This window comes from Magnolia sinica, chromosome 2 (assembly GCF_029962835.1).
Source record: "Magnolia sinica isolate HGM2019 chromosome 2, MsV1, whole genome shotgun sequence".
Taxonomy (NCBI): domain Eukaryota; kingdom Viridiplantae; phylum Streptophyta; class Magnoliopsida; order Magnoliales; family Magnoliaceae; genus Magnolia; species Magnolia sinica.
Window position 1 is genome coordinate 125,226,665 of NC_080574.1, and position 144,179 is coordinate 125,370,843.

The 144,179-nt window shown below is 39.3% G+C and overlaps 4 protein-coding genes across 10 annotated transcripts in view; 1 reads left to right on the plus strand and 3 right to left on the minus strand.

Moving 5' to 3' along the window:
• Positions 1-3,437: 3,437 nt before the first annotated feature.
• On the plus strand, positions 3,438-75,311 carry LOC131237554 (DNA mismatch repair protein MSH2). The gene is made up of 13 exons (XM_058235377.1): positions 3,438-3,600; positions 3,677-3,726; positions 3,820-3,852; positions 11,004-12,077; positions 13,836-14,390; positions 14,802-14,912; positions 15,021-15,110; positions 15,225-15,296; positions 31,295-31,405; positions 41,335-41,461; positions 62,696-62,898; positions 73,173-73,325; positions 74,802-75,311. The coding sequence occupies exons 1-13, from the start codon at positions 3,546-3,548 to the stop codon at positions 75,006-75,008; spliced, it is 2,841 nt and encodes a 946-aa protein (XP_058091360.1). The 5' UTR covers positions 3,438-3,545; the 3' UTR covers positions 75,009-75,311.
• Positions 75,312-76,807: 1,496 nt separating this feature from the next.
• Positions 76,808-89,089, minus strand: LOC131237556 (uncharacterized). Of its 4 annotated transcripts, none has more exons than XM_058235387.1 (6): positions 89,005-89,089; positions 88,824-88,892; positions 87,471-87,584; positions 78,244-78,314; positions 78,088-78,150; positions 76,808-77,528 (listed from the first exon to the last, which is right to left on the minus strand). In XM_058235387.1, the coding sequence occupies exons 1-6, from the start codon at positions 89,084-89,086 to the stop codon at positions 77,283-77,285; spliced, it is 645 nt and encodes a 214-aa protein (XP_058091370.1). In that variant the 5' UTR covers positions 89,087-89,089; the 3' UTR covers positions 76,808-77,282. The 4 variants fall into 4 exon arrangements, with proteins under 4 accessions (XP_058091370.1, XP_058091369.1, XP_058091372.1 ...); XM_058235386.1 differs by having other exon boundaries at positions 78,088-78,153; XM_058235389.1 differs by lacking the exon at positions 87,471-87,584.
• A 24,147-nt stretch (positions 89,090-113,236) lies between these two features.
• On the minus strand, positions 113,237-113,948 carry LOC131230419 (CLAVATA3/ESR (CLE)-related protein 12-like). The gene has a single exon (XM_058226347.1). It carries the CDS (start codon positions 113,773-113,775, stop codon positions 113,491-113,493), a length of 285 nt encoding a protein of 94 aa, XP_058082330.1. The 5' UTR covers positions 113,776-113,948; the 3' UTR covers positions 113,237-113,490.
• Positions 113,949-138,730: 24,782 nt separating this feature from the next.
• LOC131237557 (uncharacterized) overlaps positions 138,731-144,179 on the minus strand; it is a 27,133-nt gene continuing 21,684 nt past the window's right edge. For all 4 annotated transcript variants that reach the window (XM_058235391.1, XM_058235393.1, XM_058235390.1 and 1 more), the window contains 3 exons: positions 141,407-141,459; positions 141,191-141,266; positions 138,731-140,075 (listed from right to left, as the gene is read on the minus strand). In XM_058235391.1, the coding sequence (XP_058091374.1) occupies positions 139,061-140,075; positions 141,191-141,266; positions 141,407-141,459 (1,144 nt within the window). In that variant the 3' untranslated portion in view covers positions 138,731-139,060. The remainder of the gene's footprint in view (positions 140,076-141,190; positions 141,267-141,406; positions 141,460-144,179) is intronic.

Below are 144,179 nucleotides of genomic sequence, written 5' to 3' on the forward strand. Positions count from 1 at the left end.
TTATTTATTTAAAGATGAGAATTTTATTAAAAGAACATACTAAAAAACGAAGAAAAAAGAAAGAAGAAAAAAGAAAGAAGAAAAAACAGGAAAAGGAATTAAAAGAAAGAAAGAAAAACTACAAAACCAATCCCCAAGCTGGCATAATGAGCCCAAGAAACAATCTAACTGGCTCAATTCCTGAACAAAACTAAAACCCAGTTAAAAACCCTAACTTTCGAAAATACTAATATTCTTAAAACAATGATTCAAGGACACGTCATTTTCTCTTTCCAATGACTCATGATTCTGCATGCCAGCAGCAATAAGGTGATTGATAGAATAATGCATGGTCCGTTGCGAATAATGCATGGTCTATTGCACTCTAGCTAACCTCAGGACACTACCAAATATATGAGACAAAAGAGCAATGGATAAACTAAGCGATTCGGGAGAGAGAATCCTCGCTTCTTCAAATTAATTTTCTATCATCAAAATTCTATTCCTTCGAACCATCCATCCAGCAATGGACCAGCACGTTTTTAGCTAGGGACCGAAAGAATGCATATATGGGTCCCATTACAACAGCATTTGTGAGACCCTCATCCATGGAGTAGTGATACGGCTAATCCCAATCTCTTCCCAAACATGTCAATGAGGCAGTGCGTAAGATCCATGCCCCACCACGTATGAGCCACAACATGGAAATAAGTTTGGTACAGTCATCACATGGCCCATGTGTGAATGTCAACCATTTTTTTTCTCAACTGCACCCTTTTTTATTTATTAATGTGCAGCTCACCCAATGACCACTCCAACAGATGAGTGGTCAGAATCACCCACACGTGTATGTGAGAGGAAAGTAGGACTCCGGGGGCCGCCGTTCCCATTTCTTGTATCCAATTATCAGTACCTGAAGATCAAGCAGTGAATGCTGAAGATGTTCCTCATAGAATGTGAACTACATGCTAAAAAAACAGTACCAGTATACTTCTTTAGCTGTCTTGCTCATGTCATATCTGCTTGCTATCCATTTTCCCTGCATCAAATCCTCATCGATGTCATTTCTCTCAAAATACCAACAATGCTGATGTAGAGCGTGGTGCAGACACTTTCATGCAAAGATGGACCAGAGAAGGCCTGATCAGAGGCGGAAATGATCTGGACCATGGGAACCTTAAAATAGTTGTATCTCACAAATTGGGATGAGTTTTTGGATATATCATATATGATTTTGGGGGTAGGAGAACCTACTTTCGACAATCAACCCTGCTATGCCAGGTTGCCCGCGCCGGATTTGCGAGATTCTCAGATCGATGGTCAAAAGTCTATTTTATTTTCATTTTTACTACAAATAGTAAGTTTTAGTTCGATTATAACTTTTGATTCTTTGGGTTATAAGAGTCGTGCCAAACATGAAAAGGCTTAGAAAAATTAATATGATAATGTGGTTAGACCAAATCACGCACTATTTTTGGCCAAAAACCATGAAGTCTAGTAGGAATGGTGACCGTCTATAAATAGTAAGTTTACTATTTATAGTAAGTCACGTTTTTAAGGTGTTTGAGTCTAAAACTCTATCTTAGGTTTGAGCTCATTATTTAAAGGATTTGATTTTTTATTTATTTTTAATAATCAATTAATTTATTTTGAATTTATTTCTATTTTTATCCCTCATGAATTTGAGGAAACTCTATGCGGTGTCCAAAGGGCTCCGTGGATTCGGAGTAGTTATTCCTTGAGGAAGATTGATCAACATCGTCACGTCCTTCCCCACGTCAAATGCCTGTTGAAGGTAAGCGATAGCCGGGTTGTCCACAAAAGTAGGAGTAAACGAGGCTAGCCCACGAGCTTTCCAGCTTCCATTCAGGACATTCATACTTTTTTAGTGGCACTTTGGCCGGCAGCTAGCAATTGTAAATAGAATCATCAAAACTATTTCCTGTCTCCTTGCTATATGGTGATGTAGATCTTTCACCTGTAGGTCCCACTGCAAAAGGGGTCCATCAGCAGTGGGGTCTACTTGATGAATGGTCTGGTGATCACACCATTGTTGCAACCAACCATAGAGGGAGAGCAATGCAAGCATGGTTCGTCTATGAGAGTATTAGACCAACTACCGAGGAATTACCCTTAGTTTCATGAATTTGGTTTGATAGTAAAGATTGCAAATTTTGCATAGAAGAAGTCCAGCTACTGAGGAATTATTGGAGCCCCATACATCAAGATGTCCCGATATGCCGGACAAAAAATGATTGGAAGAATGGGTGGACGGCATGGATGAAACACATACATCATGGTGGGGCCCATAGAGCACCAACCACTAGCCACTGGCTAGTGGCAGGGTCATTAGCCTCTTCGTTTCACAGTAATCCACTCCCTGTTACATATGGCTGTTCACGAGTTGAGCTAGCTTGAAAAACTCACTCGACTCGGCTCGAGTTAGCTTGGATTGACTCGGCTTGAATGGCTGATTTGAGCCGAGCTAAGCTACTTATTTGAAGCTTGAGTTGATTTCAATCCGAGTTTGACCAGGGGGCATTTTAACTCGAACTTGAACTCGAATTCGAGCTCGACTCGGCTCGATTAATAAAAATATTAAATATTAATATATATATAAAAGTTTTAAGTTTTAACTTAAAAAAAAAAAAAAAAAAAAACTCTAGAATCTCTACCTGACCGCACGCACTCCCTTTTCTTTTCCCTTTCTTCTCTTTCTCTACCCGCTGTCAGCCGCACACCCGCCTGAACCACCACCACTAATTTTCATTTCAACTCCACAACAATATGATTTCAATATCTTGAGATTTACTTCTTGAGTGAGAAATCCAAGAAATCCGAGATAGGTTCTTCTCAGATTTGTTAGAGCTTCAAAGAAATCCAATGATCTGATTGGCTATAACTCTTTACTTGGATTTTTGATTTATGTTCTGCTCTATTTCTTTTATAGTACTTAAATTTCTTTTGGCGGAAAAAGATCAAGAATAGATCGGTTCTTACAGATTTCCTCATATGATTTAAAGCTTTGTTTGATTTTTTCATTGAATTTTGCTTTGATTCTCTTAAGATTTTTTGAATTTTTCTTCAATAGAGAAAGATTAAGAATAGAATCCATTACTCTCTCACCCAACAAGCTCGAGCTCAACTCGAGGTAAACTCGACTTAATTTGAACCACTAGCTCGATTCGAACTCGACTCAACAGCTTTAGCAAACAAGCAAAGTTTAAAAGTTGAGCTCAAACTCGAGCGCATCACGGACAAGCCAAGCCAAGCTTGGCTCACCTCGATTGGACTCGGCTCGATGCCCACCTCTACTGTCACATAAGCTGGCTGGTACGGTCTGTGTATCGGGACTTTTTCACTACCAAGATGCCCGGCCCAATTAATTATCGGGTCTTAATAGACATAACAAAGCCATACGGATTGAGGAAAGCCCGCCCACTTTCAGCCTACCTCCGCTCCTTTTCCCGCCATAAACCATCGCAACCGTCTATAAAAACCCATCCCATTCCCGCTCCCTAAAACACCTCCCTCCCTCCCTCCCTCCCTCCCTCTCTCTCCCCGAAATGGAAGAAAACTCTCCAGAGCAGCAGCAGAACAAGCTCCCCGAACTCAAATTAGGTATCTGTATTTACAATGATACCCTCCCTCCCTCACTCTCGCTATCTCTCTCTCATTTGCGATTCTATATATGCAGATGCAAGGCAAGCTCAAGGCTTCATCTCGTTCTTCAAAACCCTACCCAAAGTAAGCTTCTTTCCCCTTTTCCCTCTCTTTACAACAGGAAGTATGCCATTGTTTTTGCCCTAACTTGGCGATGTCACTCTCCGTCCATCGCAGGATGAGCGGGCTGTTCGCTTCTTTGATCGCCGGGTGAGATTGGATTCTCTGAGCATGAAATCGGTGTAGAATTTCGTGTTTAGTTGCTGATTTGAATGCTGTTGATTAGGGGTTGGCTCTTCTTCTTCTCGAGGAACGATCCAGTGGTTGGTTCGGACATAGAATCATGGGTCTGCAAGTCACCCTTGATCAGATGGGGATGAGGTGGGCCCACCATGTTCTGACCTGCCCTGGACTTTTAGCAGGTGGTGGGATAGGCTGGAGCCCACATCTTGTCACTTCCTGGTGGTGATTGGCATACCGATGACTTCTTACTCTGCTTTCTCTCTGTTTTGGTGCTCAGTCTGAAGAACTATTGGTGGTTGCAATTCAGGCTAGCATTCTTACTGGTGGCGTTCATTTTGGTGATCTAGATTGGTCATCTGGTGGGCCTTTCCATGGATGAGATGTTGTATTTTAAAATATTTTAGTTTCAAAATTCAAAGATTTCCCTCGTTTTTAGTGTATTTCTTGTCCCACATCGGAAAGGACCAAAGAAAAACTCAAGTATATAAGCAAGGAGTTTCGCATCGGGCTTGGGCCCCTTCTCAAGGGCATGTGAATTTGGTCCAATGGGGGGCCTTGTCATTAGCTCGAACTTATGCCATTGACCACACACACGTGCGCCCACCGGGCTGTGGACGTGCATGCGCGCTGCGCCGTTCCAGGTCCGGGTCTATGTGAGGACCAAGAGTACACTTGTACTAATGGTTTTGTTCCACATTGTGAATATACTCGCAACTATTGGTTTTGCACGAATTTCAAAACATGGACACATTTGTTCGGGTGGTCGCACTAGTTGGGTTTAAACCAAGGTGTTCTGTAACGGTAATGGTGGCCGTAATGGCTACCACCGTTACTTTCATGATACGGGCAGTAATGGTTGTAACGGCCCCTGTAATGGCCATTACGGTCTCTTTTTTTTTTTATTGAAAAAGATTCCTGAAAAACCTGTATTCGCCCCACAACAGACAATTACGGGGCTGTTATGGCCTTTATAGGGGATGTAACGTGCCGTTAACAACAATTACGGGTAATTTTTTTCCATAATGGCTGTTACGGCCGTTACGACCCTGTAACGTGTAACGGTTGCCACCTTTACCTTTACGTAACGGCCTTTATGACACACCATGGTTCAAACCCAACGAACCTAACCCATTTGAAACGTTCTTTTAAGTACCTAATCATGGTCTATATATAAACCTACTCCTTTTCCGAATTCATTCATTAAAAGCCCAACGATTTCTCTTTGGTTCTTTAAAAATTCGTCTTTGGTTCAGTGTTGTTTTGCCAACTTAGTTCGCTGCCGAGTCAACTCACTTCGGTTAAGTTCTGCATGCTAGTTCGAGCCCGTCTACAACGAGTGCACCGTTGGGACCGGGTAATAGTCGTTGTATCCTTGAGGCCAACTATCCAAGATTCCTATTGTAATTGGGATGCGGTCCAATGAGGGTAGATTTGGTTTTAAGCTGACTGACCCAGTCACACCTCGACTCAAACAAATAAGTCATCCTTTCTTACTTTATTTTATTACTTAATTTTCTGTTTTTCTGAATATTATTTATTGTTTTCAACACATTATTTCCAACATGAGATATGTTGCAACACACGCCCTTGGGAGTTGGGACAATCTTAGTTATCTGGTTATTGGTGTGCAAATGGATGGTTAAATATAAGACATAGCAAGCAGTCTATATTTAACAGGAAGAAGTCCGCCGATCAAATGGCTTGGATTGTCTGATGGGCGAGATTTATTTCCATTGACTACCAATTTATTGGGTCCACCGTATGAATGATCTCAATGACTGAAAGGTGGGACCTTCCTTTGAAGAATGCTAGTCGGAAAGGAAACACTGTTTGTTCCAGTGTAGCATTGCATCCTCTTTGGATATTGGATAAACCTAATATATCATGAAACTAACCATCATGCACGTGAAACTTTCAAGTTTGGGCCTACAAGATTTTCAATCTATCCTTTTTTAAATAGCAACCTTCTAGAGGGAGGGAAAAAAGGGAAAGGTGTTTTGGATTTTCTGATTTTTTATTGGGATATTGGACCTTGTAGATTCAAGTTTTGCCTCAAGGAAGACTAGGTACCAATAGTGCTTTTAGAGGGTTGAAGGGACTTTTGACAAAAGATAGCTGAATTGATTTGGTATCTAATGGTTCTTTCGCTGACTGTGTGCGAGCAGCGTTACCCCTACCGTATATATATATTTTTGCTGATTCAGCGGTGTATGTGCATGCATGTTACTTATGACAGTGTGCTATAAGGACAATTTTGTAGTTGTAATGATAAGCTGAAGTCACTTGGATGTATAATCATTTTTTAGGCACTGCCTGTTGAAATTAACCATCGGGGTTCAATCTCAACTGACAGAGAAAAGCAAAATGTGTTTTTTCCTACTTATGCCCATTTTTGCAGGCCTTCCACTTTATTACTTTTCTTTTTCTATTTTGTTAAAAGATCACAACAGATTTTGTTCAAGAGGTAAAAGTTACAAGACTAATGAAGGGGAGTTCAAGCACCAATCAAGAGTAGTCCTCTTGTCACTCCTTTAGAAAGGGTATCAAAAACCTCATTCACATCGTGTAAAACATTTAACAGTAAAACCCTCGAGCAAGTGGCAAGAGCTCTAGTTTTAGAGATGATAAGTTGTAATTGCCAAGGCTGTGGGTCCTTAGGGGAGGCCCACTTGATGGATTCAACAAAAGTCCATCTGTAATGACAACCCCTGTAAATGATTTTGAGATCATGCGAATCCTCTCAAAGAGAAAATGTCTCCGCTTTGTCAAAACCAATTTACACAGATTGGAAAACACCATCAAGGCTTCACTTTTTTCTGATGCAGGACAATTAGCCACTTGCTCTAAAAGCTTGAATTGATAGAGCATGGCGAATTACTCCCTTTATCTCATAGCCAATGCCTCACATCCCATGGGTTAGGACCTCGGCCAAACTTCCCTCGTGGGCCCCACATCACATGCGTACCGCCTCACACGAGCCACCAGCTTCACCTGGGTGGGGCCCGCCTCACACGGGCTGCCCACCCCGAGTGTGCCCCTTCATCCCACAAGCCACCTTGCTCAAGCTTGGTGTGAAAATGCCCTTGCATTATTCTCATTTCTCACCTATTCTATTATCCGAAAGAATCTAGATTTCTATAGTGCAAGCATCGAAATTAAGCTTAAGATACCCAGGTTGAGGAGGCTTCCACAACATTTTGACAATGGTTTCATCACCCCTACGCTTGCTGTGGTTCTCTACTCCTGATAGAAACCAAACTAGGTGACTCTTAGAAATTTAGGTATTGCAATATCTCCAACCTATCACCATAGCAACAATTCTTTGTTTCATCACCTCCACACTTGAGATTTTTTTTTCTTAATATAAAAAATCCCTTCATTGCTTTCTTTTCACACACCTTGCATGATGACATGCAGCAACCTCGAAATGATTTTGCCTCATTTGAGAAGGGCCCAACAGATGATCAACCCTTAATCGCAAAGAGCCCATAGCAATCCACACTACCCCAAAAGGTCAAAAAGCGATTCCACACATTTCTACCAAGGGAACCTTTGGGACATTTAGGGCCCCGTTGGATACCACAAAATAAGTTATTTTTTCTACTTACAACAGTAGATAAATAACTTATTGAAGATAAGTAAGTTTGCTTTATGATCAATTATAAGTAGTTTTTTTTAGTTAAAGTTACTTAATCACTTCAGTTTAATAAGTAGAAATCAGGATAAGCTACTTAAGGCATGAGTAGCTTAAGTAACTTACGATCCAAAAGCCCCCGTAATGTAGCTTCTACAAATTATCAAAATCCGAGCTCTGGTTAGCTATAGCCGTCCAAGAAATACCTCCACACTTAGAGGAGCTCTCTAACTCTAACCATTCAACGCTCAATGGTAGAGCATCAAAAGAGGACTTGTTAGAGAAATGCCTGTTTGGAGTTTAATGTCTTTCTCCAATCTTGAGTTTATCTAGTAGGGATTTTGGTAATTTTTGTTTGTATATTGCATGTACTATGTATTAGTGTGAATGTATATGCATATAAAGTATGAAGTACTAGGGCCAAGGTATTAGGTAATAGTATCGGCCAATATGGCACCTAATAGTTGAAACTCTGATGAGGACATCCGAGCACCATACCAGAGGAGGGTTGAGCCAGTCTCCTTATGGCTAGACGACCATTATGTGGGGCCCTTGGCTCGATTCACATTCCTAGCCATGTTGAAGACCCAACGTACATGTTCGTATATCTTTGAAGACCCCACATTGGGAAGATGCACGTGGGTTGCATATAGGAGCTTGATGGACACATCAGACTGTTGGATTGGGTGGACACGATGATCGGACCGTTGGATTGGGTGGACACGATGATCAGACCGTTGGATCTCATCATTGAACATTTTGATCGTGGACCCCCCATGAAATAGTTTAGTTGTTTAGATCATTAACATGTTTCGTTATTTTTGGTATAAATTATATTTTTGTTGACATTAGGGAGTTATGAACAACTTTTAATTTATTAAGCGTCTTTATGTTGAGAATCTTATTTGAGAGCGTCTTTTTGTAAAGGGTCTTTTCTAAGACCATAAAAGAGAAAGATGGGTGTGTGGAGCCCTAATGCCATTAGATTTTGAGAAAAAAATAAATAAGAGAAAGCTCCCTTGCTTTTCTTCTTCTATCTTCATGTGACTTGAAGATATCTTCCATGTGATTTGGAAGAGAGGTTGGTGTGACGCCGATTTTCATCAACGGAGTGGTGGGGTCTCCATATAACTCCACATCCTCATTCATTCATCCACCATCAATGTATTTCATTTGAAATTCTTCGATTGTCCCATCCCAAACCTTCACCTTTCTTCTAATCCCCATTACCCATATCCATCCACAAGCCAAACCCTAAAAAAACTCTAAAAATCTACAAATCTAGCCACACGTGTGACCTCTCGGGTTGGCCGTACAGACATCCCTTTGTACTATTTGGTTTCCCATCACCTTTGAAGCAAAACCTTCTTCTTCCTTTTTCTAAACCCTAACCTAAACCTGGAAATCACCAACTTTCCTATTTTTCCTAAACTCCCAAACCCTAACTTCATTCTATTCTTTAATTCACCCAAAATCCTTACACCCCCTCTATCTAAAACCTTAATTCCCATATCCTAACACCTAAATCCTTTAACATCTTCTCCCAATTTGATCCCATAAACCTTAATCTCTACTTTTCCCCAATTTACCTAACCCTAATCTTACCCTAGGTAGTATTAGATCTCTTACTTTGAAATAAACTTTTCCCTATGCTAATTGGATGTCCCCACATCCATGAGATCCTAGTTTCCTTTATTTAATGATCTTATACAACGATGTTTGGTAACCTAGGCTAGAATCATGCATGATATTCTTTTCGTTTTCTTGGTATTTGTGATGATAATGGCAAGTTTTATGTTTTTTGTTAATTACCTTAATTTTGCTACTTGATCTCACACTATATTTGGTTCATGCATTGGTCCTACATCAAACTCTTTTGGGAAAATTCTAAAAAGTTATTGGTAAATTCCTAAAAAATGTGAGAAGTCCAAATATGTATTCTTTTTGGTTTTTAAACATTTATTTATTTATTAATTTTTTGAAGGATAGCTATAGACGTTTATTTGATGGTGTAATGGGTTATTCTTTGGTGAGAACACTGCCTGTCGGGAAGTGTCAATTTGACACGTTGAAAGCCGAGCTAATAGGCCCTAATCAGACATGGATCAAGCATGATTGGGTGGATTAGGTCCTCTTACTTATAAATAGAATTAAAATATGAAAAAAATGAAAAAAATGATGGTTTATCCTTCTTCCAACATTTCCCAAAATGGCCCGCTTTGCTTCGGTTCATCGAATCCCTCTCAAATTTTGTGTTTTGATCCTCAAAATATGCCCAAGTCTGGTTTAAAATTAGTCTCTAAACTTCCTTCATGGTTGAAATGAGTAAGTGGAAAAATGAAAATGAAAACTTTCATAATGGGCCCTTTCTAGCTGTATCGGCTTGTAACAACTATATTAGCTTCGTAATGATGTTGATATAAGGCTTATTGGTTCGTATCAACTCATATCAGTTGATATGGCCATTTTTTTTTTTCATAACAGACCAATTTACCCCCGTATCACATAATGAAGGCAATCATTTTCTTTACATAGCAGCTGATACAACTATAATGTAACCATTTTTTATGTATGACAAAGTCAAGGATTACCTCATGGATGGCCATGATTGAATGAAATTGGGTTAAAAAGTCCGATCAAGGGCATAATGTGCACTATAGATTCCAATAGCTGTAACTTTGCAATTGGTTATTTGTTTTGCATGTATAATATGTTGTTGGAAAGACATTCAGAAGCTCTACTTCTGTCCAATGACACTGGCCATTAGCCCTGGACAATTTTTCAAAAGTACATTTTTTAGGGGTTAATTTTGAGTTTTAAGTCAAAATTTACTATTTTTAGCAACTTATGAATTTTGCTATTTTTAGGTCGTTTTAGGTTTCAAGAGTCCTGGAATAGCTTCAAGTCCTTATTTAAATAATGTGAAAAAGTTTTGCTCAGTTTAGAAGTTATTTGCAAATTTGGGAAATTTACCTATTTCGAGAAAGTTACGAAGGTTTAGAACTTATATAAGTCATACCAATTGCTTTGTAAAGGGACTTTATTTTGATTTTTCATCAACAATATCAATTTTCTCTCTCGTTTTTAGAGATTGTTCTTTCCTTGTGGATTCAAGGGCTACGCTTGAGAAGATGGAGATCTCTTCTATTTCTCCATGCACTTGCTATGTTAATATTATAACAAACTGATCATTCCACTAGCTGCATGTTGTCGATTAGGGCTGGGTCATGAGTTCAACTACAAGTTATCTGCCACGTGATCCATTGGTTGTACTATTTACTGATATAAAAAGAGCTTCTTGATCTCATTAATAATTGACTTATTTATTTCCCTGAATTTTGGCTATTCAATATCAATGGGCTTCTAGCTTTAGATTATGGTGCTTGCTGCAATCTATTTGTTTCGGCAACGTCTGTTTTTTCTATTCTTGTCCATTCATTTCCTGATTGCCAATTTTCAATTTGAGTTTGTTTAATTTGATCAGGACTATTATACTGCTCACGGTGACAATGCAACTTTCATTGCAAGGACGTATTACCACACTACTACTGCTTTGCGGCAATTGGGCAGTGGTTCAAATGGTCTTTCTAGTGTGAGTGCAAGTAAAAACATGTTTGAAAATATTGCTCGTGACCTGCTACTGGATAGAACTGACCATACTTTGGAGCTCTATGAAGGTAGTGGATCAAATTGGAGGTTGTCAAGAACTGGGACACCAGGAAACCTTGGCAGTTTCGAAGATATATTATTTGCCAACAATGACATGCAGGATTCACCTGCTATTGTTGCCCTGTGTCCAAATTTTCGTGAAAATGAGTGCACAATTGGGCTGGGTTTTGTTGATATGACCAAGAGAACCCTTGGTTTGGTGGAATTCCTCGATGATAGCCGATTCACGAATTTGGAATCAGCTTTGGTGTCTCTTGGATGCAAGGAGTGCCTCCTACCACTAGAGAGTGGAAAATCCACTGAAACAAGGACTCTGCATGATGCCTTAGCCAGATGTGGTGTACTTTTGACGGAGAGAAAGAAATCTGAATTTAAGTCGAGGGATTTGGTACAGGATCTTGGTCGGCTTGTTAAAGGTTCCATTGAACCGGTTCGAGATTTACTTTCTAACTTCCAATATGCCCTTGGGGCTCTGGGGGCCCTGCTTTCTTATGCAGAATTACTTGCAGATGAGACCAATTATGGGAATTATACTGTCCGAGAGTACAATCTAGGCAGTTACATGAGGTTGGATTCTGCTGCCATGAGGGCACTGAATGTTCTGGAGAGCAAAACAGATGCAAACAAAAATTTTAGCTTGTTTGGTCTGATGAACAGGACCTGCACTGCTGGCATGGGAAAACGATTATTGAACAGGTGGCTGAAACAACCTTTGTTGGATGTGAATGAAATCAATTGCAGACTCGATTTGGTACAGGCATTTGTTGAGGATACCGTGCTTCGTCATGATTTGAGGCAGCATTTGAAAAGAATTTCTGACATTGAGCGGCTGATTCATAATCTTGGGAAAAAGAGAGGTGGTCTGCAGCATATTGTGAAACTTTATCAGGCAATCTCTATTGTTTTATTTCTTTATTGTTTCCATATCTTCGTTTGGATATTTTTCATAATGTAACTTCATAGATGTACTTTCTAATACTCTCTCAGGTATTGTCTGAAAATTCAACCCGACGCTTCTTTATCATATTTTAAGCTGATTTGATCTAGAACTCATTTTGGCCAAGGCTCAATCTTGACTTAGTCGACTTGATTTGATTGAACAAGACTCAATTGAGTCATGTCCCTCACTGTATCATTTGATGTGTGGGAATCCAAAGTGCATTTCAAAATGGGATTTTAAAAATTCCATTTTGAAGTACATGTTTATACACATTGCTTTTGCCCTTATCATCATCATCATCATCATCATCATCATCTAAGCCCTATCCCAACTAGTGTTTGCAATATGGGTATCGTTACATGCATCGCAGGCTGGGGATACGGAAACATGTATTGATATTGCTGGTTTTTTCGCCGATACTTGGAAAATGTCCCGTTGACTGAGGGAAACATTGGGGAAACACGGGGAAAATGGTGGAGTTTCTCAAACTTAAGGAGATGCTAAAATACATATATTTGTATATTTAGGAATCAAATAATTGCAACAAAGATGCATACGTGACATGTCTCTCTTTAATGGTGCTCTAAAAGCATGTACTACTAACTCAGGTTAACATTGGAGAAATATGGGGAAGATGGTGGAATTTTTCAATGATAGTTTAGGAGATATATCTACATATTTAAGAATAAAATAATATCCAAAAAAACACATATTTGCATATTTAGGAATCAAATAATAAGTTTCCCTTCAATGGGGGCCTAAAAGCATGTATCGTTGACTCAGGGAAACATGGGGAAAATGGTTGATCCATCCATCCATGCATGCACTTAGATACATACAAACACACATGTATAATCCATCCATCCATCCATGCATGCACTTAGATACATACAAACACACATGTATAATCCATCCATCCATCCATGGATTCATACATACATACATACATACATATAATGACAAATACATATATACACACATGCATGATCCATCCATCCATTCATGCATGCATGCACACATGCACGCGCACACATTCACACGTATCTATTGATCCGTCCATCCATCCAACCATCCATCTGTGCATGCATCCATCCATCCATGCATGCATGCACACACACACATAAAAACATACATTTCATCATATGACGATGCACCCATAAAAAAAATTGAAATGGAAACTTCCATTTTTTTAATAAACAGATTTTTTGGTGATATTATTGAAATATTGCTGTTGCATTGGTGATACAAGCGACACCTGAAATTTACATAGTAAAAAATATAAATGATACATTGGCGATATCGATACATTGGTGATACTGTGCCGAATGCTACTTTTGAGCAAATTTGTCCTCCCAATGTACTTGAAGAAATGCCCAAATTCCTCGTACTCTTGAAACTACCTGTTGAATGCTACTTTTTTCTCGCTTTCTGTATCCTTGAATTTGAATTATTTAGCTCAACCAACTTACTTTTACGTTATCGATCCCATTGGGACTAGTTTTCTTGGATCCATGATCATATTCGGTGGTAAATAGAAGGAAATTTATCAGCATTTAAATCAAAATTTAGCTGTTATCTGCATGCCTCTTTTTCCTTTGGAAATTCATCAGTTGTACATCATAGATTGGTTGATATACTTCAATTACTTGGTTTCCTTATCCTTCTCTTCAGCACATCATTTCTTACATAAATCTTTTATTTATACAGTCAAGCATTAGACTTCCTTACATCAAAAGTGCCTTCGAGCAGTATGAAGGGCAATTTTCGTCGCTGATCAAAAAGAAGTATTTGGATCCCTTAGAGGAGTTGACAGACAATGATCACTTGAATAAGTTTATTGCTCTTGTTGAAAATTCTATTGACCTTGAGCAACTTGAGAATGGGGAGTACGTGATATCACCTGGTTATGACCAAAGTTTATCTGTACTGAAGAATGAGAGAGAAGCAGTGGAACAACGGATACACAATTTGCACAAACAGACTGCAAATGATCTTGATCTTCCAATGGATAAGGCTTTGAAGTTAGACAAAGGCACACAATTTGGACATGTTTTTAGAATCACTAAGAAGGAGGAGCCAAAAATTAGGAAAAAGCTCAGTGCCCATTTTATTATCCTTGAAACTCGGAAGGATGGAGTAAAATTTACAAACACAAAGCTTAAGAAGCTAGGGGATCAGTACCTTAAGCTACTCGAGGAGTACACAAATTGCCAAAAATCGCTTGTTGCTAAAGTGATTCAGACTACAACAACTTTCTCTGAGGTATTTTGAGCTGTATTGTTTACCCGAATTTTCTTGTTTCTTGTGTGTGGCCATTGTTTTGGTATGAGAGATATGCACAATACTTGCATGAGTGCACTTCCCAGTGGACTCTCAGCCATGTCGGCAGGTGTTCCACTTGATGGACCTAAGTAGCTCATCAGGTGAGCTCCATTGTGTAGATTCCTGGCCCTGGAATCAGGGCAGTCTGCTCATCTTTTGTGCCACATTCTATGTTGTATGTGGGCAATTGGTTATATTTTAATTGTGCATTCATTTTGTACATGTGTGCCCACCTGATGAGTGGATTGGCCTATCTGTCTAGGGCATCTATATTTGATGAGTAGCTTTAACATTGCACATGTGCTGCATTTGATTGTCTTTTGGAATTAATGTGAAGTTTCATTGGTGCAGGTGTTTGAGTCTTTAGCAACGGTGCTTTCTGAGCTGGATGTCTTGCTCAGTTTCGCTGATTTGGCTACTAGTTGTCCGACTCCCTATATAAGACCTGACATCACTCCCTCGGTAATGATCCTTAATTGTTTTCAACATTTGTAAGATCATGGTATTTCTTTCTTGTCGGAGGAGATGCTCTTCCTCTCAAATTGCCCTCTTTCTTGTTGAGGTTTACAGGATGAAGGAGATATAATACTAGAAGGGAGTAGGCACCCTTGTGTGGAAGCTCAAGATGGTGTGAATTTTATACCAAATGATTGCACTCTTGTGAGTTTCTATGTGGAATTCTATATTGGAAATATGTCTGGCCCCTCAATTGTAGCAGCCTTTTATCCATGAAATGGCTTGCCTTTTGACCTGTTTGATTGTCTTTTATCACAGGTAAGGGGAAAAAGTTGGTTCCAAATCATCACTGGCCCTAACATGGGTGGGAAATCTACATTTATTCGACAGGTTTGATATTCATCTTTTAGTGACACTATTTAATCTTGTCAAGGTTAGTTGAATTTGGTCTCTGAATAATACCTTCACTGTTTGTAATGTATTGAACCCCACACTTGAGAGTGCTATTCAAAATTGAGATTACTTTTTTTTATATGTAATCACCCAATAATTATGTTGTCTGAGAATGCTCAACGTCATTCTAACTGGGAAAAGGGTGCCAAATATTTATACATGAATGATTTATCATGTGGTATTGTCCAAAATTTCCTGAAACCATGCAAAATTGCTAATACATGAACGATTATTGTACCCTACATTATGGAGTAGCTACCGTCGAACAAGTGAAATGCTTATTTCCGGTACACTCCGAATTTGGACCATCCAAAAATTCTCATCCCTTCGTCGTGACATTTACAACATGTTTTGACTCTCCACATGCTTTGGCTCGATTGCTCAGCCAAATCTTCTCTCAAACAAAATGATAGCCTATGTTTATGTATTTTGTTTGGGTGTTGATAACAGGGATGGAAACTTGTGCAAACCACATTCCGATTGTAACTGATTGTAATAACTTAAGAAGTGAACTCCCTGACATCTTTCATTGTCTGTTGATGTGAAAGTCAATTTGTTAGCATTACTTTGTAGCTTTATTCAGTTTGACCAGGTTATGCTTTCTGCCTTTTTCTGACCTGGCTGTAAGATTTCCATACAAATAAATACTAAGTCGATATGGCACTTGCAATGCGCATGAAGAGAAGAATTAGTTCGCAAAACATGGGAAAGGGGGAGAAGTGGTTGGTAGCAAGGTTTCTTTCGTTACACGGCTTCACCTTGTAAAATACCTGAATGCTGTTTATTTTGATTTAAAAACATTCTCATGCCCTTTAATAATGTATAGTTTTAGCAATTTGAAAAACCAACTGCATGCTACTTCTTGCCCTTGACAATTTTTTTTTTTTTTCCGACGCGCACACACACACAAAGACACACAAACACAGTAGTAAACAGAACGCAAGGCTTGCAAATGTAGCAACTTCGTGGAAACTTGACAAAAATAAAACAATTACCATAAAATCTAAGAACACTGGTCAGGGGAGATTTGGTTCAAGTTTAAGGCTCTAAAAAGGCAAGGGGAAAGCCCAAAGGGACATGGGCAGAGGTAGTAACAAAAGCTTGATGACCTATGGTTTAACTTAGGACACAGTCCTCGATAGAGTGGAATGGTGGAACAGGATCAGTGTAGCCTAACCCAATTAGTTTGGATAATGCTTAGATGATGCTGATGTTAACAGTAAAAATTGAAGAACAAAAATACTTGATATATAAATCATAATTAACCATAATGAAATATTTGACATTAGATTTATCAAACAAATATTTACTATTCTCAAATTAACCTGATTAGTGCTTAGTGTAAAACAAGCACACTAAAATTTATAGAAGTTATAAATAACAAGTTTGTTATTATAACATAGGCAATGCCAAATAGATTGAAACAACCACACAGTCAGGCCTACTTGCCGCATGGTTTGGGTGTGGTGTGCATGGGGTACATTAGCACTTCTGGTGGCTACATGGCTGGGCCCACTTAGCTATCTATTCGAATGCAACAAATAAATCAGATCTGTCTCTTTTTATAGAAATTACTGTGAAGTATGTATAGATAAAAATATAGCAAGTAATAATAAAGTACAGATATGGACCCATGGAAGCTGGTCTGTTATGTCCCACTGTGGGTTGCCCATGGCTAAAAGATCTTCTTGATGGGTTAATTGTAACATTTCAATTTGCGGATAAAAAAACTATCAATGGCTTCACTCATCTAGTGGTCCACATGTATGAAAATAACAGACTGTTTTAAAAACTTTACAATGGTCCAAAATCAATGTACATTTGTGGCTAGCTTGATGAGAGTATTAACCCGATTTTGGGCCAGATCATCTTTAAGGTGGGTCCATCTAATTTTTGGCCCAAGTGTCCCAAACACATGCTATATTGGCATGTTGAGCTCTGTCTACATGTGTGGGCCCACCTGTGATCTATGTCGGACATCTACATTGTGCATTTCCTGGGTCCCCTCTAGGTTATGGGATATCCCAAAAATCAGCTGTATGCAGAACTCAAGTGGGCCATGCCATCTAAAACCTTGTGAAATTGTGCCTAAAACACCTAAAACCACTTGATGGGGCCCACCTAAGTTTTTATTGGGGCTGAAATTTTGTGTGACCCCTCATTCAATTGGGACACACAATGGATGGACTGGATGTTTGAACCACATCTCAGTTGGCCTTATAAACGATCATGAAGGTTTCAATGGGTGGATACCCACTCTTAACTGTTATCTGTGGATGAAGGTTTTTAAGCTTGTGGCCCACCACGGAAGGGTGCATCCGATTGATGGGTTGGATATTCGACATAGATCACGGTAGGGCCCATAAAGGTCAACCTCATGGGAAGCTTCTCATAAGGTCGACCTTATAGTACATTTTCCACACACACACACACACACACACACACACACACACAACAAGTTGGTAGTAGACAAGTGGCGGATCTAGGTTTGTCTATGTATTGATCATGGTATTTATCTCGCCTTACGAGATTCTTTTTGGTAAAATTGAAACTGGTGTACTGATGAGGACGTCACATTACGTAAGCCTTTGCACACGCATTAGAGGCGGCGGGCCTCAATCTCTCTATGGCTAGGCGAGTATTTGTGTTGAAGACCCCATAGTGCATGTATGGATATATGGAAGACCCCACACTGGGAAGATGTACATGGGTTGCTTTAGGGAGTGATTTGGACCGTTGGATTTGAGGGATGCAACGATCGAATTGTTGGATCTCATGGAGTACATGATTGGGTCGTTGATCGTAGACTATTTTTCATCATAGGACATATGTTTTAGGATCTAGTTTTATGTTTAATTTATGCTTTTGGACACTTTATGACTGGTTTTATATGTTTTTCTTTGAAATTGGTGGGCCAGGACAAACTTTTTTGGACCAACATGGAGTGTAAGATTGAGAGAAGTGGGGAACCCTCAGTTGCGCACTGGGTTGAGACGAAAGAAGTCCTTAAAGAAAAGTATCTCATTCTCTCTTAATCGCCAGAGGCTCCTAGACCAGTGGCAGGCGTTGTTCCAGGGATTCATGACTGTGTCGGATTACATCGCCAAGTTCAAGGAATACATGATGCAATGTGACATTCAAGACCCGATGGTTACACTGTCAAGATTTAGGATGGGCCTCCGATTCAAGATCCAACGAGAACTCTATTCTCGTGACATTGGCACTTTGGAACACATGTACCAAGTGGTGCAAGACATCGAGTACTGTTTCAAAGCACTGGTTGGGAGGCATTTTGACTCTTGGGATTCAAGTGTTAAGACTTATCCTCAAGGGACTTAAGTCTAACATGGGAAGTCAATCCAAACCCCAAGTTGGTTCCCAATCCAACTCTAGAGATGTTAAAGGAAATGGGATAGCAAGTGTTAACTCTAGGGGAGGTGAACCAACATGATGCTTTAATTGCCATGGATTTGGTCACTTTGCGCATCAGTGTCCCTTAAAAGAGAGGAACAAGGCCTTAGTGATTGGCGAAGGTAAGGAAGAGGGAGATGAACATGGCAACTATGAAGAAGAAGTTTACCAACCCAATGTTACTGGTGCCAGTGACAAGGAAGTAGAAGAAGATGAGACCACACCACTTGCAGTAGTCATGTGCGCCTTGACCAATGCTAAGGAGACTGATGACTGGCGTCAGACTACAATTTTTTACACCTATGCAAAATGTGGGGAGAAGATTTGTAAAGTCATTGTTGATAGTGGTAGTTGTACAAATGTGGTCTCCACTAGTACTTTATCCTATTCGGGTTTGAAACTTGAACTGCATCATGGGTTGACGCATCTTCCATGCCTGTCACCCAGTGATGTCTTGTGCCTGTTTATTTCAGATCCTATTTAGATTCGCTATGGTGCGGCGTTTTGCCCATGGATGTTGGACACATCATTTTGGGGCGGCCTTGGTTATTTGACCGTTATGTGACAATATATGGCCGCTCGAATGTGTGCTCATTCATGCATCAAGGCAAGAATGTCACTCTAGTTCCTCTCCCACCAAAAAGCAGTGTGGAGAAGAAAGCTGAGGAGAAGTCGAGTAACCCAATGGATACGAGGAAATTCCAACCTAAGTCTCTCCATGTTATCAACGCCAAGGAGTTCGAGAGAGAGAGAGAGACTAAGGTGGATTCAATGGTGTATGCCTTAGTGGCTAGAGAAGTTACACCTGAGGTTGGTGTAGAAGGACCCCTTGAGGTGATTTCGATTCTGGATGAGTTTCACAATGTATTCCTAGAGGACTTACCAAATGAGCTTTCACCCATGAGGCACATCCAGCATGCCATTGATCTTATCCTAGGGGCGACTCTACCAAACCTTCCTCATTATCGAATGAACCCTACGGAGCATGCAGAGTTGAAGAATCAGGTAGATGAGTTGCTTAGGAAGGGTTTCATTTAAGAGAGTTTGAGTCCGTGTGTCGTGCCAACACTTCTTATGCCTAAGAAAAATGATACATGACGCATGTGTGTGGACAATAGAGCCATTAATAAGATAATGGTCAAGTACCGGTTTCCCATACTGTGTCTTGATGATATGTTAGGGATGATGGCGGGTGCCACCATCTTTTTGAAGATTGACCTCAAGACCGAGTATCACCAAATGTGTATATGCCTAGTAGATTAATGGAAGTAGCCTTCAAGACGGAGGATGCCTCGAGCACATTTATGAGAGTGATGACCTAGGTGTTGAGACCCTTTATGGGTAAGTTCTTTGTGGTGTATTTCAATGACATTCAGTAGAAAAAGATTTGATGAGGATAATGTGAAGAAGAGATGAGAATATTGAGAGAGGAGGAAAGTTTGGGAGTGATAATGTGTTGGGCTTGCATGCCCTAACACATAATATTTTATTATGAAAAAGCATATAGTACACTGCAGGGGAATAGGGAAGTGTGCACATGCACTTACACTAAAAGGACACAATAAATACAATACACTAGCATTCTCTATACTCTCCCTCAAGTTGGAGCATAGATGTTGATCATGCCCAACTTGTCACAAACACGGTGAAGAGCATCTCGACTCAAGGATTTTATAAGAACATCAGCAAGTTGATCCCCAGATCGAACAAAAGGAGTGACAATTTCCTTAGAAGCGACTTTCTCCCGAATAAAGTGACAGTCAACCTCAATATGCTTGGTTTGCTCGTGGAAAACTGAGTTACGAGCAATATGGATGGCCGTTTGATTGTCACAGTGAAGAGGAATAGGACCCGAAGGAGGATAGCCAAGTTCTTCAAGAAGATTGTGAAGCCACACAAGTTCACATGTCGCATGAGCCATAGCACGATATTCAGCTTCAGCCGAGGACCGGGCAACAACTGGCTGCTTTTTGCTCTTCCAGGTTATAAGATTGCCACCTAGGAAGGTACCGAAGCCGGTTGTAGAGTGGCCATCAAAAGTACTACCTGCACAATCAGCATCGGAATAGCCAGAAAGATGAAGATGACCATGCAACTGAAAGTAGAGGTCAAGACCCGGGGCTGATTTTAAATACCGAAGTATGCGGTAGACAGTCGTGAGATGAGAAGTACAGGGAGCTTGCATGAGTTGGCTAACAACCCCCACTGCAAATGAGAGATCTGGGCGAGTAATAGTCAGGTAAATAAGCCGACCTACAAGTTGTCGATACATCTCGGGATCAGTAAGGAGAGGACCATCATCTGGTCGAAGCTTCTGTGAAGTATCCATGGGAGTGGAAGCCGGCTTGCACCCTAACATGCCGGTCTCCATGAGAAGATCGAGCGCATATTTTCGTTGTGACAAGACCAATTTGGATGATGAGCGAGCAACTTCAATTCCGAGGAAGTAGTGAAGAGGACCAAGATCCTTGATTTCAAACTTGGTCTTCAAAAAATCTTTGACCTCCCTCATTCCAGCAGAATCACTACCGGACAAAACCATATCATCCACATAGACAATGAGAACCATGATGCCCGTCGATTGACGACATATAAAGAGAGAATGATCAGCATGACTACGAACAAAGCCAAACTCCAAGAGAGCCTGACTAAATTTTTCGAACCATGCACGTGGAGATTGTTTGAGTCCATAAAGAGCCTTCTTCAACCGACATACAAGTGCAGGGTTGTGAGAAGCAACAAAGCCAGGAGGTTGATGCATGTAAACTTCCTCTGTAAGATCCCCATGGAGAAATGCATTCTTAACATCAAGCTAAAACAAGGGCCATGATAAATTAATGGCCAAGGAGAGCACAACACGAATTGAATTAAGCTTAGCCACTGGAGAAAATGTCTCGAAGTAATCCACACCATGAGTCTGGGTGTAACCTTTAGCAACAAGACGGGCTATATAGCGATCAATTGAGCCATCTGGAAGAAACTTGATTGTATAAACCCATTGACAGCCAACAGGCTTATGGCCTACAGGAAGTGGCACAAGATCCCAGGTATGATTCTTCTCAAGAGTAGACATTTCTTCCATCATCGCCTTTGTCCAATCAGGACTCTGAAGAGCATGTGAGAGAGATCTATGAATAGTCTGTGATGAAAGGGAAGCTGCAAACGACTGAAAAAACGGTGAAAGATGATCATATGAAACGAAATTACTAATGGGGTGTTGAGTACAAGATCGTGACCCTTTGCGCAAGGCAATGGGAAGATCTAAAATCGAGTTAGGAAAGTCACCTGAACCAACATCTAAAGTAAGCGGAAGGGTAGATGACTGAGCTTGTGAAGATTTATCTCGACGCTGATACACCCGTAGAGGCTTAGGCTCACCCATATCACCAACAGGATGCTGAATAGAGGGGAGAGGAGTTTTCCCATGATTACTAGTGGAAAGAGGATAAGAGTTATACTCCCCCTGACGCGCAAGAGGATCACAGAGGGATCGGCCTGGAGCGGAGAAAAAAGAAAGATCCTCAAAGAAGGTGACATCGGCAGAGACATATTTCTTGCGAGTCAACGGGTCAAAGCATTTATAACCTTTCTGACTACGAGTATACCCTATAAAGACACATTTAATCGCCCTGGGACTAAGTTTATCATTAGTCTCATCCAAAATTTGAACAAAGCATGTACAACCAAAAACTTTAGGTGGTAGAGGAAATGGATTATCATGAGGATACAAAATAGTAAATGAAGATTTATAAGACAGAATACGTGAGAGTATATGATTAATGAGAAAAGTAGCAGTTAAGAGTGCATCACCCCAAAAATGTTTGGGTAGATGCATACCAAGTAGAAGGGTGTGAGCAACTTCAAGAAGATGACGATTCTTTCGTTCTGCAATACCATTTTGTTGAGGAGTGCGAGCACATGATGTCCTAGATAAAATACCACGTTCCTGCAAGAAGGACAGAAAGGCAGTAGACATGTATTCTCCCCCATTATCAGAATGGAGGGATTTGATGGAACAAGGAAATTGAGTGCACACTTCATGATAAAACATTTTAAATGCATCAAACACTTCACTTTTAGATTTCAAAAGATAAATCTAAGTCATGCGGGAATAATCATCAATAAAGGTAATAAAATATCTAAATCCAAAAGTCGAGGTAACCGGAGTTGTTCCCCAAACATCCGAGTGAACCAGAAGAAAAGGTTGAGATTTCCTCCCAAAAGAGCTAGGAGGAAACGTAGCACGATGATGTTTAGACAATTCACAAATATCACAGCATTATGGTTTAGTGACAGGTAAGGAGGGAAACAAAAGTCTCAATCTAGCAATGGATGGGTGGCCTAAGCGGCAATGCCACCGAGTTATGGACTCTTGATCTAGAGAAAGGGTACTAGAAGCGGCAACAGGTGTATCATTGAGAAGATAAACGCCTCCTCGCTCATGCCCGCCACCAATCACTCTCTTCGTCTGTAGGTCCTGAAACAAACAATAAGAAGGAAAGAAGGTGATGGAACAATTGAGTGATTTAGTAAGAGAGCTAACAGACAATAAGTTTAATGGAAAACGAGGCACATGCAATACGGAGGACAGACAAGGAAGAAGAGAGAGGGATGGAACCAATCCTAGAGATGGGAGATTGGGTTCCATCTGCGACTGTGACATACTGAGTGGGAGAAGAAGAAGAATAAGAAAAGAATTGCAACTTACCAGTCATATGGGAGGAAGCTCTAGAGTCAATGACCCAGGAGGTAGGAGAGGATGACGCAAGAAGGGCGGTACCTGACTGGGCCGAAGCTGCGTGAGAAGGCTCAGGAATATCCCGAATGTGAAGCCGCATAAGGGCATCATATGCCGCTCGAGAAATAATAAGAGACTCCCCTGAAGTAGACTGCTTAGCTGTCGGGGTGGAAGACTGTCTCAGAAGCAACAGTGGAAGCAACAGAAGTAGCGGCATAAGTAGGACGACCATGTAGCTGTCAGCAATAATCAATAGTGTGATTAGTTCCACCACAATGTGAACAAATGCGGGAACCATCACGTCCTCGTCCATGTCCACCACGACCACAGACTACGGCTGCCGCGACTGCGATCTAGATCGCGGCCTCTACCACGACCACTAAAACCAGAAATGCGCCTTGAGCTCAAGGATGGTACCCGAAGACCAAGGGAGGACTGATCGCCAACAAGATGTGCCGAACGCTCGGGTGGCACAAATGAATGAGAAGGAAGAGTAGAGATCATAGCACGCTGACACATGGCATAGACTGTCGTCAATGGGGGAAGAGGATCCTGCATAACAGTCTGAACGCGAACGTGAAGATAATCAGAACTCAACCCAGCGAGGAACTGCATGATACAAGTATCATCCCGTTGCTTATGAGCATGTTCATGATCCTCTTTACATTTGGAAGGAAGAGGCTGATATATATCCAACTCATCCCACATACCCCGAAGCATCGAATAGTAGTCTTTTAAGGATTTGGAGTTTTGTTGAAACTGACCAATTTCTTGAATAAGCTGGAATACCCGTGAAAAATTCTGAGATTCCGAGAACATATCATGAAGCGTATCCCAAATGCCTTTAGTTGAGGATAAAAATATCACTGAGTGGCTAATCGAGGAATCCATGCTATTCAACAACCATGCAATAACTTGATAATTGTCCTTTGTCCAAGGCTTGTAGGTAACATCTGTAGAGCTTGGGGAATCATCCAAAATATACGACAACTTGTCACGGGCTCCTAAAAATACTTTTATAGATTGTGCCCATTGAAGATAGTTGTCACCATTCAACTTAATGGAGGTAATCTGCAAGGGGTTAGGTTCAAGAGACCCTATGGCAAGAGATGAGGGCCCTTTGTCAGCCATAATAGAGTCCAAGAGAAATAAACCTATGCCAAGAGACCCCCTATGCCAAGAAAGATTGATTCAAACAACTCTATCTCACTCAATCCTTCAACATAACAAGAGATAAACCTCAAACAAATATCAATAATCCAAAATACCATGAAACGTAGTCAAATAGGGCCTGACCGAGTGAAAAACGGCCCAGCCGCACGCCCATTTGAGGTTAAAAACCTCTCAAACATTGATCTTAAGTAAAAAATCTACCATGGATAGCTGGGGAGGAAGATTTCGGTCCATCTTGAGCAAAGAAACCGAAGAAAAGCTTACCGATTTGAGGTAGATCGAAGAAAAACGGAATCTGGAACCGATTTTCGAATTTCTCTATTTCGCCCAAAATACCGTGAAATGAGGTCTAACAAATTCTGAAAAAATCATGACAAATCTTCTAAAATCAAGATTTATCAAACCCCTAAACTTTTAGCTCAAACAGAGCCCATGCGTCCGTACAACGCTGACGTCAGCAAGGTGACGTGTCACCTCTCAACCTATTGGATGCGGAATGCCTTGAACTCGCTCTGATACCAAGTAGAAAAAGATTTGATGAGGATAATGTGAAGAAGAGATGAGAATATTGAGAGAGAAGGAGGAGGAGAGTTTGGGAGAGATAATGTGTTGGGCTTGCATGCCCTAACACATAATATTTTATTATGAAAAAGCATATAGTACACTGCAGGGGAATAGGGAAGTGTGCACATGCACTTACACTAAAAGGACACAATAAATACAATACACTAGCATTCTCTATACATTCTTATTTATAACACATCAAAGGAACAACATCACCATCTGAGGCAAGTTTGCGGGGTCCTCAGAACTGAAAAGCTTTATGCCAACCTTAAGAAGTGCACATTCATGTTAAAGAAAGTTATTTTCTTAGGGTTCATAGTATCATCTGAGGGCATGGGAGTGGACCCCGAGAAGGTCAGGGCCATAATTGAGTGGCCCGAACCACGTAATATTCATGAGGTGCGAAGCTTTCACGGCTTAGCGACTTTTTATAGGCATTTCATTAGAGGGTTTAGTTCCATCATGGCTCCCATCACCGATTACATAAGAAAGGGGAGTTCATATGGTCTAAAATTGCCCCTAGAGCATTTAAGGATATTAAGGGCAAGATGAACGAAGCTTCCATCATGCACCTTTTAGACTTTCTAAAGTTTTGAAGTTGTGTGTGATGTATTTGGGGTAGGTATAGGCAATGTTTTAAATATCTACGATATCGGCCAATATATCCCACGATATATCTTGGATTCCACTTGTGCGATACGAAATGCACAGGTAGTGCCGATATATCCCACATGTTCAATTCGGTGAGCATTTTTTATTTCCAATCCCTTTTTTGCTGTTGAAATTGTGTTAAATTAGTGTCAAATGGTTACAAATCCATTGGTTCTTCATGTTTTGCATGAAAAATCATGGAGTTGGAGCTTTGATTTCGATATCCATTGGTTCTTCATGTTTTTTTCCAAAATTTTCCTTAAACCAGCTATCAATTGAGACTAATTTCGAAGTATTTTGGATATTTGATGAAATGATCATCACATACACTCTAATTTCGAAATTTGAGTACAGGTGGCCCAATTTGGAGAAAAATTCGGAGAATTTCAAAATTTCTCTAATTTCTCCCAAATCGCTTGCAATGTTGCACTCCAAACACGAAATCAAGCATGGATGAGAGCTGATCTACTGATTTGTCAAGTCCTTGTCAATTTTCAGAAAATAAAAATCATTTTTTAATTAAAAATTAATAATAATAAAATATTAAAATATCATTATTATTTTTTAAAAATTTTCCTTCAACTAGCTGTCAATTGAGACAAATTTTGAAGTATTATGAAATGATCATCACATGCACTGTAAATGTTATGCATTCAATTTGAATATAGTTACATTAGTTCAGTTAGACAATGCATAGCTTAGGACCCTATACAAAGGAAACCTATTATGTGCACTTCTTTTTTGAGATGTTATGATTTAAAAATGTGTATTAAGTTGTTTTTTAACTACCCTTGAAGTTTCATTGAAAAATTCAACCATTTTCCCAATGTTTCCCCATGTTTCCCAAATAGTATGATAAATTACCCGGTACAAACGATATATCTTGTGCGATAACCGATACATATGCATCCCAAGGATGCGATAATGGATACATATATGTATCCCAAGGATGTGATACGTAATGCGATACTGATATTTTGAACACTAGGTATAGGTAGAGTGCTTAGTCAAGAAGGGCACCTCGTTGCTTATTTTAGTGAGAAGTTGAATGAGCAAAGCAACAATATTCTATCTAAGACAGAGTTCTATGCGGTCATTCAATCCTTGCGCCATTGGCGTCATTATTTATTACCACAAGATTTTTTGACCACGACGCCTTACGTTACCTTAATTTGTAGAAGAAACTAAACCCTAGGCATGCTAATTGGCTTCAATTTCTTCAAGAATATTCTTTCGTTCTCAAATATAAGGCCGGGGTTGAGAACAAACTTGATGATGCCCTTAGTCGTTGTGTGACGCTACTCCAAAGTATTAGTGTGGAAGTGATTGTGTTTGAGCGGCTGTGAGGAGCATCTTATATGCTCAGACTTTGGTGAGTTGTACGCGTCATTACGAGATGGTCAGTTGAGTGACAGTCGCGGGATTGTCATCATTGATGAGTTCCTATTTAAAGGTGACAAACTCTGCATTCCCTGTACTTTCCTTTTTGATTTCCTACTTTGGGAACTTCATGTAGGAGGGGTAGCTGGTCATTTGGGGAGGGACATGACCATTGCCCTTGTGGAGGATAGGTTCTATTGGTCAAGTCTCAAGCGAGATATAGTCAAGATAGTTGGGCAGTGTAGGACTTGTTAACTGGTGAAGTAGAGAAAACAAAATAAAGGATTATATATGCCTTTGCCAGTGCCCCATACTCCGTGGTTGCGGACCAATTTTTTAAAATGACCCATTTCATTCCGTGCTTGAGATCGTCGAATGCCTCCAATGTGGCTAAACTTTTCTTTGGGGAGGTAGTGCGTTTACATGGTCTACCAAAGACCATAATGTCTAATCGTGATGTACATTTTATGAGCTATTTTTGGATGACACTATGACACATGATGGGGACAAGGCTTCAATTTTCATTTGCCTATCACCCTCAAATAGACGGTCAGACAAAGGTCATTAATAGGAGTCTTGGAAAATATGCTTATATGCCTTGTGGGAGATAACGTCAGAACTTGGGATACTGTTTCGCCTAAAGCCGAGTTAGCGTATAATAGTTTCATTAATAGGTCCATACGCATGAGTCCATTTGAGGTTGTGCATGGCTACAAACCTAGGAAACCTGTAGATCTCATACCTATGTCCGTGTCCCATAGACCATCAGAGTCAGCACATGAGTTTGCATGTCACATACATGAGTTGCATAATGAGATCAGGAAGCGAATTAAGTAATGAAAAATATAAAGCATTTGTTGATTCTCATCACAAAATTTTGGAATTCCAAGTAGGAGATTATGTCATGGTTCGTATGAGGCCTGAACGGTTCCCACAACAAGTTGTTAAGAAATTGCAAGTGTGTAGTGCAGGACCATACAAAATACTGCAGAAATTGGATCCTAATGCGCAATGTTGTTGAATCGCATATGCGATTATGTGCGATTGCATATGCTTATGCGCATATGAGATCGCACAATTGCATATGAGACTGCACATTATTTTTTTTCTTCGAAAAATTCATTTTTTTTATTTAGGTGGGGAAAAATAAAGAAAATGTAAAAAAAATATAAGCAAGTAAGGGGAACTTTCCTAAGTTAATAGATAACTAATTTACATATTTAAAATACATTTGAGAGAAATATTCAATTAAACATCAAGTCATCAACATTCAACAATATAGTTAACAAGTAAGAAGTAACAATAAAATGAAAAAGTTTGTCTTGAAACTTGAAAGTGCTTGAATCTTGATCTTCCAACTTCTGAGAGAGAGAGAGAGAGAGAGAGAGAGAGAGAGAGAGAGAGAGAGAGAGAGAGAGAGAGACCACTTGGAATTAAGAAATGTAAGAGAAGAAGATAGTAAGAGAGTTTTGGGGTGAGAATATTACAAATGGAGGGGGTTTGGAAGCCTTTTTATAGGCAAAAAGTTATTTTTTTGCAAAAAATAAAAAATAAAAAATTTAATGTGCCATGACCAGTATGCGATCGCATACTGTGCATATGCCACATATGCGATCGCATATGTGCCATGATCGCATATGCCATGATCGCTTATGTGATTTGCATATAGACATGCGCATATGTGGTCGCACATGACAACATTGCTTATGCATATGTAGTAGACCTTCCACCTACCATGGGAATTAGCTCCACTTTTAATATGGAAGATCTAGTACAATACAAGGGTCCTGATACTTCACCTTTTGATCCATTTTTAGACCCTCCCACGGACCATGATCTAGTCCCTAGCCTATGACCTCTACCTGACCCATCATCCCAGCCTTTGTCACCCTTACCATCCTTGCCTACTTGAAACGAACAAGTTGAAGATATATTGGATGTGCAAGCGGTTTCCACTTGCCATGTGGGATTTCATAAATTCCTCATCAAGTGGAAGAACAGGCCGGTTTCAGATAGCATGTGGATTACAAAGGCAGAGCTGCAGACTTTGGATCCCGACATCCTTGAGTGTTATAGGAGTTTAAGTCTGCCAGAGGCGAACTCTTCTTAGTCGAGGAGAGTTGATGAGGACATCACATCACATACGCCTTTGCGCACGTATCAGAGGATGAGACGGGCCAGCCCCTCTATGGCTAGGCGAGTATTCTTGTTGAAGACCCCATAGTGTATGTATGGGCATCTAGAAGACCCCACACTGGGAAGATGCACACGGGTTGCTTTAGGGAGGATTTGGACCGTTGGATTTGACTTTTGAGGGACATGATGATTGACCGTTGGATCGCATGGAATACATGATCGGGCCGTTCATCGTGGACTATTTTTCATCATAGGACGTACATATCTTTTAGGATCTACCTTTATGTTTGATTTATGCTTTTGGACACTATGAGTGGTTTTATATGTTTTTCTTTGACTTGGTTAAGCATGGATTGTTTTATCATTATCTTTGGGGCATGTGATTTGAAAGATAAATTGGTGTGACGCTGATCTTCCATCAACGAGAGCGCGAGGTTCTTATCTATCTGTTTTTTAGTTTCTTCTTTAGAAGGTATTTGTTATAACTTTTGATTTCTCCTATCCAGATTCTTCATAACCCCTTCTAAACTCTTCCAATCCTTCTCCTTCATTGTTCCCACACCAAACCCAACCTTGAGACCCAAAACCCTACCCTACCGAACCCACACGTGCGAACGTACGACCACATGTGTGAGCCCATAGGGCTGGACGTACAGTACCCCTTCATCCCTTTTGTTTCCATCCCTTTTCCTATCAAAACCCTCTCCATTCCTCCATCCAGACCCAAACCCCAATACCCAATTCCAAAAATTCCCAATTTCAACAACTTTTCCAAACCCTAATTCCCAAATTTCTCTCATTCATCTCAAATCACTAGCCACCAACCATCCAAAACTTTAATTCCCAAACCTAAATAACCAATTCCTTTACCCAATTTACCCAATTAAACCCTAATTTCAAGTTTTCCTCAATTTCCCTAAATCCTAGCCATACCCACACCCAAATCTATATAGCCCTAGGTAGTTTTAGATTTTCTCTTTTAAGTTAGGATAGTCCCTATGCTATTTGGATGTTCTTACATCCATTAGATCCTTGTTTCATGTATTTAATGTCATGCGGGACATATGCTTGTTAATTTAGGTTTGAACTTTTCATAACTTCTTAGAATCATGGAATGTGAGATGGTATTTAGTGTGCTTGTGATTTTTAATTATTTAAACTAATTTGCTGATTGATCTCCATTCATTATTTAGTTTCATACATCGGTCTTGCATCATGTACTCTTGTAGCAGTAAAATCAGAATTGAAAATGGGAACAAACTCTCTTTTTATAGCAGTATATATGAAGACAGCATCTGTACGGAAAGAGATTTTTTCCATATTTAAAACCTATATGAGTTAAGACAAGGTATCTATGGACAACCAATCATGCGTTTTCATGACCCTATTTTTTAAGGAATTGAAGGCAAGCACCCAAGTTAGGTGGGTGTGTTTGATAATGCTTAACAGACCACTCTTTTAGAGTTAACATTCAATTAGATTCTGGCTCATGCACACTGTTTCAACCTTCACTAATTACTGCTTTCATCATTTGGCTCTATACTGAACACAAATAATCTAGGCTGTTATATGAACCTTTTTATTATTATTATTTTTGAAGCCTTTTCCAATAATTTCTATTTTTTTTTTTCTTTATAATGAAGTTCATGTCAAATTTCAAAAACTAATATGTCTTCAATCCAATGTTGTTTTTACCAAAATAAAGATTTTTCATGGTAGTATAACTTGCTAGCAAATGTGCTTGATTGTTTTTTTTTTAGTTATTTTATCAATATTTTGTCATTATACATGTGTGTCTAAAGATCTTTTATTCTTCTCAGGTTGTTGCAAAAGTTATGATTTCTTTCAATTGGTAATGTTCTTTATTCTTTTCTGTTTGTAGGTTGGTGTGAATGTGCTGATGGCTCAAGTCGGTTGTTTCATCCCTTGTGATAGAGCAAGCATTAGCGTCCGGGATTGCATTTTCGCTCGTGTGGGTGCTGGTGATTGCCAAGTAAGTCTAACATCATACAAGTGACCCTTATGATAAAGTGAATGCTAGATCTGACCAAATCTATAGAACTCAAGGTCGGTGACTGAGATGACGGGATAGAAGCTTTATCGGTATGGGGAAAATAGTCTAGGTCACTAGCTCAGTCTCCTAAATGATCTCTGAGTGATAAAGTAGGATGAGGGTGCAGAGATAACCTGGAGTTTTCTCTAGAAGCAGCTTCCCTTCATTGGTTGAACTCTTTAGCTACACAGTTTGCCAAAATTGTTGCATTAAAAATGCTCCAGAGCCTGAGAGGAAAGTGCATGTTTGAGCAGGTGAAGTGTATGTAAGAATGTTATCTTGAGTAACACAAATGTTGTTGGGAGTCCAGTCAAGGGCTTGAATCTCTAATGGTTCCTCTAGTTGGTTCATCCAAAGAGGGTATTAGGGGCTAAGACTTGATCAGCTGTAGTTGATGGTCAACAGGTGAATATTCTTGGGCTACACCTTACTATGCACAAAAGTCAAGGTCACTTCAACACATGGTTCCAGATATAGGTATTGGTGGGTGTATCGACCCAACCAAAGAGCGATACAATACAGGGACTATCAGACCAATATCGGACCATATTGATGTTAATTTTTTTTAACGAAATAATGTGGAAATAGAAAAAGGAAAAATATGGGAACATAAGAACATACCATTTATTTGTGTTTCCGACATGTATTCCATAGTGTATTTGGAAAAAGGCTCTCTTTATCGGCTAACCTGCTGAAAGCTGAATATTTGGGTCTTCGACATTTTAGTTTGGTGTTAAGGCATTTCAGAATAAGAAATTCGTGACTTTTATATATTGATACATGATGTTATCAACTATCACTTTCATGTAGAATTTGTAGACTATGGTACATGTAATTAGTGTTTTAAATATCGATGATATTGGCCGATATATCCCGTGATATATCTTGTATCCCACTTGTGCGATACAAAACACACAAGTAGTGGGATATATCCCACATTTTCGATCTGGTGAGCATTTTCAATTTTTGATCATTTTTTTGTCCCTGTAAATCATGTTAAGTCATTGTCAAATTGTTACAAATCCATGATTTTTCATATTTTGCATGAAAAATCATGGATTGGGAGCTTCGATTTTGAGATTTGGAGGAGATAGGCCGAATTACGAAAAATTGAAAAAAATAAAAAATTCTCAATTTCTCATTAATCGGTTGTAATCTTTGTGTCCAAACATAAAATCAAACACGTATATAACCTGATCTAGTGATTCTTCTTTTAATTTTGAATGTATTGCTTGTGTTTCCACATGTTTTCTTACATTTATAAATTATATTAATAAACTTTGAATATATTTGCATCAATTCAGTTACACAACACATAAATTAGGACCCCATACAAAGAAAACCTATTATGTGCACTTGTTTTTTGTAATGTTTTGATTTATAAGTGTGTATTGATGTTTTTTTTTTTTTATTTTTTTATTTTTTTTATAACAATCATTGAAGTTTCATTGAAAAATTGGACCAATTTCCCAATGTTTCCAACAATAGTGATACATTATGCAACACAACCGATATATCCCATGCGATAACCGTTACATATTTGTATCCCAAGGGTGCGATACGTAACGCGAGACCGATATTTCGAACACTGCATGTAATGCAGTACATTACTTTAGTCAATAGTTCACATGTTGGATAAACTTCACAGCTCCATGCTAACTACTTAAGAATCTAAAATTCTATTCAAACTTAAATATATACGTACAAGGTCAGAAAAATTTAACTACCAGGTAATGAGGTATGAGAATGTTGTCATTACCTTGTTGATATCAAATTATCAATACCATATGAATAAGCATAGCATAACCTGGATTGCTTGGTTCGGTGGGGTCCAACGGAGCCTTGCCTTGTAATTAGAAAAGGAAGGAGGGAGGGAAGATTTTGAGATCTAATGGAAATGGAATGCAATTTGCCATCTAAACACACTTAAATGCACAAAAGCATGCCCATGCCCTCTCTTCTCAATTCCCTCAATTTCTATTACAAAACCCAAAGCTACATTACAATTCTTTTTCCAAGGTAGTTATAGACCTTTTACAACAAACTCATAACTAAATACAACTTCGCCAACTAATCACCTAAATCACAACTAACTCGCAACAAACCAAACTCTAATTACCTTTCTAACTTTCTAACAACTAACAATTAGAAAGAAATTATAAAGAACCCCTCTAATGTGCTTAACACTAACTAGTGATTAGTTGCTAATTACAAGTAGCCCCCAACAAACCAAACCCTCGCCCCCTGCCCCAACAAAACCACCACCACCACACACCCACCCACCCGATATCTACAAAAATGTCCGAAGTATTGTCATGGTTGTCGTATCATGGAGGATGGTTGATAATATTGAGGGTAGATTACAAATAATTAAATGCTTTTGACTCAGGGCTGCAGTTGTGGTTGTGAATAATAATGGTAAGAAATGTGTGGGTAAAAGTGTGACCCCGGGTGCTACACTTGATAGCCAATTTGGTTGCCATAAGCTCTCTTTTAACCACTTCCATTGTCTCTATTACCATCATCTCCATCACCATCATTAGGCTAACCATAACAAGTCCCCTCATCAAATGACATATTTACATTGATTAGATTCATGATGAATACCACACCATACAATGTCACCACATGTATAAAGATAGGAGCTAGGTACTGTGCACCATCTTCACCACTATTCGATCAACGGTCGTTGGACTCGATAGCACTATCCTCAACATCTTCAATTATCATCGGCCAACTTAGAAACTAACCACCAGTCTCGGGTGCATCATCCTTTGCTTCTAGATTCTCACTATTGGTTGGTGCCTTCCTGATGCAGGGGCATTTTCACACTAGGCTCGCGTTGGGTGGCATGTGGGATGCAAGGGCACACTCGAGGTGGATGGCCTGCAGAACCCATGGATTTGGGGCCCACGAGGGGGCGGAACCCATGGATTTGGGGCTTGGGCTATGAGATAAAAGGGATTAATTCGTCATGCTCTATCAATTCAAGCTTTTAGAGTAATTGGTTAATTGTCCAGCGTCAAATTAGTACAAGAGTGGGAGGTCTCATGTTCGAGACTCCTCACCGAGGTGATTAATGCAGGGGCATTTTCAAACCGGTCTCAAGTGGGGGTGGCATGTGGGATGCAAGGGCACACTCGGGGTTGGCGGCCTGCAGAACCCATGGATTTGGTGCCCGTGTGAGGTGGAACCCATGGATTTGGGCCTCAACCATTGCAAAAGTGGGTCGTCTTTGGCAAAAATGGAGTCCAAGTTGTTTGGATAATACTTATCTTGGTTGTGGACGGTTGAAGGATTTTGTACAAACAAAGGAGGAAGAAGAATAAAAATGATCTCCCACTTTCATAGATTCATGATGGATCTTGAGGTTAGGGTGTTCACCTTCTGCAAGAGAAGAAGTTCTCTAGGGGCTTGTTTGATGTTGCTTTAGAAACTTCAAAATTGATTCTCAAGAATTTCTTGAGAATTGCTTATGTAAAAATGTGCATGTTTGGTAAACATGCACAAGAAAAACAATTTCCCCATGAAGGTTTCAACGGTGTGCAATGAATCTGATTTTGAACTGTTTCCTTTGGCATGGCCCACTTAGGTCTTGGATCTACGTCATTTTGGAGTCATACCCTAACATGATATGGCAAAATGGATAGGTGGAGTGGATGTCTCACGGTCATCGCAGTGGGCCTCATAATGCTATAGGCATGGGTTATGGGAAAGTTGTATTTGTTTGGCTTCTCTAGAGATGAGATTTGCTAAGCCATAAGCGTGTGTAATTACAACTTATGTACATGCCTCACTTTTGCCATCATGGCATGTAGGTCCAAGATCCAATCCATCTGTTAGAAGGGCGCCACTATATTGATGTCCTATTCTAAGAATTAGGTTGACTCATTGGTCAGGTGGGCCACAGTTTGCAAAACAAATGTACGGATCTAAACACTTGGCTGAAGTTTTGTAACCCATCCACCTTTTTCCAACATTGGAGTCCACCTTCTAAGTGAACTAAATTAATTTCAGGGAAAACATGGTTGGACCAATTGGTGTATGAATTTGATCTTGGACCTACGATGGCACGTGTAGAGGTGTATGGCTCTACAATTGTGTGCCATTGACAAACCTTTCAGAGAGATTTTATGAGTGCTTTTCACAGGAAGCGGAAACGATAGTAGGAAACGGGGGGAAAGAGAGATTTTACGTGTGCTTTCCACAAGAAGCAGAAACGATAGCAAGAAACGGGTGGCTAGGCCTTATGGAGAAAAGCACAAATTCACAAAAAAATGTTTTTCCAAAATTAATTAATTAAGTGGATAACCAAACACGCTTAAAGCCTAAAAAAGTGAATTTTCACTTTTTGAAATCAAAATCACAAAGAACACTTTTTTAGCAAAGCCAAACAGGTCTCGAGAGAAGAAAATTTGTAGTTGTTTTTATTCGAATATAAAACCGCTATTATTCTAAGTTCAAAAAAAAAATAAAAAAATGAATACCATGTGTACCTAAATCTGTTCCCCTTTTTTTCTCTTATGTTTTTCTCTTCTTATTTAGTATAATCCTATTAAAGATCCCTTAAGACATCTCCCAAAACGGAAGACTACCAATTACTTAATTATATGTAAGATTCCTTGAAAACTATTACTAAAGAGTAAAGACAACCAAAGAGAGCATCCAAGTTTGGACTCTTAACAAGATATTTCAAATCTTTACTAAATAGAGCCTTAAAAGAACCAAGCTATAATCACAAATGGAATCCAAAAGACTCCTTTTACTTGAAATCTACGACTAAAGAAACTAAAGAGACCATCTAATTTGGACCTTGTTTCAAATCTTTACTAAAAAGGACCTACTTCAACTTTTGAGATATTAGTTTTTGTCTTCATGTGGGTGGGAGGATCAAAGACCCCAACCAAAGATCAATATTTTAAATAGCGAATAGCGTGTAGCGCAGTGTTTTCCTTTATGATATTTTGCACCAAATTAATCTGCTTAGTAGTGAAATTTAATGACATTTGGTGCAATTAAACATGGCCTAAAATAATAGGAAAATTGGCAATGATTAAGTATAAAGGTAAAGAAAGAGCAACATAACTAATTTAATACTATTACTTACATTGATTTACAAAAACATTGAAAATATAACTAATTTTTATTAAAAATAAAAAATGTAACAAATCATTGAAAATATTAATTGAAAAATAAAAAATGTAACAAATAATTGAAAATATTAATTGATTTTAATGTTTTAGTGAAAAATAACTTGTAGTGTAAGCTACGTAGCATGTATTATGTTGTGTGGCGCATACAAAATTAGCATGTAGCATACACTACATGTAACTTAAGCTATTTTTATGTGCTACATGGCGTTAAGGCTAAGCTAAATTATTCACGTAAGCTACACACTACATAGCGAAAGCTACTTAAAACATTGCAAGAGATATATGATCATAAAATGAGCAAACTAAGAAAATACCTATTGAGTCATCCAGTGTTCGAAATATCGGTATCACGTTACGTATCGAATCCTTGGGATACAGATACGTATCAGTTATCGCACGGGATATATCGTTCGTATCGGGTAATTTATCTCACTTTCTGGGAAACGTGGGAAAACATTGGGGAAATGGTTGAATTTTTCAATGAAACTTCAGGGATTGTTAAAAAAGACCTTAATACATACTTTTAAATCATAACATCTCAAAAAAGAAGTGCACATAATATGTTTCCTTTGTATATGGTCCTAAGCTATTTACCATATGACGGAATTAATGCGACTATATTCAAATTGAATGCATAAAATTTAAAGTGTATGTGATGATCATTTTATCAAACACTCCTAAATACTTCGAAATTAGTCTGAATTGATCGCTGGTTGAAGGGAAATTTCAAAAGAAAATAATATTTCAATATTTTTTAAATTAAAAAAATAATTTTTGTTTTTCAAAAATTGACTTAACAAATCAGTAGATCAACCCTCATACATGCTTGATTTCATGTTTGGAGTACAACAACATTGCAAGCAATTTGGGAGAAATTTGGAAAATTTTGAATTTCCCCCGATTTTCACAAATCTGACCAGCCACACTCAAATTTCAAAATTAGAGTGTATGTGATGATCATTTCATCAAACGCTCCTAAATACTTCAAAATTAGTCTCAATTGACAACTAGTTGAAGGAAAATTTTGAAAAGAAAAACATGGAGAAAATGAAGAACCAATGGATATCGAAATGAAAACTCCAACTCCATGATTTTTCATGCAAAACACGAAGAACCAATGGATTTATAACCATTCGACACTGATTTAACATAGTTGCAATGAAAAAAAAGGGATCAGAAATTGAAAATGCTCACTGGATCGAACGTGTGGGATATATCGGTACTATCTGTGCATTTCGTATCGCATAGGTGGGATACAAGATATATCATGGGATATATCAGCCGATATCGTCAATATTTAATACATTGGAGTCATCCTAGATTCTATTGTTACTACTGTTGATCGAGATGAAAAACATCTTTCAATTAAGAAAGCATGCTCAAATACAAATCAATTTCATCATCCTTTGCATCATAAACTGGAGTTCCATACAACCCGCTCGCCCAATTCTAGAGTAGTAGCTAGGAACCAAGGCATTCTTGTCCACGACCAGCCCATATAGATTAGGAATTGAGGCAACAATGAGCTGTCCCCACACCAAATATCAGTCCAAAAACACAATCTTACTCCATTACTGACTTTATATTTGATTCCTTCTCTAAATGGGGGCACCAACTTTTGAATTTCCCTCCAAGCAGCAAACACTCTGTTGTTAGCCCTATATGGATATCCCAACCATTAGTGTCCAAAGCTAGTGGCACTTGCTCCCATAGACTGTTGCCCTCTACAAAATTGCTAAAGCCATTGACCCAATGTGTTGCAGTCTCTTTAGTGGTGCAAACCTCTTTTTAGTCAACCAAATGGTATTTAACTTTCTCCTCTCTTTATTGCCACAAGAAATCCCTTTGGATTGATTCAAAACACTTTCCGGGTGTTGAAACAGAGACATAAATATTTAGGCATGTTTGCCAATGCCAATTGAATCAAAGTAATTCTGCCACCAAGAGAGAAATATTTGCATTTCTGTGCAGATAACCTTCTCTTGATTCTTTCCATCATAGGATCCCAAAGCTTATTGGAAGCTTGACCAATGCGCAACGGAGCTTTGACTAAGAAGATGGAAAGGATCCCGCCTTACATCCCAAGATGGATTTGATGGTTTTTTTAATTTTCTTTTGAAAGGTGAAATAATTTTATTAAAACCACCACAGGCAAAAAATAGAACAACTACTGCCTAGCCATTAGAACTTGCTGCCATGGCTGGGGGATCGACCCAAGAATGTACATTGAACAAAGCCCCCTAAAAAACAATTGCCTTTGATCTACTCTTGTCACGGAAAGAGTGGTTGTTCCTTTCACCCCATAAAACCTAAATAACTGCTACCAAGGCTAGCTTCCAAGCCACTTTCCCTTTACTTCCCCCTTCCTCGTGCCATATTCGGAGAAGCCCTTCAATAAACCGAGGCAAAACCCAAGAGGCCTCGAAGAAGGTGAAAAATTGTTCTCACGCCTTCGAGCAAATCTATAACGGATGAACAAGTGGTTTAACAACTATGCTTTCTTCATACACATAATGCAACAATTGGGGATTGCCATTGATCTCTTTTCCAAATTGTTTATAGCCAATTCCCTATGTCTTCCCAGGAGCCAGACTAGAGACGCCACCTTAGGGGGAGCCCCAAAAAACCACATGTGGGAAGTCAAGTCGCAGGCCACCCTCGAGGAATTCTCAGTTAACGATCCATAGAGGGATCGAACTGAGAATGGCCTATCTTCATCTTAGCCCACATCACATCCTCCATGTTCAAGGATGGCTTGGAACATCACAGTCACTCCATTAAGCGAATAACAACTTTTGTTTCCTCGTTCGACAAGTTCTACCTGCAAGGAGGGGCCCATATTGTAGCATCACCCAAAATGGATACTCCTCCTGAAGTGAAACTTCACCAAGCCAAAGGTCTTGCCAAAATCTTATTTGCTTGCTGTTGTTGCAGGAAAATCTAATCATTTCCTTAATGTTGTTCTTCATTCTACCGATCACCTTCCAAATCCTAGAAGCTCTATGGAGGGAAGAATCCTTCACCCACCATTCTCCGCTTCGAACCCCATATTTGCTTGTAATTACCTCTCTCCGCATCCGATTCTTCTCCACTCTGAATCTTCATATTCATTTTCCTAATAATGCTAGTTCACCTATTCCAAATTCCTTATCCCTACATCTCCTTCCTGATGAGGACTACACACCTCATCCCATCCTAGGCGATGAAATTTCCTCTTCACTTTAGCCCCTTGCCATGGGAAGTCGCGCCTCAACTGTCCAATATTTCCCTCAGTACCTCTTGACATTTGGAGAGAAATGATGTATGTTGTCAAGTTTGAAAAAGCTACTTTGATCAACGTTAGCCTTGTCTCGAGAGATGGATGTTGACTTTTCCACCTGATAGCTTCCTCTCAACCTGTTTGACGACCTTGTCCTAGTGATTAGCAGACTTACCAACGCATAGAGGGAGCCCCAGGTAGGTCAAGGGGAGAGAATCCGTCCTACACCTTGTCAGAGAAGAAAATAATTTGAGAGAGAAGAAATGAGTTCTTAGGTTGGATGTCCAACCCTTATTTATAATAAGTGGTACAATTACATATATGCCCTTAATACAAAAGAGAGACTAAAGAGAGAAGATCGGACAAATAAGGAAAAAAAAACCTTCTAAAGCCTTAAAAAACAAGAACTAAAGGCCCATATCTCAAAGGCTCAACAGGACCACACGTGGGCCCATACACCAGACACCTACAGACTCGAATACCTTTGCGCCAAGCTTTCCACCTCTTCCTTTGAAGTGCAGATACCTAATAATTCGCTCTTTGGGATGTTCACCTTTACTCTAGAGACCACTTCAAAACATCGCATGAAGGCCAACGTTTTCCACCTTGAAGCTGCTAATCAATCACATTGCTTGTCCTTTTCCCGGCACCCTGCTCAACGCCTCTATCACTATCACGAATAAGAATGGAAAAGTGGATCCCCTTGCTTAAGGCCCCTTGACGCTGGGAAAAGCCTTTAGGAGAGCCGCTTAAGCACCGAAAACTTGGCCGATCGCATGCATTCCAACATCCACTTTCTCCATTTATGATCGTACCGCATTTTATTTAGCATATAGTCTAGGAAGGCCCAATTTACATTATCATAAGCTTTTTCAATGTTCAGCTTACAGATTACCCCCTTCTTCTCCTCCTGATAGTGCGAGTTGACACACTTGTAAGCAATAAGAGCCATATCTAATATCTATCTCCCCAACACAAAGGCGTGTTGAGGTTTTGGGATTACTTTCTCCAACACCGCCCTAAAACTATTGGCCAGAACCTTAACAGGACTCCTACAAGGACCTCCTATTAAGCTAATAGGTCTAAAGTCCCGTAAACGTTCGGCACCTTCGACCTTCAAAATGATGACACACGAATGTTGTCTACAATCAGTTGTATGCCCTTCTGAAACTTGCAATCACCTTTTCTTTTTGGGCTTTCCTACTGTTAAAGTTTCCTTTCTTGCATGAATTGTGAAGATTTTCCATATGCTACTTAACCTACAATCATCTTCAACTTGAATCTTGCATCTTGGGAATTACTTTAAGATTTATGTCCTTTCTGCTAGATTGCTAGCATGGTATCATACTATGTCAGGTACAGAGTACTCTTTGTTTTATTAATATATTTTTATTTTCATATAGGCTCTTTTTATGTATTTGTACATACTTTTGATGTGGTTTTGTTCGTTGTTATAGCTTCGTGGGGTTTCTACCTTCATGCAAGAAATGCTTGAAACAGCATCAATCATGAAAGGAGCTACTGATAAGTCTTTGATAATTATTGATGAGTTGGGCCGTGGTACATCTACTTATGATGGATTTGGTTCGTCTTCTAATTTTCACTTACATTATTTTTGCTGGCAGTCATATATAACTTGCATATATATATATTTTTTTGTCTAAGCCGCATGGCTAGGTTTCTTTCTGCAAAAATAATGTCTGTTTATCTGAAGTTGTGATTTAAGTGTTATCTCTTATTTGCTAATTCCAGTTCTTACATTATTAATCCAGTTACTATTTGATTAGCATGAAGCTCCTGTTCTGTTGTTTTTTCCTGTCGTTAAATTCTGTTTTAATTCCTTCACATTTCTGGACCTTATCTCTGGCTATTTCAAAGTATATGTTTGTTACTTCTTACCATGCCAGCACATTTCACTTTGCGAGTGAATTTAGTTTCAGTACTGAGAAGTTAAGAAGTTGAAAGACAAATACAAGACCCTTGAAGAATTGACTAAATTATCCATGTTAAAGACTACTACAAATACTTTGATGCATGAACTTCTCATAACCCATGATGCTCTAGTCTTTGGAAGAGTTGTTAATTATCACCCTTGTCGCATTGATCTACTTAGTTTCTAGGAAATGCTTGAGATTCTTTCACTCCTTGATTTTGAACTGCATGTTACGCGTGAACTGCTGAACTCATCATTCCCAGTGGAAAAAATAGTGTAAACTCCTAAGAGCTCTTTAGGTGCTTGTTTCCGTCTTTGATAAACAGAGCACTTGGTAATATGACAAAACCTATTGTTTGTGTTACCCGAAAGGTCTTTGCAAAACAAGTAGCATTGTACCTGCTGTGCAGTAAACCAAGGTTTAACATTAAAACCATGTTTCTTTGATGGGGCAGAAACACAATTAAGAAGCTAGACTCATGCTTCATTCCTCAAACTTCCCACAACTTTGAATAAACAACATGATTCACCCCTGAATGTCATGATTGAACCACTGGCCTAGGGTGACTGCACACTTCATAGTCTTAACCCGTGATTTCCTCGAGAACTTTGCTCCCTTATCCAATCAATTGCCTCAAGTTGGCGCAAAAGTCTTCATGAGAGTTTTATTTAGGTTGCGTTATTACTGAAAAATTAAATAAGCTGTAATCCTTTTGAAACTTATTGATTGTAGTAAACCTATGTAATATACTATTAGATAGTGCTTGATCGTAATTAACTTATGTAATAGTTTATTACCTAGTGCATGTGGGAGTTTTGTGCTCTCATCATGGTATTAAAAAACGGTTATGCCATGGTGCTGTTACATAATAGTAATGGTGGTGCCTGTTACATGATACAGGGTCATAATCAAGGTATTCCATAATGGTAATGGTGGTCACGATTACTGTTAAGATAAGGGTTGTAGCGGCCATTACGCCTTTTTTTTTTTCTTTTTCTTTTTGTAACACCCCGTAATGTGTAACAGTTACCATCGTTACCATTATGTTATGGCCCTTACGTAACCATTTTGGAATACCTTGGTCGTAATGCCCAATTTGGAAAAAATGGCCTGTAACGCCCGTAGTGGCACTTACGGGCCTGCAACGGGTTGATATGGAGCCATAAATTAATGGACTGACACAGGGCCGATGTGTCTTTTCTTCAAATTTTTTTTTTTTTTTTTTATAACCATTACAGGGGGGTTGTAATCGCTATTATGGCCTGTATCGTAATGACTATAAGGCTGGCTATTACATCTTACCATTACCATTATTGAATACCATGGCTCTCATTGCCGATCCCAAGCCCGGGTAAAGGATGGTTGTGTTAGGTTGGTGGCCAGCACCAAACTTTTGCCATAACTTTCATCATGCATTCAAACAATATGACATTCATTGAAATTACGGCCCTGATAGTGGAATGGGAAAACAGGATTTGTAGATTTACATAGAGATGAAAAAGAGAAGAAAGAGAAAAGAAGAAAGAAAGAGAAAGAAGAAAGAAAGAGAGAAGAAAAGATGGGTTAGGGCTGCACGTTCCCACCCCCTTTATCTTATATTTAAGTAATAAAAAAGCATATATGACGAAAATGCCCATAATACAATAAACATTATGTCCAACATATCCCAAGATTAAAAACACTAAGCAACAAGTGGGTTGTAGGCCCATACCCATAACCATTGACACTCTCCCTCAAGTTGGGAGGCCCATACCCATAATCGTTGACACTCTCTCAAGATGGAGCATAGATGTCTTGCATGTCCAGCTTGAAAACAAGTTTGTCGTACTAAGATTTTCCAAGAGCCTTGCTAAATAAATCTGTAATTTGGTCATGAGATGAAATATAAGGTGTGTGGATCCATCCCTGAGATATCACGTCTCGAATGAAATGGCAATCAAAATCTATGTGCTTCGTTCTCTCATGAAACATGGGTTATTGCTGATGTGTGTCACAGTTTGATCGGCGCAATGTAAAGTCATTGGAACTTGAACTTCAAAACCCAATTCTTTGAGAAAAGATTGTAACCATATAAGTTCACAAATCATATGTTCCACTGACCTATATTCAGTTTCAGCACTTGACCTAGTAACCATATTTTGTTTTTTATTTTTCCAAAAAACCTCATTACTGCCTAGAAAGGTGCAATAACCCGCAATCGACTTTCTATCATGTCTCAACCTTGCATAATTTGCATATGAATAACTGGCTCTCTAAAGATGACCATGAGCTCCATATAGGATTACCCTCTCAAGGGAACATTTCAAATACCTGAGGATCCTCATAACTATTGCTAGGTATGGTGCCCTCGGACTTTGCATGAACTAATTCATTGCATTGACTAAAAAGACAACATTAGGCCTAGTGATGGTCAAATATATGAGTTTGCCAACTAGTCTCTTGTACATACTGGAGTCTTTTAACAATTCTCCTTCTTCAGCTTCTAGTTTAAGAATAAGGTCCGTTGGTGTATCAAATGGTTTGGCACCAACATCCCTATCTCTTTTAACAAGTAACAAGTATATTTTCTCCAACACAGATTTATTTCAACTTTTGATTTTGCTTCTTCAATGCAAAAAAAATCGAAGAAGACCAATTTTTTAAATTTGAAACTGAGTTTGGAGATATGCCTTAAGCTTTTCAATACCCTCTAAGTCATCACTAGTCACTATAATGTTATCGACATACACAGCCAGTAGTATGTAGCCAGAGGTTTGAGTGCTTTAAGAGGACTGAGTGATATACGTTACTCATATTTAATCCAAAAGATCACCGAACTTCTTGGTTGTTTCAACCCATATATAGACGTGTTTAACCCACATACTCTAGATGACTCGCCTAAGCAACATAACCAAGAGATTGCTCCATGTAGACTTTTTCATGTAGGTCTCTATGCAAGAGCACATTCTTCACATCCAGCTGAAAGAGAAGCCAATCATGATTTGTAGCTAGTGATATAATAACCCAGCTGAATTAAGTTTAGCCACTGGGGAAAATATATCCAGATAATCTACCCCATAAACCTGAGTATATCCCTTAGTGACCAACTTGGGCTTTTAACTATCGATTAACCCATCAGGCAGGAACTTAACCGTCTGCACTTGACTAGAGTCTTATCTGAAGGAGATCAGTTAGCTTTCAAGAATCGTTGGAGTACATGGTTTCCATCTCTTCATCCATAGCTCATTTCTAATTTTCATTTGATAGTGCCTCCTGAATTAACTTAGGAATGGATACAACATAAGAGGTAAGGACAACGTTTAAGTTGTGGGCAAATGGGTAAAAGTGACAAAGTTGGAAATAGGACGAGTGTCACAAGAACCTTTACATTTTTGGACCATAACCTTTGGAGACTCCGAAGAACTAAGAAACTCATTAAGTGCAGTAGCCGACTATGTGGAGTGAAGAGGAATAGTCTATAATGCCTGGTCTTTTCTCCTTTTTCTGTAATAAGTCCATGTGAAATCTTTTTGAGGTGACGGTGGCATCTCAACATCAAATTTTGAAGGAAATACCTTTGGCAAGGGAGCTTCCATAGCATGGCTTCGACTTTATGCTCATCCTTAATGTAGAATGGAACACTTTAAAAAAAGGTTACATCAACATTCAAAAAATGCTTCTTAAGAGTGGAGCAATAACACCGATAACCCTTTTGAGCATGAGAATATTCCAAAAAAAATACACACTTAGCGTTTGCATCTTTAACCATTTTGAGGTGATGTTGTTTTGTTCACTGAGTTGCGTAATAACCAAGTCGATTTCATATAAATTTCTTGTGGTAGGATTGGCATCGCTGTTATTTCTTCCCTCTACAGATACTTAGTTGGGCACGGGCACAGGCACAGGCACAGCTATATATTATAATGGCCTCAAAGAGCCGCTGACATGACCTTCCATCTCTGGTTAGGTCCTGGGGGTAGTACCCAATCCGTTCCCCTGGTGATGATATGGCCTGTAGAGCTTGCTTATGGGCAACTACTTTCATTTGAAGTGTTATATAGGTAATTCTGTGAGAAAAATCATCTTTCAAAAAAAGAAAAAGAAAGAAGAAGCAATGAAAGTGTGTAGTCTTTGCCATAGATGGATCCTCTAATGAAGATGGTGACGACGACGAACGTGTTAGGTCCGCGCACAGACACTGGGGGCGTAGAATGGACTCAGGTAGAAAGGAAAATCAGGACTCGAAGACAGAAGACCAACTACGACTCTTTCCCAACCCTATTCGTCAAGGGTTTCCCATCAGGTTTGTTCCCTCTCAACCTGGAGAGAGTCTTCGGGCGGTAATGGATGTCATTATGCCTAGGGACAAAAAGATAGGTGATTTCAGGGGCTTCGCTCTTATCAGAATGAGCTCTGAGGCAGAGCTCGCCCGTGCGGTAAGCATGTTACATGGAGAGAGCTTTCAGGGAGAGACTTTTGGTGCAGCGAGCAAGATACAGACCAGAGAGAAACCAACGTCTTATGCAAAAGGGGCCCGCAATATCTCAAAAGAAATTGACCATTGATATACCTGGACCCCAACCCTTATCCTGTCTAGACGCCCTTAATCGCTCCTCTCCGAATCACTGCCAGCAGCCTAGATTGACCGAATCGATTCCGGGAAAGGAAAATGGTCCATCCGATGACGATAACAAGATCCCTAATTCCATTCGGGTGAATGAGGAGGACATTCTTAAAGCTAGGTTAGTTCTATCGGACACGCTGGCGATCGTGGCACGCGAAGAGGCGACCATTCCCCAAATCTACGACTGGATAGATGAATGTACGAGTATCAGGGCTGGATCTTTTACATTGCACCCTATTGGATATAATGACTTATGGGTAAAAGGCGATCCGGGAGTGAACTTGGAAGCCTAACTCATGGCAGGGGTGATTCACAGGGATGGGCCTGTGAAGGAGGTGAAATCCTGGAACTCATTCAGCTCGTTCGGTACCGAGGATGTTTGGGTCCTCATTTGGGGAGTTCCAATTGAACTGTGGAATGAAAACTTCTTCCTCGCGGCCGCAGCCTGCCTTGGATCCTTTGTAGAATTAGATCTGAAGACAAAACGAGGAGTGGAAATGGGAGTAATTAGGGTTTGCATTAACAGATGAAAAGGTATGCCTCTCCCTAACCACATCTCTATCATCGTGGGAGATAGGTCTATTGACCTTCCGATCCAAAGGGAAGAGCCTAATTCCCCCCTTCCTCGCTGGGGAGATTTGTGGCGCAGCAGCGTGCCCTCTCCCCCTCCGGTGATCCATGCCGGCAGGGAAGAAGACACCATGTCTCTTCGGTGCTCCCTCGGACTCCGGTTCTTTTTGGAAACTGTCTTGCTAAGAGACAGCCTGAAACCTCTCCATGTGGCGACGTCCTGCTCTCCTCCTGCTCTCGAGACGCCCGCCCGGTTAGAGCGCATGGCTCGAGAGAGCCATCTGGCATATTTCAGTCCTCCCCGCTCACGTGCGAGGACTCTTTGAGGCTCGAAAAAGTCTCACGTGCGAGCGTTCTTAATTGCTTTGAGAAGAGACACGGGATTTTCGATATCCGTCCTCCAAGTGGCACGCATCCGTCTGACTTTACTTAGTTTTCTACTCCGCCCGCGCCCTCACTCGCCCCTGTAGCCTCTCTTTGTCCTGGGTCCGAGGACAATGTGGGTGTGGAGCCTTGTCCCATCCTCGAATCTAGAGCTTCGAATATTGTCTCGACGGTAGATATTCAGTAAGAGCCCTCTCCTTTTCATCTGAACCTTACACCTCACCTGGGACCTATATTTGACCCAACTCCTTCCCTTTTAGCAGCAAAATCCTCCCTCTCTTCAGACCCCTCTAAGTCTCCTGGGTCCACCTCGCAGGAAGATATGCACCTCCAGTTACATCTTATCCTCCTTGACATCCCGTTTGACCAACCTACGTTCGACGACGAATCATCTTCTTACCCGCTATCTCCTTCGACATCAGTGACCCTCAAATCCAATTGCCTCTCCCAGTCCGTCTCCGACTCCGATATCAACCTCCTTTATTTGTTCCAAGACCCGGCAGGCGCCAACGTTATTATGCGGAGCCCCTTAGAAATGGCAATCCTCAAGTTACCCTGTTAGAGGAAGAGTAGAGGGAGATATTGAGTAAGAAAATTCTAAGGAAGAAATGGATTCGTGATGCGATGAATCACATTGGGAGACTTTTCGGGTTATTGTTCGGTGACTGCCCGGAGGATTTCCTAGCCCTCTTCCAATGTGTAGAAAACAGACGTAGACCGTTGGATCCCAACAGAACCCCCCAGAAACGAGTCTCAAAGGCTGGCAGAAAAAGGGAAACAAATAGGAAAGCCAACAAGATGGGTAGCAAATGTATAACATCGACTGAGTCAGGTGCTGAGGGCTCGCGGGGAGGTATAGTCGAATCATGAAAATCGTCTCTTGGAACGTTCGGGGGGTGGGTTCGAAGCAGAAGAGAAGTCTTATTAAGGATTCCTGTAGTAGATGTAACCCTCAGATTCTCTACCTTTAGGAAACCAAAGTTAAAAAGGTTGATGACCGTCTGATGAAGACCATCTGGAAGGCTTCGGATATAAAATGGGTGGAAAAAGGTGCTTTGGGCAGCTCTGGGGGCATCCTCATCGCGTGGATGTCAGCCTTCTGGACTCTTCGGAATAGCTCTGTTGGTAATTTCTCCGTCTCAGCTACTTTGTCGAGTAGTGCTTAGGCGGCGGACTTCCTTATCTGCTCAGTTTACAGGCCCAATAATAACGATTACAGGGAAGACTTTTGGAAAGAACTTTCTTCCGTCATTTAAGGCTTCAGTGGCCCTATCTGTATCGTAGGTGATTTTAATTGTATCAGATTTGTGGCGGAAAAATCGTCTGGTATCAACACTAAATCTCACATGACTGCTTTCTCCGACTGGATCAACAGCAATCAGCTGGTTGATCTCCCGCTTCTTGGCTCTCGATATACCTGGACAATGGGAGGCTTACCCCATCTTGTCCAGGTTGGACCGTTTTATTATTTCCCCTAAGTGGCTGGATTACCTTCCTTTCTCCTCTCAGTCTGTCCTACCCAGGACCACGTCTGATCATTGGCCCATTATTTTATCTGCTGAGGAGGAAGATTGGGGTCCCAAGCCTTTTCGTTTCGATATTTCCTGGCTTCATGTCATAGACTTCAAAGCGAAAGTGTTCGAGTGGTGGAAAGAGTTACACTTAAACGGCTATGCGGGTTATAGAATCCACTCCAAGTTAAAATTGCTGAAAGACAAGATTAAGCAGTGGGCGAAGGAGCATAGGAGGAACTCGGAAGAAGAATCCAACTCCATCCTATTAGAGATTCAGAACATCGATGCCCAAGCAGAATCCAATCCTATGTCGAAAGAGACCTTAGCGTGCAGAATTCAACTCATACAAGCCCTCTCGGCTAAAGTCTTGCAACAAGAAATATCGTGGAAACAGAAAGCTCAGGCAAAGTGGATTAAAGAATGGGACAGGAATACGAGATATTTCCATAGTATTGCCAGCATGCACGCTAGGTATAACCACATCAACAGTATGATCATCAACGGCAATCACACAGAGGACAGAGATTTGATCTCCAGGGAAGCTATTTCCTTCTTCCATAACCTTTTGCTTAAGGAGGACTGGTCCAGACCTCGGTTGGACTACCTTCCTTTTCAACGTTTGAGCGATGAGGAATCTAATCTTCTCGAAGCGAGTTTCACTGTAGACGAAGTTAAAAACGGCTGTTATGAACCTTGATGGAGGCAAGGCTCCCGGGCCTGATGGCTTCCCCATCTTGTTCTTTCAAGCTTTTTGGGATTTACTCCAGGAAGAAGTGATGGAATTCTTCAACGAATTCCACGCCAGAGGAATAATTTCGAAAAGCATTGGGCCAACCTTTTTAGCCTTAATCCCAAAATTCCAGGGTGCTTCTGAATTCAGGGAATTTAGACCCATAAGTCTCATTGGTAGTTTGTATAAGATCTTGGCCAAGGTGTTAGCCAATTGTCTGTAAAAGGTCATAGGCTCGGTTATCGCCCTTAATCAATGTGCTTTCATCCTGGGCAGATAGATCATTGATGGAGCTCTAATTGCTAATGAATGTCTTCATTCCTGCCACCGATCGAAAAGGAAATATATCTTCTGCAATTTGGACTTGGATACGGCTTACGACCATGTCGAATGGGAAGTTCTTCTGTACCTCATGACTTGCATGGGTTTCGGTCTGAAATGGAGAAGATGGATCCACGAAAGCATCAGTTTGGCCCATTTTTTAGTCCTCTTAAATGGCGCTCCAAGAGGCTTTTTCAAGAGTTCGCGTGGTCTTAGACAAGGTGACCCTTTATCCCCCTTCCTTTTTCTGATCGTTGGCGAGGCCCTCTCTGCGATGCTGCACAAAGGTCAAATGGAAGGAATCCTGGGGGGAATTCATATGAAAGGAACTCAAGTTCCTCACTCCCACGTTCAGTTCGCCGACGATATTCTCATCTTCTCTGAAGCTTCTTCAGAATATGTGGCCAATCTGCGAACTGCGATCAGATGCTTTGAAGCTGTTACTGGTCTGAGGGTGAATATGACCAAATCAAAGATTTTTGGGATCAATCTGGATCCCCATGAGGTTAGCAGCCTAGCAGATTTTCTGGAGTGCTCCTTTGGGTCGTTCCCGACATCCTTTCTCGGCCTCCCTTTGTGCGCAGGAAAACGTAAGCTTCTGCAATGGGATAGAGTCATTCAGCGATTCCACCACCACCTGATTGCTTGGAAATCCTGCTAGCTATCCAGTGGGGCCCCCCTCACGCTTATCAAAGCTGCGCTCTCCAATCTGGCCACCTATTTCATGTCACTCTTTCAATGCCCAGCTGCGGTTCTCAAATCTATCAACGCCCTTCGTTGTAACTTCCTATGGCAGGGAAGGGAAGACAACAGCAAGTTTCCTCTCTTGAAGTGGAAGAAGGTTTGCACGCAGACCGAAGATGGTGGAGCTGGCATAAAAGACTTAAAGCTGATGAATCAGGCTCTTTTAGGTAAGTGGATCTGGCGGCTTGGCAAGGAAAAGAATAGTCTATGGAATAAAATTATCAAGGGCAATTATGGGACTTCTGTGGGAGGATGGTGGACGAGTGAGGTCTCTCCTCACAGTCTCTTCAATTTGGAAAGATATCTGCCGCATGAAAGAAGTGGTCGTGCAAGGTATTGGTTTTGAACTGGGTAGGGGTGACTCTGTTCGTTTCTGGTCTGACATTTGGATAGGTGAATCCCTATTGAAAGATAGATTCCCCTCTGTTTTCCGGATTGCAACGAAGAAAAATAGTTTCATTTCTGACAATTACTCTACGATAGCTGACAAAACGGTTTGGAATATTCATATTAGAAGAAATCTAGAGGACTGGGAAATTAAAGACCTGGCAGATCTCATGGAATGCATTCATCATTTTCACCCTATCTACTCTCGGGAGGATAGAATAGTCTGGAAAGCGGAAAATACATCTCTATTCTCCGTAAAATCTCTCTTCAAGATCCTCTACTCTTCCAGAGGAGCCCCCTCTGCTCAGTGCCCTCATTCTTTTTGGAAGTATGATATCTCTCCAAAGGTTCAAGTGTTTGGCTGGCTGGCCGGAAATAAAAGAATCCTTACTGGGGATAATCTCTGAAAAAGAGGCCTCATCATTCCCAATGTCAGCTCTGCTGCCTTGCTGCTGAAGAAACTGTCAATCGTCTCCTTATCCATTGTCCGTACATTTACTCTATATGGCCAGTCATTCTTCCCTGTTTCAAGGTCCATTGGTGCTTTCCTAAAGATGTGGATACTCTCCTTAAGGCTTGGCATGGTGTTTGAATAGGAAAACAACTCACCCGGGTTTGGTGAACGGCTATTATGGCTATTTGGTGGGCTGTTCGGAATGAGAGGAACAATAGATGTTTTCAGAACGCAGCAAAACCCCCCCACTCTCTGTCTCCCCTGGTTAAATGTATGATTGCTGAATGGGTTACCCATATGGATGGGTTCAATGTTGATTTTCTTTTCTCTATGGACTAACGGCTTTTGCCGCCCTAGCAGTATCCGTACTCCTTTGCTTTCTTTTTGCCTTTTAATCTAAGTTATCTTTCCAAAAAAAATAAATAAATACACTTAATGGAATGAGGCAAGAGTATCTCGATTTGACCCAAATATATGAGTAAAGCAAGTGCATTTTGGGAGGAACCTGAAAAGCTAGTTGATCAAAAAATAACATACAGAACGGTGTTTTGCCATCTAAAATGGATAAAGTCATCCTATTGATCAAATGACCTGTAGTAAGAATTACATCACCTAACAAGATCCATGGAACATTCATTTCTAGTAACAAGGCTTGAGTCACTCTCACCAGATGTCTATTCTTGTGTTCAACCACCCCATTTTGTTGGAGTGCATAAGCACAAGAGGTCTGGTGGATAATGCCATGGAGACTGATGCATTAGAGTGAGCAGTACTGTCTCCAATAACGTTAGATAATGAACAATCAGCTAAGGTAACCAACGTATTTGACAAACACAATTAAAAGAAGAAAGAGGCTACTATTACCAGAGATGGTCAGATGCCGTAGACTCGATGATCTAAAAAGAGGTAGAAGATGATAAAAATACATGCTTACCTGATTGAGTCAAAAGTTGTTGTAGAGGTGGGGGGAGCATTGTTGGATGTAAAGCCACTAGAAGATAGACAATCTGCATATTCCTCCCGCGATAATTGTTAAAGGAAAGAAAGAACTTGGGAGGCAAAGAGATTCAGAGAGAGACTTGGATGTCTAGCCCTCTCTCTTTATGTATTAAGTGAATGGAAAAATTACATAAACTACCCTTTGAGAAAAAGGGTAAGAAAGGAAGAAAAATAAAAGAGAACTAATAAAAAGGAAATAAGAGTCCCACGGCCCAAGTTAGGCCCAAGTTAAAGGAATGGTTCATGGCCCAAAGGGATATGGCCCAATTATGTCAACACCTCTCCTCAAGTTGAGACTTAGATATCAATCATGCCCAGCTTGCCTTGAATACGTCGTCCCGCTTCAATTTAAAGAGCCTTAGTGAAGATATCAGCCAATTGTTTAGTAAAAGGGATAAAGGGAGTAGAAATTAAGTTACCAATGACCTTCTCACGAATAAAATGACAATCAACTTCAATATATTTTATATGTTCATGAAAAAACGGGATTGGAAGCGACATGAATGGTAGCCTGATTGCCACAATACATGGGCACATGAGTATTCATTGGAAATCCTAACTTAGCGTCAAAACTCTTCAACCACAAGATTTCACATGGAGTATTAACCATGGCGCCGCACTAGCCTCTACACTGGGTCGCGCAACAATGGTTTGCTTCTTGGTCTTTCACATAACAAGATTTCTTCCAACAAAGGTACAATATCCTGTTATAGAATGACAACCATCAGGATAACTGGCCTGCATCAAATAGCCTTCAATGTTCAAATTATTATGACAACTAAGTAGGATGCCATAACCTGGAGAAGATGATGTAGCGAAGAATGTGGTGAACAACTTCACGATGGCAGGAGTGAGGAGCATGTTTAAATTAACTCACCAGACAGATTGCATGAGATAGTTTGGGACAAGTGATGGGGACATCAAATTACGGACGTCATTACACACATAATAGAGGAAGGTCCAAACTCTAGTGTCCCTGTGGCTAGGCGAGTACCCGTTCGAGTCCCAAGGAGGATCCGAAGACCCCACATGGCACGTGGGTTACATGGAGGATGTTTTTGGATCATTGGATCGCGAGGACTTCACGATTGAACTATTGGATGCGACTTGATCGTGGCTCGCCGTGATCGTGGATGTCTTCACTGTTCATTGGATAGTCTTTATCGTAGGATTATAGTGATTTTTGTTTTAAGCACTTAGTTTACTTTTTGAGACTTTATTTAAATGTTATATTTGTTTTATCCTTTTACCGCGGGGGTTAAAAGCAAAAAGGTTTTTCATTAATGGTTTCTTTGTAAAAGACCAACTTTTAGACTATAAAGGCTTAGACGTACAACTGTAGCCTTTTTTTTTTTTTTAATAATGATGTGATGTTAATGAAAAAGCTTGAAGTTCTCTTCTTTTTCTCGTGTTTATGGAGAATGTGGTGTGAAACCCCATTTGGTGTGAATTTGAATGAAAGCTACATTGGTGTGAAGCCTTGCTTATCCATCTCTTCTCTCTTCTCAAGCTCCAAAGGTATTTTCTCTCATCCCTTTTCTCTTTTTTTTCTCTCCTTCTTAAACCCAAGCATCCTCAACCCATCCATAACCCAAACCATCCCAACATATACCCAAATAAAAAGTTCAGCCGTACATGTGAATCCATACATCCGTACGGATTGTTTTGTGGATCCCACTTCAGCCCTTTTCTTACATCCTTATTCTTCTTTCTTCAATCAAACCCTAACCTAAAACCCTAGATTCCCCTTTCAAATAAACCCAAATTTCATATTTCTCCAATTTTCAAACCCTAACCCTAACCCTAATTTCCCTAAAACTAGAATCCGAAAATTTGATTTCATTTATGATCTTAAGTTAGAAAACCATCATGCATCAACAAGTAATTGTCAAATATATCACCCGACCAACCAAGCAGCGGTACATGTGAGGATCATCGAGAAGTTCCTCATTACAACCTGAAGCTTCTTATTAAGCTCTAAAGGGAAATCAAGAGGTTTGACAATATTTTCGCTGTGACAAAACAATACCCTTCTTCGAACGGATGACTGTAATGCCAAGAAATTATTTTAAAGACCCAAATCTTTGATGTAGAAAACCTTGCTAAGTTAGATTTTCAACTCAAAGATTCCATTGGTATAATCACTTGTAACAATAATATCATCCACACTGATAATGGTAATGCCTTGGACACACTGCTTAACAAACACTGAGTGGTCTGATTAAGTACAACTAAATCAAATACTAATCAAGGCCCCACTAAATTTCTCAAACCAAGCACGAGGGGCTTGCTTCAAGCAATATATCGCCTTTTTAAGACAACAAACCTTTTTTCTTGCCCCCTTTCGAGTAAAACCAGGAGGAAGCGTATAAATTTCCTCATTTGAATCACCATTTAAGAAGGCATTCTGAACATCAAATTGGTGCAATGGCCAATTTAGATTGGCAATAAGAGAAATAATAACATGGACCGAGTTTATCTTAGCCACAGGAGCAAATGTCTCAGAGTAATCTTCACCATATGTTTGTGTAAAGCCTTTAGCAAACAAGTGAGCTTTATATCTGGCCATACTGCCATCATGGTGGTATTTAAGGGCATATTCCTAGCAACAACTTAATGGAGTCTTCCCAACAGATAAATTAGTCATCTCCCATGTATGATTCTTCCCAAGAGCAGCCATCTTCTCCTCCATGGCTTGATGCTATGGAGAAGTAAGAGCCTCATAATTTTTTGGTATAATGGAAGTGGAACACTAAGGGTAGAAACAAAAGACCTGTGTTCATGAGACAAGGAGTGATAGGAGACAATTTTGAATAGGACGAGTAGTACATTATCTTTTACCTTTCCTGATAGCAGCGGGCAAATCTAAGGACGAGTCTAAATATGAATAAGAATAAATGGGCAAACAAATAGGAATACGATCAATACCTGAGTTCAAAGGAGCTTGCTTTGTGGTGGACTATGGGAAGACAAATGTTTGAACATTTCTTTTTTCACACTCCTTCAAATTTGATGTAGTCAACTCTGGTTTAGTTGATTGAGAATTAGAAACCACATAATTTGTACCACTATTAGATGAAGCACATGCCCCTGGAATAGATAAAATAGAAAGAATTGGATCTGGGGTCAAGAATGGGTACATGAAGAACCATAGACTCCCTGTTCTCATGATCTTTAGAAAAATATGGTATGTTTTTAAGAAACTTGACATCCATATAAACATAACGTTTTTTATTGATCGGATCAGAACACTTATATCCTTTTTTGAGAAGTTGAATATCCTAAGAAAATAAATTTGACAGCCCAATCCGATAATTTATTTCAACGAGGGTCATTATTATAAACATAACAAGCACACCCAAAGACTTGCAATGGAATTCCAGACATAGAGTAGAATGCTGAGAAGTATTGAATAGGAGAATGATCCTCAAGAAGCGTAGTAGGCAAACAATTAATCAAATAGCAGGCAATAAAAACAACATATGACATGCTTGGTAACAGATATACTAATGAGAAGAGCGCAAGCAATTTATAAGAGATGTATATTCTTTCTTTTGGCAATACCGTTTTGTTGCGGGATATATATACAAGTTGTTTAAGAGTTTATACGATGCTCATGAAGATAATGCAACATGGAATGAGATAGATATTCTTGCATTGTCGGTACATGGGATTCCTATGTTTGTATTAAATTGATTGTTAACCCAAGCATGAAACACTTAGAAAATCAAACTAACCTCATCTCTACTTTTCATTAAATAAATCCATGTCTTACGAGAAGCATCGTCAATAAAGGACGCAAAGTATTTAAATCCATTAGAATTAATTGGCATCGCCTCCCATGCATTAGAATTAAGTAATGAAGAAATTTTATTTGTCTTTCTTTTCACAAGGAAATAAACTGACTTATAATGTTTAGTTAAAACACAAGCCTTGCATTGAAAATTCTTGTTATCCCCAAATTCAACCGACTGACGCAATAATGACTATAAAATTGAATTAGAAGGATGACCAAAACAACGATGCCAAAGATAAAGGTCCTTTTTTACATTAAGACATTAACCAAATTGATTTGAAGGATTTGCATGAAGAATGTACAGTCCATCCTTCTCAAGTCCACCACCAAGCAACTTTTTCGTCTTTAGATCCTTCTTAATCCGACTCACAGATAATAAATTAGAATCAATATTAGGAACCAATAAGACAGAGAACAAAGAGAACAATGGTGAAGCAGAAACATTACCCTTTCCCTTGATACTTTTCAAGGGGAACGGATTGGTACTGACCCTGCCACTAGCCAATGGCTCGTGGTTGGTGCTCTGTGGGCCCCACCATGATGTATGTGTTTCATCTATGCCGTCCACCCATTCTTCTAGATCATTTTATGGTATGAGCCCAAAAATGAGGTTGATCCAAATCTCAAGTGGACCGCACAGTGTTGATTGAACGCCCACCGTTAAAAACTTCTTGGGGGCCACAAAAGTTTTGGATCAAGCTGATATATATTTTTTCCCTTCATCCAAGTCTGTATAACCTAATCAATAGGTTAGATGTCAAATAACCATTACAGTGGGCCCTAGGAGGTTTTTAATGGTGGACATTCAATCACTACTGTTTTCCGACGGTGTGGTCTACCTAAGATTTAGATTTAGATCTACCTCATTTTTGTGATCTAACATTATCTTTCAAAACGGATGGACGGTGTGGGTAAAACACATACATATGGTGGGGGTCCACATAGCACCGACCACTAGCCACCTGGCTGGTGGCAACATCACTAGCCAAACCGCTTTCGTTGTCAAGGTACCATTTGCTAACCTCACACGGCCTATATAAGGATTTGAGGTAAACAAAGAAAAAGAGACCCCATGAATCAATTGTTTAAGGGTTAGACAGTGTGAAGGGCAGAGAAGGTATTACCTTTTTGAGCCAAAGATGTAGATGGAGAGGCTTTATTTTCTACGGCTTCCCTTAGTAAAGCATCATATTCTTTGAAAGATGGACTGCATCCCCAGCTGGTTGAACTACAGGTGACGTCGCCAAAGGAGCCACCTCACCAACAGTACGCAGTATGTTGAAAGTCTATCGTCTGGAGTGTTTGAATTAGTAAAACAGCTGTGAGGTGATTTACCATGAAGCACCTAACAATAATCAACTCTACGACCATATCGACCACAATAAGTACACGGTCTTCACAACGACCACGACCAATGCTGTGACCACAACCACAATCAGCATCCCAGCCTCCTTGTCCAGTAGCTCAATCTCTTCCACTACCAATATTATCATAATACAGAAGATAATTGTTGGACGTAAGCTTATGGGTTGTAATCTACAACCCATGGTTCTCAGAATGAACAATCGACCATTCCAACTTAGAGTTGATTGTATTTGCTATCTCAGATGTATACGAAGAAGCCATATCTAAACCTAACAAGTCTCCAAATTTCACCAACCTGAATCCAACAGACGCTATAGAAATACTCAAGAACCATAAGGAATATTAAAAAAGAGTACTCAAAATAACCATAAGGAATACTAAAAAAGAATACTCAAAAGGAAATAAATTTCAAAGAATGAATATTCAAATTCATAAATCACCAAGAAGCCAAAAAAGGGTGTTCTTACGGCTAAACTACTAAATGAAAATAAATCTGGGAATGTCTAAGGTTACCATGAGGAGATTATTGTAAATTTGGAAGAAAGATGGCCAAAAATCTGTTTGAACAATAATGACCAGCAAACCCTTATTGTTGCAATCTAGTTTCAATAAATCCGGAAGAAAAACAGTCAAAAAAATATGAAGAAATATGAAAGTCCAACAAATCAAAATCAGTCAAACTTGTTTTTTATCCAACCAAAGGGGGAACAAATCAGCCGAGAATTTCCAGCAAAAACTTTAACAAGATCTCCAAGGCACCACAGCCATAGGACCGACCCTCACAAATCACATGCAATCAATGGTTAAAAGGTTAGATTCTCAAACCAAGAGATTATATGAAAAGGTAAGGAAAAAAGAAGAGAAGAATAGAAGGGCAAGAGATCAAGAAACCCTAGGGGCCTTCTTGCTCTGATACCATATCAAAGGAAAGAAAGAGCTTAGGAAGAAAAGAAACTCAAAAAGAGACGTAGATGTCCAGCCCTCTCTATTTAAGTGAATGGAAAATTTACATAAACTACTAGTAGAAATAAGGGTAAAAAAGAAATGAAAATAAAAGAGAACTAATAAAAGGGAAATATACCCTTAAAAATAAGGGTAAAAAAGGAATGAAAATAAGGGAGAACTAATAAAAGGGAAATATGAGGCCCACGACCCAAGTCAGGCCTAAGGGAATGGTCCATGGCCTAGAGGGGTATGGCCCAATTTTGTTAACAATAATGAAATATTGATCTGATCAACACCAAGATTAGATGAAGCAAGAGTAAGAGTAGTGGATCTACCATCGGAAGAAGCATTCTCTAGCATAAGGGCTTGATTATTCCTCGTGGGTTTTCCATGAAGATCCCAACAAAAGGCCACAATATGATTTTTCAGGACACAATGAGTACATGTATGGTCTCCTTAACCACCACAACTGCTACTATTTCTCCTTGGGAATCTACCACCTCTGCGACCACGGGAATAACCACACCTAATATTTCCACCATGGCATCCACATGAACTAGAATAAATGGATGAAGAGGCCAATGCGGATTTATTAGATGCATTAACATGAACGTCATCGAATTCACTTGCCAAGGAGACTGAAGCTTTGCATAGACCTCTGGTAATAAAGGAATAGAAGCTCCTCCTAAAATCTGATCCTTTGCCGATATATCCTCTTTTGGTAATCTAGACAGAAGTTTTACTACTTTCATACCTTCCCATTGCTTCTTCACGAGGGTTACATCTGACGTAATAGGATGATATATGGAAAGCTCTTCCCATATTCTAGTCAATTTTGTGAAGTACTCACCAAGGGGCTTATCCCTCTTTTGAAAAGAGAAGATCTTCTCATATAATTGATACATGTGAGAAATATTTTAGTCTGAAGAGTACATCATCCTCACAGTATCCTAGACATCTTTCGTCATGTTTAAGAACACCAGATTAGAGCTTCCTTTAGATTCCATGCTATTCCATAACTAAGATTAAATCTAGACATCCTCATGCATCCATTATTTGTACCTGGGATTGGATTCCTCTAGTTTAGGATCCGTGAAGTATTGATCGTTTTCGCAGGCTAAGAGGAAAACCTCGATAGACTTGGCCCATTGAAGATAATTCTTCCCATTCAACTTGACAAAGGTTATTGACGCATTGAAGGAGGGTCCCTGCATTTCCCTAAGAGAGGAGGAACCAACAACTACACTTTTGGGCTCTATAGGGATTGTACAATAAACTTACATCAACATCAATGAAGAACATTAATTTTAGAGGAAGATCCACACATGACTACACGTCCAAAATCATATAAACAGAAATTTATGGCCCAAAATTACTCTTAAATCATGTCAAAACCATTCCCACTCTACACATTACCTTACGGGTAAGAGTATTCACCCAAAAACACACAATGCAATCAACATGAATGAACAACCTAAACATCACCTCGTGAAAAAGCAGCAAGCCTTCATTATCCGTCAAGGCATCTACGCTCATTTTTTAGAGCGTTTTCCTTCCATTTGAAGAGCGATGCAGAAAACAATAGGTTTTCTACACACACACACACACACACACACAAAAACAAACAACAATGCGCTTTCCCATAAGTCCCTATCAGTCTCCTATATGTTTTGAAGATCCCAAAAGTTAAATCTAGCAACTTGGGGTGGATTGGAGAAGATTATGGGGCTTGAACCACTTTAAACTAAGCTCTGATGTCATGTGAATTTGCATAGGGATGAAAAAGAGAAGAAAAGATGGGTTTGAGTTGCACGTTCCCACCGTCTTATATTTAAGTAATAAAAAATAAATATGATGGAAATGCCCCTGATACAATAAACATTATGTCCAACATATCCTAAGACTAAAAACACTAATCTAAAAGTGGGCTGCAAGCCCATACTCACAACCTTAATAGGATTCATATAGCCAACCCCAATTAGTTAGGATAAGGCTTTGATGAGGATGATGATGAAATCTTGCATAAGCACTAACAGATTTTGTGAATAGATACATGAGTTCCTCATGGTGTTACTTCTCAACCATGCTATGTCACATACTATAACATAAAAGATGTGTTCAAGTTACAAATAGCTGCAGCATACATCAGTATAGAAACTTGGAAGTATTATTATCTTTTGTAATGGCATCTTTTTGAAAATCAATTGTTAACCTTCACATGTTATGCTGAAGCTCAGGGAAAAGATTGTCCTTTGTGCATTGTGCTATTGTCTTTTGTAATGGCATCTTTTTGAAGATCAATTGTTAACCTTCACATGTTATGCTGAAGCTTAGGGAAAAGATTGTCCTTTGTGCATTGTGCTACTTGAGCACAAGTTTAGAAGAACAGAACAATACATAAATATATATCCAGAGAGAGAGAGAGAGAGAGAGAGAGAGAGAGAGTCCTAATACAGAGAGGGATGCTTGGATATGGAAATGGGATAGGCCTATGAAGTTTATAGTCAAATCATCTTATGAGGCATTGCATGATACTAGGCAGGGGGGAGTCAAAGGCTCCAACTGAATTTGTGTGGCCAGTTGAGGGACCTCATAAGGAGGTTTTGTTCACACAAGTTGTAGGCAGGAGCAGAGTCCTTTGGACAACTTGTAAAAAAAGCACATGATCATTCCACATTGTTAGATATGGGCCCGTGGGCAACCACTAGTGGGTGGGTCCTACACATCCTTCCCCATTGCTTCTCTCATTTTGGACTCTGTTTGGAATTTGAACTTCAAATTCGAAATATGAATTTGAACTTAAATTTTGGATGAGGGAGAGATACGGTGGAGAGGTTGGATGAGATAGGGATAAGCCTTATTTCATTCAAATTACTCCTTTATCTCTCAATCCTTTCTTCTTAGTATCCTTATACATGAGGAGCATCCTTCCGTAAATGCATCTCAACTGAGAGAGATTCCAGAGAGAATAGAGACGGAGAAAATATGGTCCGTTTGTTCATTTGGCCCATCCCATTGACGATATAAACCGTTAATCATAATTCGAGGCCATCTTAACTGTAGAATCAGAGGGGAAATAAGATCCTCTTTGCTCTCGTAGTGGTTAGTTGGACCTTTTGCCATTCACCATCTATTTTTGGCTTTTGTGAAGGTCCCAAGATCGTGTAGACCATTGGATCCTGCAAGCCCACCCATCCGGGCCGTCTTTCATGTATTATGTGTGTGGGGATGTGGAATGTGTTGACTTCTCTTTATGCTTTTTTATCATTTCAATGTTGCTGATTCCAGATTCAATTAACTTCTTTCTAGCATGACATTGGAGTGGTGCTGCCATAAAGGAAGTTGTGGAAGGTGTCCCTTCTAGCTGGTTTGTGGTCCATTTGGGTGGAGGGAAATGATAGATGCTTTCGTAACTAATATAGATTGCCAGACGAGGTGTTTGGAAAGGCAAAGTTGGAGGTTGTGGATTGGACATCATCTATCAAGGGTGCAGCAAATTGTGCTTTAGATTCTTTGTTGTCTTGGTTGTTTGATGTGTAATTGTGGTATGGACCTTTCATATGCTTTATTTGTTAATAAACTTATTACGTTTCATTATTTTTCTTTATAACTTACAGTTACTCATAAGGGTGCTCCTTGACCAAATGCTTTGTTATCTTATATGAGGTATCATGTATTTATGTTGATACTTGAGAATTTGGTTCAAAATATTTTCAGTCAGTTGTACAATAATATATATTTCCTGACTGTTGCATCATAAATTTACTTTCCTTTTAAAGGATATCGCTCATCATCATTGGATCTGCCACACTGCCAAAATTACTATTTATCGGTTTATTGACCCACTGTTTCATGTCCTGTATCACAAAGGAGCTTCCATTTCCATCTCTCTTTGGGTGGCATATGTTTTCAAACCTGATGGACTCCTTAGTGCATTACCTCGACCTTGTCCTGTTTGCTTACTTTTTATTAAAAGATTATAGGATGATTGACTACTTTTTATTAAAAGATTTTAGGATGATTGACTTTGTCATTCTGCCAACTTATCAAGAAGCATCACTTGTTCACTCAGGTTTGGCTTGGGCCATTTGCGAGCACCTTGTTGAGGTGACTCGAGCACCAACTTTGTTTGCAACCCACTTTCATGAACTGACTGCACTAGCTGATGAAGAAGTTCAGCATGATCCTCAAAGGAGGCCCATTCTCGGTGTGGCAAATTATCATGTTGGTGCACACATTGATCCATCAAGTCGCAAGCTTACTATGCTTTACAAGGTTCGTTTTTATCGCTGGATAATTTAAAAGTGCATGCATGTGCTGACACGTGTAGTGACATCATGTTTACTTATACAACATTAAGTTTTCAAATGTTTAGTCATTTATATTGTGGTGGTTACCTGTAAATCTGTTTTCATCTTGTATTGCTAGTTTTATTCTGTTACATTAGGCAATGACATTATTCTTACATGCCATCAACTGGTAGAAACAAGGTATAAGATGAGAGAAGGTTTTGGAATGGAAGTTATTATGGATCCAGAGCTATTTCATCATTGGATATCTGTTGGTCTTATGCTACTTTTGTTAGGTTTGCATGCTGGTTGAAAGTCTAAGCTCACTCTTGGTTTCCCGCACTCTGTCCTCCGTACTAAAATATTAAGGTTACACAAACTCATATTTGTGTTTATAACCATGGGAACCTTGTCATCACAACTTCCGAAAGGGAAAGTTGTCTTACTTTAGCAAGTGTAAACATTTTTTATTGGGCTACTGATGTGGCACGTTCAGGTTGCATTAAGTGGTATTAAAGCGGTACTAATTTGATGAAGTTTCATCACCGCTACTGTTTCCATCTCCGTACCACCCTAATGCACTACCACCGTGGCTTGCATCTTTGTGCGGTCGTGTTGCACTGCAGACACCACCACATCCATCTCAACCATACATTATCCAGCCAAAAAATTTCTAATCATTCATCACTGCCTGTCAACCACGCTCACATCCCTAAAACCCATCTCCAAGACCCCTTTCACCACCATACTCATCTCCTACAATTGTGCACCAACACTCCATCTTCACCTTATGCAACTACCACACAACCCACCATTGCAACCAAACCATCTTCTTAGAGATTGTTGGATCTATTTGTACGCAGACAAAGCTAACACCGGATTTGGTCGGAATTGTTGTTGCTCCCCCTAAAACAACAACATCAACCTCTTCTCTGTCCATTCCCTGTAACCCACCGCCTCTGCAAATGGCACCACATGTTACCACCACCGTGATGCAAGACACATGATTTAATGCTAGCATGCAACGTGGAGATTATGAAAGAGTCCATAAAGTAATTCAATTAACAAAAGATGCTAACCCACCACGTAATTAAGAGTACACAATGAGAAATAAAATATGATTTAACCTAAATCGCATGCCCACATGCTAAAAAATCACATAAATCAATTAAAACTAGGCCCGATAGAATGATGAAACTTCCAATTTAGCATAGGCACGTTCCACACTCAAGGGACCGACTTGTAGGTTCTATGATTAAGGTTAGGAAGGGGAGATTTTGAAATTTGAAAAATTAGGGTTCATGGGAATTGGTGATTTTGGAATTAGGGTTTTTTAGAATTTGGGGAAAAGATGAAATTAGGGCTAAATTGGGTGAATTAATTAAGGGGATTGATGGATTTAGGTATTGGTAGAAGGGAATTAAGGTTTTGGATGAAGGGAAGTTAGGAATTTTGGGTCAATTAAGGAAATTAGAGATTTAGCGTTTGGGAATTTGGAGAAAGTAGAGAATTAGAGAATCTAGTGTTAGAGTTAGGGTTTATAGGTAGAGTTAGGGATGAGGAATCAAATGGTTTTGATGGGGGAAACAAGGGGAAATCAAGGTGTTGAGGGGTTGTTCGTAAGATCAGCTTAGGGGCTCGCACATGTGGTTGTACGTTCACACGTTTGGGTTGTTGGGTAGGGTTTTGGAGTTCTCAATGGTTGATTTCGGTTGGGATTGAAGTTGGATGATGAAAAGTTGACGAAAAATATGATTTGAATGGTTTTGGATAGGAAGGGAAGAAGAGAGATGAAGTTTTTTTCGGAAAATACCTCTTTTTTGATAGAAATGAAGAGAGAAGGAAGATGATAGATGGAAGCCTCGCACCTCCGTTGAGTAGGAAATGAAATCACACCACACAAAATCTCCAAATCACATGAAGAAGAGAAAACATAGCTTTTTTTTCTTCAAAACAATGGTATTAGGGCTCCACACACTCCACTTTCTCTTTTATAGTCTTAGAAAAGACCTTTTACAAAAAAGGTACTCTCACATAAGTTTCTCAACATAAAGATGCTTAATAAATTAAAAGTTGTTCCTAACCCCTTAATCTCAACACAAATATAAGCTATACCAAAAATAACAAAGCATCTAAACAATCTAAACAACTAAACTGTTTCATGGCCCACGCGGGTCCATGATCAAGATGTCCGATGATGATGATCCAATAGTCCGATCATCGTGTCCACCCGATCTAACGGTTCGATGTGTCCATTATGCTCTTATATGCAGCCCATGTGCATCTTCCCAGTGTGGGGTCTTCAAAGATGTACGAACATGCACAAAGAGTTTTCAACGTGGCTAGGAATGTGAATTGGGCTAAGCGGGCCCCATGTAATGGTTGTCTAGCAATAAGGAGACTAACTCAACCCTCCTCCGATATGGTGCTTGGATGTCCTCATCACACCGTCTTCTCCACGACATTGAGCTACCGTCACCATCTTCACCGAACCGACGCTTGCTGCAGTCTGGTGTAGGCCTGATCTCATAGTCAGCAGCCCACAATTATCTCCTTCGTGCATATTTGTTATTTGTAACAGATTGTTAGATCTGTAATCGATTTGTATCTTTCATCTCCATTGGCAAAAGCAATTGCAGCCACCATTACCCCAAACTCCAACTCTCTCCCATTCGATCCTTCTCTCTTGAGTTATAAAAGGAAAGAATGAAAAGAAACAAAGAGAGGGAGATCTTCTTTCTTTTGTCTTCCCTTTGGTGCACTACAGGTGTAAACTTTTTGGTTCACCCCATCATCAAATCAAGTTGCCATAATCGTTCAATTAACTAGCTACCTGACCTTGACCATCTCAATCGGCGTTCGCCCCATCTAGACCATGATCCATCTTCATAATGCTTCAAGCCATTGATCTATGCTTGTATAATTGCTCCAAAATTTCTTGCCAACCTGTTGTCCGTATTTGTCCATCCTATTGTCGAGTCATCTTAATCTAGTGACCAGATTTTCCACACAAAGCAACTCTTTAAATCCAGACCATTCATTATGATTTGACTGACCAACATTGTAAAATTGCTAGCCAACCCAATTTCACAATTGTCCATCAATTCATCAAAGCCATATTAACCATTCACCAAACCTCAAAAGGTTCCACGTGTTCGAGGGCATGGATGAAGCATTAAAAGTGTTGTACTATCCATATCTTAGCATCCAATCATCTAGAGCGATCTCCCATCTCCACATGTATAAGGATGTGGAATGTGTGCGAAAAGTGCCATGCGTGCCCACCGAATGTACAAAAGTTGCAAATGGTTTCTCCTTATGTGAAAGATGAGTTAGTTGCCAGAAACGATAAGGAAATCAAGATTGAGTGGAGTTGTTGAATGAGGACCGCAAAACCCAATGCCTATGGAAGCAAATTGAAGCTTGAAAATGGCCCAATGCATTCATTCTCGAAGTGCCACCTAATGCATATGATGAAATGTTGGACCTCGACAAGGTTCCCAATTTTGACGAGGACCCTGTTGTGTGCACGAATTTCATTGAAGATCCAATCTTCAATGAGGAGCTCGAAGAAGACGTATCTGAGGTTGCCATCAAATATCTAGATCTCATTGGAGATCCAATCTATGATGTAGACGAGTCAGGAGAGTATGCTATAATTTAGAACTCAACCAGGCTCCCATCTTCGACGAGGAGCCCAGGGAATACATTGACTACACTAAAGGGCTAGTTTTTTTTGAGGATTTTTTTTTTTAATTTTTAAATTTTTTATTTTAAAATTTTTTTTTAAAAAAAATTTTAAGGTTAGTTTTTTATGAGGATTTGTTAAGCATCATGAGTACGTTCAAGGACCGATATTCAGTGAGAAAGTAGATGAGAAATTCAATGACAAATGTCAACTAGACATTGTGGTTCTAGCACTAGTCGACATATACGAACATATAGACAATACTCCAAATGATGTTGAGAGGATGTCAGTGTTGGTGTAGTAGAGTTGCAAAGGTTGAAGGAAGAAGATAAAGAAATGGAGAGAGAGAGAGAGAGAGAGAGAGAGAGAGAGAGAGAGAGAGAGAGGTTCAGAAGAATACTCTTGTGTGTTAGGGCTCAAACCCCTACATACCTTTTTTTATAATACTAAAGATACAAAACCATACTCCACAGGAATACCCAACACTGTATACATGCACACACTAAAAAGCACATAAACATAAAAGTACATCATAATTCATAACTGTAAATACATCACTTGCACTCTCTATACTCCCTCTCAAGTTGGAGCATAGATATTGATCATGCCCAATTTTCCAGTGATACGAAGAAGAGTATCCCGACTAAGACTTGGTAAGAACATTGACTAACTATTACTCAGAGTGAATAAAAGGAGTTGTAATTTCCTTGTTAGCAACTTTTTCCCGAATGAAATGATAGTCAATCTCAGTGTGTTTTGTGCGCTCATGGAACATCGGATTGCTGGCAATGTGAATGATAGCCTAATTGTCACAATGCAAGGGAATGGGACTCGAAGGATTATAACCGAGTTCCTGCAGGAGGGTTCGAAGACAAAAAAGTTCACATGTCACGTGAGTCATCACCCAATACTCAGCCTAGGCAAAAGATCGCGCGACGACGGGCTGTTTTTTGCTCTTCCAAGTGACAAGGTTGCCGTCTACAAAAGTATAGTACCCGGATGTAGACCGTCGATCATGTAAACTTCTAGTAGAATTGGCATCAAAGTAATTAGATAGATAAAGATGATCATGCTGTTGAAAAAGTAACCCTTTGCTCGGGGAAGATTTGAGATACCAAAGGATACGATACATTACAGTTAGATGTGTGGTACAAGTACAATGCATGATTGACTTACAACCCCCACAACATACGAAAGATCCGGCCGAGTATTAATGAGATAGATGAGTCGGCCAACCAATTGTCGATACATCCTAAGATCAGAGAGGAGTTCACCATCATCATGACTAATTTTGTAATTAGTATCTACAGGCGTGGTAGTAAGCTTACATCCTAGCATTCCAATCTCGGAGAGAAGATCAAGGGCGTATTTCCTTTGAGAGAGCACAAGTCTAGATTTAGACCAAGCTACTTCAATGCCCAGAAAATATCAAAGTCCTAAGATCTTTGATCTTAAATTAAGTCTTGAGAAAAGATTGAATTTGCACCACTCTGTCAGTATCATCACCTGACAACACTATGTCATCTCTACATAGATAATCATTACCATAATCCCCAGTGGGTTGACGGTAGATGAATAGGGAGTGATCGGCTTGGCTGTGAAGAAATCCAAAATCGAGGGGAGCATGACTGAATTTATCAAACTAGGCACGTGGGGAGTGTTTAAGACTATAAATGAACTTCTTTGGGCGACAAACAAGACGTTTGTTAGAAGACACAGAAAAACCTGGGGGTTGATCCATGTAAACCTCATCGGCAAGATCACCATATAAAAATGTATTCTTCATGTCGAACTGAAATAGAGGGCAAGAGAAATTGACCGCTAAGGAGATAACCACATGAACAGAGTTAAGCTTCGCCATAGGAGATGTCTCAAAATAGTCTACACTATATGTTTGAGTATAACCTTTTGCAACTAACCATGCCTTATAATGATCAAGGAATAATCTTGAAGATACTTGATGGTATAAACCCATCAACATCCAATTGTCTGCTTGCCTTCAGGTAGGAGCACTAACTCCCAAGTATCGTTCTTCTCCAATGCCTGCATTTCGTCCATTATAGCCTGAGTCCAGTTAGGACTACTCATGGCTTCCTTCAAGTTACATGGGGTAACCGTGGAGGCTATGAAAGTTGCAAAAGATTGGAATGAAGGTAAAAGATGGTGATACAAAATAAAATTGCTAATGAAATGCTTAGTACATGAGCGGAAAGGCTTGCGTAAGGCAATGGGAAGATCATCAGGAAAAAAAGCTTATACCTGAACCACCAGCAGAAGTGGATGAGATGAGGGGTGGTTGATCAGTAGAGGATTTAGTCCGTCGATGATACACAGGGATGTGCTTTGAGACAGACGGAGTGGGAGCATCATCGAGACAAGACCGGAAGGGGTATAGAGTTAGATTGCACATGATTCCCCTAACTCATAAGAGGACTATGTAATGATCTTCCTTCATTAAAGAAGTGCGGAATGTTTTCAAAGAATGTCACATCTGTTGATACATCTCTTATAAATCCGAGGGTCATAACATTTGTACCCCTTTTGTGATATAGAGTAACCTAAGAAGACGCACTTTGTGGCTTGTGAACTCAGCTTGTCATTGTCACTATCAAGAATTTGAACAAAACATGTATATTAAAAACCTTAGGGGGTAAAGAAAAGGGTTTATTGTTTGGATGCAAATTTTCAAATGAATACTTGTGAGACAATATTCGAGATGGAATGCGATTACTTAGAAATATAGTAGTATGCAAGGCAATATCCCAAAAACATTTTGGAAGATTCATACCGAGTAAGAGGGCATGCATGACTTCAAGAAGGTGACGGTTCTTTCGCTCAGTCATGCCGTTTTGTTGAGGGGTTTGTGGATACGAAGTACGGGACAATACCGTGGTCTTGCAAAAAAGATGGAAAAGCATGCGACAGATACCCCTCCATTGTCAGAATATAGAACTTTGATAGGGCATTGAAATTGGGTAACCACCTCATTGGAAAATATTTTAAGCATATCAAACACTTTATGTTTAGAATTTAAAAGATAAATATATGTCATTTGAGTGCAATCATCAATAAAAGTAACAAAATATTTATATCTAAAGAGAGAAAAAATGAGCATGACCCCACACATCAAAGTGGACTAGCTCAAATGGTCTAAGCTTCCTATAAGATAAACTAGAGGAAAGATAGTCCGGTGATGTTTGGAGAACTCACAAGTTTCACAGCATAAATGTTTAGATACAGAAATTAAAGGTAATAAGAGCTTTAACCTAAACAAGGACGGGTGCCCTAAGTGGCAATGCCACTTAGACACTGACTTCCTATTTAAGGACAAGGCACTAGTTCCTATCATTGATCTAGGAAGTAAATGCCTTCACGTTTATGGCCCCCACCAATTATTCGCTTCGTTTGGAGGTCCTGAAACACAGATTTAAGGAAGAAGATAAAAGAAATAAAGGAGAGGAGATTGAGAGAGAGAGAGAGAGAGAGAGAGAGAGAGAGAGAGAGAGAGAGAGAGAGAGAGGAGAAGTTTGGAAGAATACTCGTGTTAGGGCTCCAAACCCATACACACCTTTTATTATAATACTAAAGATACAAAAACATACTCCATGGGAGTACCTAACACTATTTACATGTACACACTAAAAAGGACATAAACATTAAATTACATCATAACTATAAATACATCACATGCACTCTCTATAGGTATGTCCTCATCCAAGTCATGTTGAAATAGCTTTCTATTACCTATTTGTAAATGAGTTGTGGGAGGATTATGTAAAGCGGTCCGGAATAGTTCCCTTGGTGTGCATGCACATCAGCACATCCAAATTTAGGCTAATAGAACTCATGGGACGAATAATTGTCAAGCAAAACTCGAGGATGAGTTTCTTTCAACCAGGGTAGTCTGATGTAGGCCGCATTCGGGTCACACCCATTTTCACTCTCAATCTTTGAGTGGTTTGCAATTTCAATGATCGGGATCATGAGACGATTAATGTATTTGATCTGGGTGGACATCTTCGCACTTGTTTACGGGCCACATGGGCCTAACATCTAGTTTACATTACTTTGTTATTTGCTTAAGTTTAGGTTAATTTAGTACTTTTAATTTTATTAATTTTCTATGGTTGAGATTAAAATTTAGGGTTGGGAAAATGAGTGGTTTAGATTAATTAGGGTTAGGTTTTGTAGTATAAATATATCCTTTTACTTTGTAATTTGCATTTTTTTTCTTAATTAAAGATTTGTTTGGCTTTCTAGCCTTGAGGTATTCCTTTGAATATTCCAGCCCATGTGCTGAGGGAACTCGATTTGATCTTGCTTGAGGCACTCGCAGATCATCGTGTCCGTGGTCTTTTGGATTTTCTGCTTCTTGAGGCGCTCGCAGGGTATTCAAAGATCGATCATCATGCCTAGAGGTGGGCATTGAGACGAGTCGGACTGGATTGGGTCTAACTCGACTTGGTCGGAAATATTCAATGCACTGACTCGAACTCGATCTGATCCGGGACTGAGTCCGGGTCCTCTGACTCGATCCGATCCGTTGCACTGCTGGCCCGACCCGAACCGAGTCGGACTTGGTCAGGGAAACCGAGTCGGATCGGGTTGGGTACGGTTCAGATCGAATCTTCTGTTTTATTTTTTATTTTTTTGAAAATTTTAAAAAAGTATGATTTTCCCTGTTAAAAAATTCGTACGGCCGACCATAACGTTTATTTTCCATCCAATTTGTTAATAAGGTCACAACTACATGGATGAAGAGGAAAAACAAATTTCATATTGATCCGAAACTTTTGTCACCCCTAAAAGAGTTTCAATGGTAGACATTCAACCCCCCATTGCTTTTTGCAGTGTGGTCCACTTGATCTTTAAATCTGTCTTATTTTTCGGCTCAAGCCTTAAGACGAGCCCGCCAAATGGATGGACGGTTTGGATATAACACATACCTCATAATGGGACCCACAGAACTTGTTGACGTGTCACCAGCTGGCCTGGTGCGTGGTACACTTGCCAATCCCGCTTCACATACAAAAGTTGAGTAAGATTATTAAAACATTCATAATCATTTTTTGGGCCCACCGAGGTGTGGTTCACAGATCCAGACCATCCATTATGTGTCCCACTTGGATGAGGGGTAAGACCAAGTTTTAGATGCATCCAAATTTTAGGTAGGCCCCACCAAGTGCTTTTATATGTTTTAAGAATGTCTTCACATGATTTTAGATGGTATGGGCCACCTGAGTTCCGTATATGGATGATTTTTGGGATATCCCGTAATTTAAAGGGGACCCATCAAATTCACGGTGTTGATGTTCGACAAGCATCACGGTGGGGCCCACATAGCTCGACCTCATGGGAAGTTCCCATGAGCTCGACCGCATAGAACTATTTCCTGTCAGAGCTCGCTGCTCGATACTTAAGGCTCGGTGCTCAATGCACCTTGAGCCATGAGCTGAGAGGATGAGTTGGCTACTCCCCCCGCCACCAGCCAATGGCTAGTGGTCGGTGCTCTGTGGACCCCACCATGATGTTTTTATTTCATCCATGCTGTCCATCTATTTTTCTAGATCATTTTATGGTATTAAACCAAAAATGAGGTATATCCCAATCTCAAGTGGACAACATTACATGAGACATTGTTGAATGAACATTGTGCAGATCGAATCGGATCGGTCCGGATTGGCCACTCATCTGAACTAGACTCGATGTACAGTCGGATTTGAGTAGGCCTACTCGATCCGACCCGATCGTGGCCTTCGGTTCGGATCGGGTTGGATCCGTCGGATCAGGTCGGATTCTGCCCAGCTCTAATCATGCTGATTCCGTCGGTATCTGTTTTTCTTCAGGTCGTTCATCCAAGTTGCTGCAACGACCCGAATGGGCCACATCAATTACTAGGCATGTCATGACCATAAAAAATAGTTGGGGTGATAGTTAACTCTAAGCACCTGCAAATTAAATAGGAATCCATGAAATAGCTAGATCTTGGGATTTTGAGGGTCAGGAAAACTATATGAAAGGTTTGGATTTGGAATTAAATGTTGAAGGTATACTCACAAAATTTTATAGGCTTGTCCAACCCGTTTTGAACCTTTAAAGTTAGAAAAATGGAGTGACACTCACAAAAGTCATTTTTCAGTTACAGTTATACCACAAAAACTCAATCCACTTGTGAAAAATCAATAATATCTCGACAAACTTTCTATTTTTCATTGAGTCTTGCTTGAGGCATTTAAAGCTTTGTACCTAAAACTTGACTGACTTTAGTCGGAGTGCTAGATCAGGGTTTTAAACAGCCTCCCAATAAATGCATCCATGCTTCGCGATGTGGCAATACAATACATATTGGCATCCAACACTTGTCTCCAAATTTAGAAAATCTGGTTGCTATTGTTGTTCTGAATCTTCTGATCGCTTATGAATGTAGGAGAGGAATATATATATATATATATATATATATATATATATATATATATATATATATATATATAAAGAAAAAAAAAGAAGAGAGCACCTTGCTGCTGTGCATTCCCTAACTGTATTTATCCCTTTGTACTCTTTTACTCCTTCAGGTGGAACCTGGGGCTTGTGATCAGAGTTTTGGAATTCATGTAGCTGAATTTGCAAACTTTCCTCAAACAGTTGTTGACCTTGCTAGAGAGAAGGCTGCCGAGTTAGAAGATTTTTCTTCTGTTCCTGTCGTTTCAAATGATTCAAAAGAAAAGGTATGGATGGTCACATGCTTACTAGCTATCCAATAATATCTATGTACATTACCATAGCAAACTGCATTTGCTTAAAGTTTGATTGTGTTACTACAAACTTTGTGTTGAATATTATTGTTGTATTACCATAGTTGGTCAACTTTTTTCTTCTTTCCTGCCAAATACATTTTATTTGTACTGATTGGAAAATTATTTATTTTATTTGTGAGATTCTCCTGACCCCAATTAGTTGGGATAAGGCTTTCTTCTTTTCTTTGTTTCTCTTTTATTCCTCTTTTTTTCTTTGATGGTTAAGATAAGGCTAAGGTGATGATGACTCTCTTAGTGGAACTGCAGTTCCTTCTCTTTGATAGTTGCATACCGGAGGAGCCCCGTCTTTGAAAATTAAAATAAAAAACACAACTTCCGTCCTTACACTGAACTATGAGAGCCTGTGCACATTTTGTTTCCCACCATTGAAAGACAGTGTCAGGAATCTAGCAATCATTTCAAAATGTAAATCTTCAATGCACACATTGAAATGTGTAAAGATTCTCTCCCACCATTATCGGATGGTGAAAATATGTGCACTCTGACTCTGTCACACTGTGCAAACGATCTTTTCCCTTCTTGTTTGGGCAGACCCAAAAACATTGCAAAATGACAATCCCAAGTGATAAGATTGGAACACGAACTGCTTGCTGTCACGAACTGTCAGGAATTGGTATCCAAATAAATTTCTTTAATGCAAACAGGTATTTGATTAGAAATCTAGTCTTCCTGGCGATTACATCAGATGCCATTCTCCAGTTGTGGACTTCATAGCCACAGGTAACGCCATGTTTGTTCTAACCCCATGAATGAGGGACACGAGTAACATTGTCTCTGTCTATCCTGTGGAATTATAAGGCCCTGCTGAAGATCCTGTATGTATGGGGTCCGTAGTGTGATATCTGAACTATCCATTTTATGGGCTTGACCAAGCATGGGGTTGCTCTGAAATTCTCTCAGACTGAAAGATCTTGGCTGTCAACATTTAGCCTTTTCTTAGTTGCATGTGGACCACTGTTATTTTTCTCTTTATCATGTTTGGAGTGCATGTATTGGAGGGTTGGGAATCCAGGGTGAGGTCCATTGTATTAACAACCTGGATCACCATAGCTAAGTCTCACATGCACGATGGGCCTACGTGTGTCAGCAGGACCCTGCATATTCCTTGTTTATTCTAAATCTAAAGTTTGAATATATATATATATATATATATATATATATATATAAAATCCTTCTTTTATTATTATTATTATTTTTTTCTGAATGGCTGTAATGTCTTAGGTGCTGTGAAATATATATTCCTGTCACTGACATGAACTCATAAATTGGTTTCTTTTCTTTTCCTGGAGCATGTTTGCTGGACTCTTTTTTTTTTTTTTTTCAAATAGCTAATTTAAGCTTCTGTTTTTTTTAATAGCTAATTTAAACATCATTGACACTTTACAGGTGGGATCTAAGCGCAAGCGTGAACATGTGCTTAGTCCTGAGGACATTGCTAGAGGTGCGGCCCGGGCCCATCAATTCTTGCAGGAGTTCTCCACTCTGCCTCTGGACCAGATGGACTTGAAGCAGGCTTTGCAGCAAGTGGGTCAGATGAGGGGTAACTTGGAGAGAGATGCAGTAGACAATCCCTGGCTCCAGCAGTTCTTCTAATCTCCCAGCAGTAATCTTATTCACTTTTTGATTGGGTGTCGGCATAGCAGTAGCAAAATGTATAGTCTAGGGCTGGCAACGGGCCTGACTTGGGGCAGACAAAAATCAATATTTTGAATTGGCCTGGTCCAGCCTTGCCAGTTCAAAATCTGGGCCTGCCCATTGCCCAGCCTAGTATGCAACTTTTGCTTGCAAGTTGCTTTGCTCTTGTTGTTTATTTGAGTATACCTTTCACTAATCAAGCAATGTTTCGTGTGATGACAGTGGGTGAAATGGAATGCAATGGAAATTCGGGTGCTGAAACTATAGTCCTGCCTGTATGCTCTGCACGTGACCATGTATGCCAACCAGGAACATGTAGGACATTAAGACCACGGGGCCCCACTCCGAGACATGCAAAAGTACCTGAAAATTGACCAGCCTGTTTGTTTGTCAGATCCATGAATGGGTCTCACAATTTGGACAGTTCAATTTGAGTTATGAGGGCTATCATGGGCTGATTCCAGACCAAAGAAATCAAAATTTTGAATATGATCCAACCCGAAAGCTTTAAAATGTGGGCAGAAGCTACCCCCCAGGCACAGCCGTGCCTGCTGCATATGCAATTTGACTGCCAGTGAATCAACCATTACTCTGCCAGAGTATCAACTACCATTGGGAAAAGCTCACAGGTGCCCTGGCACAGATGTTGCATGGTCAAATCATCAATCTGGCAACCCGTATGCTTGTAACTTTTGATGGGCCAACAACAAAACTCAATTTGATTGGAGGATGCTACCTCTCAAACATAGGCTTCCCCTTTCTATCCGTTGGTTTTCCAAGCCATGAATGGGATAGTGATGGTCATCTGATTAAAATGGTCCCTTGGTTATGTTATCAAAAGTAGACTCCATCAAATGGACCATTCTTATTGTTCGCATAACTTTTGGTCTGCTTGACCATCCATTTTTATATGGCATTGATCCAATGGAAAACTTGCTCAGATCTGTGTGAACTTTCTACGGGTAAGTAAGTGCAATGGACAGTCTAGATTGGTGATGTGCTTGCCCATGCACACAAGCGCCTGTGTGGAAATGACTAGCCTTCTTGCCCAAATGAGAAGATCTGGAAGGCTAAAGGCTCTATGTGGAAATGACTAGCCTTCTTGCCCAAACGAGAAGATCTGGAAGGCTCCAACCCTGTCCAGGGACATGCTTTCTTGGATTACTATAAAATCCTCACAATAGATACTCCCAAGAAGATAATATCACTATTACCGACAGATGCTTCAAGCACTTTTACGGGGAATCAGGTGATTACTTATTTCTGAATCGCAAAACTGCCAGTGGTTTTGGTCAGGCATGTCATGGGGATGTGGATGTCAGGCCCTTTAATCACCATCAGAATATCCTCTGGAATAAGGTAACAATCCCTCTCACTATGCTTGGCTGGTGGGAGACATGGGCGCACCTACTTTCAATGCACATTGCACACAAATCATACTTAAAATTTTGTAACAGCTTATTGGAAAATTTAATGCTGTGTTGGTGCCTACAAATTCAAGCAAAGAAAGAGGCTTAGGGGGTCCACATTTCCCACTAAAGAGAGGGGCTAGGGGGTCCGGGTTTCCCGCTAAAGAGAAGACTTAGGAATCCAGGCATTGCAGGTGAGAGATGATGCTTGCTAAAAGCAAAAACTTGTCTGCTAAAAGCTCTTTTGGCTGGTAGAAGAGCAATTGTGTAGTCCTATTCCCACCTGATATTGTTTGAGAAACCACATCTAGTTTAAATGGAAAGAATTGCAACAGAAATTTGAGGCAGTTGAGGGAGAATCAGACTGAATTTTAATACAGAACCATGTGGACTTAAAACCTTTTTGAGTGTTTTCACAGAATTTCATTTCCCGTACAAACTTCAAACACCCAAAATGTATAATGCATGCCTTAACTGGCCACAGATGTCATTAAAACAGGAGGCTTACACATCCAAATCCTGAACCAGTACATGTTGGAACTGAATCCTAGGCCTATGCCCTCGTCACAAGCCTGAAAACCTGACCAGAGAATGCCAGTCCTGGGCTGAGCTGTGATAGGAAATGTTATCAAACCATTGACGATGTAGGGCTGCTTAGAGGCCCATTTTCGGAACAATCCATGATCACATGGTTCAGGTATTGCAAACCAATCACCACTTAAACACTTCACTAGATGCTCTCTTTGTATGATAATTACCACATCATGGGTCAGTTTGGTTGGACCGTGGCTTTCTTAACTGCTGCAATTCTGGATTGAATGCTTCAGTGGAGCTCAGTAATCTTTGGCCGCTTTTTCGGCTGATCAGAACTCTGAGAGTCTTCGCCATCTGAATTTTGTTTGTGAAGTTTGTTCAGTGAGCATGTATCATCATCGTCATCACTGTCTTCTGTGTCAGAGCCGTTGCTACAGACAGATGAAGGCAAAATGGGGTGAGAACCAGCCAGTGTAGCTTCAGCAGCTGCTACAGCTTCTGGAGTATGAAGATCTGCAACACCCAAAACCAGATCCTGCAGATACACCTCTGGCATCAGCATCTTGCTATTTACATGATTTTAAGACAGCTAGAGTAAAAGCATTTACCCTTCCAGAGAAGAGGAATGCCATCATGCAGCTAACTGCTCATGGTATGCATGACAAACAAGTGTGTGATCTGTTGGGCCCCATTCTGTATGTGCCGTGACCCAGAATCAGCCCAGTATGGTCATCAGGACCACCAGACTAACATTGCAGTCCACACAGTGGCCAACCACATCAACATTCCCGGTCACCACACACTTGAGGTGTGTATCTTGAGGGAGCCGTGTAGAACCATGGCACGAGCTGCATAATAGCATTTGTCAGAGAAATGTGGCGACTACTCAAGAGAGTTGGATTTGAATCCTGCTAAGACCTGCCACTGTCCATTTCTACCACACATGGGAAGCTGGCCTGACAAGCCAGGGCCACGACAAATGAACAGTGGGTCACACCTGATGAACAGCTAGGATGTTGCATATACACAGGTACATGCAGGGAGAGTAGTACTCCAAAACCTACTCTTTCGAGCAGCCTTAGCAGAGAGCTCACCATTTCAATATATTCTCCTTCGTTCCTGGTTAGCACTTCAATGTCATAGTCCCCTTGATATTTCTGCTAAAATCATTATACACATTTCATCAGGTGTAAAAATAAAGAGGATTAGGTGTAAAAGAATTAGCTTTTAATGGTGAGAGGAGTGTATACCTGTGCATCAAGCTGCAATCTCTTATTAGCTTCAGCCATAACTCCCAAGAAGTCCTTCACTCTTCCAAGTACTGTAGCCAGTGTGATGGGTTATGCAGATAGAAAAATAATCCCCAGATTATTCAGGAATTGGAGCCATCAAGGTGGAGAAATATTAAATTATGATCTCCGGCACCGCTAAAAAAATTGGTGAATTGAGCCAATGTGAGGCCACAAGCCAGGGGACAAATATGGTATGGTATAAGAAAAACTGAATGCTGGATCTTTACAGAGGTCATATTCAATGCTCAGAGAGAATGTCCATACAGAACAGGCTCTTGGTTTGTACAAGTGAGGCTCACAGTTCAGCAATCCAAACTGTTGATAGTGTGGGCCCTGTTGTTGATGGACCATGCGCCAAAAATATCCCACACAGGAAAATCCTGACCCTTCACTTGGAGTCCAAAAGACAAATGGTAAGAAAGAAATACAGCAACAGTCCACATTCAACCAAAAATAAGGTTGGATATTCAATGGACAGGATCTTCTAGCCTGTGGGTTTTTTTTTTTTTTTTGTGTGTGCATGGGCCCATACAAATAAGGCCCATCTTCTCAACAGTTTGGATCAATGAACCGGGGTTTCCTCTTGGGCAAACTGAAAAAACCTGAGCAGTACCGTAAAAACATTTGGACAGGCATTGCATAGTACTGCTTTTTTAAAAGGGTGGACAGATTTAGGTAACTTTCAGATTATAGACAATCTATGTAACTAGCGATAACAGCATCGTCCTAGCTGTCTTCTTCCAAAAGAATTTTGACTAGGTGATGATCAGGTTCAAATCAAAACCAGATCTGATGCGTTGCACTTGACCTGTGACTAATGCGGACCATTGTAAGACTTGGGCAAGCACTTTCAAATTTACTTTTTGTTCCAGAGCCATATGACTTGCTAGTTGCTACATTGCTATGTAGCCACATCACTTCATATTGGGTATTTGGATGTTGTAAAATTTAGAATCTTTTTTGGGGGTAGAGTTGTATAAAAGCATCTATATCAATTTTAAAAACTGCTGCTGCTCTAACTTCTGAAAAGTATAAGGGCGTTATCTTCCTTTTCAAGCAGAGGGGTATTTCGGTAGCTTCCAATCACGATGCAACATTGTTGGAAAATCAGTGGTAATGAGGCTCATATGTTACCCAGATAGGTATATAACCTGGATTACTGGTAACAAAAGGATGCAATATGGATATAGGTATGGAATAACAGGATACAGCATGGATAGCTGTAAACATCACAGTTTAATACCTACAACAAATAGCGTTTGAGGAATATCTCGACCACCTTTCTTCTTCTTCTTCTTCTTTTTTTTTCTAAAAGGTGACCAAACCTTATCAAGAGGAGCAAAATACAACAACTCCAAGAGCATAGAAGACTATGAGATATCATCCCCCGGATAGAGCACACAAAACAAAAGGAAAAATATAAAAATAGTCATCACCTCAAGGATCCCAGAAACCAAGGATTAAACGATTCATAAAATAAAAGATCAATTGGGAATGAAATCCAAAGACAAAAACCCTCTAAAATCAGGCAGACTCATGGGGTGTCATGTATCCATTACGATACGGCCGTATCGGCCGATACGTAACGGTAACGGCCGACACTGTTACGCGTTTTTGGGTCGAAACAGGTACCCCCCCCCCCCCCCCGGTGACCGTAACGGCTATTACGGGGCTGTAACGGCTGTTACGAGCCTAAAAAAAAAAGGAAAAAGAGGGAAAAAAAACGTACCTTTTTTTCTTTCTTTCTTTTCTTCTTCTCCTCCTCCTTCTCGGACTACTGTGGCTGCGGATTCTTCTTCTTCTTCTTCTTCTTCTTCTTCTCTCTCTCTCTCTCTCTCTCTCTCTCTCTCTCTCTTTTCGGTTTCCCTCTCTCTCTCTCTCTCTCTCTCTCTCTCTCTTTTCGGTTTCCCTCTCTCTCTCTCTCTCTTTCTCTCTCTCTCTCTCTCTCTTTTCGGTTTCCCTCTCTCTCTCTCTCTCTCTCTCTCTCCCTCCTTTTTCATTTCGGTATCGAAAACGGAATGGACTGCGTGGCGCTTAAATTTTTTTTTTTTTATGTGTTCTGCGGTGCACGCTAAACAGTGCACTTGTACTGTTTTGTTACATGGGTCTGCTGTAATGTTTATTTTCCATCTAACCTGTTAATTGGGTCACACTGACGTGGATGAAGGGAAAACACACATGTCAGCTTGATCTAAAACTTTTGTAGCCCCAATAAATTTTTAATGGTGGACGTTTAATTATTGTTGTTTCTTATGGTGCGGTCCACCTGAGCTTTGGATCTGCCTCATTTTTGGGCTCATGCCCTAAAATTATTTGGCAAAATGGATGGGCGGTGTGGATATAACACATTCATCATGGTGGGGCCCAAAAAACTTTAACACTCGTGTGCTACTCGTGTGCTACACTTTACAATCAGAGTCCCGCCTAATTCGGGCCCTTAAAAAATTATACACAAGACATGTATTAACTTAAAATTTACCAATTAAATTATGAACTGTAGTTATTAACTCACAATACCAAAATCAAATTGTTTAAATAGTTTTAATTGTTAATTTGTGGACGCTTATTTTTTAAAATAGGGCCTTTTGATTTTTTTCCATGATTCACTATCCAATAAATGTCCACCAATTCATAAGTGGGATAATGCCAATAAATTACATGAATTTGACGCTGATTTGGGGCATGGATTGGTCCTCCAAGTTAGACCCAACTTGGCAATGCCATCTACCTGAATTTAATTTCATTTTTTTAAAGAACTATTGGGAGAAATGATATCAAATTGTTAAGTATATAAATTATATATTTAGAAAATTAAATATATGAAATTTGTAGTCAAATTCAGGTTATCTGGTTCATAAATTTATCAGACAGTCTGATACAACTTCTCACTAAAGAGTAGACTGTTACACTACCATAAACATGTTCCAATTTATAAATGCATGCATATTTGGAATGTTTTGAACATTCCGAAGTTAATCCATATTTTTTCATGTTTTTTTGGCAAAAAAATAAAAATAAAAATTGCACCACTACGGGCCATTACGCACCCGTATCGCCGTTACACCCCCGTATCTGTATCGGTATTGGAGGGCACCATTACGCCAACCGATACCGATACGGGATACCTAGCTGACAACCATGAAATGCACTGATCTAATGATTGTTTCCAGCTTTGCCTCAAAAAGCTAGCATTCCTTTGTCCAAATTCCCCACAGCATAAAAAAGAAGAACAAATCCCACATGACAATACCTTGGGGCAAAAGCCACTCTCCCACCCTTGAAATTAGGTCCAAAATGGAAGCATTGGGAACCCAAGCTAATTCAAAAAGATTGAAAAAACTTTCCCACACAGCTCTTGCAACTTTACAGTGAATGATTGATATTCTTCCACCTCTTTACACATGAGCACATATTTCAGATTGCTATATTACTGTTTTTGAGATTATTGGTTGTAAGGATTTTGTTTGCCATAACATTCCACACAAAAGCTTGGACTCTGGCATGATGGCTCTCCAAACTTTAGCAAGTTGCGAAGGACCATCTATGTTTGTCGTCATGCCTTTCAAGAATAACTTTGAAGAGAAATTGCCAGACCATTTCGAAGCCACATTTCGAAGCCATCTTGTCCACAGATAACCTGTCAATCTATGTAATTGTATCATTTACAAATGAGCCTTCCGAAAGAGCTAATTTCCTCGTTAAGAATTTGACAGAGCATGACATTCCACACCACCTCGTTATGGATCTCCTCATAGCAATCCCCCATCATGCTTCATTATTTGAGTCAGGTTGAAACTGATCAAGGAATCACTTTGATAACAGAGACTCGTCAATCCAAGAATCAACGATAAATCGGATGGCCTTGCTAAATAAGCTGCCCACCTTATGAGAGGAAGTCTGGTTGTCCCTTGGCAATGATCTACCAAAGAAATTGGTTTCTTTCCTCATATCTTAAGCTATATTCCTCGAGGCGGTACCCAAAAACCAACCCTTGATGATTCCTCATGTCCTTGATGCAAATGGCATCTGGATCAAAATCATCACCACCATTGATTTTTGTGTGGCTCCCGGTTGGACCATTCATAGCCCCGGATTTGCTAGGGTATAGACATAATGTTTGATCCCAGTAGACAACAATGGGCCTAGATCTAGGGTATGCAAGCAAGACATCATATTTGATCCCGGTGGACAATAATGGGCACAAATCTAGTGGTGATGATTTGATTCATGCTGCAATGTAACCTCTTTTTCATTTTGTTGTTTTCACATAGACATTTGCTTAAGTTTAGTGGACTTTTGGTACTTTATGTTATCCTAGTTTGTGTCGTTAGACTAAAAGTTATATTAAAAACTAATAGCTTAAATTAATTAGTGTTAGGTTTTTAGTACGAATAACTTTACATTATAATTTTCAAAATTTTAAGTTAATGAATTGAAATTGAGTTTTTCTCCAAGTGAGTGCATCTCTATATTCTAGCATGTGTGTTGACGGAAAATTGCCGAGTTTTGCCAAGCCACTCACGGACTTCGTGTTTTTCAAGGCCTTACAAATTCCCATTGCTTGAGCTACTTGTAGGGATTCTGAGGGCTGTTTATCATGCTGATTTTGTCGACACATCCATCTCTTTCACAACCATTTGTCCAAGTCATCACAACAATCCAAATGGATCGCATATGGTGGTATCATAGTCGCGCCAATCTTGACACCCTATCGCTGCCTCCGCCACCACCAAGCACCTTCCCCGATTTAAAAGGAAAAATAAATAAATTCCCATACCCTTCACCATCTACAACCATTGTCATAGTTCTCTGATCCAATGCCTACTTATCATTGCCACCTCCCATCTGTAATTCAGCACCAACAGTCCTACTATCCATTTTCAACCTCTGGCCAAACCCCAATCTATAACCATCCTCTACAATTGGCAACCGTGCATCACTACCATCCTCTCAAATTCAACAATCTCTAGTACTTATTGTCCATCTTCATCAGAAGTGGCCCCATGACAGCCCCCCAACCCTAAACCTTCAACCCCTAGTTTGGCTGCCATCAAAGACCACTCGCCATCCTTGCCATAGTCATCATCACCATTACCAACCCATCGACAAAAACTCACCTTTGACTTATGGCCCTTCCTCCACATCCGTCACCATTACTTGCCACCATCCTTCGGCCACCATCGCGTTACTGGCCGCACGTCTTTCTTCGACCACAACTTGACCCCTACAATCATCATCGTCCTAATCAACATTCTGCCCGTTATCATCATTGTTGACACCATTTCTACCATCATCGCTGATGTCTGCCACCATCACCACGATTGAATCGTCAGCACGACCACTGCCGTTATCATCATCATCCCCTGCATTTGTGCACAATACCACCATCGCCACCTATCACCATTGTTGTTGCAACCTTCATCGTCGCCCTAATGGTTGTCACTGCCACAACCCCTTTTTGGAAACCGCCACGATGCTGCTCTTTGTCACTGAAATGAGATCTTGTAGGCCTACGCCATTGTTGGTCATATTTCTCCATCTGCTCCATATGTAGATGCAAAGCCAACATCTCTCTTGGTCTTTCATAAAGGGGAAAGAAAAGAAGAAGAAAAAAGGGTGAGTTTACCACCATATAATTGTTTGATGCAAGTTCACCACACTTATGTAGGCGACATCCACAACCATCAAGATTGTCCAATCTGGCCCCTCCATTTTGTTTAGCCCACGACCTCCAATATCCAAACAATCGTCCAACCCTCAATCCCATCCATTATTCAATCAGGAAAAAAAAAAAGAACACAAGAAAAAAGAAATCCAGCTATCCAACTTTGAGCTATTACAATTGTTCAAACCAAAATCATCGATCTTTACATCTCCAAACATTAATTGTCTACAATGGCTCATTTAAGCATCAGTCCATTACCAACCAACTGTTCATAAATCTCCATCGTACCAGGTATTGAGGGCCATGGATAAAGCGCCAAAAGTGTTGCACTATCCATATCCAAGTGTCCGATCATCCAGACCACTCATCTGCCGCCACATGTATGAGGGCATGGAATGGGTGTGCAAAATGCTGTGTGTGCTTATCAAGTGGCGAACAACTGCAGATGATGTGCTCTTGGTGCAAAAGATGAGTTAATAGCCAAAAACGATGAGTCGCCAAAAAGATGAGGAAATCAAGATCCTCAAATAGCAAATAGAGTTGTTGAACAAAGATAGCGAGATCCAACACCTATGAAAGTAACTTGAGGCCCTGGAAGAACCCAATGTTTAGTTCTCAAAGTGGTGCTTGATACATATGATGAACCTTGGACCTCAGCAAGGTTCCCAACTTTGATGAAGGCTTCGCCGAGTGCACAGATTTCATTAAGGAATAAATCTTCAATGAGGAACCTAAAGAAGACAAATTTCAGGTCATCGAATATCTAGATATCATTCAAGATCCAATCTAAGACATATACGACTAAAAGAGCATGTCAAAATTCTAGACCTTTGTACATGCCTAATATTTGATGAGGCACCTGTTGAGGATGACGTGATTGTCCACATTGATAATATTGAAGAAGTCGCGCCTCATGTTGTTGTTGGCCCACCAGAGCTGATCGTGGAGTGGAATTCGAGTCCTCCGAAGTCAACATGGTTTAGCAACAGTGGCAATGGTTTGTATCGGTATGAGGTATATGTTGTCGCCATTAGGGTACCCTATGATAAAACTCGAGGACGAGTTTTCTCCAAACTAGGAAATCAACTTGATGTAGTTCATTCAAGTAGCTATGGAGACTCATACGTACGGCTGTGAAAGAGAATATGATAACAAAAGCGGCGTAATAAATGGTCTTCGAATGTTGTGTTAGTGGCTCAAGCAACGGAAATTCAAAATACTTAAAAAATGTGATGTCTGTGAGTGGCTCAATGGGACCCGACAATTTTTCTTGAACGCATACATTGGAACACAGACATACACTCAGTGGAAAAACTTTAATCAATCTAAGCTATTAATTTCTAACATAACTTTTGATCTCATTCACAAACTAAGACTATCAAAATACCAAAATACCCCTAAACTTAAGCAAACGACTAAACAAAAGCAACAAGATTGAAAAAGAGGCTATACTATGTGGCAAAATCCAAATCATCACCATATGATCTAGGCCCATCATTATTGTCCACCGGTAACAAATACGATGTCTTGCTTGTGTTTCCTAGCAAATTTAAGGCTATGAATGATCCAAATGTCAACAATCTTGAGCCATATGTCGTCTGCATCAATAATGCTTCTAGATCTTCCACTATATCTCTATCAACACTTGCTAAGAGAGCCCAATCTTTTCCCTCACCCTTCCCAAGCCCAAGCGCAAGCCCCATCTTTCCTTTAGTTTTACACCTCCGACGACCGATTAATATGGATTTGGTGGCCCTTGGCATTTCCTTAACTAGAGGAAGTCTCTCTAAACTCTAGAGCTTCCCAATTTTTTTAGCCACCTTTGCTAGAATCCTAACGAGAAACATGGTAGGTCGGAAGGTTGGCCAAGGCCACCTTGATTGGTGTTATTCTACCTTCGAAAGATAAACAAGTCTTCTTCCATCCTACCCATTTTTTCTCAATTCTCTAGTCTTCTTCCATCCAACCGATTTCTTCTTGATTCTCTCAAAACACTCCCTACAACCCAACCAATTTGTTAATTCCTGAATGCACTCCTTGCTCGCTTCAACCACGATCATGGATTGTTTACCTGACATTAATGCGACGCCCCAACACTGACTGATAAAGAAAAAAAACCTTAGAAAGCCTTTTAGATTCTCGACTTGATCCAAAGATATGCCACATAGAATGATTGTATCATTAGCAAACTGAAATGAGATAGAAAGCAAAGGAAAACCATTCTTGAAGCAAGCAATAAGACCAAGGTCAACTGCCTTACCCAAAGCAACCCCAAGCTTTTTGTCTTTAATTGCAAATAGAAAGGGAGAGAGGGTCACCCTATGGAAGACATCTATAACTCATGGAGAAACTATGACATTACCAATTGACCAGGATGGATGAGGCCGACAAAATATAGCCTTTGATCCACCTACCAAAAACTTGCATGGAATGGAATAGGAAATCTCAGTCAACATGATCATAGGCCTTCACCACACTAATCTTGCATACCATATCAGGGATCATTTCTTCTTTCTCGAGTCAATGCATTCATATGCTTAAACACCAACAAGAATATGGTATGTTGCGACATCAAGGGACACAAACTTGCTAACTCCTTAGTACTCTCACCCAAACAGCCCCCGCACAACTCCCCAACAGTAGTTGAGTTTACTAACTCCCACTTGCATCACCAAGTACTACACACCAGGGACTTCAATAGAACTCGAGATAACACCAAGAGAGCGAATGGAACTCAAGATAACACCCCAAGGACTACACGCCAAGAGATTGCGCTATGAAGAGAAGATTACAACTCTGAGTAGTTAAGTCCCAAATGAGCGGTTTCCTCTATATATAGAGTCATAGACCTAAGAGTTCTCTAGGCTCTTTAAATCAATGACTAGGATTGTGACATGTGGCATTCATCCAACAATCAGGAATGCACTAGAAAAATTCTACACACTTTTACATTTCTCTTAGCTACAAAACTCGAGAGAGGACTCTAGAACCTTCCGGAGATCTCTACATGGATATACATTCCAAAACCAGCAGAACTAGACATGCGCTAATTACATGATCTAAAAATACATATAGAGGAATGCACTTGCAGCTATTCATGTTAAGCTACTGTTGTACATCATGAATAAGATTGTGAAAGGGGTACTTTACTGCATGTTGTAAAATTACCATCTTTGCAAGGTTGCAAGTTACTATAATCTAACACGCGATTTGAGTTACGAACATTCAGTTTACTTCTGAGGAAATGGCAAATAATAATAATAACAATAACAACAATAGCAAAAACAACAGCAACAAAAACAAGAACAACAATAATATATGATAATGAGGTTTCTTTGAAGTCCAACTTGGAAGGTACGCAACTGCAATTGGAACATAGACCCTTGATATGAATGTTAAGGACGTCACAATTTGGTTTTCTCCTCCTCATTAGACTAGTAATTGCAATTCAATTCAATAGTGCATCCAAATGGACCCTTAGACAAATATAAACTAAAAAGTTCATTCACATGTAATTCACCTTGGCTTGTAGGAATTGAAGTTGTTAATATCTTCTCACTGCCCTTCTCATTGGTACAACATTTTTTCTTCTGAGATAAAGGATCCTTGTTGTTGCAAACAAGAAGGCTAGACTCTGCATTCCAATCAAGCAAGGGAAAAAAATCCACAAAACTTTATTTGAAAAAGAAAAAACACTAACCCATCTTCTTTGAAAAGAAGAGATTCTTGTAAATAATCTTTGATGATGTTGGATCCAATACAACATTTCTAGGATAAGCTTAACATACAAATCAATGTGTAGGGTCAACCATGATGTTTGAAAGACATCCCAATCTATCCATCAAGCACACGCCCTAATGTTCTCCTTGGCAACCAAAAATCTGGCCAATCCAAAGCTTGCCACACCATGTATAATCACATGTTATGGCCCACCTGAGGTTTGGAATGGCCTCATTTTCTGGATGTCCATTGCCCATGGTTGGATGCATCTTATAAATGGATTAGATGACATATATAGAACACAGTGGGCCCAACATAAAATCTGAAAGATTTTTAGAGGTGGGCGTCCCCATCCCAACAGTTCCCTGTGGTGTGGCCCAACTGAATTTTAGATCGGCCGGATTTTTGGGTGCCAAAGAGAATGATGTACGGATTGTTGACCTCTAAAACATCACAATGAGCCCCACATGTAGATTTGTATGTTAAGCTTATCCTAGATACGTTTGTATTTGATCCTGCCTCAACTGTGAATTATCTGGCCTTGTTAACGAGGTGGGTCCCACCTTGGTTCAATCAAGCCATAAAAACTTCATTGATCAGATGATCTTAGCCATCCAACAGTCGACCTACGAACAATCACTAGAAAAGAATTCTGTCAATGGTCAGCATCCAACGTGAGAAGCCCCACCAATCGGATGCGCAGGATCATCCAGCTGGGGTGGTTGGCAGAAGGTGCTTCATCCATGACGGGGCCCACACTATCAACAGTATAAATCATGGATGGCTGCGCCTCATGTCCAATCTAGTGCAGCACTCTAAATAAATAAACAGATGGGTACTGCGCTAGACAAGAAAACAGCATTTTTGGCTCCATCCAGAAAACAAGCCATCCATCAGGTGGGCCCCACATGTGGAGTAGCCACGCCTCAATCCCTCCCGCCAAAAAATCCTAAGCATCAATGTAAATGAAAAGTTACCAACACTGACGCAATTCATGCTGTTAGTATCACCCAATGCAAGAGATAATTTAGGCATCTCCCATCCAGCATCAAGGCCCATCATATGAACGGTGCGGATCAACATAAGGTGGGCCCAGCATACACAAACTGATCGACTCAGGCTACATAGAAATGGAAGAAACGAAGAGAGTAACCTATGGAAGAGGGTTCGTTCTGTTCTTCCGACTTCAAAAGATCTTTGCTTCTATTCCCCATTTCTACACCTGCAATCGCCATTATAAAAATTAAAAAATAAATAAATAACTTTGAATTTCTTTTCTCAGAGGGTAAGAGGAAAGGTATAAAAATAAATAAATAGCTATGGATATTACAAACCCTTTAAATCAAGCTCCAGCCCCCGACCTATCAATGACAGGGGTTTTTCTGTTAAAAACCTAAAACCGGCTGTTTTGCTCATGAAATATTCAAGAACAAAAAAAAAAAAAAAACTTGCGAAACGCTTACACGAACCGAATTAGCTCGGTTAGCGCGCTCGATACGGTTCGAAACTGAGTTCGAACCGAGTCAAGCTGACTTTTTTTAACTCGAAAAAAAAAAATTCGATCTGAGTTTGAGCTTGCCCAACCTCTATTCAACTTGGATCGAACCCCAACTTGAATTTCGAACCGAGTTTGAGCGTGCCCAACCTTGATTCAACTTGGATGGAACCCCAAGTTGAATTGAACTCGGATCAAACCAGTTCAGTGACTCAGTTATTTTGATATTGACGTTGCTCACCAGTGTTTGATGAAATGAGTCAATAAAGTGTTAACTGGTGGCAAAGAAGGTATGAATGTTAAACAAATACCTTTGTATCTTGATTTTAATGCTCTATACTAAATGTTTGATGAAATACATGTAAATCGTTGCTACTATTTTATATACGGTGGGAAATTAAAGGTGCAATCGATACATTTAGGAAAATATTTTACAGGCTTGATCTTGACTTAAACTCTACTTGAATTGACCCGAGATGCTGACCTAATTGAGCCGAGCTGGCCAATCAAGCTCGAGGACTAAGCCAGGCCGATTTCAAGCTGAGATATGCTACCAAGCTCGACTCAGTCTAATTGGTGTACAGCAGTACTACTATTGCTAACAAACACGAGCACAACTTGGCTGTGGGTGAGACCCCAATGATAGGAGCCCACCTCAATATATGCATTGTATATCCACATGGTTCATCTGTTTTTCCGTATTAGTTTAGGCCAAGATCACAAAACGGAAATAGATACAAATTTCAAGTGGACCACAACACAGAAACAGTGGTTATTTATCATTAAAAACCTTTTGTGGACCATAAAAACTTTGGATCAAGCTGATATTTGTTTTTTTTCCCCCCCTTTGATCAAGGTCTTTGTGACCTTATCAACAGGTTGGATGGTCAATAGACATTACGGTAGACGCTAAGAAAATTTTAATGTTAAGTGTTCAATAACCATTGTTTCCTGTGGTGTGGTCCATATGAAAATTTTATCTGGTTCATTTTTAGGACTTCAAGCTAAAATAAGCTGTAAAAACAAATTGACGGCGTGGATATACAATAAATAAGTGGCATTCTCTGACCTAGTGGTGGGGCCTTCAAGCAAATTCTAATCTAGGCCTGGCCCATTTGCTGGTGGTGCTTTGCATGAATCTCATCATGGTCCAATGCCTTATGAAGGAGTGGCGGATGCAGCGAGATCAAACCATGGCGAGCGATGGGAGTTGGGTCGATACCTTCTGGGTTTGGATGATCCTAACCGTTGATATGATAGTCCCACTGTGGATGCCTGATGGCCCATATGACGAAATTGCAGCCCTAAACCTACCGGGATGGACCTAACTAAATTCTTAAGTGGACCCGCCAGCCCCGGGCCTTGCAATCCAGCCCAAGCTCATCGAGAAGTGGGTCACACTCAAAAGCTAGATGGGCTAACCCAGTTCAATCGACAGCACTACTCATGAGAAGTGGCATATTTTCTGCTTGTCTATTTGCATGCGGCCAATGCATATCTAGGATATTTCAATTTGGACGACTCATATAGTGGGGGGCCATTAGATCAGACGTGTGGACCATCTAAAACATGGGCCCCATATGTTGAATCCTGGGCAGCTGAAAACTGTACGCTTGTTGCTCTATAGGATCCTAATTCCTGGATGTGGCTATTTGGCAGGCGGTTTATTAACATCGGCAAATGTAGTCTGCTACCATGATGGATTCTGTGGATGTGTGGCCCATGATTCTTAGATGATCCTAACCATTGATTTGTGGGCCCAGTAAGAATGGAGAGGCTTGAAAACTCCTAGACGAGAAAAATCCTAAATCCTTATGTACTTGGGGTTCTCTCTTCCTGTCTAGTAAATATTATTTGCTGGTCCCACATCAACGGTGGGCCCATCTACATGTGGCAATGGGTTGGGTTAGCCACCAGTTGAACTGGACCAGCTCGGTGTAGGAAGGGCCATCTTACATGCACGTGGCTTAGCAAAACGCAATTCGGTGCTAGAATAATTGAAATTTATATTTAACAGAATAATATAAAAATGCTTCAGTGCTTTAGAGTACCGTAAGTTATGGTGCTCCTAGTTGCATTGGACTATTTGAACAGTTCGATTGATCAATCTGAACGGTTTATTAAGTTCAGAGCATTTTTCATGGACCACCATTCAAAATTCACACTGATTCAATGATCTAATCCATCCTTGATTTGGCCTTAGTTTCTTTAGCCATCCCTTTCCAAGCCGTGGATGGAATGACTATAATTCCTAAAAAAGCACTATTCTATTCTTTAGAATCATAAGCCATCATCGTTTGAATGACCTATGATATTATTGAAATATCTTCGCTATTATCATTATCTCCAGCTCGGCGACATCGATAACACTGGTACCGATAACACCGGTAGCATTAGAAATTCCAAGCATTAGCAATGTATCGCTAAGTATCGCCAACGCATCGATATCATCAATATTTTCAGCTGTGTAGGTTTCAGGCGTTGCTTGTATTGCCAATGTATCGATATCGCCAATATTTTTAATTGTGTAAATTCTAGGTGACAAGTACAAGTGTATCAACAATATTTTAATAATATCACTAACATAGAAATATCTCATGAAGTTTGTTTATTAAAAAAAATCTATTTCAAATTTTCTTATGTGCACATTGTTGTATGCAGTTTTCAATTTGTCGTTGCTAATATTAATAATGTCTCAATATTATTATTATTGCAACATACACGATATCAAAACCACAATCTTTCGTTTCTTTTTCAGTTGTCGATGATTTCTTGGCAAAATATCATGAGTTGTCGATATTCTGCAATATCAATGGATGTTTTGATGGAAGGTTGGATAGATGATTGGATGGTTAGACTGTTTCTTATGAGATACATGCTTTTAAGCCCCCAATTAAATGGAAACTTATTGTGTATACATTCTTTTTGCAAATTTTTTAATTTTTAATATGCAAATATGTGTATTTTAGTATCTTCTGAAGTTTCACCGAAAATTCTACCATTTTCTCCATGTTTTTTTTGTATTTCAGGTTATCAGTGATATTATGAGCGATTTAATATTATTTTCGTATCCTCAGCCAATGAAACTTGTAGCGATACCGATACTTCGAACATGGTAAACAATCCATGATGCAACCTAACAAATAGATGGATTAGATTGCTAGTTGGACCTATTTTAGTGTAAGCAATCTTGACTATTCATATTAAAACTTATTGATCAATGGTTAATATTTATTGGATTAGTGTGATGTTTTCTTGGTAGCCCATTGATGTAGAGCGGGTCACAGATACTTTAATGGTTAAGATGGATCGGAAAAGGGCCGGTCGACGACAGAAGTGATCCAGACCGTCAAAACTTAAAACAGATGTATTTCGCAAACTGGAATGAGCTATCGGATGTACCATATATGATTTTGGGGTAGGACAAGCTAGTTTAGCCACCCATGCGCATGCCAAATTTGCGAAATACCATTAGATTGACGGTCGAATTCCTGTTTTAATTTCGTTTTTACTATTTATAGTAAGTTTTAGTTTGAATATAACTCTTCACTTGTTGAGCTTTAAGAGTTGCGCCCAACATGAAAAGTGCTTAGAATAATTAGAGGAACATCATAGTTCGGCCAAATAGGACACTTACTATTTTTGGTCGAAAACCATGGGCACTAGTAGGAATCACGACCGTCTATACATAGTATGTTTACTATTTATAGTAAGTTGCGATTTCTAGGAGTTTTAGTTATAGTATGATTCCGAAATTTCTCCTATGATTTGTAGTCTTATTTAAGGAGTTGTAAACTCATTTTTCATCATCAATAAAATTATTTTAAATATTTTAGAATTATTTCTATTTTCTTTTGCTCGTGGATTCAAGGTTTCTCTGTGAGGAGTTCAGAAAAGTTTTGTGGATTCGGAACACTTATCCCCCCGATGAAGACAGTGCTCGACCTCACGTCCTTCCCTGTGTCACCTATGAAACATGAGCTGAACCTAATGAGCAATCTAGATCAATGAGTTGGACTGAATTAGGCAGTCCAAATGACCCAATGCAACTAGGACCACTGAGAATTGGATCGTTTCTTTATGTGATATGGGGATTTCAACATCAAAATTCCTCCTAAATTTAGATTTTACAAAAGAGTGCATCGAAAACTAATATTCCAGGGCGACGCCTTTTTAAGAAGAATTACATTATTGGACTCATTTTTTTAATGAAGAATTGTAGGGTGATTTAGAGCAGGTCACGTACAATTTCATGGCCAAGATGGAGCATAAAAGGCCCGATCGGTAGGTAGAAGTGATCCAGACCGTCAGAACCTTAAAACGAGCGTATCTCGCAAACCAGAATAAGTTATCTGATGTGCCATATATGATTTTGGGATAGGAGAAGCTACTTTATCCACCCAACCGTGCCATGCCGGGTTGCCTATGTTGAATTTGAGAGATTCCATCAGATCGACGGTCAAATCTCATTTTATTTTCATTTTTACTATTTATGATAAGTTTTAGTTTGATTGTAACTCTTCATCTGTTCAGCTTTAGGAGTTGTGTCCAACATGAAAAGTGCTTAGAAAAAATTATGAGAATAGCATGGTTAAGCCAAATAGGACACTTATTATTTTTGGCTGAAAACCATGATGTCCAGTAGAAATCATGATCATCTATAAATAGTAAGTTTACTATTTATAGTAAGTCACGATTTTTAGTTGTAGTTTGATTTTGAAACTTCTTCCTAAGGTTCATGTCACTATTTAAGAGGTTGTAAGCTCATTTTTTTTTTAAAGAATCAATCAATTTATTTTGAATTTTATTAGAATTATTTTCTATCTCTCCTCGACGATTCAAAGCATCTCTGTAAGGAGTCCAGAGAAGCTCCGTGGATTTGGAGCAACTATCCCTTGAGGAAGATGATGCTCGACCTCAACACGTCCTTCCCTGTGTCACAGGGTCTGTTATGAAAATGATTTGATTAAAAATATTTTAATTAAATAAAAAATTATATAGTCCCATATAGGATAGGAGAGAAGAAAAAAAATATCTTTATAAGTAAGTTGTTGAATATATTAATATTTGCTTAGTGAGACATAAGAGTACCGAGGCTTGCGTGTGCGCATGGGCACGATCACAGTTACAATCTTAGTGCGAGGGCGTGAGCACATGTGAGGTAACGTGGCTATAAAGGCGCTAGTTGCACACTTTGTACTATGCACGTGTATATCGTGTCGTAGATGGGTCTCACCCTCACAAACCGGTGTGAGGCAAGTGCGAGTCGCAGTGCGATGGTGGCTAAGTAAGATGGGTTAGGTTGCTGGGTTCGGAGTGTTGTGGGGAAGAGATTTAAGAGAAATCTCTCTGGCTTATATAAGAGTTGTAGAGATATTTAAGAGGCCTGGTGTAACTGCTTATGCTGAAAAGGGCGAGCTTAACAGTGGGTGAATAGGACTATGCCAAATAAAAACTTAAAGTACTGAAATAATAAATAAATCAGAAATCTTAATAGCATTAATATTGAAAAATTGATTCAAACTTAGTTCGTATGATAACCTTACACCAAAAATAAAGTTTTAAGTAGGACAACCTGATTTCACGAATGTTTGTAAGGATCAAGATCTCAAACCAAGTGAGAGATAAGAGAGCTATCCATTACAAGCATTCACCACATTTGTATAAATAAATTACAATAATTCACCACATATGCAAAAATTAAACATCCATTATAAACACCAGGAGTTATAGTGGTTCGGTGTGTACACCAACTGTTCTCAAACAGACACACCTACTCCACTCCCAATAATCACAACCTACGTGATATTGGCGTTCACTAAAAACAAGGTTTTCATAGGTTCATCTTAAAACCTTATACAATTGTGATTTTAGAAGGGTTATCACAAACAAAAACCCCACATTGAGATTTTCTGACTATCTCAGTCAAAATCAATACATGAGATTTTCTGGCTATCTCAAATAAACCAAAAATACGGAATATAGAAATGTACTTATCTTCTTCTTGAAGACGAATCTCTTGAAGTAGCCTGTAGAACCGCTTTGCTTGAAGTAGAACGTTCAATGTCCAGTAATACAAACAAGGGTTCTAGGTTATATATTGATTTTAAATTAATTCAAACCAAAGGTTATTTGTTTGAATTCCTCAAGATCTCAAAGAACAATGATTACTATCTTTTAAAAAGTAAGATTCACGAAAAAAGGTCAAGGAATCAAAACAAAAAGTAATATAAACAAAATATTAAAATACCGTGTAATAGCTTGAAGATAGTGGGGACTTCTCTCTTTCTTGGTGAAGGCTTTTCTTAGCTTGGATGATTAATTTCGGATTGAGAGAATGCCTCTATTTATAAGCTGAAAAGTTGTTGCTTCGACTCTTCTAAGGTCACCTTTGACTCGTCTAAGGTCAACTAAATTTCAAATTTTGGACACAATTGGATAAAACTGTTCTTCAACTAATCGAGGGTGCCAAATTTTAGTTGTTGGACTTCGAGTCGAGCAACCCTCGATTGGTCGAGCAGTCTGCTCAATTGGTCGAGAAACTACCTGAAATATCCATTTTTATATTTCAAACTTAGACTGGTTGAAGATTGTCTTAGACTGCTCGAGCCACAGCTTAGACTAGTCGAACTAAAGCCTAACCAAAGTAAAAAAAAAAAAAAAAAACCCCATATAAGTTTATCTTTTGAAAGCACCTAAGTCTGAGGTCTTTCTAGGGTCAATTATACCTAAGAAGACTGGACATTGAAGTTTAATGCTTGTTCTTCTTCTTAGATCTTCAATAGAGCATAGTAGATCTTCAATTTGAAGTATCTTAAAGGTGGAGTTTGATTTTTTAATAAGTATAGTAGAACTTGAACTCATTCTAGCTTGAACTTTCCAACTTCATAACTTGTACTTTCTAACTTCATGACTTGTACTTAAGCTTGGTCTTCATAGTAGATGTTGAACTTGAATGACTTGAGACATGAACTTTCCATCTTGATCCACATTAGATGGACTATAACTCAAGTTGTTTTGTCTAAACGAAATTTGACAAACAACGGTGTGTTTTATGCAATATGGCACTTATAATCTCCCCCTTTGTCAAATTTATAACAAAATACTTAGTACAGCAATTATAAAAATATCCTGAAATTCATGCTGCTGAATTTGCTGCTACTCCCCCTCAATGTGGCCTTCTCTCCAATACTTGTATTATAACATATACTTCTAATGCACAACTCCAACAAGATTTTCTATTCATTCATTCAGAGCAAATAACATATTAGCATCAATCATTCATCTTTTATATCATTATAGTATTTTCTTCCCCTTTTGTCACAAATTGACAGAGAAAAGAGTGCGCATGTGAACACAATAAAATTGAAAAAAAGAACTAGAAACTGCATAGAGAGAGCATAGAGAGATGATCATTATAATTGAGTCCAAGAAAAAGAGTTACTAAAGTATAAAGAGAGCATAGAGAGCATAATTTAAGAGTTAACAAGTTATGAACGCTAGGACATCGGCGCCCCTGCTTTTTGGCGATCTTTCTTTTGTTCTTCTTCGTGCGTGTTGTATGTCGTGGGGTATGTAACCTTGATTGTTGGTTTGGAGTTGGCACTAGCCACTTAATCTCAAAATTCCACAGTCGGCTAGAACCTGCGGAATACGTAAGGTTGGGGAAATCTGAAGATTCTCCTACCTTAGATTGACTCCTGGTTTGCGATTTAGGATTTCAAGTAAGAGACCTCGGTTACAAAGAGGGAAGGTGTTAGGCATCCTCTCTACCTGTACGAATGTACAGTCTCTACTTGGTGTGGTAAGGCAATCTCAAGGGATGAATGATATGGTCAAAGTAGGACTATGTATATGTGGATTTCTTGTGCGGCAAGATCCGAGATTTCGGCAAGCTACAGAGCACATACATCCAACGATATGTCTAGAGGCGGATGTGATGATGCTTATGTAAAAAGGTAAAGAAAAGTGGACTAGATTGTTAGAAATTTCTGATGTGAAAGGATCCGACGTACGGCAAGTCATAAAGCATACGTTCACTAGAGATTTAGAGAAGTAGGGGGTTGAGAAGGGAAGAGATGTTATGATGAATGCTCGTATGTAAACAAAATGAAAAGATCTTTGACTCGATCTTGAGTAGGCTAAGATATGGACTACACCATGATTAATTTGGGCTAGGCTTGTGAGGTTGGGAAGGTTGGGAGGAGGCTAAGCGGTAGCTGAAAAATCTAAACTTAGAGGCTTGAGAGCTCCTTCTCACCCTCACTCTCTTCCTTTCTCTCCATTTCTCTCACTTGGATTTTGAAAATGAGAAGTTGTTGTGTGAAATGTGAAGAGGAGAGGGCTATTTATAGCCTTTTGTGATGGTGTTGTGGTAATTGTTAGGCTTATGAGGGGTAAAAGCTGACATGACAACTTGGGATTGGTTGAGGAGAGAGGAATGCCATGCGACATGCTCTCATTGTCTCTTAGAGGTTGGTAAAATGGTAAATAAGGTAGGTTGGGAGGATAAATCCATATGAAAGTTGAGTTTGGGAGTTGTTGCTAGGAGGAGATAGCTATCCGTTTCTAGAGCGGCAGTCGGAATACCGCCCGCGGTAGTCCGACTACCGCCCGGGTTCGATTCGGGCGGGGCTTTGGTTGGTGGGCTTTGTTTGATGCTCTGGCTCGTCCGGTAATCTTCTTTCGGGCTTTTGGGATCAAATGGGTGTGTTTTTGTATTGATTTGTATGTTTCGACTTTGATGATGGTTTGGGGTTCGCATTAGGCTTTAAGCTAGGGTTAGGTTGGGTTTAGGGTTTAGGGTTAGGCTGGGTCCAAGGTTTAGGTTGAGGTTTGGGCTAGGGTTAGGCTAGGCTTAGGGTTTGGTTCAGATTAGGGTTTGGTTCGAATTTTGGTTGGGATTAGGGTTTGGGTTGGGATTAAGATCTGATCATGGTTCCCGGATTATCTTAGCTTTCTTAAGACACTAGCTTGGGTGGGGTGTCTATACAAGTCAATTAACCACATAGTGAAAATTAATACAACCCAAGTCAGTTAAAAAAAGCATAACAATCAAACTAATCGGACCTAGAGGAAGATGGAGGAGGTATGGAAGGATCAATTTGGTGAAGTCCTTTATTAATGCGATGAAAATATTTACGCATGTATTTTATGAAAGCTTTGTGACTTTCAGCTAAAGCATCCTGAGATACCTTCAACTCAACAACTTTCTTTTCTAAAGACTTAAGCCAATCATCATCCTGAGAAGGCTGATAGTCAGGATCAGCCTCATCGTCCGATTCTAGCTTAGTAAAAATGTCATCTATAGACGTGTCTTGAGGCAAAAGTGTGTCCTCTTCTTCTACTTCATCCTCATCTCATTGGCCAGGTAGGTAGTCTAGATTCATCTTGTGAATGTTCATGTTATCAAATGGAAGGACTGCCTCAGGTGCCTCAGTAGGAGGAATGACAACGTTACAATGAACGACAAGGCTAGTCATGAGATACGTAAAAGGAACAGACCAATGGCCAGGATGGATACGAAATTAAATAATTAAGTAGCATATTAGTGATGGAAGATAGATAGGAATGCCGAATACAATAACATGAAGAACACGAGACATAAGAGGAGTAAGTTTAGACTTATTTCCAGACCTAGGATAAACATTAGAAGTGAAAATATGATGAAGAACTCTATATTTGGGCAACATCTTGTTGGCATGAAGGACATTACCCGAACTCCATTCGGCATTAAACCGACACGATTTATGGGTAATTTCTCGACGTTCAGATTCATTCATCCTTTCAGCAAGGGTAGGTATGAGAATACCTTCATCATTGACACTAATGTCCATCAACCCTGAAATAAGATACTTATCAACAGGGAATGTCCCTTCTCTAAAATTAATAAAGAATGTCTGATTATTCAGGGACAATTCACCTATCGAAGCATACATCCATTACACTGTAGAGCAGTATGCTGTTCCGCCCAATTAAGAATGTTTTCCTAACCGACTGAGGTAAGGATAGGAAGGAGCTGGAATGGAGCAATGTGATTAACGTTCACCGTCCTTTCTATAATAATTTCCCGATTGCAGAGATCCCTAACATGCTCTGAATCTTCTTCGGGAGAATTTAGGATTTTCACCCTAACTGGAGTCGACCTGGAGGAAGAACCATGAGTAGCTTTCCTCTTAGTCTAATGCTCCATTTAGAGATTGTAATGGAGAATATTACAATAAAAGATGGTTTGGCAAGGATCAAATTTTTGCACAAAACCTACTATAGAAAGGGTGTGAAATTCAAAATAAATCACAAAGGAATGATTAACTAGCAAATATGGATTCAAATTTAGAAGGAAAAGTGAAATGAACCACTTACAAGGAGGGAATGGAGATGGGTTCGACGAGTGGAGCCACGACTAGTCGAGGAAGAAGAAACAAATGGGGTGAAAACGGTGTTTTTCTTTCTTTTAATAAGGAAGCCCGTGATCCTCGATCGATCGAGTGTGGTCCTCGACCTGTCGAGGGTCGACTAGTCGAGGACATACTCGACCCATCGAGCATCTGAAAAAAATTCATTTTTATTATTTTTAAGTGTTTTGAATTTTTTTTATTTAATTATAAACATGCAAATAACAAAAAAATAAATAAACAACATGATTTAATTAATTAGAAGTACACATATCAATATCATGTTTTAATTTGGAATATCTATTCCTGTTAAGCGATTTAGTTATAATGTCAGCAAGCTGTTTTTCAGTTTAGATATATTCTAATGAAATGCTTTTATCCTCAACCAATTCTCGAATATAATGATATCTAATGTGTATATGTTTCGTACGAGAATGTTGAATAGGATTATTTGAAATATTAATTGCGCTAGAATTATCAAAGTACAAAATCATTGTATCTTGCGTAATTCCGTAATCAACTAAACATTCTTTTCATCCAAACTAACCGGGTGCTAGCATTACCAGCTGCGATGTATTTAACTTCAGCTATAGATAAAGATACAAAACTTTATTTTTTGTTGTGCCAGGAAACTAAGTAATTTTCTACATAGAAACATCCACCACTGGTAGATTTTCTATCGTTAATGTTTCCTGCCCAGTCTACATCGGTATATCCAGCAAGTTGTATAGTTGTATCATGACGATACCATAGACTGAAATTAGCAATACTTGCGACATATCCGATTATATGTTTAACAGTAATGACATGAGGTTCTTTTGGATCAAACTGATATCTAGCACAGATTCCAACGCTAAAAGCAATATTTGGTCGACTAGCAGTTAAGTATAAGAGACTACCAATCATGCTTCGATATAAGCAAGAGTCTATACTTTTACCTGTTTCATTCTTTGAAAGTTTGAGAGTTGTATTTATAGGAGTATCAAACTTTTTATCGTTCTTGAATCCAAATTTCTTTACCAAATTTAAAGCATATTTGGTTTGAGAAATGAAAATACCGTCTTCGTGTTATTTTACTTGTAAACTAAGAAAGTAATTCAATTCTTCAACCATACTCATTTCAAACTTGGATTTCATAAGCTCTGCAAACTCAATGGACAAGTTAGTGCTTGTAGATCCATAAATAATATCATTAATGTAGATATGTACAATCAATATGTGTTCGTTATATTTTTTGACAAATAATGTTTTATTAAAGCTTCCCATGATAAAGTTGTGACTGAGTAAGAACGTAGTCAACTTTTCATACTATGCCCTAGGAGCATGTTTTAGACCATAATGTGCCTTTTTAAGACGATATACATTATTTGAAATTTTAGGGTATTTAAAACCTTTTAGTTGTTCAACATAAACTTCTTCATGTAGATCACCGTTTAAAATGCACTTTTGACATCTATTTGATATATTTTAAATTTTTTACAACAAGCAATAGAAATAAATAATCTAATGGACTTAAGGCGCGCAACTGGTGCGAAGGTTTCATCATGGTCAATTCCTTCTATCTGAGTGTAGCCTTATACAACCAATCATGTCTTATTTCTAATGATATTTCCCATTTCATCAGATTTATTCTTAAAAATCTATTTGGTTCCAATTATATGTTTATCAGATGGTCTACGAACCAAATACCAAACATTATTTTTTACAAATTGATTAACTTTTCTTGCATGACCACCATCCAATTTTCATCGGCAAGTGCTTCTTTTACATTAGTCGGTTCAATTTGAGAAGTGAAACAGATGTAGTTACAGATATTTTCTAATTGTTTTCTTATTTGAACACCAGTAAGAGGGTTACCTAATATCTAATCAGCCAGATGGTCTTTGATTGATCTCAGTTCAGCATTATCTGGATTAGATGAAGAGTCGGGTTTCATGATAAAGTTAACTTCATCATCATGTAGACTTGGTGAAGGTGTAATAAGGTGATCGTCAATTACAACATTAATAGATTTATGGATTACTATTGTTCTTTTGTTAAGAATACTATATGCTCGACTATTCAGAGCATAACCCAAGAATATTCCCTCATCATTCTTAGCTTCAAACTTTCCTAAATTTTTCCGGTCACGTAATATGAAACACTTACTTCCAAAAATTTGAAAGTATTTGACAATCGGTTTTTTATTGAACCATAACTCATATGCTGTTTTATCTTTTGATTTTCTAACATACACACTATTTATAATGTAGCATGCGGTATTAACAATTTCAGCCCATAAGTTTTTGGTAAATTCATGTTATTTAGCATAAAATTAGCCATTTCTTGTAGCACTCTGTTCTTTCTTTCAACAACCCCATTCTGTTGAGGTGTTTTAGGAGCAGAGAACTCATGCAATATACCATAATCTGTACAATACTTCTCAAAATTGCTATTTTCAAACTCAGTACCATGATCACTTTTGATTTTTATAACATTTATTTCTTTTTCAATCTGAATTCGTTTTAAAATTCTTTTAACTTCATCGAGAGTCTCAGATTTCTCTTTCAAGAAAGTTACCCATGTATATCTAGTAAAATCATCAATGATAATTAGAAAATACTTCTTTCCACCTTTACTTTCCATTCTTGTTGGTCTAACCAAATCTATATAGAGAAATTCAAGAGGTTTAGTTGTGGTTAAGGAGTTCATTTTCTTGTGACTACTTCTAGTTTGCTTGCCAATCTTGCATGCCCACATATCTTTTCTACCTTTTTTAATTTGGGTAGGCCACAAATAAGATCTCTTTTGCTCAGTCTATAAAGATTTTGGTAGTTAATGTGTCCAAGACGTTTATACCATAGTTCTATTTCGTCTGTTTGGACCATGTAACATGAAAATTTAGAAGAGTATGAATCATCAATAATATAGCAATTCTCAGAAGTTCTACGACTATTTAATATCACACTCCCCTTCTCATTTGATATTTCATATCTGTGATTTGTAAATTTCACGCTATGTTTATTATCGCAAATTTGAGATATACTTAGAAGGTTATGTTTCAGATCTTCAACATACAGTAAATTCTCAAAGGGAGGGAGATTAGAGAGTTAAACAACACCTTGGCCTATAGTTCCGCAGTTGCTTCCATCACCAAAAGTACCTGAACCATCATTTACTTCTCCGAAGTTAGTGAATATTTCTTTGTCACCTATCATATGTCTTGAACATCCACTGTCCAGGTACCATTTTGAATGGGTAGTGGCTTTGAAGGTTGTGTGGGCAATAAGACATATAACTTTTGGAACCTAATTTATTATGGTTCTGGGTTTAGGAGTTCCATTAGTTTTTCTCTGTTTTTAGGAGTTGGAATTTCTCCACTGTCTATTAACTCTGATTTCATTTGAGTTAGATTTTAGAAACTCTTTGAGTAACTCCACTATTTTTTCAGCCAAAGGATGTTTATTATATCTTTGATTTCTATAGCTGATGGCATTAAAATTAATCTTAGAAGCTTGAAAAGATTTTAGATTTTTGAAATCATTTTGACTATAGTTTCTTAAATTCTTACATTTTGAGTTTGAGGATTCACCTTTTACAAATATAGGAGATGCATTTTTATTTTTCAGTGAACTATCTTTGATATAGCCCAAACCTGATTTATCGCCACATTTTCTGGATGCGGTTAATAGTTTTTCCAGCTAGGGTCTCCATGGGCATATCTCCAAGTATCCTTAGAACTTAAAAGAGAAGAAACTTTGAGTTTTAGATTCTCATTTTCAATTATGAGTTTTTCTAACCCTAAGGTTTTGAAATTTAAAAATTTTTATTTTTTCAAAACAATCAGAAAGATGAGATTTCTTCAAAATATTGTTTTCAAGTTCTTCTTTTAGTTTAAGATATTTTTCCTTTTGAATTTTTGGTTTGAAAGCAAATTTGTAACTTTCCTTGTATAAGGCATTATAGCTGTCTTGAAGATTATCTTCATTCTCATTTTCAGGGTCACTCCTGAGATTATCATAATCAAATAAGTTACAACTATCTGAGGAGGTGACTCTGGCTATAGTCATTAGGGCTTTTACTTCATTTGAATTTTCTTGTTTTGATTCATCCAACTCAGAAAAACTTTTAGAGCTGGATGATTCATCCTAAGTAGCTATTATGCCCTTTCTTCTTGATCTATCCCTTTTAGGACATCTATTCGTCAAATGCCCGACTTCATAGCGGTTGAAACATTGACTATCTTTTATAGATTTCTACGATTTAGATTTTTCTTTTCTTTTGTCAGATGGTTTTTGAAAATCAGTTCTTTTCTTGTTTTTTAAAATTCTGTAAAATTTCTTAACAAGTAAAGCCATATCATCTTCTGCATCTTCAACATCAGAATTAACACAATTATCTTTTGAAACATATTTAGATTTAAGAGCAATGGACTTACCTTTAGGAGCTTTAAAATTTAACTTATACATTTGGAGAGAACCAACTAACTCTTCAACCTTCATTAGATCAGTGTCTCTTAATTTTTGAATGACAGTTACTTTGGAATTGAATCTCTCAGGAAGAGATCGCAATATTTTAACACAGACCTTGTTTTCTGAGATTTCATCTTCTAGACCCCACAGGGAATTTACTATATCATTTAATTTTGTATAGAAATCCATGAACGTTTCATTTTCTTCCATATGAATTTCCTCAAATTTTGTAGTGAGGATTTGAACTTTAGATTTCTTGACTATAGTAGTTCCTTCATGTGTCATTTCAAGAATATCCCGGGCTTGTTTAGTTGTATCACATACAATGATTCTTTTGAATTCATCAGGTGATAGAGCACAAGTTATGGCATTTAAGGCCTCAGCATTTGCACTGCTTTTACTTTTTGGAGTTGTAGTCCATAAATAGAATGTAGTTTCTTTCAAAGATTTAGTTCCATCACTGCCTAGAACTTCAGACATATGTGGTTTCCATTTGGTTACAGTGGCTTGCCACACGCTTTCATCTAAGGATTTTCAAAAAATTCTTATTCTGGCTTTCTAATATGCATAGTTGAAGTCATCAAAAGGTGGTGGCCTGGTAATAGACAAGCTATCGAAATTTGACATAACGAAAGCTCTAGATCTATAAATTCAAAGAACTTAATCAAAAAATATGAGTAACTTATCTCTAATATCACTTGAAAAGGGCAAGCTTAACAGTCCTAGAGAGGGGGTGAATAGGACTATGCCAAATAAAAACGTAAAGTACTGAAATAATAAATAAATCAGAATAAATTAGAAATATCAATAGCATTAGTATCGAAAAATTGATTCAAACTTAGTTCGTAGGACAACCTTACACCAAAATAAAGTTTTAGGTAGGAGAATCTGATTTCACGAATGTTGGTAAGGATCGAGATCTCAAACCAAGCAAGAGACAAGAGAGCTATCTATTACAAGCATTCACCACATTTGCATAAATAAATTATAATCATTCACCACATATGCAAAAACTAAACATCCACCGCAAACACCAGGAGTTATAGTGGTTCGGTGTGTACACCAACTGTTCTCAAACAGCCACACCTACTCTACTCCTAATAATCACAACTCACATGATATTAGCGTTTACTAAAAACAAGGTTTCATAGGTTCACCTTAAAACCTTATACAGTTGTGATTTTAAAAGGGCTATCACAAACAAAAACCCCACGTTGAGATTTTCTGGCTATCTCGGTCAAAACCAACACATGAGATTTTCTGGTTATCTCAAAGAAACTAAAAATACAGAATATAGAAATGTACTTATCTTCTTCTTGAAGATGAATCTCTTGAAGTAGCCTTTAGAACCGCTTTGCTTGAAGTAGAACGTTCAATGTTCAGTAATACTAGGTTTTATATTGATTTTAAATTAATTCAAACCAAATGCTACTTGTTTGAATTCCTCAAGATCTCAAAGAAGAGTGATTACTCTCTTTTAAAAAGTAAGATTCATGAAAAGAGATCAATGAATCAAAACAAAAAACTACATAAAAAAAATATTAAAATACTATGCAATAGCTTGAAGATAGTGGGGACTTATTTTTTTCTTGGTGAAGGCTTTTCTTAGCTTGGATGATTAATTTTTGATTGAGAGAAGGCCTCTATTTATAAGCTGAAAAGTTGTTGCTTCAACTCATCTAAGATCTAACCAAATTTCAAATTTTGGGCGTGATCGGATAAAACTGTTCTTTGACTGGTCGAACGCCTTACTCGACTGGTCGAGGGCCCTGCTCGACTGGTCGAGCATGAACTTCGATTGGTCAAAGGTGCCAAATTTTAGTTGTTCGACTTCGAGTCGAGCAACCCTCAACTGGTCGAAGGTCCCTCTTCGACTGGTCGAGAAACCACCAGAAATATTCGTTTTTAGATTTCAAACTTAGACTAATCGAAGATTGTCTTAAACTGTTCGAGCCACAACTTAAACTAGTCGAACCAAGGCTTAGACTAGTCGAACTAAAGCCTAACCAAAGTATTTTAAAAAAAAAAAAAAAAAAAACTCATATAAGTGTATCTTTTGAAAGCACCTAAGTCTGAGGTCTTTCTAGGGTCAATTATACATAAGAAGACTGGACATTGAAGTTTAACACTTGTTCTTCTTCTTAAATCTTCAATAGAGCATAGTAGATCTTCAATTTGAAGTGTATTGAAGGTGGAGTTTGATTTTCTACTTGAGGGATAATAGAACTTGAACTCATTCTAGCTTGAATTTTCCAACTTCATAACTTGTACTTTCCAACTTCATGATTAATTGTACTTAAGCTTGGTCTCCATAGTAGATGTTGAACTTAAATGACTTGATACTTGAACTTTCCATCTTGATCCACATTAGACGGACTATAACTCGAGCTGTTTTGTCTAAACGAAATTTGACAAACAACGGTGTGCTTTATACAATATAGCACTTACACATATAATAATTAATTAGACTATACAGAAACTACTGCATGTGACTAGCCCAGCAAGAAAAAACTAGTCATTATGTTTAAATGGCTAGCATGCAGCTAGTATCCCACATGCAAAACGGTTAGAAACTGTAAAAAAAAGAAAAAAAAAACCTGCTAGTTTCCCACCAATAGTAAAAAACAGTCTATTACATTTATGACCCTTGAGCAAAACGTCCATCCACCCTTGCCTATATCAACAAAGCTTGATCGATTTATTCGATCATCACAAACAAACTAATCTATTCCCTCATATGAACTAACAAGCTCCAAGTGTTCTCTGATTAAGCCAGTAGATTCAATACGAACTTGAGCTAGCCAAGACCAATAGGTCCATAAGAATTAGACCGGTGCAATGGTCTAGGCCAGCAAAGCTAATCTTCTCTTTTCTATCTTTCTTTTCATTTGGAAATTTTCTTCTCACTTTCATTTGTCAGTAAAACCGTGTTTACAGAGTTCCATCAATGGTTCCTTTGTGCTTGTTGAACGCAAAACCACACACATGCTCATTGTATCTTGAAAGTTATTTGTCTGCAACATGTCAATAGTCTCAATTACTTTGAGAAGGGGTGAATAATGCTTTAAGGCCAGTGTGATCACACGTGCTCCAGTCTGTCCTTAATATTATACTTTTCAATTTCCTATTTCATTTTAGTTTATAGTAATTATAAATCTGTAATTTGAGATTATCAAATTTCAATAAGGTCCACATGGTATGTGTCAACCCATTCAACATATGCACACCAGCATTATTACTAGACGGAACAAAAGCATGAAGTATCCAATCATATGATGGGCTGGTCCACAAAAGATAATATACATCATTCAAAATATCCCTATTCAAGTGTAGCCCATCAGATGATCTGATCAGCTTGATATTTTGTTAGTATTATCACCATGGTGGGGTGCATACATATGATGGGTTGGATGTTATACGTATACCACACGGCCCTATAAATCTTGAATTTCCCTACTTTTTAAAGAAAAAAAATTATTTTTATAATTTCATCCCTCAAATCAAAAGCACCTTCATTAAGAGCTTGTTTGGATAATACCACATAAGTATTTTTCTTTAAAACTTATGTAAGTTAATACATTATTATTCTTAATCAAGGTGGTTTGGTTATTAAACTTAAATAAGTAGCTTTTAAGAAAAAAATAATTTATTGCTTTTAATGTCTTTATTACTTTTCAACTTTCAAAAGTAATTTATTTCCTTTACTTTTTCATTAACGTCGTGCCAACTTCGGAATTTTCTTTAAGGGAAAATGCTTTTTATAGCCATGAACTCCTTATAAGTTCATGGGATCATAACATTCGTCCAAAGGATGAGTACATAACCCGGTGGTATTGACCATTGCCTCCGAGGATGGTAGGGCTCAAAAGGGCTATCAGATCTTTTGACCAATGCAAAAATCAACTCCTCAATGGGGCACACAAGATCATCCAATCTATAAAAATTGGGCCATTTGAACTATAAGGGCCAGTTAGATGAACAATTATGGTGAGTTCGTTAGTAAAAATTTCCATGGGTATCATGAATTCCACAATGTGCCAGTTAGAAAATCTTCTATACATGTGGCACATGCATGAGAGCTAACTAGGACCATTTATTTGGAGGGTCATCATGTGGATGTGCGACCCCAAAATAAAGGCAATCGAACTACTATAGCCATCTAACCGGTGGGGACCGTATTTGGACAGTTGATACATTTTGGGAAAAAAAAAAAAAAAACAGAACAACAGTCAAGAGTCAACAACCAAAACACACACCAATGGGTATTACAGCCTATCCGCGCATATGCATTGATGTAGGTAGTGGACCAACTTGATTTTTTGGATTAGGGCACATGACGGGGCCTGCTTGATGAATGTCAAGGATCTTTGCACATCCGGGGTGAGTCCCATCAGGAGTCCAGATGGATGAATGGATGGGATCTCTACTTGTACTAATAGAAATGATGAATCGCCTGCATCCGAGGTGGGCCCCACATGATGGATAGCCCACATCAAAGGTGGGGCCCAAACTATGGACGGTCTACATTAAAGGTGGGCTCCACATGATGGGTGTGGGATATTGAAGGTGGGCCCCACATGATGGATAATAAGATTGATGGTGGGCCCCATATGATAGAGGACTCATATCAAGGTGGGCTCCACATGAATACAGTTCATATCAAAGGTTGGCCCCCTAATGATGAATGACTCACATCCAAGGCAGGCCTCGTGCAATCAATGGCCCACTTCGAAGTTGGGCCCTACATGATGGATGGTCCACATCGATGGTGGGCCCACATGATGGACAATCCACATTGAAGGTGGGCCTCGCAAGGTAGATGGTTCACATTGAAGACAAGGCTAAGTTGGGTCCAACATAATAAATCATCCACATTAAAGGTTGACCCCACATGATGGACAATGGACATTAAGCGTTGATCAAACAAACTCAGGAGATAAGTTCTTATGTGATATTCAAAACCAATATACTTTTTAAATCTCTAACTGGTAATTATTTTGTGACAAAACATACTTATTTCCTGAATAAGTAGAAATTATATGAATTATTAGAGCTATAGTTAACTTATGTAAAGTAACTTATGATCTAAACGCCTCTTAAAGCTCTCTCTAATATTACTATCTAAGGATTTTTATATAAAATTCACAAGGCGATTAAAATATTGCTTTTTAAGAGGGAAAATTATATTATTTGCCATTGCTGTTTCTTTACAACAAAGTGGAAAATTGAAAATTGTGAGGCACACATGGTAAGTTTGTCACCTCCACCCCATCCAACGGATGCACACCAATGTTATTAGTTATCATTACTCAAACAAAAAATATTACAAATCCATACATAAAGTGCGCCAATATATTAAAAATAATGTACACCATTTAAAATATCCCAATTCAAGTGATAATCTGATTGAACTCATATTTTATCCATGCTATCACCATGGTTTGGTGCATTCGATCAACGGTTTGGATGTACACATGCCACGAGAACTCACAAGCCTTGAGTTTCATTACCTTTTAAAGGAAAAAAAAAATGCGAATATTTTTGTAATTTCATTCCTTAAGGAGCACCTCCAAGTGTAGAGGCATTATTTGGTAAAATATAAATTATTTAAGAATTTTGTAGAAAAAATTCTAAAATAATTAAACCAAATCCAAAGAAAGAACCAATTTAAGTGAAAAAAGCTGGGACCCAAACCTGACACAAATTTCACAAGAGTTCCTAGATATTGGACCCAGACCCATTTATGTCGGGTCGGTCCTATCAGCTACTTTGGGTTTAAGTACCCGTTGATAGCCCTGCATGCACGTGAGGGCAGGACCTATAGTTTCTATCGAAATGAATTGCCATTTCAAACGGCATCTCCATTACGAAATTTGAATGCCCTCGGTGGGGCCACTCATGTATCATGTGATGCATCACGAGTGTTCTGGCCACATCCTTTAATGCATCAAAATATCACATGCCACCCTACACTCTCATTCGTCCATTTCAAATTTTCAATAGCTTGGGAACGTGTGCAAAAAAGAGGTTGAAACTTCAGCATGTGTGAGATCAGATCGTCCAACAGGTGGGTCTCACGTTCATGTGCCCAGCTGAAAAGATTAGAGTGGTGTACTCATCGTATGGGACACAATGGTTAGAAACAAATGGACGGCGTAGAAAATCTCGGCCGAGTCTTTCTTTTGTCCATCTATTTGTTTCGTATACTGTGGTTCACGAGATAAGTGGACCGGTCTGATTTTCCTGCAACGACGACCGTACGGTGGAACTAAGCTCAGGCACGTGTGATGCATTGGCGCATGTGATGGTGTGGAGGCATGCGTCATCAGAGAGCAAAATGATGCAAACCTTACGAGCGATTGATTTGTCACGGACGGACGCGGATTGCGTTAAGACCCTGCCACTGCCGACCTCTGTAGTGGCAGGACTCTGTGGGGCCAACCGTGATGTATCTGTTTTATCCACACCGTCCATTCGTTTTTTTTCAATTCATTTTAGGCCATGAGACTAAAATAGAAGCATATCCAAAGCTCAAGTGGACCACACCATAGGAAACAGTGGAGATAATGACGTCTGCCATTGAAACCTTCTTAGGGCCCATAGTGATGTATATATATAAATCATCCAACGCGTTCATAATGTCACAAATATATGGATGAAGGAAAAAGAAAAATATCAGAATGATCCAAAACTTATGTGGCCCTCAAGAAGTTTTCAACTATAAGCGTTCAATCCCTACTGTTTCCTACGATGTGGTCCACTTGAGATTTTTACATGCTTCAATTTTGGGCTGATTGCCTAAAATGATCTGGAAAAAAGTATGGATGGCGTGGATAAAACGCAAGCATCAACGTGGCCCCTCAGAGTCCTGCCATCACCGACCTTGGCGGTGGCATGGTCATCACGCAATCCGTTTAATCGTAGGTCTTTTTTTTTTTTTTTTTCCATGGTGTCCGTGACCAGCAGCGTGACACGTGTCTACTGCATCCAACCGTCCAGAAGGTTGGGCCTACCATGAAGATTACTTAAATCAATAGTCAGGCTGTTCCACTTGTGAAAATTGAAAAGGCTATACATGTACATTAGATGTTACACCCAGATCGATAGCTCGACTGAAAGTCTGGGAGACTGACCGGAGATACCTCGTTTCATCACTTGAGGTCTTGGTACCCATATATATATATATATATATATATATATATATATAATAATATGGTGTGTACTAACAAGCTCAAGCTCCACTAACCCCCCACCCTATATATATACATAACTATATATATATATATATATATATATATATATATATATATATATATATATATATATATATAATAATATGGTACTTTAGATGTTGTTGGTCCACTGGCTGATCCACATGACAAGTCGATCATCCTGAATTTTAAACCAGGTATCTTGATGGTGGTGGGGCCCACACTCAACTCATACAGATAAAAATACATTTCAGAGCTAAAAAATGCTTCCTTCTTCTAGAACGCAGCCTCTTGTATACGTTAGTCAACCATACGCCATCTCATTTAAGGAAATAATCTGTCGCTAATACATATTTTGGTACTCTTGCAGAGTACGAAGACCAATGAACATGCAGAATTCCCATTCTGGAAACGGATTGGCTACTCCCCCTGCCACCAGCCAATGGCTGGTGGTCGGTGCTCTGTGAGCTCCACCATGATGTATGTGTTTCATCCATGCCATCCATCTATTTTTATAGATGATTTTATGTTATGAGACCAAAACTGAGATATATTTAAATATCAAGTGGACCACATTACAGAAAACAGTGTTGCATGAACTTCGACCATTGAAAACTTTTTGGAGGCCATAAAAGTTTTGGATCAAGTTGATCTTTGTTTTTTCCCTTCATCTGGGACTGTATGACCTAATCAACGGATTGGATGTCAAATAAACAGTACAGTGGGCCTTAGGAGGATTTTAATGGTGGATATCTAATCACTATTTTTTTTTCTTGTGGTGTGGTACACCTGAGATTTATATTCTTATCATTTTTGATATCAGGTACTGAAATGATCTTTAAGAATGGATGAACGGAATGGATGAAGCACATACATCATGGTGGGGCCCACAGAGCACCGACCACCAGTCACGGGGTTGATGGCAGGGAGAGTAGCCAATCCGTTCCCATGCATTCTGCTACCGTACATGTAGCTGACGTACCTGAACTTCAATCCAACCGTCTATACCGTGGGCAATGCTGTAAATGAGCCACAACCCGAAAATCAGATGAACTCGATGATCATATAATCTCCAATTGGTGGCCATCACATGAACGAAGGAGTTGAAAAATAACTGATTTTGGAAATTCAACAAGCAAGCGCTGATGATCTGCACGCTCTGGATTAATCTCCAATTGGTGGCCATCACATGGACGAAGGAGATGAAAAATAACTGATTTTCAAAATTCAACAAGCAAGCACAGATGAACTGCACGCTCTGGATTGAGTTACATGTGTGAAACTTGAACATTGGCCGTGTTCATGTGTATGGATAGCCATACTCTCCCAAATCATCGAATAAATTAACCCCTCTTAAACAATTCCACGACTTCCCCATTATGCATCTTCCACCATTGATAAAACCATAATTCATTTTTGAGCTATTATACAGGTGGGGCCCATTATCCAATAATCCAAACCATTGATAATATGACCCTCATTGTAAACGGCCATCCCAAATGAAAAAAATCCCAAAATTCCAACATGCGGCCAACAAACATAACGCTTTAGTCAGAAATCATAGCAACGGTTCCTATTCAACCAATAAAAGGTCAGATATGATAATAACTAGGATCTTTCAATCAGGTTACTTTTCTTGGTGTTTGATCCATCTAAGGTTAGTCCCATCATACCAACGTTTTGGATCACTCAACCACTGGTCCTACATGTCTAAATTGAAAGCACGGATGCACCATACAACCACTTTACTCGAGCATTGCATAATGCCTCTCCTTTTGTTAGTTTATCACCCATGATATGCCGTGCCGTTGCAGCTACTCATTCTTAAATTGAAAAACAAATATATAAAAGGAAAATCACCAACTCAAATCTCCTAAGGAATTAAAATAAATAAATAAATGATAAAAATCCTATCAGTTATCTTTTGTTCATGGTTGTAAAATCTTTTTCTTCATGGTTGTAAAATCAAAAAAAGACAAAAAAGAAAAAAAAGAAAAAAGAAAAATCAAAGCATGTAAAGAAGATCATGTGCACAAGAACTTCAGAGGTAATATAACATGTTACATACATACATACACATGTATACTCATTAAACATACATTCCAAGAGCTTATTGTTGATTGATCTCAATTGGGTTTTTGTATCACCTTAAAAAGAATGTAAATATGCAAGTAATATTGATTACCCACCATCCATTTTGTGTCCATTTGCATGAGTGTAAGCATGATCATAAACACATCATACATAAACACTACCACCTTGTGTAACCTCAATGGTGCAGTGGGTTCGGGCCCGTCGGGACTAATCGCTTTTGAACTCCATACCTTGGATCGATCTCCTCGCTGGGGGGATCCGGCTCAACCGGCGTGTATGGTCGATGCTGAGGATTGAACGATGAGAAATCGAACTCGCTCATCAACGCCTTTCGATTGATCTTTATCAAGCTAGGATGGATGAGATTAGTGTTACTAGACCTCACATGGCCCCACCCATGAATCAAGAAGAAAAGGAGAGAGACCCATAAGAGAAATCCTATTAGATGTGAGATTCTCATGGCCAAGTAGAGGGAAGGCAAGGAGAATGAGATAAGGAAGCATGGATTTGAAGGTGGGTAGATGGGATTTTAGATGGGAGAGAGGGATTTTAGACTTTTGTGACAGCTTGAAATGTATGGCACACTTACATGAGAAATGGGAAGGAGGGGTTGAAATGAAGGGTGTGTATGCTTGCTTACATGTGACTCTCTTTTTATGTTAATCTAAGAGGAAGTTATAAGGTCCACCTGATCTACATACCAAGAGTTTGGTAACACATAGGATTCCATCCACCTAAGTCCTACGGTTCCACGATCCAAACCGTTGATCTGATTAGTCTTAACGTAGATTAATCATGTCTAATAAATCATCACTTGAATTTCCTGCCACCCATTGTTTTTTTTTAATTTAACCGTTCATTTGTGGGGCCCTGTATTGAAGGTTTATGATCTTTTAATTGTGAGAACTCGAGGGGGTCCTCAATACAGGCTAGGTCCCATCTGATCAATGGTTCGGATCGCCAAAAAGTGAGCCCCATATGTAGAGAACACTGGATGTAGGTAAATGTACATCTGTTGATGATAAGGGCCCTACAATTCTTATTAATTTATTGGGTTTGAGAGCATTTTGGTGCCGTTGATACGGAGAAGGGAGCAAATACAAAAAGTCTACCCTTTTCCAATGAAAGTTCCTTGACGTTCAAGGAACAAAAGGCAATTAAAATCGGCAAATCCATCACCCAAACTTCCTGATATGGTACTTATGACCTTTTTGAATAATTTCATATTCGAGAGAGAGCATGATTTTATATGCCCCTCATTTTTGCATTTTATCACCAGTGGACCACCCATCTTTTCTTTTCTTTCTCCAGGAGCGGATCAGGTGCTACCCGGTTAACGTGTGAGACCCAGCTTGATGATTTTTTTATTTTTTATTTTGTAAATCCACGCCGTCCATACATTTCTCCAGATAATTTTAGATAACTATCCCAAAAATTAGGCATATTAAAATCTAAGGTGGACCACACTTCTGGAAAAAGTGGTAAACGACCATGAAAAACTTTTTGTTGGCCAAAAAGTTTTGGATCAATCTGATATTTGTATTTTCCCTCCATGGTTGACCTTCTCAAAGTGTTTGGATAGCAAATAAACATTACGGTGGATACTAGGAAGTTTTTAATGGTAAGTGTCCAATCACCACTGTTTCCTGTGATGTGGTCCACCTGAGATTTTTATCTGCTTAATATTTGGAATTACGTCCTAAAAATGACTTGAGAAATGGATGGACAGCGTGGATTTACGAAAAATCATCAAGGTGGCCCCTAACACCTAATCCATCCAGCTTTCTTCATCTTCTAGACTACAGTGTGAGTTTGCTGCGAGCTACATTGTGGCGACATGTCTCCCATCCAGATTGGCAAACGTGCAGCCCAATCCATACCCTCCAAATCATGGCCCTACTGTGGATGGACATGTTGATTGGAAATTTCATTGATTGGATGATCCTAACAATCTGATCGGTGGCCAGTAAATGGACGGTTACATGAAATTTGGTACCTATTGGAAGATACCAATTGGACCGTCGAGGTTGCCCGGATGCGTAAATTTCAGAATACTCTACATTCACAAGTGGGTCACGAATCGGACAGTGCAGATTAGCATGAATAAGTTGCATTTTTTTTCGCTACACCCATATCCATGGTTCAACTAGCAGAATGAGTAGAGATACCTGGTTTCAACACTTGAGGTCCTGGTATTGATCCCCAGCGGGGGTGGCTAACATGGAGTGTGTGTACTTAACTGGCAGACTGTGAAGAGCCCTCTTTCAACACTTGAGGTCTTGGTATCGATCCCAACGGCGGTGGCTAAGATGGAGTGTGTGTACTGACATGGGTGACTACCAACAAGCTAACACACACACAAAAAAAAAAAAATGTTTGCATTTTTCGCTGGATGAGTTGGCTAAACGTAGCTGGACGCGGATTGCCTACTGACAGCTTCAGTGGGGAGGTGGCTACTTATAGTTATCTGTGGGCCCAAAAATGATGTTTGTGTCATATCCACGCCATCCATCCATTTTTTCATACTATTTTATGTTATGATACAAAATATGAAGTAGATCCAAAAATCTCACGCCATCCATCCATTTTTTCAGACCATTTTATGTTATGATACAAAATATGAAGTAGATCCAAATCTCATACGGAACACCCCATAAGAAAGAGTGGTGATTGAACACACCATTAAAAATTTCCGATGGGCTTCAAAAATTTTAAATTAAGCTGATATTTGTGTTTTCTCTTCATCATCCAGGTGTGTGTGAAGTAATAAGTGGGTTGGGTGACAAATAAACATTACAGTGAGCCCTATTTTTTTTTTTTTTTTAAATGATGGGCATTCAATCTCCACTGTTTTCTTACGGTGTGGTCCATTCCAGATTTGGGTATCCCTAATTTTTGGGCTTATGCTCTATAATGATCTGGAAAAATAGATGGACGGCTTGGATAAAGCACATATATCATGCAGGCCCACAGAGCATTGTCAATAGCCACCTCGCTACCGACTCTGTCAGTATGCAATCCGCGTCCAGCGTAGCTCCTTGCTGTAGTCAATTAGTTATCGCTTTGTTTTCCGTTCTTTTGTTTTTGCATGCTTTCCGGATTTTTTTGTTTTCATGAGGTATTGTATGATAGTTCCCTGGAGTACCAATTTATGTGATGCTACTTGGCTCCTGCTAAACATTGACCCACTATTCATGGGTCTTTAATTGGCTCATACGTCCCTCCATCTCATGGGGATTCCCATCCTTCAATCTATGAAAGCTGTAAGGAAGAAGGTACACTTGAATTGGTAGTCCAATTATCTGTTCTAAACTGTTTTTTAAGTAGAGAAATAATATAATATTGTTTGTCTCACCTGTAGAAAAATTTGTATCTTTAAACCATCATCATCAACATCCTAATTAGACGGTGATGATTGGATGAGGGGTCATAATCTTAATGAAAAACAAGGCAATAGTTATGTTGTTTGGATAAGTTGAAAGGAAGAATTACACGAGTTAAAAGTGAGTTAGTTTAAGTTAAAGGCTTTAGAAAAGTTTTAAATAAATAAATAAAGAAGAAGCTTAGAAAGATATATATAGATAGAGATGGTAAGAAATGACTTCATACCTCTTGTTTGATTAAAAGTGTAGTTTGATAAAGTGGCATCGCATGGCATGATACAATTTGTGTAGCTAGCCCTAATTAATTAAGATAAGGCTTAGATGACTATAATAATGCAAGCTAATGTCCCTAGATATACCGGAGATGCTAGTGATACTCCCAAAAATTTTAATTGTCAAATGGTAATTAAGGAGAATAATATTCTAGGTTGTCCACTTATTCATGCCAGGCCAGAGTGGGCAATTGATGGTAAAAGAGTAATATAGATTAAATGATATAATTCTTCAGATGTGGTCCATTTTATTACAATTATCTAATTTTTTGAGCGATGGATCGGATAGTTAGCATCGTTAGACCAAAATGCTTCTTTAGAATCATAAATAATCTACAGTGGGAACTATTAAATAGATGCTTCAAGATGATTCTAAGATCTATTTTTGTTACGAAAATGTGGGATTGATCTCTCAATCAAATACTGAAATTCTTTTCTAAACAATTAATTGATATAACCTTAATTATGATATGATTCACAACACATCACTTAGTCTTACAGATGACCCATCATTTCTTGCTTTTTAATCTTAGAAGGAATGAAAAAATAAAATAGAATAAATCTTCAAAGTAATTGTAAAGAAAGCGCAGAGAAATGATATCTTGCTAAATACACCCCAATAAAGAAGATTGAGCAAATCTAGTAGCGTAAATTTTAAAAGTATCACTAACCCATCAGCATCTATATAAGCCACTGGACTAATGACTATAAAAAGAAGGATGAGATAGAGCATTAAGAGCATGAATGTTTTTTATTTTTTATTTTTATTATTTTAGAGACACCCACACACACCACATGGGTACTCGAACCAACGACCTTAGTATTGAAATGTATGCAGTCTCCACCAAGCCATGCGTAGGGGACTCGAGCACATGTCTTATGCTGATAGAAGGTAGCATTTGCATATATTTCATAAAATTTTCATGACCAATTTTCATAGTTGCAAGTTCAAAAATTATTTAATAGATCAATCTATTAGAGTACAGATGTTTATACAATTATACATATTATAGATAGGTATATGAATAAATAAATATAGATGGATGCATATATCTTTATTAAGATTGTACATCTCTTTTTATATATATATATATATATATATATAGAGTCATGCTCCCCTGCGCACCTACGCACGTGCGCACCTTTGCACACGTGTCATAGGTGTCTAATCTGAACGGTCCATGTGATGCGGAATCCCATGAAACCCCCTGCAATAAGTTTTCACCCTGATCTAAAATTCTGGTGGGCCATAGCAAAGAGAAACACAAATCAAGGGAGGAAACTGTTTTCATTTTTCATGGCCCATCAAACTTTTAGATCAAAGTAAAACTTGGTCCTGGGGGGTTTTACGAGGTGCTGCTTCACATGAACGGTTCAGATTTTGGATCGACATCACGTATGATGGGTTCTCACCAGTTTGCAGGTGAGCGTTTTCCTATATATATATATACCCATCATTCACAAGATAGTACACGTCTAAGCTCTTTACCATGTATTCCTTTATCTACCACAATCTTCCAACAAGCAGTTGCTAGAGCATCATATTTGAAAAAGTCTCTCCATCCACCGGCAAAGTCAAGCATGTCCAATGTTCCCCCTCGACCATTGAAACCTCTCGCATGAACTGTGTTGCACCCCCTCTTTTTCTTTTTCTTCCTTGCATCGAAATGTCATTCGCTTGCTAAGATATCATTGACGTTAGGAAATAAAACACCGGCTATACTTTCCAAGGCATAATAATAACAATGTGAAATGAAATCACCATCATCATCTTGTCACCATCATCATGAGGACCACGAGAGCCCTATACTCTTTTCCTAAGGACATATGTACATACAAAATCATAATAACTATTAACTAAAATTCATTTAGTTTCATTCATTTATGAATTTAAAAATGTAATTATATAGAAATCAATTCATACAAACATGTGTATTCCTACATGATCGTAAGGCGATCCACCCTCCATCCTTATTCCGCGGGTTCTCAATTTTCGAAAGTGGGGCTGATGATTTGTTAATCCAGACTGTTGACCTGTTGCATCTCACTATGAAAAGACAATGAACTAAAGTATCCAGATTGAAAGATCCTAGCTAATGTTGAGACCTTTTCTAATTGAAGGTTGAGTATTTTGTTTTTCTTCTTAACCATTTACTTGTAGGACACAAATGGAAAGGTCATAATTGTCCCACAGACAATTTTTTAGGCATGGTCCATGCACATTAACCTAAATTACTAATGATGGGCCCACTTTCTAGAACTAAAAAAACCTAGGTATTGTGTTCAGATATAGATCACACGTCATATAATTTCACTTTTTTTTTTTTGTTAGGCTTGGTCTGATTAGTTAAGTACTGTGAAATAATTTTCTCTTACATGCGTGCACTTAAAAGTTCCACATGCAGAATACAATAACTCAAATAAAACCACCTATGTTGTGAAAGTGATCGTGACTAAATTGTAGTCTCAAAATAAAGGCTGCCTGTTTAGGTGCATGCTTAAGGAGTGTTTGAGGCTTAAGTATCATTTTTATCCAAACGGCGGTTGTGTTTGGAGGCAATCCGAAATCCCTTATTTCATCCTCCACTTAAAAAAATATGCACTAAAATGCTGACTTGGAGAAAAACTAATCTAATCTAATTTAAAATAGCAAGCTTGAAAGCTTTTTTTTTTTAGTAAGATGTGAGTTGCATGCGACTCCTGCCTGCACAAAGTTCCTGTGATTGGAACCTACATGGTGCCCACAAAGATGTCCATGAGAAATCCACCTTGCTCATAAGATTCTCCAGCTCATGTTAGGGCTTGTTCCTAAAAAATGAGTTAAATTCAAAAACATAAGTGGACCACACTACAGGAAATAATGGGCCGGGTACGAAAATGCCCACCATTGTTCAGAACCCACTGTGATGTTTATATGCCATCTAAACTGTTGTTATTCTAACTAGGATGCATTGAAAACCTCACTTCAACACTTGAGGTCTTAGTATCGATTCTCAAATGGGGTGTGTAGTAATGCAGTGAAAACCTTTAAAATAAATGCATTGAAAACATAAATATTAGCTTGATACAAAAGTTCTATTTCCCATTGTTTCCAATGGTGTGGTTTACTTGAGTTTTAAATTTGGCTCATTTTTAGTATCACATCCTAACATGAACTATAGAAACTAATGGACCAGGTGGACTTCTCACCAACTTCTCTGTAGGCAGCACATAGCTTCCGACCATAAGAATTTTCAGCGGACAGGGTCACATGCCACTTACATTACCCTTTACCAAACCCCTTTACTACGAGGTAAGGCATCCAAACTAGCCCTAAATTAGTTAAACTCTCTTATCATCCCACTTGTGGACATTTGTTAATTTGTGATCAATTGGATCATCGGATAATCAAATTCGCATATTTTTCTGTTTATGTTACACCTAAACAGCTTTCCATGATTTGTCCACTTTAATTTGATTTAATTATACATGCCACATGCACAATTTATTAGTGCCTGCACATCATCCTTCTAACTCCACCAGAGTATCAAAGTTTTCCTAATTCTCAAAAAAGATGTAATTTTCATGATAGACACAGGATTAATGATGGAAGATCGGAAATCACTTCTACCATCCTAGATGGAATTTCAAGGATGACACTTGGGTCTCTCTCTAAAATGTCCACTTGAAAGGGACCTTCCAGATGTGGACCCAGCAGTGGGCCATTGATACTTGAATTTAGTACATAAAGTTAAAGATTTTATTTTCAAGCTGTCCCATCTGATTGTGTAAATCATAAAGAAGCGCTGTTAAAGCAAATGCCCCACCTTGATGATTAAGACAGTCCATCAATTGGACTGCCACAAAGATTGGCCCCCCTCCAAGATTAGATGACTAGAGTATCTTGGAGATAATGGATGGACCCCACCTTGGAAACCACACTGATGAGAATATCTTCAACATCATGATCTATGATCAATGTATGGGCCCCACCTTGGAATTTTGATTAATTAAAATATATTTTGATTATCAAGATCAATGGACTTCTTTCCCAATTATCCATGGATCTATGATGTTTTAACCGTTAGATTTTGTTGCCAACTAGTGGATTTGTTATTGTAGATGGTCCATCCATGGTGGCCCCTCCTGATGATGATCAGACAGTATTTAGATTTTGAGATCAAGACAGATAACGACCATATTAATTATTAAAATTGAAGGGCAAAAAAAAGGAGAACTTTTTTAAATACTCTGGCAGGCTGTTATGGATGATACACAGGCACATCAAAATTGCACATATGGCATACAAATAATTCAAATTTAACTGTTCAAATTATAGATCCCAGTTTAGATGTACCGTGAACAAAAAAGTATGCTTATTTGATTATCCTACCATCAGATATACTGACATTTTGGGACAGTTAAAGACGAAAATATCCAACGGTCCTATTTCAACAAAAAAATGTCCACAAATCAGAAGTTAGGACTCCTTTCACAATTTACCCGGTTTATAATTGATTTAATCTATTAGACGTGTCTGATTTATGAGTGCCCGAGTATCAAGCGTCATAGTCTGCCAGACTATCAAATAACTCCCCAAAGAAAAGTCATTTCAGCAAATTCACAAAAAGTGAAGCGTATTTGTTGGATTGGAACGTTGACCAACCTGAAGAGCTGAAACAATCATATATTAGAATATGTCGATGACAGGCTTTTGAGGGTTTTGCTTGCCTTTTACACATTAGTTTTAAGATCCGAACCTTCCTTTTGCCTATGGCCCACTTTTAGCGGGAGAATATTAGGTGTTACTCGGGTAACACCTTAGTGGGTGTTACACTCACCGTGTGGGGCCCACATTAATGAGTTTTTTGTAGATCCACACCGTCCATCCATTTTTTTCAGCTCATTTTAGGAAGTTTTTTAAAAATTTAGGCAGATCCAGATCTCTGGTGGACCGCACCACTGCAAAATGCGACGAATAGCAATGAAAAACTTTTTGTAGGCCAAAAATTTTTTTGGATCACGATGATCTTTTTATTTTATCTTAATCCAGGTATTATTGACGTTATCAACGGGTTGGATGGAATATAAACATTACGGATATTCTTAAGGTGGGCTGTAGGAAGTTTTTAATGGTGGGCGTTCATCACCAATGTTTCCTGAGGTGTGGTCCACCTGAGATTTTGATCTTCTTAATTTTTGGTCCACGTCCTAAAATGGTCTGGAAAAATTAATGGACGGCTTGGATATACAACACATCATCAAGGTAGGCCCCACGGTAAGGGTAACACGCACTAAGGTGTTACCCGGGTAACACTCCTACTTTTAGCCGACCGTCTGTCGGCAATGCCCATTAAGAAAAGGTGGTAGCTGTTGCAGAACCACCCTAAGTTGTGGTTTGCAGGAGCACCCTACCTATGCCACCCTCTGTGGATGTAATTTACAACCATTCAGTATGTGGGCCTCAACGAAGATGGCCCACTGCTAAAAGGGGAGTGATCATATCCGTTCGAACACATGGTAATTGCTATACCTTCGAGCTGTGTCCTGTCTGCTTGATGTGTGGGTGTCATCTAACCGTCCATTAGATACCTGGATCCATAACTCTAGGGGCAACCCCAAAGAGAACAATGAGGGACATTGTGTGGGGTCTTCCGTGTTGTGTATATGCCATCCAACCCAATCATCAAGTGAAATCCACCCGGATGAGGGGACCCTCAAAAACTTAGGTCATTCGAAAACTTAGGTGGACCACACCACATGAATACATAGGTTTAAGGCATGATCATACACTGCTCTCTGTGATGTGTCCCAGAAGTGTTTTTTTTTTTTATAAAAAATTTATTATTATTATTATTTAATTAGTGAGGATTACCCTCAGGAAGGACGGTAAAAATGGGAGTAAGGTAGTAGATGGTCTGGATTCCACATACACCTCACGGGTGGGGCCCACAGAGCTCAAACCTGAGGTTGGTACGGATGTGATCATCCTAACGTTAGAAAGGTTTGCACAGTGACTATCCGATGGGACCCACCATCGATCGAAAAAGCATATTTTGTTGGATCCAGCAATGATTTTTAACTGGGATCCACTTTCATTAAGCTCATCGTAGGGATACATCATGAGATAATCCATGTCCAAACATCTCCCAGATCGGATTATCACATCCATCCAATAATAATTGACGAGTTTAAGACACGATGGAATTGGACGGTTAGGATCATCTGATGGGGAAGATTGTGCGGGAATATGACTATATTCTATTCATCAAAGGCCCACTATGACAACAACTAGGGTCACTGACTCACCAGAAGGTGGGTCCACATCTGGCATTTTGGGCTGAAAAGAAACTGGATGGCCCATCTGTGTTAAGGTAGAGCCAATGGCTATACCAATCAACGGCTAGATGGAGTCTAATGTGAGAGTATGTGGACTACAATTTCCACTACTCCCCCGAACTACTTAACCAGCCATCCTCCTATCTTTCGCGCGGAATAGGAAAGATAGAGGCATTAGAACTTTAATACGTACTAATACATTAGTGTCTGATGCTCATGCACCTATATTGCACAAATGGGGCCCATATTTCGATGATCTAAACCATTGGTATAATGGGACCCACAGTAGATATAGTATTGGTCATATAATTTTCTTATTGGATAATAATCTATTCCATATTTTAGTTTTATTTGAAACCGTTCTTGTGTTTTCTCCCTACCGTTTAATGGTAGTCTGCTAATCCAAGGGTCAGAATTGTTTGATCTGGGATATTATTAAGGGCTTCCTCCATCCATGATACGTTCGTTCATTCAAAGGCTGGGATCACTAATATATTGGCCCACATGTACGAAATTGCAGAACAGGATGCTAGTCACGTTTTCTTCGGACCCTCCTACACCTTTCACTCTCTCTTATTTTATTTGAAAATCAAGTGGTTTATGTCCTTTAATCAGACATTTTCCCTAATATGAGGTTCACATGATAAGTTAAAGAGGCCAGATCCACGACAAAGCTTTGTCATGATGTGTGTGGCCCGATGATGTATGCATGACATCCAATCCATCCATCATGTGCATCACCTCATGATCTCCTCTGTGCCATGGAAACAGGCCGATCCAGACTCAGGTGGCCCACAGAACAGTAAACATTTGAGATGGGGACACCTACCATTAAAAGACTTCCAGTTTTTTTGAGTTGTCCACCGTGCTTTCATTTTCTATCCAATCCATTTAGAAGTTGTATCCCACCAGGATGAATGGATGCTCCAAAATATAAGACCATTTCAAAATTCAGTGAACCACGCAACATGATTTAAGAGGTTTTCAGGTATGTTTTTACATGATGTAGCCCACTTGAGTTTTGGGTCGGCCTGATTTTTGGGAAACAATGAGAACACTACAGGATACGCATGATGGACGGATTGGATGTGAAGAATACACCACGATGAGTCCCACACATCGCATTGTAGGTTAAGCTCAACCTGCAAAAGCTTTGCAGTGGATCCTGACTCTTAATTAAAAAATAAAAAAAAAATAAAAAAAAATCAATTATCTAATATCATGCAATTTAAAAAGGGAAAAGATCCTGCGGTGGGCCGCACTGTACGCTTGGACGGTGATGGGATCTGGGTCTTGATTAGTCGATCAACCTCCCACAAGGCGGGAGGTTGGCCCCTCAGTTCATTACCGTTCAATCATGGCCTGAAATACGGATGAGATTCACCCACAACGAATGTTTTCATTATTGGTCTTTCACACCATTTCTCCATTAGGTTATAAATGGGCTCGCTTAGATTCGCCTATCACGGCCCATCCAGTCCATGGCTGGTTTAAATGGATCTAGGCCCTTGATTTATCTGGGCCTCAGTTGAAACAATCGTCGAGCTTCTGTATCAGGCTGGCTTGTTTATTTTATGGGCCTGAAATCTAAGCTTACCCCATATTGGGCCCAAAAGTATGGTTCAAGCCCAGCCTATGGTGGGGTTTTGATACAATGATGGGCCATATGATCACAGCACCATTTGAGGTGTGAGTCTCACCATCAGATGTCACATGTGTGGTTGATCTGGGCCACTCATCACATGCGTGGTTCATCAAGTGAGCCACACTTCTTTTTTCATAGACTTTTGATCAACCTGATCAGTGGACCAATATTATTTTTGTCCACCGCAAGTTCACTGTGAACACGACCTGATGAGTGGCCCAGATCACTAACGCGCGTGCCATCCAACGGTGGGAATGAGGATCCTCATGTTAGTTATCTTGGCCTGAACCCCAGCGGGCCAGCCCAGCCCCATTTAAAATGCCTCCTTTTATTTTTTTTTATTTTTTTATTTTTTCACTTATTGATTTTTGCTAAACCATAGCTAAAATTGATGGATTGGGTCCAGCTTGCATAATTCCGTACATGTGGGCCATGGTTTAGTGATTCAAACCGTTGAACTTGATAGATGCATGATTGATGGCGGCCATGTAGAGAATATTTAAGATTTGAAATTCCTGATATAGGATCAGTGTCCAACAAAACACGATTAAAAAGACGACCAATATTCAAAGCTAAACAGTTCAATGATCAAAGGGTTAAAATATTCCAATTTGGAAGATCTTTTACACGTCCACCGTCCATTACGAGGCTCATCATTGAATCGGTTTGGATCACTGCCACGTGTCCCCACATGTCCCGAATCCTCTGTCAAAAAACAGTACATCGCGGAAGTTTGTTGGGGGCGGATTAGGTGCGGCCCTGCCTACCTTGATGTATATTTTGTATATCCATCCTGTCCATCCGTTTTGCTAGGTCATTGTAGGGCATGAGCCGAAAAATGAAGTAGATCCAAACCTCAGGTGGACTACACCATAGGAAAAAGGGACGCTCACCGTTAAAAACTTATCAGGGCCTGTTTGATAAGCTAACACAGACCTGAATGTTTTTACTGGTCAATCACCACTATTTCTTGTCGTGTGGTCCACCTGAGATTTTAATAATAATAATAATAATAATAATAATATTATTATTATTATTATTATTATTGTCTCATGCCTTAAATGAGAGGGTAAAATGGATGTACAGTGTGGAAAAAATACATACGTCATGGTGGGGCCCATGTAGCTTTTCCAGCACCACACTGCACCGATCGTCGGTGCTGTATGCTACACCGCAATTCAGGTCCAAGTTAGGTAATGTTGAGGTATTGTACAATCGGTTTGGACCAAAAGACTGTGCAGTAGTACAATCGGGACCATGTTCCATGATGATGATTGCCCCTGTTGAGGCCGTGAAGTCTCCATGTTGGAGACGTTTCCCTAACTCTTTCTTACGTATCTCTATAAGAGACGTTGTTAGAGACGTGTCCCTTACTCTCTCCTACTCTAGAACTTTACTGTTGCTCTCTTCCCTGGTCTACACAAGAGGACGTGAGGTACTTTGCTCTCACTTTGTATAAAGACAAAGTAGAGTAAGAGAAAATTGTATTATATTTTTTATTTTATTTCAGTGAAGAAGAAAATTTTATATTATTATATTAATATTTGGTACACTTGTGGGCCAATGAGACTTTGTTATGTGTCGGCAATATGCACTAAATGATGGACGAAATCCTATGTATTGAAAATATTGTTTAGATTTAGCTTAGTGTGGCAAGATCGAATGAGCTATGCTAAAACCAAGTGACGTAAGTACTTCAACAATTTTCCTATACTAGAGTCAAGTGAAGTGAGGACTTCAGCTAACGCACTATTTGGATAAACAAGTATTTTTTGTACATGTAGTTGTACGCGATAAACTACGCTTACGCGAAGAATCAAAGAAATTTGTACAAACAACTATTAATATTTTTCACAATACAGAAACCTAAATATGATCACTGCCTCACAAAAATCTATAAAAGTAATAATCAATGAAGGACTTTAGGTCACGCGCTATTACAATAAAAGCTATCTTTTCATTGTTCATCCACTATGGACATTTATTTTTTTATTTTATTTTAGTTTAACCCCATATTGCTACTCATAGCGCAGGGCTCTAGTTTTAGTCCTTAGTTTATCTTTTCACCTTTTATACATGACATCCCATTGGATCGTAAAGAAGATCCTAAGTTTTGAATGAAAGGCTACGACACTTTTCTACTACGTGCTAAGTGATTCCACTGGCCATCTCGTCATAAAGTTTAGTCCACATTAGACAATGAACAGATAGTTGAATCACGACCATCTCACCACATGCTTGGTTCCCATCGAGACTACAAACATGTTATCATCTTACCAACCATCTCGCGACGAAGCTAAGTTCCGACTGAGCGACTAACAGATTGTCAAAGATTTACCCTCCATCGGTCATCTCACCACGAGGCCTGATATTCAATCGAGTAACAAACAGACAACCGTCCCACACTTCACAACCGCCTCACTATGAAGCTTAGACCACACTAGGCAATGAACGGATTGTCGTCCCTCAAGCCGATTGTGAGTATTAATATTGTAAAAATTGTTAATAGAAGAATACTTTTGGCTTTTATCTTCTATTTTTCCTACAATTTTTATTGTTGAATTACGGTAGCAATAATGTTGAAAGAACAAGTCCTTGAGACACAAGGCAAAAAGAATCCATCAGGAAGAATTAACCCCCACCCTTTTGCAAATTGCATGATCGTTGATATAATCGGTATTTCATGCTCAACTAAGAATTCAATATGACAATTATAATGCATTTCGCTTAACTAAGAATTCGGTATTTCATTTTCGGACCAAGTATATCCGTAGACACCCCACCCCAGGCTGATAAGCTAATCAGATGCGACTGAGGCAACTAAATCCCACTCAGTTGTTGAATCCTATAAACCCTATCCCTAACCCTAAAGGCCTAAATCATAGGAACTATAACCCAGTTTACCTATTAAGACTCAACTAGCCTAAACCCAAAACTTGAACCCTAGTAGCCAAAATCTTAGAAGCCTCAACTCACTGAGTCAACTCGCTCAATCCACTCACCTAGTCAAAATGAGCCCAAAACCAACAAGGCCAAATCAAACCTAAACCTAAACCTAGGCCCAAGCCTAGAGACTATAAAAAATTCCGGAGAGGCAACAACCTGACTCTAAAGGAGCTGGAGCTTTCACATGCTTGTGAGAGACCTCCTGCTAAAACATGCCACATGGCAGACCCCCTACCTTGACAAGGGTCTCCAACACATGTGGATTTCTCCCTAATGCAAGGTGAAATCATGTGGAGAAATGCAAAGACCTTTGTACCTTTTCTTTGAGCCGAAAATTACACTTTCACTAGCAAATTGATCCAACCATCTAGATCATGCCACATAACAATCTTAAATCCAAGCCCTCTAAGCCATTTTAAATCCTGAACTTCCCAAGAATGAAAGGAAAATTGGGTTTGGATGCTATAAAACCCCCTCCCCTTCTCATTTGGAACATCTAGGAAGCATAAAAAAGCATCCTTAAGGAATCTCATCCATTCACAAAGGAGAAGTGAGAGTAGGAAAGAGTTCAACCTAGGTCTAGCCTAATCCAATAAGATTCCTAGCCTCTTGACCCACCTAAACCTTGATCCTTGCTACTCAACTTAATCCTTACAACACTGACATCCATCATGCAATTCAACCTTTAGTCAACTTCGGCTATTTCTACATTAGCACCGTGCAACACACATTCTCTTCTCACCCTCCTTGCTTATCTCATACATCTATATTGCATCACATAACATCGTGTACATAATCGACATGAGTGTATGCTCTACAACTTGCTGATATAATTGGACCATGCCCATCAGAAACTCCAGTTGATTAGTTTACACTTCGGCAAGTGGGAGAGTCAAGGTGGATTTATCCAGCTAAGACTAAAGCTTGTCACAGGCGTTGCATTCAATACCGCATCACACATACAACATTACATACATTGCATTGCATACATAACACTCAACACTCTATTCAAATGTATGCTCTGTGGCTTCCCGACCTAGTTGGATCTTGCCCATCGAAAATTTGGGTTGATCAGTTAATTGCTTTAGTAAGTGGAAGAGTCAAGGAGGTTTTATCTAGTCGAAACTGCAGTTTGTTATAGTTAATGCGTTTAATACAACATTACATACACTTTACATTACTGGTCCGCAAGAACTAGTCCTAATTCTCAAGAATTAGTGAGATCCTGTGAAGTAGAGACCATATATTAATAGTAGAAGAGTGGGTACTTAACACATTACCTCTCTGTAGTTCGTGGTCCCTTACTCAAAATCTTTATTCGCAGATTAATGAGTTATTTTAGAATTGAGATCCTCCGGATTCCTATCCCTAGCTTTTCTATAGGTTCTATTCGACTGTATGAACAAAGTATTTGACTAGTGGTGACTCCAGTAAGATATAACCTCTTTCACATCCAAACATCAATTAGCCCATGATCTAACGTCAGCAATATCGATGTTTAATATCAATTTGTTCATCATTTGGTGAAAGATGAACAAATCTCATTGCAGAAGATTCACATTAGCAACAGTTAGGGACGCAACAAGCCCTAACTCAACTTGTCCGTTGCGGAAGCAACCTCAAACGAAATTACACAACATAATAGGAAAAGAAAAATTCAAGCAACTACAGAGAATATACGAATTTTACATGAAAAAACCCTCGAGGGAAAAAACCACGGCACAAAGTAATAATGCATTATGAATAACAAAGTTACAAGAGATGAAACCTTACCGATCAAAGCTCCAAGAGAAAAACCCTAGTTTTTTCTCTCTCCAGAACCCTCTCAAACCTTTAAGCATGTCTAGCCCTCATCCTAATCCTGATTACACTCATATAAATAAGTAAAAATAAAAATAGAAACAAATCGTGCAAAACCACGCAAACTATGTAATCCGTCAACTTATTGTTTCGACCGGTTGAAATGCGTCAATCGGCTCGACCGTCGACCAAAGTTTGGCTGGTCAAAAGCTTCAAAAAACTGTTCAAAGAGTTTTGCCAATAGAGAGGAGATGAAGAAAATCCAACATGGCAAACGTGTCACAGATCTGAATCGTGTATCAAGCAAGGCGCACCGTGTAGATAATCTTCGGTGAAAATGGAGTGTAAAAAAGGAAAGAAAAAGAGAAACTGCAGTCTTTATAGGTTGTCCATTTCTTCTTCAATATATTTGCGCCCTGCCTGACAGTTAGTGGCCTAGTACTTTTGCCACATGATCTAAACTAATGTTCTCACTCGATATACGGTTCGGATGTCTTACACAAGTGTCAGTTTGGCACGTGTCCCCATGTAGAAGTGCATCTGGAGTTTTTGAGTCTGGCAAAGTTTTGGGGTCGTCAGGTTTCGGGTCCATCTTGGAGCAGTCAGACCGAGCCAACAGTTACAGGCCCATAGCGTGGTTATGGATCTGATTTCAAAGCCCAATTATTATAATGGTTGGACTTGGGCCTAGGTTTTGCAAAAGTTTCTATTAAGGTCCGACCTGAGCCAGCAACAGGCTCATTTGTGATGTTAACGGACAGGATTGGGACTTAGTCAAAGGTCCAGTTACTAACTGGGCCTACTTGGGTCTGACAGTTGATACTTGGGTCCTACTTGGGCTCGGAAATGCCAACATTCTGGAAAACCACCCGCTTGATTTGCCGTGGGAGTGTCGCACATTAGGGTTGTTAACGGATCAGATTCAGGTCATGTCCTGTGGTACCCACACCCGGGCTTACTGGGTTTAGGTTTTGCCAGGTCCAGATATCCAGACCCGGATCCATTCGGGTTCAGGTATCCATCTAGCCTTTGTATCTAAGTTTTGACTTATTTTCAGAATAAATAAGAGCATTAAATTGTTGGGCCACCCCATGGATGAATTGGATCACGCACATGCCACTTTGACACACGTGCGGTGTGTAAATGGGTTTTTCTTAGAGCTAGGCACGGGACGACTTGACTCGGCAAATTGGGCATGTCCGACTCGTTCAGATCCGACTCGATCCGAACCGAGTGGGTGAGTCGATTCGAATCGAGTTGACTTCCTTCAGTCCGAACTCAAACCAAGTTGAGTTCGAGTCACCCAATAATTTGACTCGACTTGACTGAAATCCAACTCGGTTCCGACTTGACTCAATCCAAAAATCAACTTGTACATATATATTAAAAAAAACTCAAATCTAATGTTTCACATATGAGATGCCGAGTAGCTGATGGAGAGGCGACAATTCTGGCAAGTAAATCTAGGTTTTGAGTTGTGATTTTAGCCCATGAATACCTGCTACACTTGACCCGACTTGGCGACAACTCAACCCGACTCAGTACTGTGACCGGGTTGGACTCGGTCCGGATTAGTCCTGGCCAGACTCGGACTCATATCCGGTCAAGCATGCTAGACTCGGTACTGAGTCGAGTTGAGTTCAGGTCAAGCCTATTTCAAAACCGGATTGAATCGGGTCAGCCCTACCTCAGTCGGACTCGACTCAATGCCCAACTCATGTTTATTAGTTGAAGAAACCTCATTTCTTTCAATAGAATAATTAATATATATTAAATATCTAACTTTACAACTGTAACTAAGTGGACCTGACTTAGCCCAACCCACCAGGTCCATCACATAAACCTAACCGAACCGGACTAGACCCAATTTTTATTTGGGTAAAAGGTATGACCTAAACCCAACCCGATTTCTTAACAGGTCCAACAAACGGAACCCAGACGCATCGATATTGGGCCAGTTACATTAGACGGGACGCGGGTTAGATACTGAAAGAGTGACTGGTTGATTCGCGAGTCGGCTACTGAAGTGACATCACGTGGGCCTCACTAATGATTGTATGTGTTATATCTACACCGTCCATCCATTTTTAGATATCATTTTAGGGTATGAACCAAAGAATGAGGGAAATAAAAATCTGTAGCGGACCCCACCAAAGAAAACAGTGGGGAGAGTGATTCCCACCACTGAAACTATCCTAAGGCCCATCATAGTGTTTATTTGAAATACAACATGTTCAAAAGTTAAAAAAGACATGAAATAAAGAAAAACACAAATATCAGCTTGATCTAAAACTTTTGTGGCCTTTAGAAGTTTTTAATGGTGGGCGTTACTGTCCCCACTGTTTTTCTGTGCTGGGTCCACTGGAGCTTTGGATTTAACTCATTCTTTGGATATTGCCCTAAAATAATCTTTCTAAATGTATGGAAGGTGTGGATACAAAATATACATCATGGTGGGCCAACGGAACTTGGTGACGTCACTTCCGTAGAGAGTCTCCCTACGAAACCACGCCGATTAGATACTGACAAGGTCAGTAGCCAAATTGCTACTGAAGTGACGTCACTAAGCTCTGTGGACCCCACCACGATGCATGTGTTGTATCTATACCGTCCAACCATCTGTACAGATAGTTTTTTGGCATTAGAAAAAAAATGAGATAAATCTAAAGTTAAAGTGGACCCCCCCACATGGGAGCAGTCACACTCACCGTTGAAACATTTATAGGGTCCACCATGATGTATTTTTGAGATCCAACCTATTCATAAGTTAACATAGAGATAGATGAAGTAAAAACAAAAATATCAGCTTGATCGGAAACTTCTGTAGCCCCTAGGAAGTTTTGAACGGTGGATGTCACTGTCCCCACTGTTTTCTATAGTGGGGTTCACTTGAAATTTAGATCTATCTTATTCTTTTTCTTATGCTGTAAAAAATCTTTCCAAACTAATGAACGATATGGATACAATAGATGCATCATGGTGGGGTCCACGTAACTTGGTGACGTCACTTCAGTGGCAATTTGGCCATTGACCTTGTCAGTATCTAATCCGCGTCCGGTCCGGGTGCCCACTGACAGCCTCATCTCACCTGCTTTTAGAAACAGATGGGTAGCGGAATGAAAACTCAACTTTCATCCAAGCTAACTGTTTGTAGTATCAATATGGGAAATTCAGGGATTTAAAATCTCTGATGCTTGTTTGTTTGTTTTTTTTTTGTTTTTGGGGAGTTTTCCAAATCCATATATTTCCCAAATCCACACCTCCAAAAATGCATGGATTTAAGAAATCCAAGTCACCCCAAAAAAACTAAAGATCTGTCGATGACTCGAAAATCCATGGACATTGGAAGATTTTCTAACAAATGTTGATTCAATCCAACGTGTTGAAGCCACACTTCAGGAGGAACTTGAAAGATGGAGGGCTGATTAATGGTTTTGAGTTTGATAAACAACTTATGGATTGTTTACATCGCTTACGCTTGTACATGAGAAAATGTGCAATGATTATAAATTACTTTACTTGTCTAGTAACAATATTTTGTATTTGACTACTAATTTTTATGTTTAGTTTATTAGTTATAAAATTATAATGATGACATTTTTATATTATTTTAATATCATATTATCACCAAAATACATTGATACGTTGTTTGGATTTAAAATTTTCACAATAATATTAAAGAAGTGTAATAATTACAAATTCTTTTACTTTTTTCTTCAATACATTTGGATTCAACCAATGATACTCGTATTTGATTTGACAATGGTATAATCAAAATAATGATACTTTCAATTAACAGGGCAATTAGCTAAGCAAACATGCCCTAAGAGAAAGCGAGCATCGTTCATCAAGATGATGCCCTCCATTGATGGTGATGGCGTTAAATGTTGCTTCTGATTTGTGGGTCCATCTAAATGGTTTTTTATTTTTTTTCCCCTTCTTCAGAGAGAGAGAGAGAGAAAGAGAGAGAGAGGCTACGAAGGGTGGAAGGATATAAAAGCCACCAAGGGAGGTGGAATTGTAGGAAAACCAAAGGATCTTCACCATTCAACTCATGTCACTAGCCACTTACCACCTGCCTTTCTGTTCTACACAAAATCTTAAAAAGATTAACCATATCCTAATTCAATGCTCAAGTTTATATGTTTGGCAGAAATCAGGCCGATCCATTTGATGAGTGATAACACAAACCTCTTTTTTCTTTTATATATTATATATCATGCAAGAAATAATAATTCGCTATGAATTTCATGCTTATGATAATTTAGCTAGAGAAAGAAACTACAACAAAATGTAAGCACACATGCCAATATGGAATATTGGTGTAACATAAGATATTTCCATTAGTTGAAAACCAAGCTATTTCACACCTCAGGTGGGCCACATTTATGAAACAAGTGGTCTGCATGCCTTGGAAAATTTGCATGAGTCTTTATCTTAAAATCAAGTGTCTGTTTGGCAAATGCCTATAAATGATTTCATCTCATTTTATTTAATTGTAATAATGTGTTGGAGATCATGATTGTTAGTTATGACATTATTTTTTATTCTCACAAGAGAAAAAAAGAAAAAGAAAAAAAGAAAAGAAAAAGATCTCTGATACATAAATTAAGGTTAACAAAAATTGAACTCATTTTTAAGCATCTACCAAAAGCCCTGAAGTTTATTTCCAATGAACTGAAAAGCTTACATTGCAGTTGTTCTATATTGGCAAGTGCAATAGTGGGTGGATAGGGCTCCACACGTGTATGGAATTAGCCAACCTCTAGAACAAAATACCTCTTTACTCTTCTTCAAGATCCAAAGCTTCAAAAAATGAAAGAACTAAAATGTCCTCATTCCAATCACTGAACTTCATATAAGAATGTATTATAACAAGCCATCGTTACAATTTTTTACTGTTTGTTTAAACATCCAATTCAGCATTGGATTCAGCAATCTAATGCAGATGTAATGAGAGAAAAGGAATTTGTAATTATTACAACTTTATATTGTTAAAAATAATATATTCGAACATGCATGTATATTAATATATTTTTTCTGTCCATTTGATATTTGGATAATGTAAAAGCATCATTATTGTGATTTTACTAAACCCATCCAAACATGAGAATTGTCGGTCAAATGACCTGCTTTTCAAGAGGCATTGTAATTTATGAGCATTGCACTTTCCCAATCCAAAGAGGTGAGTCCAAGCATGGTAAGATAATCCACTAAATGGCTTTATATATATATATATATATATATATATATATATATATATATATATATATATATATATATATATATATATATATAAAATAAATTTATTTATTAATGCTGAGAATAACCTACAATGTGTGGGGCCACTATGAGGGGTGCATGACATACAATCCATCCATTATGTTCGTTCAGGCACCCAAAAATCAGGCCCATCCAAAACTCTGGTTGGCCACACAACTAGGAAGAGTTGGGATGGGTATGCCCCACCATTAGAAACCTTCCAAATGTTGTGTGGGGCCTACAGCGCTGTATATGCCATCCAATCCATTCAGAAGATGCAGCCCACCAAGATGAATGGACAACCGGATGAAGTAGGCCATTACAAGACTCGGGTGCCAAATCACATCATTATCTTAGAGCTCTAGGCATGATTTTAAATGGTGTGGCCCAGCTGAGTTTTGAACTGTCCTGGATTTTGGGTGAAGAGGAGAAGATGGTGGAGGATTGGATGTCACACATCACGGTGGGTACCCACAATATGTTGTAAGTTAAGCTTAACCTATAAAGGATTAATCTAACCACAGCACCCGTCAGTTTCTCAACCGCAACATGCTCAATTATAAGAATGTTTTGTTTTATTATATTTATTATTATTATTATTATTATTATTATTATTATTATTTTTCATTTAGAGGGGAATTATCTCCTTGTTGAGCTGACGATATGCATGCATCTTGTCATTTTGAACGAGTGGCTCCAGACCGTTGGTCTGTTTGCTCAACCAATTTGGATGGACCCAGCCTAAAACATACCACATTACCACAATCTTATCCTTTTTGGGTCCTACAAATTAACAGTTAAGAAGAAATAATATATATATATATATATATATATATATATATATATATATATATATATATATATATATATATATTAGTTATTTATTTTTAAAAAAAAGAAGCCAAGATTAGTGGGTAGGTTCTTTCAGCCTGGAGGATGGTTGGGGCATGTGGGTCTGAACTGAAATGGGTTCTGATCACTGAACGATTGGTCAACGTGTACAATTTGATAACCGAATGTATATCCTTTAGTGGAGGATTTTCTATTCCTCTAACACAAAGTTTAGATAAGGAAAAAGGGTCCCCCGATGGGGTAGACCCGCTGTGGTGTTTATGTAAAATCCACCTTGACTACCATATACCTTATCCTATACCTAAGATCCATACCATTAGAAACAGTGTACAGGACAAAGTTCACCCTCTAAACTATTTCCCTTAGTGTGGCCCACATAAATCATTAAAAGGCTTAATTTAATAAAACTAAGTTCTAGTATCACATCTAATGGTTGGAGTGATTCAATATAATAATCATGACGGGCCTCATAATTTTTTTTACATGCACTCCTACCCCATACACACCCGCCTTATAAAAATTAAGGGTAGACATCCCTCTCCTTACTATTTTTTATTGTTGTCGTCCTCTGGAATTACAAGGCAAACTACTTTTTTTTTTGGATCTAGCTAGGCCTAATATGTAATTAGGCATCTAAGGGTTATCACGGAGGCCTCCTCCAAAAATCAACGAGGATGAGTTCATCTCCCACCTGCTCTGAAGAAGCATTTATTTCAAAAAAGCCAGTTCGTAAGTCCAACCTGTTGTACCATAAGCTATAGTCCACTGCACCCATACACATTCAAAGTATTAAGTGCATGTAAAATCCAGCCCTTGCAACAGGTTGGCCCCACCATGAGGATTACATAATGCAATGCTCATTCCTATCTACACATCAAATGAGCCACACTACATAAAACAACCTCTAAACATTGGTAAATGATGAAACAAATGTGTGGTCTACTCAATGAGTGGTTGTTATAGATTTTGTCAAAAAGTAATGATCACGATTGGTTTAATCTATTAGATGGATTGGATGACATATACACATGAAAGGTTGAAAGTTATCTCTAATTGGACCTCAACCTACCAGCTGGTTGGACTTAAGACCTGATTTAGAAATAAATGAGTTTCACCCACTATGCCTGCCCTTCATTTTTGACGTGGTCCACTGTGATGTGCATGTGAGATCTACTTCAACCATTAGATATGTAATCTCATGTTGGGCTTAGAGCTAAAAAATCAGGTTAACCTATGATTCGAGCGGGCCATAGCAAGGGAAATAGTTGTGAGAGAGACATCCACCCTTGATTTTGACAGGGCCCACCATGATGATTATATTGAATCCAATTTAACCATTAGATGCCACACTAAAACTTAGGCATGGGCCCAAAAAATAGGCCAATCAGTAATTTTGATGGGTCACAACAAGGGCAAAAGTTTGGAGGGTGAGGTTTACCTTGTACACCATTCCAATGTGGTCCACTTGAATCATGGATGTGGCTGATGCACCTCCTGGTCAAAGTAAATTTCACATCAACACCATTGTTGGGGGCCACCCAAGTTACCGCCTTATTTATTATTATTTTTTTCAATGTGAACTCGAGTGAGTATATTTATTAATATTAATTAACCGTTTCTAAGATGGTTGGACATCCAACCAGTTGGACATGAGTGTTTCTCATATGCGTGTGAGAGTTGGGGTGCACATGGGTCGGTTCGGTCCGGTTTTGGGGTGAAACCGGAACCAAACCGTTCCTAACGGTTCTAAGATTTTTGGAACCGGATCGTTAGCACCCTAGAACCAAAATAGAACCGGACCGCAGTTCTGGGCTTTTCTGGAAAACACAGAGGGGGGGCGGGGCGCAGCAGGGGGAGGTCTAGTTAGGGACTTAGGGTTTAGGTTTTTTTTTTTTTTTTTTTTTTTTAAAAATAAAATTTAATTTAGGTTCAGTTCCACAATTCGATTCACGGTTTGGTTTTACATACCTCAAATCGAGAACCGAACCAAACTAAACAATTCTTTGATTTTTGAAACTAGAACGGGTGCACAGTAGAACCGGACCAAACCAGATCATTTGGTCGGTTCTGGTACGATTCCACAGTTCTACATTCAATGTGCACCCCTATGTGAGAGAGGGTCTCAAGTCCAACTAAAAAGACTACAGTTTAAAGTCCACCTAGTGAATTACTTCCAACTTGTTAAGTGCTTGTGACATCCAATCCTCCTAATAGGTTGGCCCCACCATGAGGATCACCTAATGCAAAAATCAAATCTATACAATCATAAAGTGAGACATGCCATAGAAAAAAGTGTATAGCCATTAATAAATAAAAAATACAACTGTGGTCCACTTGATTAGTGGATAGGGTTGACTTTTGCATGAAGGGTTCCTCATGGTTGGGCAAATCTATTGAACGGGTTGGATGTCCCATACACTTAGCTGGTCAAAAGTCCACTTGTAGTCCAACTGGTTGGACTTGAGACCTTCACACACACATACATAAGGAGAGAGAATCGATTCTCATGAGAGCCCTTTGAGAATTCATCTCACCTGATGCACGTACAATTCGAGCCCTTCATTTTTATTTTATTTTACACTCACACCCACACCCCCAAACTCAGTGATTCTTTAGAATCATAAGCAATCCATGATGGTTCCTAACAAATAGATAGATCAAATTGTTTACAAGACCTACTCTTGCACGCAAATGATCTTGACCTTCCGTGTTAAACGGGATTAATAAATGGTTACTATTTGTCATGGAAGTGTCATGCCCATGTGGGTAGCCCATAAAATGTGCTGGACCTAATGAACAGTCTACATCAATGGACTGGACTAAATTTCCAATGCAACTAGAAGCACTACATCTTATAGTGCTCTGACAGCACTGGAGCATTACTCTTTTAAGTGCGCGCGCGTGTGCGTGTGTGTGTTATATGTAGTAGCGACAACGGAAGATGTAATTGTATTGGTATAAAATGTAAATGGGGAAAAAAAATTCAAACTGGTCATAAGTTCTCGTACAAGCTTTGTCATCAGCTGTCCAAATTACTATTTTCTCTCACCAACTGTGAGAGGACGGATGGGTATTTCTCAAACTGACCCAACCTCAATCATACAGTTACAGGTATGAGCATACATGACAGTTGTAAATGCATAAATCTAAACTATAGTGAATCCAAATCATACACAACCTAAGTTCATATACAGTAAGGAGTGTACAACATATTTGCAAAGTAAGCCACCAGCAAGTGAACAACGGTTGATTTGTTGATATTCTCTGCTATTCCCTTCCCAAAGGCTCGATCTCATCTTTTCCCACATGCCTCAAGTCCTCCGACGAATTTCTACTGGTTTTGGTCGACCTCTTCCCATCCATTTTCCTCAACTTCATTGCCTTTTGAGCGGATTTGGATTCCCTATTTGGTGGTGGGTCGACAAGCAGCATGCGGGACATGACATAGGCCAAGAGCTCTTCCCTGTGCGAGAACGTGAAGTCCAAGTGGGCGTATTCAAATTCGTTATACGAGACCTCCACGCCCTCATTTTTCATCAACCTATAATGCTTCCTGACCATTGATGGTGGAATCACTCTATCCTTCCGCCCGGCAACCAAATCGACAGGCATGTCGATGAGCCCATAATACTCTCCCAAGTCCAGAGGCTCAGGCGACCCATATGCTTCCATGTTAGCAGCCGCACTTCCAAAATCATACATTATAAACTTCCTCGCCCGCTTAATCTGTGCAAGGTGATGTGCAACATAAAATGATACACCTGGCATGTCGTTCATGTTATAGTGGGGCAGCCCGATCACCCCAACCCAGTTTGAGCTGTCGCCGCCAACGACATAGCTCATCAGGGTCTGTACCAATCCACCTAATGCAGGGTAGTTGTGGAAGTCCCTTGCAAGCTTATTGACAAGCATCCGGAAGAACCTGGTCGGTATATACAGCCCAGGGAAGAGAGGAGCCAGTATAGGGGCTAACATAAGAATTAGGTACTCTACTATTGTGAAGGCTATGTTGGAATCCTCATGGAAACCAGCAGGTGATAACAGTATCAACCTTGATACCCTGTGGGGCTTCTCTTCGATCCGACGTGTTATTAGATACATCAGCATAACAGCCCCACCCAGGCTGTGGCACATCGCACAAAGTTTGTATGGCTGATCAATGGTTTTGTCATCACATTCTGGTTGAGTGTTTTTCAATTCGGAGGTTTTGACTTCATGGATCTTCTCTATCATTGCCGGAATGTCATGGGTCCCATGCTCATTGATGGTGTATCGCCAGTACCTGAATTGAGTTGGTGACTTTAGTACATTGATTCAACACAGTGATGAACTAACAAATTGGGATTCGGCTAATGGTTCCCACCATTTAGATAGGCTGACCTGATAATTAGGCTGGTCAACCCATCCGGTGGGCCATGAGTACAAGAACAATGGGCATTTCAATAAATACACCGAAGTTCAACAGGGCATTTTGCATATCGAATATCTATGTGCCACCTACACATGATTAGTTGACTAGCCTAACTTTTGGGCCAGGTCATATACATGGCACCCCCTGACATATGGCCTGTATATCCCACACAAGTTGTCACGTGTAGCTGATTGCAGAGGCATCTAGAGCCTTAGCCAAAGGTCTTGTAATATTGAGGTGAGTGCAAATGTTTCCACCACTCAACGCTTCAGCATCTAAGCCGCAAAGAACCATGCATGGCCACCATACATAAGGCTGAAACTTGGGTTCCGGTCAACCAGATCCTGGTTGACCCAACTGAGATCAGGTTGGGGTGGGGTCTTGATGCAGGACAATTAACCACTTGCTCTAAAAGCTCGAACTGTTAGAGTATGGCGAATTAATCCCTTTATCTCATAGCCCAGGCCCCACATCTCATGGGTTTTTAAGACCTCGGCCGAACCCCCTTCGTGGGCCCCAAAATCACATGGGCCGCCCACCCCGAGTGTGTCCCCGCATCCCATGGGCTACCCCACTCGAGCGCGGTGTGAAATGCGCATTTATCACCCCTGGTGAGAGTCTCGAACACGAGACCTCCTCCATGGGCCGCACCCACCCCGAGTGTGCCCCTGCATCCCACAAGCGACCCCACTTGAGCCCAGTGTGAAAATGCCCCTGCATTAGGTCTGGTTGTCAAGGTCCTCAGGTTTGGGTTGGAAAACACCAATCTGATTTGAAATCAGGTTAGGTTGGTTTGGGAATAATCACATGTATTTGGGTCGGGTTGCCTGAGTATAGAGGAATTTGGTTTGGGTTCGGGTTGGGCAGCTTGGGTTGGAAGTCGGGTCAGGTTGGTTACGGGTTGGGTCATCTTAAGGTCAGGTCAGGCTCTAGTTGACCCTCAACCAAGCCGTAGTATGTAACCAAACCATAAAATGGGCACTTACTTCCGTGAGGAAATGTTCTTATCAACATGCTCCCTTGAAACCAACCCACGTAGATTCCCAAGGAAAACATCATAACCTGTGAAATAAGAAGTTAATGAGTATGTCTTCAGTTCGATCAATTTCCATCTTAATAAGCCATATTAGAAGATAACAACTTACTAGCCATTGGTGGGTGGTAGATTTTGAACAGTTAGTTTAATCTTAAGCAACACATACCTTGATCAAATGCTGCAAAAGCTGGAGAACCAACAACCCCATTTGAGACCCAACTGGACAGGAAACTAACAAATTAGGATACAAAATGTAGGTCATGATCAATGAATTCATAAGCCATATAGCAGACACAAAAATGAAAATGGAGGCTACATCCGTAATGCCAGAATGTCCAAGCATTCAACTTAAAGCCTTAAAATTTGAACTATTGCAAAACCTGCATTCTCCATAAATTGCTCGATTTTAGAAGTCCATTATCTTTTTGGAGAAAAATGGACTAATTTACAATGACGGTGTTTCTCAGGCATGGGTTTAAGAATTTCCAGTGACCTAAGGATACCAACAAATCTGGTGGTCCAGTGGGACACCATCCATTTACCCTTCTAATTCTTGCAGGTAAGTTGATGTTTGGCACTTCTCATGTGCTTGTATCCTTTCACATGTAACATGACAAGCAGAAAGGAGAAGGCAGACTGTACTATCTACAGCGATGGTGGTATTCATAAAAACACAGTAGATTTTTACAAGTATTTCATGATGCTCAGGTTGTACCTTCATGAGTGTCAGTTAATGCTCGTGACAGCAGCATTTCACAAATTCAGGTTCAGAATCCAAAATTGAGACATCTCTAATTGGTGTATGATGCTCTAACAGATGATAGAGTAGTCAAATTTCCTCTCTCTAGTCTAATAGGAAGAAAGACGCCAACGAGGCAGATGCTAAGGTGGTGTTTGAGGGGTATGAAAATGTTCAAGCGTTCTATCACTAGGTGCTTAATTGTGGGAGGGAATCAGCAAACGCTATCAATGGGTGCCAAAGAGAAATCTGGGCCCATGGGAGTGAATTCAGGGTCTTTCTTCTGCTATAGGGATTGGCTTTAGTGATGTAATTTGTGAGGCAAATGATGTTGCTGATTACATAGATAAAGATGTACTTCCCTAACTATTTATTGGGCTGCCCTACCTTTGTTGCACTCCTTTCTCCCTTCCAATAAAACTTGTAATTTAAGAATTGTTGGATTGTTGGGATTCATAAGAAAAAGTTGTGGCCAAAGTCTAACACTGGTTGCCAACCTGACATAACCCTCCTTTATCTGGGATTGGACCGACAGTGAGAGCACATAACTCCCACAACAGTGACAATTCAGAGAGATTAAGAAGGAAGTTTAATGCAGGGGCATTTTCACACTAGGCTCGAGTGGGGTGGCTTGTGGGATGCAGGGGCACACTCGGGGTGGGTGGCTTGTGTGAGGTAGGCCCCACCCATGCGAAGCAGGTGGCTCGTATGAAGTGGGGCCCACGAGGGGGTTCGGGCAAGGTCCTAACCCATGGGATGTGGGGCCTGGGCTATGAGATAAATGGATTAATTCACTATGTTCTATCAGTTCAAGCTTTTAGAGTAAGTGGTTAATTGTCTTGCATCAAAGTTGCTCATAGAAATAGAGCTGGGTGGATGACGTTGGGGTGTGCCTCTAGAGTTTTATGTGATCACGGCATGCCAATCAAACTTAAGGGAAATTTTATAGCATGGCATTAAGATCAGCCATGCTTTATAGGATAGAATGTTTGGCAGTAAGGAAATGACATGTTTGTAGGATGAGCATGTAACTGAAATGAGGATGTTGAGATGAACGAGTAGCAAGAGGAGGAATGATAGATTTAGAAATGAATGCATTTGAGGGAACTTAAGAGTAGCACCAACAGGTAATAAGATGAGAGAACCTAAACTTGTATGGTTTGGCCATGCGTGACGAAGGCCAAGAACTGCAACTGGTTCAAAGATAAAGTCGAAGGCTCTAAAAGGCGAGGGGATATGCCCTGAAAGGCAGTGTCGAGTTTGGGTCGAGTGTACTACATTCGAGGCACCGGACCCAAATCCGACCAGGTCGACCAGGTTCACGTGCCCATCTGATTGGGTCTGGTGTACTACATTCACAAGATTTTTGGCTTTCATAAAACATGTACATTTGCATTGACCACCAAGCTCTTCATTGCCAAGGGAGAGGGAGAGGGAGAGGGAGGGAGGGACTCCCACTCCCAGCCCTTTATTGGGCAGATAGTTTGCCACTGGTCCAGTTGTTCCAACTGTTAGGTCTCACTAGTAGCTGCAGCTGTGAGCATGAGAGAGGGATTCCGCAGGGAAGAAATTTTAGATCCTTTGAATATTGGCATCATAATTCTCCTAGTTAATACAAATATTGACATCATTATCCCAATCAATTCATTTTTTTCATCTTAGACATGTTTCCTTCTAGAAAACTCTCCCTTTCACTAGTTTTCATACAACATGCATAGAACCTCAGTTTCTACAAGTGAGGCCCAAGGTTCAGACCAAACTGTCGATAAGATAACTCCTCACCACGGATGGTCTAAAACCACCAAGTTGGAGGATCCTATGCTTCGAATCTCTAGATTGTTTTGGTTTGTGGAACATGACTGTATTTGCTTTCTTAATCATCTATTAGTTAGGCACATATTTAAGGGTTGGGTTATTCAGTGAAGAAATTTTTTTTTTTTTGGTGCTCGGGTCATCCATAATAAGTCCAATCATAATCAATGATTAGGATCATTGAACCAAGGGCCCCACCTCTGAAATTGAAATCCAGGCATACTGTTCAAACTTTTGGATGTCTAGTATATCTATCTGAAATGTTTTCATTTTTTTTATTTTTAATTTTCTATCAGTAATCTTTATTTGAAATGTTGGTGATAAAGAGGATGGAAGAACTCAAACCATTACATACATCATCTTGAATACCCAAGTTACATCAACCTTT

Excerpts from the sequence above, each read along its gene's own strand:
- LOC131237554 (XM_058235377.1), top strand. The coding sequence starts at position 3,546 with ATGGAAGAAAACTCTCCAGAGCAGCAGCAGAACAAGCTCCCCGAACTC. Across the intron at positions 14,913-15,020 it reads GACCTGACATCACTCCCTCG|GATGAAGGAGATATAATACT; the intron begins GTAATGATCCTT and ends TGAGGTTTACAG. Across the intron at positions 73,326-74,801 it reads CAAATGATTCAAAAGAAAAG|GTGGGATCTAAGCGCAAGCG; the intron begins GTATGGATGGTC and ends GACACTTTACAG.
- LOC131237556 (XM_058235386.1), bottom strand. The coding sequence starts at position 89,086 with ATGAGCAAAACAGCCGGTTTTAGGTTTTTAACAGAAAAACCCCTGTCA. Across the intron at positions 78,154-78,243 it reads GATTGCAGCTTGATGCACAG|CAGAAATATCAAGGGGACTA; the intron begins GTATACACTCCT and ends TAATGATTTTAG. Across the intron at positions 77,529-78,087 it reads AAGGAGAATATATTGAAATG|GATCTGGTTTTGGGTGTTGC; the intron begins GTGAGCTCTCTG and ends GTGTATCTGCAG.
- LOC131230419 (XM_058226347.1), bottom strand. The coding sequence starts at position 113,775 with ATGAGAATCTCACATCTAATAGGATTTCTCTTATGGGTCTCTCTCCTT.